Source organism: Anser cygnoides, chromosome 1, assembly GCF_040182565.1.
Source record: "Anser cygnoides isolate HZ-2024a breed goose chromosome 1, Taihu_goose_T2T_genome, whole genome shotgun sequence".
NCBI lineage: Eukaryota > Metazoa > Chordata > Aves > Anseriformes > Anatidae > Anser > Anser cygnoides.
In genome coordinates, this window is record NC_089873.1 from 58,608,230 (window position 1) to 58,729,453 (window position 121,224).

The 121,224-nt window shown below is 40.8% G+C and overlaps 3 protein-coding genes across 6 annotated transcripts; 1 reads left to right on the plus strand and 2 right to left on the minus strand.

Annotated features, from left to right (window-relative positions):
• Positions 1-3,263: 3,263 nt before the first annotated feature.
• On the minus strand, positions 3,264-77,464 carry POLR3B (RNA polymerase III subunit B). The gene is made up of 28 exons (XM_048075922.2): positions 77,319-77,464; positions 76,952-76,984; positions 74,384-74,440; positions 74,237-74,301; positions 73,670-73,745; positions 71,222-71,322; positions 67,696-67,787; positions 66,374-66,491; positions 65,260-65,368; positions 58,031-58,153; positions 56,393-56,509; positions 54,960-55,094; positions 49,212-49,373; positions 45,847-46,047; positions 44,395-44,557; positions 42,214-42,367; positions 40,441-40,515; positions 39,557-39,655; positions 36,879-37,006; positions 29,885-30,094; positions 27,853-28,011; positions 27,341-27,458; positions 26,290-26,432; positions 17,844-17,947; positions 16,790-16,956; positions 14,678-14,791; positions 8,648-8,821; positions 3,264-3,840 (listed from the first exon to the last, which is right to left on the minus strand). The coding sequence occupies exons 1-28, from the start codon at positions 77,388-77,390 to the stop codon at positions 3,711-3,713; spliced, it is 3,399 nt and encodes a 1,132-aa protein (XP_047931879.1). The 5' UTR covers positions 77,391-77,464; the 3' UTR covers positions 3,264-3,710.
• A 1,418-nt stretch (positions 77,465-78,882) lies between these two features.
• TCP11L2 (t-complex 11 like 2) lies at positions 78,883-95,353 on the minus strand. Of its 4 annotated transcripts, none has more exons than XM_048057707.2 (12): positions 95,035-95,352; positions 92,573-92,703; positions 91,824-91,863; positions 90,535-90,704; positions 89,094-89,226; positions 88,019-88,139; positions 87,098-87,318; positions 86,412-86,548; positions 85,225-85,412; positions 83,659-83,840; positions 82,049-82,221; positions 78,883-81,469 (listed from the first exon to the last, which is right to left on the minus strand). In XM_048057707.2, the coding sequence occupies exons 4-12, from the start codon at positions 90,668-90,670 to the stop codon at positions 81,225-81,227; spliced, it is 1,536 nt and encodes a 511-aa protein (XP_047913664.1). In that variant the 5' UTR covers positions 90,671-90,704; positions 91,824-91,863; positions 92,573-92,703; positions 95,035-95,352; the 3' UTR covers positions 78,883-81,224. The 4 variants fall into 4 exon arrangements, with proteins under 4 accessions (XP_047913664.1, XP_047913671.1, XP_047913680.1 ...); XM_048057714.2 differs by lacking the exon at positions 95,035-95,352 and adding an exon at positions 94,402-94,420; XM_048057723.2 differs by lacking the exon at positions 91,824-91,863 and having other exon boundaries at positions 95,035-95,353.
• Positions 95,354-101,358: 6,005 nt separating this feature from the next.
• On the plus strand, positions 101,359-108,807 carry CKAP4 (cytoskeleton associated protein 4). Its single transcript, XM_048058422.2, has 2 exons — positions 101,359-101,831; positions 105,730-108,807. The coding sequence occupies exons 1-2, from the start codon at positions 101,454-101,456 to the stop codon at positions 107,059-107,061; spliced, it is 1,710 nt and encodes a 569-aa protein (XP_047914379.2). The 5' UTR covers positions 101,359-101,453; the 3' UTR covers positions 107,062-108,807.
• The last annotated feature ends 12,417 nt before the right edge of the window (positions 108,808-121,224 follow it).

Here is a 121,224-nt window from a genome sequence, read left to right on the forward strand (position 1 = left end):
AATCCTTGGCTCCAAGAGAGGCTGGAGGGGCCCCTGAGCAGCGCGGGGCCAGCTCCGTGCCGCGGCCCAGAGCTGCTGGTGCGGGGACACAGCCGAGGAGAGCCCACGCGGCTCCTGCGGGACGTTGCGCGAGGGCTGCGAGCTCAGGTAGGTTGTTGCGGGGCTTGGGCTAGCGCCAGCCTAGTCCTCAAAAGCCTCGGCACAGAGGAAGCACAGGTAAGCTTTGAGCCCTTCTAGTCTGGTTTTGCAGCTGCACAATGGCATTTTTATTTATTATCAGACTCTACAGGTGTGCTCTGAGAGGGGTTTACAGACCAATTTTCAGAGGTACAGCACTACTTGCTTGCCCCTTGTTATCACTAAACAATGATATAAAAGCCTAGAAAGACTGAAGATTAACTGTGACTTACTCCCATATTACTATAAGCCACAGATACCTGCTATTTATGATCAAGAAACACTGAGAAGTGACATAACGGTAACTTCTCATCATCATGGGTCCACACTTTTCATTAGTTTTCCTCCTTTTTCAAATAGCACGTAACTAGGGAGTCCAAGGAATTCAAAGCCCTCTTTGCTGCACACTGCAGCTTCTTTGTAAGCAAAACTCTTAACGAGATATGGACATTAAAAACAAAATGAACGGTGCTTAGTAGTAGCCCTTTTATTTTCTACATCTTAAAATTATTAAATCCCAGTATGCCCATATTTCATATTATAACCTCTTTGAATCCCCAAACGGGCCGGTCTGGTTTCATTTTTCTTTATAGTTTTCTTTTCTTGTTTCCATGTTTGGAAACATTTACCTTAAAAAAAAAAAAGTCAAAAGCTTTTAAATGTAAATGACTAAGTGAGGCTGTTCTTCTGCATTCTGAACAAGTGATCTACCTTACCCACAGCTCCAGAAACAGCTAAAAGACCTGGGTTTTGTTCTGCCCCGTCGCATTCTTGCAGCCCATCCCTGGCTTGATTCTGCTTCTCGCAAAGAACAGTACAGTTAGACATGGATGGTGGTTGAAGGCTTTTCATTAACGTCTGTGTTTTGCAGTGAAATAATAGACTTAATTACTGAATTCTAGGCCTGAAACTACTTCTACTATTTAATAGCATCGGATGTGATGCTAGTGAAAGGTAACCTACAATACATGGAGTTAGATATCTCTTCCAGCAGAAGCACACACCTCAGGCTTATCTGAGAAAGTGAGTTGTGTTCTGCATTTCAGCTGGGACTACTGCTAGTGATCTTCACGTCGAATAGCAATTTTGGTAGAAAGCCTCTCCTGGGCACTAACTAGCAAGATAAAGAAGTTGCAATGGAACAAAAACTTTATGGTGGTTTTCTACTCCCAGCTCCTTGTGCTAACACCTTAGGATTTAGTTAAATTTTTCCGAATACTCTCTCTCTTTCAGCTAATCTCTCTTTCATGGCAGGGTAGATCTGGGGAAGTCTAGTTATGGCAGTACAGCCCTTAGCTGGCATGAGACCTCTTTGTGAAGGCATTCACTGTATAAAAAGGGGGGAGGGGAGGGTGGCTAGGAAGATAATTGAAAGGATTGCAAAGATGAGGCTCACCAGCGGAAAGCTGTGTGACAGCTGTGGGGTTCTGAGGATGTATTTTACTCCATTAGTCCTTGTGTCGCAGCTTTTCCTGGCTGCAGTAGGATTCCTTCCTTGAATTGCCACTTTGATCACCATATTCCAGGAATCCGTAGCTGTTTGTTCAGTTTTTGCTGCCGATTTTGTAATGCTTATTCTACTGCCAAGAGGTTACTTGCAAGTGTCTTGTGAAGGGACACAGACAGCCTCTTCAAGAGAGGCAAGAAGTAAAAATTGGAATTTCAGCTCAAACCTGCATGCGTATAAGCCTCCTGTGTATTCACAGGCTTATGTAAAACAGCGATAACATGTCAGTGAAACTAATTCGGGTATCACCAGAAAAATTCACAGTGAATGACCCTCACTCGCCCCCAGGCATGTCTAGTTTCTAAGTTCTGCTGGACCCACCACTGCTAAAGTTGCCCCTTTCTTCCTAAACTTCAAGTACCACAGAGGATTTCCTTCACCCTCACAAAATCTACCCCAAAAACTATTCCCAAGCTGCTTTCACCAGCTTGAGATAAAACATCTGCGGGGTTACCCGCTTCAGGGCTGCGCATAGGCCTGGTCTCTCAACAGGGTTACAAGTGGCCACGCTCCTTTGCTCCTCTTCTTTATCTCTTGTTAAATTTCTGCAGGTGTTATTGTGCATGCTGCTCATTCTTTAATGCCCTCTAGCTCAGACCATCTAACCGAGGACACCACCTAAGCGAGGATGAGCCAGCAAGAACACCTCATCCTCAGAGCAGTTTCCTTGATCCAGGTCAAAACTTCCCCCACCAGTAGGCTGAAGCCTGTGAGGCTCACTCCCTCTGGTGGTGCACCCAAGCCTCAGTTTGGCAGTCTCAGGGAGCAAAGCAGTTCGTTAATTTGGTTGGGGCTTTTGGTTAATCTCTTCCTCCAGTAGTTTGCGAAGGGCTGTTCTGTGCGTATATCATTCTGTTATCTCTCTCTGTAAATAACCATGAGCTGTCCAGATCTTGGTAGAGGTGCTCCAAGAGCTTTTCCAGTCCAATATGCTGTGCTGTCTTTTGTCTTACTGAGAAAAAATGGAGAGTAAAATCTACCCTTTCAGATTTGGTTTGTGACCCAATACACAAAACTACTAGTTTAAGCATTCTGTCAGCAGCTTAGAAAGCAAGTCTTTCAGGCTGATACTCATCTGTGCTTCTTATCCAGCTAAGAGAACAGCAGCAACATGACTGCAACAGTAGTTTCAGGATCAGCACACACAAGGCAAAGAGCATCTCAGCACTTTGAGAACAAAAGCAGTGTTCTGCCCCTCTCTGACCTGGAGTGCTGCATTTTGCTGAAGCACCTGAACACGCACACACTTCATCCTGACATCAGGGGGACTACTCCTGTACTTAAGTTAACCCTGTGCTTTGCTGAGGAGGGGCTTAAGGGAGGTTAGGGTTGTTCTAAGTGAACTCTTGGTTCATCCCCTGCTTTAGCTTCAGCTCTTAGATCTTATAAAGAAAAGTTCAGCTGAAATCCTGCTCAAAATGACAAATTTCAAGTTCTTGAAGAAGCGTTCTTTCATTTCTCTAAGCCTGACAGTACTTACAACTTAGTGCTTTAACAAAATGCTTTAGGAATAGCAAAATGTTTTAGACATTATAAGAAGGTGTTACCATCCTCACACAACCATCAACACAAATCCAGGCACTATTATTTAAAACATTTATTAGCCTTTCATATTCCACTGGTCTGGAAAACATACTTTTAACCTCTCTGAATGAGATGTACACTTAGGCAAGCTCGTGCCCAGGTCCTACAAAGCATTTTTCAAAACCAGGCATGGTGTTGTTACATCTTTGAAAGGGATACACGTGCTGTGCTGGATCAGTGCCTTATTCCACTGTTCCCACATGTTCTGGTCACTCAGACTAATCAAGGCTTTCAGAACTGCTCCTAGAGTATTCTACTGACAGCATGTCCTGTCAGCTTAAAACAGGTAGAATACACAAGAAAGATTTCCTACAACTGTCTTCCACCACCTTCTGCCCACTCAGGTTTTACAGTTATTCCCATTCACCAAAAAATCTTCCAGTTATATATGCTGAATTTCAATTTATGTAAAGTACTTTTTTTTTTTCCATCTTTTTCTTGTTCATTCATTGTACTTAGCTAGTTTTAGCCTAGGTATGATATTCATTGACTGCAGTTCTTGGAATAAGAGTTTACAGGCGTAAGGTATCCGCAGAGAAGACACGTGACACGATGACTTGCAGTAGTGGCACCTACGGAAACAAACACACAAAGTCAGAGTTTGTGCATAACTGAAGCTCTACAGAAAAGAACAGTTGCCAATGTCCACAATTTTCTTTGTCCACCTGCATTTAGACACTGGGATCAGTCCTAGAAGGAGCTGAGTGCTTGAGACACGTGTTAGCACTTATCGAGTCACAACTTGAAAGCACAAGGAGGATGTGGAGCTGTTAGAGCGGTTCCAGAGGAGGGCCACGAAGTTGATCAGAGGGCTGGAGCACCTCTCCTACGGAGAAAGGCTGCGAGAGCTGGCACAACATTCAGCCTGAAGAAGAGAAGGCTCCAGGGTGACCTCACTGCAGCTTTTCAATACTTAAAGGGGGCTTATAAAGAAGAACAACTTTTTGCTCAAGCAGATGACAGGACAAGGAGGAACGGTTTTAAACTAAAAGAGGGGAGATTTAGATCAGAGTTTAGGAGGAAATTCTTCACTCAGAGGGTGGTGAGGTGCCCAGAGAAGCTGTGGATGCCCCATCCCCTGAGGTGTTCAAGACCAGGCTGGATGGGGCCCTGAGCACCTGATCTCGTGGGTGGCATCCCTGCCCATGGCAGGGGGACTGGAACCAGATGGTGTTTAGGGTCCCTTCCGACCCAAACTGTTCTATGATTCCATGAACTTTAGGCCCTTAAATAATCTGACTGAGGTCAATAGGGGCTTAATGTTAAACCTGCACTTTTCTTGGAGAAGAATCATAGTGCTTTGTATCCTATGGGACTCACTTCTACTTCTTCACCACTCACACAACTGCCAACAAAAATTTCAGCATTGCATAATGAGGGAAAGGGGGTGTACAGAACGAAGTATTTCTGGAAATATGATAAATGGTCCAGTTTCCATCTTATATACAACTCAAAAAAAGAGGCAGGAAGAAAGGAAGGTCACGGTTAGTGTTTTTTTTTTTTTTTTTTTTTTTAACTCCTCATTCACAGTTTCACTGTAAAATGCCTCAAACCAGTTCATATTGCTAACTCAGAAAAGGGTTGTCTCTCCTTATGTTCATCTCCATGAACAGCCAAAGAGCTTTTGTTGAGATAGAAAACCACTAAAACTGCGTTAACATATGTTCTTTGCTCTCTTTACTCAAATAATGATCTTAAAACTCTGGGGGAGAGTTTTTTTCTTTTTTGTTCTGTCATGCAGATACAACTTTGACCATATCAGGAAAAGACAGGCCAGTCACTCATCCATCTTTCCAGCACTGGGACTCAAATTCATTGATGTTAACAGATCCTTCAATTATTTGATTTCTTATTCCATGTACACACAAAGGAAGTAAAATATCTTTCATCTAAATATCAGTTTCTCCCCTCTGTTTCCTCATTCTCTTATATATTCCACCTTCTGGCTGTGGAGAGTTGAGAAAGCCAGGCATTTGGGAACACAGAGTGACTCTGCACTTCCCTAATGGTCTGGCAAAGCTCTTCTGCTTGTATGTTTTGTATTTATATTCCTGGCATGAAGTCATGACAGTCTAAAGTTCCAATTACGGCAGCATAAGCAAAATTCTTACATGCTTCTGTGGTACAGAATGACGCTAAGAATCAACATCTGCAATAAAGCCAATGCTTACTCACTTGTTTCTGTTACTAGTGAACTTGACCTAGAGCCTGTCAAAGTCAGTGTGGCCAGGTCCAAGAAGGCTGGTTCATGTTAAACAAGGTTCTTGGTTAAGAGACTCACTGTTAGTCTTCCACAGCTACTTTTCCCAGACTCCACTACTTCTCTTTCATGGGCGTACTTAAAGACCACGTCCAAGAGCGGCTCATTTTCTTAGAAAACTGACTGCCCTGACCTCCACATGCTCCGTACTTGGCGTATTTCATTTTTTTTTTCTTTTGAAAACCAAGTAAGCTTTCACAACCAATAGTACAGGAGACTTAAAATTGCATTTCTCCAGTTCACGATCAGGATGAAGCTTCACTTGCTCCCAGTAACTGGTTTGGCTTTGCCTAGGCCTGACTATAGACAGCGGGAGGTTAGCAGGCCGGGCTAGGCATTTCCCTGGGACATTCTTGTCCTCTACACTGTTACAAAGGAGGAACATTACAGCTGGAGTGCCTTTAAATCAGAAGAGACCTCAATTACAGGTCTGTAACTATTACCTTAGTCCAAATTGATAGTGATAGCTATATTTTTATGGAGGGTAAAAGTGACCTAAGCAGAAGCCATTTTTGATGGTAACATAGCAAACAATTGCACTCAATAGAGGAAACCTTGCAAGCCCTAGAAGCTCGATGATTGCAACTTTTCTGTTTATGAGCAGAAGTCTAGCTTTTGATTACAGCTGCTAAGGGCTGAGGAGCAGAAACTACTCACTACACCAAGTCTTGAAGCTAGACCCTTCTGGACCTGTTTTGTACTTGGACAGGGATCACCCAGAAAGGTTACAAGGTACCATATGCACAAACCAGAAGTTACTGTCAAACAAAAACCACAGAAGTTGAAGTATCTCAAAGACCATTTGCTCCTAGAATTGATACTATGCTGGACAGGAAAAGGCAACGGTGACAAAGCTGAATCTGGATCAGAAATAAATATTTTCTACATGTAGATTTTAAAACGTTCAGACTCTGGGGAAAAGCATAAGGTTTCATCATCAAAAAAAAAAAAAAGACGAAATTCAGCTCATGGCATTCAGTGAAGTCCTGCCCCTGAGCACTCTGTACCACAGCAAAGTTGGAAGGATTTGCAATAAACTGGTATTGTCACAGTAGGGCTCTACTGTATCTTTATGGGGTCAAATTCTGTCAGGGCAAAAACAGTCCCCTTCCCCTGCTCAGGCTCCAACACTGATGTGTTGTTACTATCCCGCAGAAAAACATACCCAGCTGCTACTTATTGTCTGGGAGGAAGGGCTTATCTTCCTGAAGACAAGTGCCCTTAAGCTAGCCACCAAACAATACATTTCTACAAGGTTTCTCACAGCAATGTCTTATTAATGGCAGAATCACTGAAAAGGCCATTTTGGAAGTCCTGAGTTTCTCTTAATGACTTGGCTTCTATTGTGATGCTCATTATAGGGCCACTTGCTTTGGCTACTGGCAGGTTTGGTGTACCACTTAGCAGAACCTATCTTTTATTGATTTACTCTTACACATCAGTTTTTCACAGACCTAGAATGCAAGAATGTCTCACTCTGAGAGAGCAGTTTTTTTCCACTGTGATCTTAAGAAGTTATTAAACTTTGTTACAAACTTCAAAATAGGGAATACTTTGATTAACAATACCTTAAAAATAAAATGTAACTCTATTTCTAGTGATTAAATTCCCAATTTTCCTCAAGGTGCCTTCATTTCATCTGGTCTCTGAAAATCTTCAAGGCCTGCTCTAAAAGCCAAGATCTTGTAAGAAAAATTGAGCTACATTTGCATGACAGTTTTGTTTTTTTTTTTAAGGCAGTGGTATACACTGTTAGAAGTGGTCATTCGTTTGACTTATGGCATGTCCTCCCTTTCAGACAACTTCCTTCAACTGCTTCTTGTGCTGCTGCAGTAGCTCTAAACGTCCTGGATCAGAAAGAGGGCTCACTTGTTACACAGTGTGTACACACTCAAAAACAAGTGTCTAAAAATATTTCTTGTACAAAAGCCAGAAGGATATTGTCCAACTAAATATCGCCAACCATGTACAGAGTAGGCTTTGTTTCTCCTCTGGATTTCACGTTTGCCTACCTCTGTCTGCACTTCTACTCCATAAGGAGCAGAACTGCTACTGGTATCAGCAAACAAGCATGGTGCTTTCTTTCTGGCCAGACACACTTTAGAAGAAAGATTTGACCAAGGCAAGAAAGGGTAGTTGTCACTTCTACATCTATAAACTAAAACATGCCTTACTCGCCTACTTCATTATATCACTCTCCAAAAAACAAAGTAAATAAAGCCCATTATCCTGCCTCTCCTCTGCCTAATCCTATTATGATCCTAATATCTCCTTGGATATTGATATCGAAGATGCTGCAAGTTTCCAATAATGTTAATTTGAGGTATTTATGAAATCAGTTTCCCTCCTCTTCCCCCAACATAAATACTGAAGTAACTTGAACACAGACTTATTTTCCTCCCTTAGTCATGGGACTCCTGGTTACCTGTTTTCACAGAGCTTGCCCCACTTAATTCAGGCCCCGGCATTCCTTACTACTGGCACAGCTGGGCAATGCAGAGACGGTTATGTGTCCCAGCTGTTGCTCATCACTTCATTTTGCAGAGGTTACACCCCCTCTGAACTGCTGGTGGAGCAGTTTGCACCTGCAAAATCACCACGGTGACTCGAGCAGTTCAGATGGACACAACTCACCCCGCCAGGCACAGGTTAGGGAGTACTAACTACAAGCAGCACCAGCAACCTACTCCAAGGGTTTGCTAATCTGCTGCAGAGGGGGAAGGAGGGCAGCTCACAGGGTGAAGGTAACCTTCCCCACCAGCACAGATGGCTGCTGAAGAGAATACCAATGCTCCACAAGAGAGACCCCCGTCCCACTGACGACAAACTCACTTTTGTCCTAAATTCAATCATACCATAAAAGAAAACTGTTTCCTATCACTGATTCTCCAATATCGTTTTGCACTTTGACATTGATTTGGATTAAGGTGCACGAGATTGTTAAACAGTGCCTGTGAGCACTTTAAAAGTACAAAGCACCATAGCCAAGGGCAAAGTTCTGTTACAGAGAGGCGTGTTGAGGACTTTCTTGAAAGTGTGAACACATGAAGCATCACATATGCACGAAGCAAGGAAGGGACGCTGTGATTTACAAAAGGCACTGCAGTTAGACAACTTACCAGCCAGAGTATCCCAGCAAGCCACATTGCCCACAAACATCCACTTCAAAGGCATCACTTGAAATCATCAGTCTCTCCAGTAAGAGCATGCTGGCTCCATAACCTATCAAACAATCCCGCTCCATCTCTCCAAGACGTAAACCACCATCACGGGATCGACCTTCAGTGGGTTGCCTTTGAAATAAATATTTGAAAAATGCGGTAAGTATTCCAGAACAAACATTCTGCCACTCTAGGAATACCTGTCCTCTGACTGTAGGAACAATATAGTATCAACAGACAACAACGCTGTACAAACTAGAGCTGCTGATCTCACAGATGTTACTCCGATTAAAGTGATTCATCTTTGCTCCTCCAGTGCCGATACGTCATCGTTCCGTGAGTGACAACTGCAGTGTCAGGCCACAATGCTCTACGACACAGGATGCAGCTGAGCAAGCAAAAACTTGAGACCGAATGGTATCCAAGAAGACAACTGGATCTGGCAACCATATACCTGGATTCAGATTTGGTACTTTTTTTTTCCGATTAATCATTCCTTATATTTTGTAGCTATCTAAATGAAACAGTATTCAGCAGCTAATGAATGAATCAACAAGCTAATGTTTCAGCTGAACTACAGCTAAGTAAGACTACATTGTAAAATAAGACTATTTTTAATCTTGGAGAGAGTACCAAAACTAAGCAGCATGATCAACTACTCCCTTCTGCAGGGGGCATATTACTAATTCAATATTAAAACCCTATTTTTGTTTGTTTGTTTGTTTTTGGAGTTAACACTTAACTACTTTTTTTTTTTTTTTTTTTTTTTTCCATGTCTGATGGATAACAAACTAATTTCCACGTTGTATAGGTTCCTGGTTCTCTAGCTCCTCAACACAAAGCAAAGTCATATTTCTTGTCTGGAAAGTCTTCTCATCCTTTTGGTGCTAGAGGGAAGTTTTAATAAATCAACATAAATAGACACTGAAAAATTTTAGATAAGGCAATGTAAAATCTTTTATTTAACAATATTGTTTCTACTGTTTAAACCAACATTTTTTTTTGGTTGGACATGGTTGGAACTTTCAATGTTCATTTGTCACACTGAAATTTAGTTCAGCATTAGTTCTACTCTCGTGCTAGCACAAGTGTACTATATTAGAGTGTACTATGAAGCAAAAACAATCTTAAATTCCTGAAGCACCAATATATTGCGTACATTTTATTAAATACTTCAATCTTAGTATATTCTCTGAAGCATGACAGCAAATAGATGGAATAAAAATTGTTATTGGCTATCATAAGAGGCTTCACTAGTCAGTGAAACCCAACGTTTGTGTGCTGTTTCTGGTAGCTGGAGCAGTGTAAATCATACAAAATATACAATGACAGATCTGGACCATAACATAAACTATGTATCCTCCAAAAGTTACTTCAATCTACCAAATTTGTTAAGCATACTACATATATTGAAAATAAGTTTTTGCCAACATAATGCAAACTCAGAGAAAAGAATTTATAAAAGCCTTCAACATCTAACAATTCTTTGTAACAACAACAACAAAAAAAAGCTAATTACCAGTCCAAACTGATCTTCTGAAGATGCCAGTTGTATTTGTTTTTTAGGGGAAGTAGTTTCCTTTACTCTGACCACAGTGGAACTTTAAAACTAATCTGCTTGTAATTCAAATCATCCTTTTCATGGATGTAACCTTCCATTTTTCCCCACTGCTGGGAGACTGGATAGAAGTTGTTTACATCCTGATTAAACTCCCTAACCCCCCCTCCCCACTCGGGTGATGGCAGCATCACTGTTTAGATGCTGTTTTAAAGGACTAACCCTGTGGTGAATGCAGTTTTCTCTTGTGAAGTGCTCAGAGGCAGACTTTAAAAGCAGTCGAGGTGTCCAAAGGCACAGACATTTGCTGCAGTGTTAGAGTGCCTGTGTTTCTTCTACCAGCTGACTTCTACAGTAAGAGTTAAATGCGTACCTTCAAAATTTTCATCAGGTGCTGTTCCACAGCATAAAATGCCAACAGAGCTTTATAAATGTGACCCCTTCAATAAAGTTGCAATCCAATTAAAGGATGATAAAACCTCTTGAGAAACTATGGTGCTTTGCTTCCAGCCCTTTAAGAGTTGATAACGCTATGGGGTCTTCCAACAGATATAGGGTGAAGATTTTTACGGCAGCTGAAATCCCACTAAAACACACACACGCAAACAAAACATCCGACTTGAATCTTAAGCTCTTGAAGTGTTTAACTCCCACTGAATGTCAAAATTATCCCATTAAAAAAAACTCCCCAAAAAGTAGTTTTCCAAAGTACCAAAAATTTCAATATTGAGATTGGGCCTTTGAAAAGAGGTCGTCTTAGGCTCCGTAAGTCTATTGGATTTTTCTTCCCGCTCACTTAAGTTTGAAAATTCCTCACACCAAAGGTTGTTTAAAATGTTAAAACAGTATTTGTAAAGCAGTTCTGTTTCCCCTTCCCCTCTACACATGTACTCTGCAGCTGTTGCCCTGGGCAACTGCTTCCATTCTTTATTCTGAATATAACATTCTGAAGACAAAGCAGACTCTTGAAGATAAGATTGGGAATATCATAGAAAAAGGTATTTTTCATATTTAAAAATAATAAAAAGATCTTAAAACTCCTAAATCCTAAGTAAAATGAACTGATTCTTTAAATAAACAATAAAAAAAAAATCAGGTGAATTGGTCTTCATAATATTTAACCGTTCCATTTAGAAAAAAAACATAAAACAATTAACTTCCGTGGCTTTAAGCACATTAAGGATTTATTGGTGCCAATTCTGTGTTTTCCTGGAAGAACAGTGGGCTCAGCTTTATGGCCCTATTCCTTGTTTCGTTGGCCAGTGGAGGGAAATGTAGTCTACCCTCACGAATAAGAGCACACCTTGTAGGTCTCAGCAGAACTGTTACAGAAAACCAAACACAGTAACTGGCAGAAAGGCTGATGTCCAAAAAGTGGGATGTTACCTAGAAAAACACTGCCCAACAGGAGGAGGGAATACCATGCTCCCACAGCCCCACAGAGGAACCCTGACCAGTAGGACCACATTGCTGCCTCACAGTACAACAGGAACTGGCTTATCTGATCAGTTCAAAGGACATGCAGGTGGCAGCTCTGACAACGTCCATCAAGACAACTACGCCTGGAAAAGGCTTATATTGATTTCAGAAAACTGAAAGCAGTATATCTGGTAAAGTGATTTTGAAGGACTGGGCATCTGGGCAACACCACATACAGAACTGTTTTAAATTCACTTTTAACTATGCATGGGAAAAAATTAAGTCTTGCATTTCATTTAGCAAACACCAATTCAGAGGGCAAAATCTTGGCATTTTTTGACTGTGTTGACAGAGTGCTGCAATTCTACTAAGTCTTGTTTTAATCAGAGCAATATTCAGAACGAGTGATGTTCAAGGAACTCAAGTCTTCTGCCTTATTCCAGATGGAAATGTAGCTCTGCTCTGTCAGTAAAGGTGCACTCATTACATAATAAAATGCATTTCAAGACAATGACTGCCAAATTCCACGCTGGAAAATGTTACAGGATTACTTTTAAAAGCAAAAAAACCCCAACCAAACAAAAACAATGTTAGAGGCAATCTACTCTCCAGGAAGTGGAACGGATGATAAAACAATAGTGAATATGAAAGCTGGCAGAGCAGACTCTCTCAGCAGAGGCGATGGCAATAACAAAAGTTTAATTAGTTGAGGAGAAAAAAGAAAATTCCTAAAAGACTAGTCAAGAGGCAGTATAAATTGAACATCCACAAGCTTTCCTCAAAGTCAAATAAAGAGAGCTTTAGCTACATAGTATGATGCTACTGACTGGAACAAAGAATTCAAAGAAAGTACGGGGTGGGGGAAAATCACACCACACCACCTTCATCTTTACATGCAAGTATTACCTTGACTTGGGATTTAGGTTTCATTTAAATTCAGTATCTCTAAACAGCTGAGAAGTTGGGGACACAATATGAAGGCTGATCAAGGGATTTGAGTGAGCTAGGAGCTCCAATAAAGCAACTGTGTGCACTGTTAGCTGAGACAGTGAGTTTTTATTTTCATAGGAAGGGCCAATACGATGACTAAGGCATCAAAGGACAGAAAATGGGGCAGACAGCCCCGCAGTTGGGAATATCACTTAGGTTCATATTGGCAAGCAGCTGCGATAGGGAAATTATGTTTGTGCTATACCTGCTTTTATTAATGTGGTTGGTGGAAAGTTTAGACAAGAATTAAAAGCTTTTCATGACTTCTCTCCCATTTGAATCATTGGTATTTGGTTCTGTGGGAAGTGTGCAATAGCAGAGATGATCTCTGGAGGTCCCTTCCAAGTTCAACCATTCTGTGGTTCTGTGTAACTTCATTTTGTCCCAGAGTAAGCATGAGGTTGGAGAGTCTAAAGGCGTAGGAAATACACAACGAAAAGCAAGAAAGATACTTCTTTATCAGCTACAGCAGAGAGCTGTGTCTCCACTCTGTAACAGTGCGTCAACAGGTGGAAGCTGCACCTGTTAGGAGGACTGACTTGATAACTTGGTGTGCAGGCAGGCAGGGTAAGAGAACTGCATCAGGGCACTAAGAGGCATAAACAATAAATTAAGAATTAAAGAAAAGTCTATAAATCATGCTTGTTACAGGGAAGCCTTAAAGGAGGATAGACATGACTTTGTGCTTACATCTCAAACACAGTACAAAAGGGACTGATGGTAAACTTACACAATTTACAACTCAAAAAGGAGAGTACCGCCATGGAACTGGTGAGGTATGTGTATTTGGTGTACATGACGGTCCAGAAAGACTGGCAAAGGAAATTTAGAATAATCTTTGCTAGAATGTTCAAGACTACCTGGCAATTAGCTGTCTGGCAAGATTTAGCCAATAGTTCTACTGTGATGGAGAGAGGTGAACTAAGCCAGCCACTAGAAGCCTCCTCAAAGCAAAGACTGTGCCACTGAACTATTTCTTGTGAGCCAGGAATGGAAGCAATTTAGAACATGAGTGCAGTCTGCCTTAGAGCTAAAGAGCCAAAAAGCTGGCCTGCCTTTAAGGAGAAAAGGTAAGTAACACCAATGTCAGCAGAATGCTTCAAATTCCCCAAAGCTGCAGACAGAGTAAGCACACCTCCGGGAGCTTATATTATGTATTACCCAGAGTACATCTGCTTGACCTCAAAATTTACACAAGAGGACACTGACGTGGTCATCAACCTTTTTGTTAGAGAGAAAACCAAGTTCAGGCTCAGTGCAGTCATCATGACTCCAAAGGAATGGAGGATATGTTTAAACTGGGCAAATAAAAATGGAGATTTATTGTTGGCGTCTCTGTAAATTTTGCAATTTATTAGTGTGAAAGTGCTGTTCTCCTTCACAGTATTGTATTAGAACTGTGGACCAGCACACACAACTCTAAATTAAGTTTCAGAGTTAAATGGAAGTTTTGCAAGGCAAAGTGCAGTGTACCAGGGACGCACGTTATGCTAATGCCTGTTTGTGCGGCACTAGGGCCAATGGTTTGCCTTGACAGGTAAAGATATGGGCCACCTGCTTGGTACCAAAGGATGTTGAAATATTAAAATTAATTTCTTCCTTCTACTCATACCTGATTTTGTAAAAGTACAACTGTTAAAGAAAAGAAAGTCCTCCTGAAATACCTATGATACGAACAATCTGACAGGACAGGGCCAGAATACGCACTGTGAATCAGCAGACAGGTTTTTTTTTGTTTTTTTTTTTTTTTTTTTTTTTTTTTTACCAACTGTTAACAGGAGTCAGAGAAGCAAATGCAGTTTTGTACCACACAGAGCACACTGGCTATTCAAAACAACCTTCTACCACAGTCAGCTGTGAGAACTTTTACTCTGTAACAAGTTATTAACAGGTAATAGCTTTTTTTTTTTTTTATCAGGAGGTAAGTATCAGGATAAACAAATTTTGTTTTACACCCATCAGTCAGCTGGGCACACTTCTGATTGCAGGCTAAGAATTCCCCACTTAGCCTGTAACCATACCTGGTGAGCACTGCTCTGGGTCCTCGAGCTCTTGCATGCATTTTATCCAACACCATGTGCTTTAGTTTCTGGTAATACACGGGGCCAAAATAGATATATGCTTCCAAAGGCTCCCTAAAGGAATTAAAAAAAAAAAAAAGAACAACATTCACAGTTAGCACACGTTTACCTGAAGAGAGAGAGAAGTGCGTCCTGAGCAAGTAGAATTTGAAACAATCTGGGAATCATGAGTCCTTGAAAAATGTGTTTGGGCTTCCACTACAATTGGTCTGAAAACCCTGCAGGTAAGCTTTCTGAACAGAAGAGCAGTACCCAGCCAGCACCATGTACCGCTGTATCGAGGAACAAGCTCCTGAACTCGCCCCTTGCTGCACAGACACGCTGCTGTACCTGCAGGTACCTGTTTCAGCTGGATGCCTGAGCTCCCTGACTCTGCAGGAGCGTGTCAATAGCGTCACCAACAACCGCTGAAGACTGCAAATGTGGAAGACTCCAAAGAGTGATTTAAGACAGAGCCTGCAGCAGCGTGCTCAGCAGCCGTACCTATGGGACCAAAATCTCTGCCCAGGCTGGCACCGGGGACTGAGATGAGCAGGGTAAAAGGGCTCTTCAGAACTGCGTTTAAGCACTTGCGTCAACTTGGGAACATCTGTAAGCAGCACAGAGGGTGTTAACTCATTTCTATGAGCTGGATTAATGGCTAAAGACTTCTGTCATTAAAATACCCCCAACTGTAAGAGCAGCATCAGCATCTGAAGATCAGAAAGCAACAGCTGAAAGCACTCAGTCACTTCCCAGCTACCACCTTCAGCACTCCCTAAGAACAACTAGATTTAACAGAGAAACTCAGCACTGCCACTGATTTATTTTTAGAAATATATGTGCAATGTAAAAACAAGCAGGAGACAACCTCCCATTTAGTCACTACTGACATGACGCAGTGCTATTCCAAAAGCTGCCCATCTAGGCAAATAAAATATAATTAGACATTTGGAATTTGCACACATATTCGGAACTTGCATGCATATTTACCTTCAAGTTTCATAAAAAACAGATGAAGTATGTGAAATTTGCCTGGAAGAATACAAGTATCTAAAGCAAAGTCTCTAAATAAAGTAGTACAAAGTTAAAGTTCAGGGGCAGGGGATTTTTACAGCAAGATTTTATTCTCCCCAGGAAACAAGATTAGACAGATTTGTTTAAAAAATGTTCACGATATATTAACAAAAAACATTTCAAATGCTGGAATATGTCATAAAGAATTTACGGAATATGGAGTGGGTAAGGTGAATAAAATCTGTCTGAAACAAAAGGCAAACATACGGAATAATTTGGTGAGAAAAACTAAAATAAAGAGCGTTAAAAATAAAACAAAACAACAGAAACCCCAACAACTTACAACAGAGACCAAAACTTATTCCCTGAGAAGAAGGGGACTGTGAGAATAATAAAAATAGCAGGAAGGTAGGATTAAGATGCATTTTGGAAGGGCAGGCATGTGGAGCCATATGGCCTTTTCCTGTTCCTAAACTATCTTACGTTCTTTGAACTGTGTCTCAGAAGCTGGTCTGATCAGCACAGCAGGAAGTTTGCAGATTAGAGTATTATGCCAGACTGAATCATTGTGTAATCGAAAGAGGAAAAAAAAAGAAAAAAGAGCACACACAAAATATTCCCAAGGAACAGACACCTGCTTCCAAATCCATATTTTACAGTACTATTAAAGACAATATGAAAATGCTAATCTGATTCCAAGCATATACAAGAATTGCTGCCAACAAAACTCGAAATTTCTTTCAATCTCTCAGAATGAAAACCTTGATTTTACTTTTCTTGTCATGCAGAAGAAGTTGGGAGATTTTCATGTCTACTACAATAGCCATTCACATTAGAGCCATGCAAATACTAATAATTCTTAAAGTGTGGAGCCACAGAATGCTTATAAGAAAAAAGAAGTGCCCCATTCTTCAGCCTCTTGCTTCCATCTCACAGAGCAGTTTGTCAATAACAGAAAGTTCCTGAGCTCTGAGACATAAGCAGCTTTTTCAGATGTGCCTCAACAGGATTTCCCCGCTCCCCTGAAACATCTAAATCTATGCAGCAGATTCTTACCCGGTGATACCAGATGTTACGTAGTCCTTCCCTAGGTAGTTATAACCATGGCGAATAAGATCTTCACACACATCCTTAACTTTACTGCCTCCAAAAGCTGTTCCATAGTGAAACCTGCCATCTAGGACCCCAGCCTTTCCAGCCAGGAGTTCAATTAACTTTCCTACCTGTGCAAGGAAAAGCAGAGTTAACAGCGGGCTCTCCAGTACGGGCTAGAACATCTCTGGGTCAGTCACAGCGTTAGTTAGCCACACAAAGCGTCTGAGATGGCAACCTGGGTTACTGCACACAGTGGAAGGAGTGGAAGAAACCCAAGGAGGTCAGGAATTATTCCTGTGTGAAGGGGTGAAAACCAGACGGGGTGTGGGAACCCTTGAAGGCCCAGAGTCAGGCAGCCCCACTTTTTCCACTTGTCTGAAAAGTGAGCAGGCTCCTGCATGGCCTTCTGCACTGGGAGACAGCCTCAGAGATTAACACGCTACAGTGCAGTGGGGGAAACAGAAGAAGCTAACAAAGACAAAAAGACCAGAGGCTGTACCAAGTAATCATGGAGGTCCCATATAAAGGTCAGGCTGTGATTTATCTAGCGAGGCCCTGTATCACAGGTACGAGCCTTGTATGGATTCCAGGGAGGTGTGTGTAATGTAAGGAGTTATACAGGTCGGGAACTATGGCTGAAACTCCTCTCCACCCTTCCCCTCCCAGTCTGCCCCCAGCTGGCTTAGTGGGCATAGCCAACTGGGAAGGAGAGCAAGAAATTTTCAAAGGGAAAAGGTGCAGCTGAGGTACCTGGTTGCTTTTCTATTAGTTTGATGCTGAACAAAATGAGTATGATGCACAAAACAGCCCGCATCCCTACTTTTTTACAGCAGGATGTTTCAAAATATGCAAAACAGATGGTTGAATACTCATAAGAGAGCAAGCACGTGGCACGGTGACTGCAGAATATTCTCAGTGCAACCGTGTGTTTCAAATTTTTTGTTTCTTCTGGCTAATCCACTTTACTGTCTTTATTGGGGAACACTGCCTCTTTAATCACAACATAGCCACTAACCGTCATACGCGATGGGAAGCCATGAGGGTTCATTATGATATCTGGACAGATTCCTGTATCGCAGAATGGCATGTCCTCTTGAGGAACAATCAGTCCGCACACCCCTGCAGAAGAGAAAACATTTCAATTCACAAACAGCAAACCACCAGCAGGGCTGACGCTCATCACCAGATTTTCTTTAGTGTTTTCCTCCTCCTCTCTTTCTCATGGATCACTTTTTACCCAGATTCATTACCATGACCAGTGCTCACAACCTGCAGGCTAGAAGAGAGCCCTTGTGACAGGACTGGCAAAATTAGCATACCCTTACATAATGCTCCCAGTGATTTGTGAGCTAGCAAATTAGGGAAGAAAGCTTTAGATACAGTTTTCAGAGGCAACCAGAAACTTCTGACCAATCAGTCTGGAATATCTCAAAGGAGACACAGTTTTTAGAGCTGATACTGTAAGTTCCTGGGAGAAAAAAAAAAAAAGAAAGCAGGTCTCTATTTTCTCTATTATCAGTTTGAAATCTCTTTAACATACTCTTTATTAATACTTAATCTCTTTATTAATACTTAATAAAAATAAATTAAGTCAGGATTTGACAGCAACTGAGGGGAGATTAGGGGAAAATACTAAAAACAAAAACCAAAAACCATTTTTTCAGGTAGCACTCATTTGCTGAGCAAAGACTGCTCTCGACAAATTACCAAGTACAGTCCACTCCTCAGACTGCTTGTGTTTTGTCAGTCGACAAACACAAATTGTACCTTCTGGAAAAAAATCAAAGTTTTTTCAGTCTTGCCAGATTACTGGAAGCAAAACAAACAAACAAAAAGCCAAACTCTAAAACTACTTGTGCCATGTTAAACAGAAGCACAAAAACTCTTTTAAAATAGTCTGTCATACATCAGGAAATTTTCCTTCCTCGCCCTTACAACTGTGAATTCTACAGATTAAAATACTGCAGCTCGAAATGACTGAGAGATCTAACACACAAATTCAGGTGCTAAAATGCAGCTGCTTAAGCCTGCACTCCTTTGAAGCAAAGCTACTGTTTCAGCTGGACAATTTCTTCCAGAAGCCCTCAGAACTGAAAAAGCCTGCAAGCTATTTGAGATCAGCCTGCTGCAACTGCCAGAGCACGTTTTGGGAACAGCCTTGGAGCGGAGGGGGCTCCTGGATGACTGAGGGTGCTGGTTACATCCCTAAAAAGGCATCCCCCGACCAGCCACTTCACAGGGGGATATCGGCGTCTGCTCAGGAGGGAGCTCCTCTTCCACTGTCCAAGCAAGACAGGGATAGGTGTACGGGACAGTAGTTAATAGAATGAGAATGGTAAGCATGGGGGAAGGGGGTAGGAAAAAAAAAAAAAGGGTTGGAGTGTCTGGGCATGGGGGTCATATTTAGTTTTTGAACCTATTGAAATTAATTTTCATTGTTCCATTATGATAAATCAATAACATCCTTTTATCCCTCCCCACCAAGCAGCAATCGTTTGCTGAAAACGAAAAAAAAAAAAAACAACAACATACCATCTCTTGTGTGCACAGCTTTTTTATCCTAAAATTATATACATAAATACTTTATTATGTAGATATTATGGCACATATATTGTGCCTTATTCCCGTTTACTTCTAAGAAAGCATTAGGATGCATCTGGACTTCAGGGCACCTGTAAGCCAAAAATTAAATCTTAGCTAACTTAAAATTACTTTAGGCTCTGAAAACCTTTTATATGCCAAGCCGGTTCCCATAGCAGACAGCCACTGTGTTGTTTGTTTTGTGTGAAAGTGAATGATAAAAGATCCATGAAATCGACACAGAAAGGCAGAACAGCAGAAAGAACTGAGGGCTCTCCATCATAGCGGCTTCTACCCTCCGCTGACTTGTATAACAATGGGACCTACACACCCAACTGCAGATCTAACACAGCTGTGCATTTCATTAGATGAAGAGCACTAGTGACACAAGTAAATAATTAACTTATTCTGGTCCGCTGACTGTGGTTATGAGACCAGTCATAGCTGACAGATTTTAATACAAGTTAACACAAAGACAGCATAATGAGCTTAGAAGTTAAAAACAAAATATTTAGACAGAATCCAGCAATGTGAAGCTTGCTAGGCCATTTATAAGTTTCTATTTTAGCAAGAAAAAAAAAAGAAAAAAAGAGAAAGCTATAAAACCTCAATTCTAAGCTTCTGTATTTTAAGAAGGTGCTGAGTTTAGGTAACAGATCTCTATACAGCATGTCCATCTGTATTTAGGGAACACGACAGAGAGCAGATTCCTCCCCTCCATGTTTTAAGAAAGTTCATTCTTTCTCCTGGAAAGCTATTAAAAAAGCTGAAGACACCCTTCCTGTATACAACATTACTTCTAAAAGCAAGTAACTGCAACTCGCTTCAAATGTAAACTTGATTTCCTTTTGCAGTCACTTTCCTTCAGAAGCTCTTCAGAGATTAGCTAATACTTGTAAGTCTACTCTGTAAACTCCTGAATTTGCCACTCTTTTGCATCCCCGATTGTTGAGCCAGGGTTTGCAGCAGGGCAGTAAAAGGCAAGCCTGCCAGTTCTGCATTGCCGAGCAGCTGCAAAAAAAGTGATCAAGTGAATTAATCCGTTATAAGTGGAATTATCACTTGAAACTGGCCAATAAAACAGTAAAGGAGAAAAGAAGAGTCAGAATTTAAAGACAGCCTCAAGTTCCAAATGTTGCCCTGTGCAAGTATGAACTGTATTTCACAACTCAGCTGCCCAATATTCCCCAAATAATATTCATAAGCAGGACACAAACTAGTAGGAAACTTTGCTCTGTGGCTCTTCCTACAGGTTTTTAAGATTTTCTTGATTGTTACCGATTTAGATGCCGTAGGAAAATTGTTCCCCAGCTTTCACACAAGACATACAAACTAATTTGGTTTCATTCCTTCTCCTTCCCCTGCACACATTTTTACATGTGCTGCACCCAGAATTCAGCAATACAGCTGTAGACTAAATGCTGTATGGTGACGGACCAGAATCTGCTCTCACCCATACAATCTGAAGTTCTTGTCTAGGGCCAGAATCAAACATTAACAACCAGAAAATGCTGCAATTACTCTTCTAGATAAAACAAAATACATAGACTTTTTTTTTGGGTGTGGACTAAGTAAGTTTGAGCAAGAAAACATCCAGCAGCTTGCTACCTCTCATTCCTTCTCGATTGACAAACAAATGGAATTTAGAAAAAAAAGCCATTCTATGTCAATTTCATAATGTCGCCTTAGAGGGAAAATCAGCAACAATGCTGCCAAATTCTTTTAAGATAGCCCTCTCCCTCTCCACCAAAAAAAAAACCCCAAAACCGTTGTTTAATAAACATGGCAGCTCATTGCAAGGATAACAGTTTAAATTAGAATAAACTTAAATTAGATGTCCACAATGGTTTAACGTGCAAGTATAAAACAGCCGTGGGCAGTGTTTTTCCACTGCTATTGAATGGCAGCCAGTAAGTGACAGCCCTCTGACCAGGCACCACGGCTCTGTCCTCACAGCTATCTGCACCAGCACCTCGACACCCGTGCACCTCCACCAGGCCCTACAGGAACACAAAGGTCCCCTCACCCCTTCACTTTGGTCCTTTAAGAGTTTCTTCTCCTAATCAGGAGAAATTCACGTTTCCAGGATTTGTGCCCTTTATACGGTTGCCTTTACGGTTTGCTGACAAACACCTCCCCAGACAGACTTGTAAAACAGCATGGAGGGGGCCGGGGGGCGGCGGGGAGGGGGCAGGGAGAAAACAACACTATGGGAAAGTTTTTCACTAGCTATGGTAAGATGCCTTCTATACGCACACATGCCAAATGAAAAAAAATAATCAAATAAGTCAAAACAAGCTAATATAGAAAACTAATTACTACCAGCAGGAGGGACATTAGAGAGCAAAGGAGACCAAGTGAATAGAAGCAGCCGTAATACGGGTTCCTATCAGCAAGACAAAAAGCAGCACATTACCAAACGTCCCTGTTTGTTTATTCTAATGATAGAGTGGTAAAAGAGCGAAAACTAACTTAAAGGTGTCTGTTTTAGATTTACCAGATTTGGCAGAATTTGGAAATACTCCCGAGAAATAATACGTCACATGATGGAGAAGAGGTGTACCTCTAACACAGCACCGCGTACTGTGGGCAAGTAACAAGCTGATTGTCAAATATTAATAAGGTTAAACAAAAATGTAGATCTGCCTCAAAACTCTCTAATTGCATACTGCGTTGGCTAAGTAAGCATAAAACAACTTCAGAAGAAGAAAGTGCTGCATCACATAAGCTTTGTTCAATATTGAATCACTCACTGATCTATCATATCACTTGCTACATCCCATTTGACATAAGAGGTAAAGAACAGAATTAAAATTAACAGATAAATAATGCATAAGTAAACTTGATTAGTTTTCTTATTAAAAACATCACTCTAAATGAGAGGAGGTGCTAGAAGACAATACAGTTTGTACACTGCTTTCCCATGAGCTGCTGAATGGTCTGATGTGATAAATTTGCATAGTCTGAAGCACACAAAGAGCTGATTAATTGAAACCCTTACAATGCTTCTGGAAGCAGCTATTGTAAAACAATAACCATAGGAACTTTACAAAATACACATGGCTGAATGAGTCAAGAGCTTAATAAAATGTGTCTTCAGGATACACTATTTGGAAACAGAATTAGAGATTTTTATTCTGTGCCATAAAATGCTAAATCACCCTAATTTCAGAGGTTCAGTTGAGGATTTACTGAAAAGGTCAGAAGGTTACCTGTTTGCTGCTTGAGATTAAAAAAAAAAAAAAAAAGCTGTCATCTTCTTAAGACAGCACACTGAGCAGCAGTTTTGTTAAAAATAAATGGAAAATCTGTAAGAGAAGTTTTAATGACATTCTGACATCTCATTTCCTCATATTCAAGTTTTGAAGATGAAAATACGGTTAAGAAATTCCTACCTTTCCAGATGCCTAATCAATACTAATCATCTCACATTCCTGCAGTCAATAACAGCAAATTCTTTTTAATACCGCTTCAACCATTTAATTCCTACAAACCCACCGATGTTTTACTAGAGATAAAGCACCAGGTCTGACTTGTAAGGTGGGAGAACGACACAAGTAAGAATTTTAAATGAACATCTTAGTTTACATGCTCTGCTTACGTGCACTGTACAAGTGCCACTGAAAGGACAAAGTTGTTCTCAACTATAAATTCAGGCAAGCACGAGGCAGATGCTCAAACTAGCAAAAATTATAGAAAGTAAGCGAGATCAGACTTTGGTAGAGAAACGGTATTGTAATGAAGTTTATGTCGTTGACAATGCTGTGAATGGATTTTGTTTTGACACTAGAGAACATGGTTCATTTAGGAAAACAAAGACCATCTTTCATGAATTTAAACTCGCTTCCTTGTCTTTAGAGTTGTTTAAGTGCAGATACTTCAGAAAGGTTTAATCCTTTATCTTAGATCTTCAGCTATTAAAAAGCTTCTGTTTGCCAGTTCAAACAATCTCTTGCTTAAATACAGTTTTTCCACTCCTCAGGAATACTGTTCAGTATTGCTGCTTAGTTCTGTGATCTACAGGACCTTTGTTGGAGGTGTTAATCCTTTTTCACATGAGAGACTGAGAAATGTTCTTTCAGAGAAGTGATATATTGCTTTTTTTCACATCAAAGGAGCCCAACTTTTTCCTCATTGTGACTTGTAGCAAAGCAAGAGGAAATCTGGAAATATAATAATTTAGTTTGTATGGAACTCAGATGAGGCTTCTTTAGCTTAACAATCCTCTAGCCTTCTGTGCTTTGAAAAGTGAATTTGCTTGATGAATGCGAGATTTAAAACAACAAAATAACAAACCAAAAACGTTTCTTTATCCTTCTAGAAAATATATGATGCAATATAGTTAAAACAAAGACCTGCAGCTTAAGATATGTCCTCTCTGGTAGGTATATGTTTATTCCTGAGACATTAGAAGCTTAAGGGCTCTATAGACTAAAGGCACAGTCCCAGTCCCAGAGATCTTACTGCAGCATCCTGGTTGAAGATGAATATTGAGATAGAGCAAAACATCTGCTGGTGAGTCTCAGAACACAACGTGATGGCCTAACTTCCCTCCTCCCCATATGCTTTGTCGACAGGTCTTGAACTGAAGGCTTTAGAGGTAGTTTGGAAGAAATGTACTTAAAACACAGACTTGCATGAAAAGAGGGTGCAGTGGACAGGCCAGGAAGTGGTGACCCTTGCTGATACAGTGTTGACACGGGAGAAGACACAAAGAAGGTAGCAAATACAGATGCAGTGGCATAGATCTAAATTATTACAGAGGCCTACAAAATCTACATGCATATTTAGCGAAAGGCTCTTCTGTAACAAAAGACTAAAGCTGGTTTGTGAGATTTAATCTGTTGTATCCCAGCCACTTTCCGATTCTGTTACCCCACTTCCTTCTGCCCCAGTGACAGAGTATACCTTTAGAATACAAATCAATTTGGAATATGTGAAAAAGCCCATGAAAAGAAGTTGAGAACTGTGATTTGTGCAACCTTGTATTTTGCACATATTTAATTGCTTTAAAACTATCCTACAATTTCGTGAAATCAAATCTCATCTTCACACGTTCCTTCTAAAAAATAAAAATACTTCACAGAAAAGACTGACAACACAGGAAGGAGAGAAATATGCTTGCTTTCCTTCTTACTAAACCAAGGTACTTGTTAGTTTAAGCTCATCATAGGTTTAAATGGTTCTGTGATGGGCTTAAAACTAACATTCACAAATTAAACTTGAAGTGGTAATTAGCTGCATTCGGAAGATGAGAGAATTCAAGGCTAACTAAAAATTCTCTCAATAGAAAATGTTAAACTGTTAGTATTATGACTTGTGTCACATTTGCCTATGTTCTTCAGATACAACTGATCCTTCATTGATTTGGTGTCAGAGAAAGATGATACTAGCTATATTTTTAAATAGCTAACAAATGAAATTTTCCCTTTCCTTTTGGTGGCTTTTGTCCAGTTCTGTCATTGCCTGCAATATTTCACATCCTCATTGTGTCTCAGATTTAAAAATTATTTGGGTGAGATTCCACAGGAAATCTTCCTGAAGGAGAAGGAAGGAAAGGGGCAGTTGAAGCACCCCAACTGCTCAACTCTTTGTTTACCTCTTAAGCTAATGATCTTCCCCCTATTTTACAGAAACTATTCTATATGTTTGTTGTGCAAGAACATGACTGGATTTTAAGTCAAGCACTTAAGTCAAGTACTGTTTCTTCTTCACTTTTTTGAAGCCTTCCACTGGTATTGGTTTCCCAATTGCTTGGGGAATCATTGGTAATTACTTCCTATTTTTAGATCAAAAGCCATCTTGAAAATATAATCAGGAAAAACTTTTCAGTGTTTATCAGAAGAGTTTCTATTTCTTAACAACAGCAGAAAAAATAGCAGGATTTCTTTAGAAGAGAGTTTCAAGAACAGGTCTATGGGAAAATACCTGCACCACTGGAAAAGTCTTGGAAAGAGCTGGATGTACCTGAGAAAGCCTGTGTTCTGTACTTCATTGAAAATACAAAGAATTTGAGGCAATGTAACAGCATACATTATGATCAAATATTGCCTTTTGTACCCATTGAACCTCTTTTGATTGACAGGTTTGCTCTATGCAGATGTCCTGATCACCAAACCAAGAGGCTACAGACATGAGGATGACAGTGGTTAGCCTGGCATCTCATGACAGGGGTGCAGTCTTCCACTTCAGTTACACCTGGCCATCTCATTCCCACTGATGCTTATGTACTTCCACAGCTTCAGAAATCCAGAAAGGACTTAAAGCTTGACTTCAGGCTACGCATGTGAATAAAGAAGTGAACAGCAGGCATGGAGCACTTCAGACATGAATTCTCATTTGCGCCTGGGGTCCATCTATAATCAGCTACTCTTCGTACCCCCTCCAATCACACATGCACTGAACATGCTGGAGATGATTCTAGTTTTAAGCTTCATTTAAGAGAGCTGGATACTGCCTGTGTACTGGTGACATTTGTTGCAGTTCCATTTCGTTGCACTGGTTCAGATCTTCATACAGATTTTGTGCAAGGACCAACTCTCTGCTGCCTGACCAGGACATATTTGCCCATAGTGTTCCCTGGTTTTGCTCCAAGAACACAGTGTGAATCAACACAACATGCTCAAAGCCACCATGAGCCTGGGACTAGAGCAGAACCCGTGGCAAATCAAGGGCACACAGTGCTGGAGGGAATACTTACAGGGAGCTCCTCCTAACCTAAAGCACTGTCTTCTAGACAAAGAGAACACTGCTCATGGAAGGACAGTTTGTTTGCATGACGACTGCAGTCAGTCATAAAAGATCTGAACCAATCAATGGAAACACGCATGATAATATGTATAGTAGGAATACCCAACATTTTTATTAAATATGTAGCTTACCTTTCTGCCCATGACGACTGCTAAATTTATCTCCAATTTCTGGACGTCTAGTTTGCCTCAACAACATTTTGATCAAGAAAGCATCCTCTGCATTTGATGAAATCATTACTTTTTCAATATAAGAATCAGTTGCACCTTTATAGCTGATGAAAAAAGACAGAACATGAGTTTTACGTTTATGAGCCAAACACAAGTTACAAACCTACGTATTGCTAAGTTTCTGGCTAAAATGTAGCTTTCACGGAACCAAACAGAGAGTTACAGCTGAAGGAGGGAGCCTAAGGAGTATACTAAAAAAAATTTAAGAACAAAATAAAGGCATAATATCCTGCCATAACATCACGTGCAGTTGAAGAAATGAACCACAGGCAGAACACAGTATGGGGTACAAAAACAGGTGAGGTCTAGAGAGTCCTTTTGCAGGAATTACCTGAGTTCATGTGGTAGGATATACAGAAACTTTGGGAGGAAAGTTAAAAAAAAATAAAAATAAATGGTATCAGCTTTTTGGCATCATCTTTTTTGCCTACATATTGCAGAATGAGGGTATATCAGATTTCAATAACTTATTTAGGAGATTATTTTGTCTGTTGTTCCAGTAACTATGACACCTAACCTCAGAGCCCTGGGTCCATGTCCTTGTCAGGCAGGACTACTTCTTTTCTCTCTTGACTCCCTTGGAATGGCCAGAATCAGCTGACCATTGGTCTCTGAGATAGGAAGGCCTCTATCTTCTGGCCTCCTGCCTGGCAAAGAAAGGGCTGAGCATTTGCCTTTTTCGGTGAGAGCCAGTATGGAGGAGACGCACACCCTCACTAACCACACATACGTTCTCTGCCCTCCCACTCATCCTGCTTCTCTCCTGTTTCTCCGTTGGTTCATCCCTATGTGACTTCTCTCCCTGCTCCACTGTCTTCACTCTTTCCTTGGTTTCTCCCGGGAAACAACTCAATGATTCCTCTCCATATATATACAATCAGGGTGGTTCCTTGTAAAGGGGTATCTTCCCTAGACATCACCTTCCCAAGTATAAAGGTACAATGCAACATACGTCACTGGCACGTCTTTGTACTGTGGCTGCTGAGGCACACTGCTTCCTTCCAGAGGTGTCTGAGTCACAGTTGGCATAGACTTGTTCACAAGGACTTGCTTGTTTTCTACTTTTTCACCTACAACAGACAGGAAAGAAAACACCATTAAAATATATCTGGCCACCTATGTTAGAAATACACTCTAGGCTTTAAAATACGGTATACTAAAAGACAAACTGCAAGGAATATGTCCAGGAAGTAGGCCATGTTCTATTATTAAATATTGTGAGGAAATCACTAAGTTCATACAGCAACAACGCCACAAAAGACTGGGATCATGCTGCCTTCAGAAAGTAGCATTTTTAAATTTTCTATTATTTTTCTATACTTTAATTTTCTATTCAAACGTTGTCCACTTCAAGAAAAAAAATTACACTAAGTATAAAATGAGGTGCATACCACACACTAACAAAATGTTAATTTCTACTTCAGATTTTGTACATGCCACAACTAAACATGCAGTTTGACGTACCAGGAGAGCAGATACCATCAGCATCTAAAATTTCGTGGCGCCAGATTGGTTTACGGGTAGCTGCATCCAACATCGGACCCATTACTTTATCAAACGTCTGATTTGTGTAACGCTTGAGTGTACACTTCGCATTCTTGTATACGAGACACCTTCCAAAACCTAAAATATAACACAAACTCATCTGCCTAGGAATTCAAAAATTTTTTACAACACGTTATCACAACAAAGCAAGAATGCTAAAACACTTGCAGAGCTACAGAATATAACATCTTTCGTAATAGTCAGATTATTCATCATCTTGAACATGCAAAGCATTGTACAAAGATACCTAGTAGCTCACAACACATCATGCATGCTGTCTTTTCTAGGACACTGGACTATGGTCCAATTCTGAAGTTGAACTAATGCCTTTCTATACCTCTGCACACACACGCACACATCATTTTTCTTATCTTTGGTGGTCCGCACCATAGAAGAGATTTTAACAGGATGAGATCAGCACCTCTTCCCTTCTGTGGTTCTAAGAAACCTGAGCTTTCACTCATATTTGTGGTTGACACAGGCTAGCTTACCAGGAATGTGCCTATTGAAGGTTTCATATAATCACTCCATTACTAACTTTTTTTTTTGTTGTTCGAAAGAAGTCTAAATTACATATAATTCATACGCATACACATATATAAACATATATATAATTACATATAAATAGGGTTGGTTTGTTTAAATCAGAAAAGTAGCATCTCTGGAAATTTCTCTCCTGATGCAGCAACTAGTTACAATACTTAACACTTTCATCACATTGAGAATTACAGGCAGATAAAAGCAGGGCTTTCTAATGATCCTACATTATCTTAGCTCATTTGAAAGATGGTTGTGGCCACATACAGTACATCTATATCTTTAGAATATGCCAAGTAAGTCCTGACAATCACCACAGCTCTCCCTGTAAATGTTACCAGTCTACCAGAAAAGAAAACGTTTAGTTTTAAATCATGCCTGTTGTTGTTTTCAGAAAAGGAGGCATAAATTAAATGCAGCAGACATTAATGCCAAAGATACATGTCTAGGAATACTAGTATTGCTGCCTAGCAACTAGGAGGAAGGGAGTATGGGGGGGAACAAAGTCAGGGAAGAATCTGATTTTGGCCACCCGAAACTACAACCAATTTGATCTCACTGCATTACGTCTTCTCTCAAGGGATTTTATTAGAGGGAGGGAGAGAGAAAGAGAGAGACACTAAAGTTTTCAGGCAACTCTCCTCTAACCCCCCGCAGCATTTACATAAAGCGCTGAAGATCTGTGGAGACAGTGACACAGGCCAGAGCGGCACAAACGTGGATTTCACTTAGTTACTTCCAGTCAGTGCTTAGGCACTTTTACTTAAAGTACACTGCACAGGTTTTTTGGCTTTGAACTTCTCTCTGAATAAATACTACATGATTTTGTTTTGGGCAATACTATTATTTTCCCTTAGAAAACAAGCAATACTGTTACTGTGCCCTCAGAGCATCACGATCACCATGGCACTAAATACCACATGTTCCATTCCTTTCCTGAATGCATTCAGAAATCTCGTTTCATCTATTGCTTTCATTACTGATGATAATGACGAGACGCCTGTTAGTAATGAGGAAAGGCTCAGGTAACCACCTAAAAATCAAGCACCACAGAACATTTTATCCGATACCTTGTATTTTTCATAAGCTGAACATTTTCAAAAAGGGATCATTTATCCTTTCTGACTTGAGGTCAAAAGCTAGCCATTTGTTCTTTTAATACCCATACTCAAGAGTTTTTTCACGTGTTGGCAACTTCACCCTACTGTTGCAACCATGGAATTACAATCACTATTCATGCAGAAATCAAACAAAAGCACCCAAAGCAGTTTTGGAATTCAACTTCTTAATTGGAGATGCACTGTTTGTAACAGCAATAAAATTTATTGTATGATAACACCATGAGACAACAAAATGATTAAAGCACGCAGTAGAGCACACAGTAGAGAAGTAGGAAAGAATTGATGGTTCTTACCTCTGTCCAAAGAGGCCTTGTTTAAGACGAGAGCATCTTCAATATCATAACCACTGTAGCTCATGACAGCAACTGTGGCATTCTGTCCAGCAGGCAATTTCTCAAAATCTATCAGTTCGATTGTTTTTGTTTTTACCATTGGCTTTTGGGGATAGGCTAGAAGATACATAAGAGTATCTATCCTGTTTCTTTGATTGTATCCAATAGTACCTGTATGTAAAGGAAAAACAACAGTCTGAACATCAGTGAGTCCCCTAGAAATATTTTAGCTGAAAAATTATCAAAGTGCAAATGAACTAAACCCACAAACTAAGGAATTTCATCTAATAATACAAATGCTTCATGAAAAAAGGGGGAAAATTCATACAAGAGACTGAAGCAAAACAACTTTGCATTATTAAACTTAAATAAAGCTATAAGTGGCTTCGCTTCTTATTTTAAGCGTCCACAAAGATTTTCTTTTCAGTGAAAACCTGAACATCAAGACAAAAAGAACAAGAAAAGAAATCAAACTAATGTCCTCTATGACTGAATGGAAATAAGATTTCTTTTTTTAAATCATGACACTGGATAACAGTGTAAGCATGAAGGTTGTTGTTACTATTCTAATAATCAGAGTGTTTTTTTTTTCTTATGAGAGACGAAATCATGTTCCAATTCCAATCAGTGTTCTGATTCAAAATTTCATCAGAATCAACAGAAAGACTCCCATTGAGTTCAAGAGGAGCTCTGGATCAAGCTCTGTGTCTTCCACATAGCATTTGCTTCCTTTTTCTGGGCAATAATTAGTTCAACAGCAGCCTGTGTTAAGAGTGTCACAAAGCATGAACAAAGCATACAGTTAGCAGCAGCCAAGACTGATTTACTTTCTGAAATTAGAGGCATCATTGCTAGAAAGACTACAGTAGAAGTTCACCCACAATATATTTGTCTTTCTACATGAAATTAATTTTAAATTTACGGTTCAGAATTCAATCCTTTGTATAGACCTCCCAGCTTGAGACTGCAATTTTTGGCCCTGTCCCATCAGACTGCCAAAGTGTCTTCTGAAATCTGAGGAAAAAATAATTAACACCCAGCAGGGAAACATAAACTGTTGTGTAGCAGAACAAAAGTTAAGGCAATCGTACGTTATTAGAGTTTGCTGTACCAGGACTATGCTATGTCTCAAAGCAATTAAGAAATTATAGCCCGAAAAGTTAAAGTTTTAAAGTTTTAAGTACTAAATATTCTGCAGTACTTGTGCTTAGGAGGTAAGTCTTTTAAAACCTTTCCAATTTCTCCTGCAATTTCAAAGGATGGCTATTATCAAGGAAAGGTCAAGCAGCCTGACTATAATGAAGACTTCACATGGCCAGAATATAACACAGCTGAACACAAATCTGCTCTTAGGGAAGGCCAGCTTCATGTTTTACATACAGATACTTGCAATTTCCAACTGCCTGCATTTAAATAAAATGTCTAGAAAACATCTAAAGTATATCTAGAGTATCTAAAACCAGGCAGCATCATAGGCAGTTCCAAAGACATACCCTGTCCCTGTTGTTAAGCTCTCTCCCCTAAACTACCTGGACTCAACCCTTCCCAAGGACAAGAACAGGGAGATAGCTCAACAGATAGTGTCCTAAAATAAACTGTTATAAACCATTCTTGCATGCTCAGACTTTCCTTGGTTCTACGAAGTGGACTTGAAGCCATGGGCACAGCATTTTTAAACACTGAGGATGACTTGGTGCAGTTGACAGGCTCCACTCCTTGCTTATAAGTAGTTGCTTTCCTGTCTTTTTCTTGGAGAAGGAAATAAATTCATCCCAGAGCAGTACTGTCTGTCCACAAGAAGCAAGCTTGTAGGGCCTGGATTCAACACTGAAGACTCTCCCAGACATCCCCCATCAAGACCCAACAACTGAAGGTCCTCTTACTTATGGTGTTCCCCTAGCCTAAGCATAAGGCATTGTTTCACTGTACTCTGATAAACAAACTGTTTTTCCCACCATACAGCAAGGGAAATCTGCCAAATGAAAAAGAGTTTTACACCACTCTTTTCCTTCCTCTGCACCTAGAATGAATAATCTGCATGCTTTCAGGACAGGCTGTCTGCTGTACAGCTCATCTTAAAAGTTTTAGACAGGTACATTTCCCTGGTGGTAAGGGAAATCTCCTGAGCGTGCCACACCAACTTTCTCTTTTGAAATGCTTGTGATTTTTTCCTCCTCTGGGATGCTTATACATGCTATGGTTAGGGATGCTAAGACAGGATGAAATCTGGAGTGTCTCATCCTAGCAAAACTTGTCCTTTTATACCCTCGTAGCAATCTGAGGAAGTCCCTTATTTGTCAAATATTACAGATAATAAACTTTTTGTGTAATTTTTCTATAATTTAATTCTGTAGCATATCAAATGGAAAACATACACATATACACCAATGGTGGATATGCTGGCAGGAAAGAAACTTACTAGAGGATGATTCAAGAGCAGAAATGAAATAAATTATCCCCAAAGCATGCCATACATCAGCAACATTTTTCCTAATTGCTAGGATTTAATGGTTATACTCATAATGCCTTATCTATTCTGATCTAACAAACCACAGTCTAAAAAAAAAATGCAATCTGCTTATTTAAAATTAAGAAACAGCTTTCTTCTTTTGAGGACTGGTGTGTAGGGACGAGACCTCTGTGTGGGTGTTGAAATGAAGCAAGTCACTTTAGCAAGCCAGCTTTATTTCTGTTTTCTCTCTGAAAGAACAGAGCCCTTGTTTGCTTCAGCCAAAGAGCCGAGCAAAAGTAAAGTATAATTAAACGTCACCACAACAAACCCTGCTCACAATGACCCACATTTAAAATTATCACAACAGCAAGAACAATTTTTTTTCATTGGTAATTAGCCCTGTTTAAAGCATAACACACACAAGGTTGACCTGGATACAACAAAGATCATTTTCTTGCCTTTTTTCAGCACTTGGTATATTGTGGATGCATGTGTGCATTCTTTCCTTTTTTTTCCCCACTTCCTAACCACTTTTTTTTTTCCTTCTACAGCATCATTTGATCATTCTTCAGTGTAAAGCAATAATATAGAAATACAATCTACTGTAATTTAGCATAAACAGGACAGTGTTATTCTGATGCAGAACGTTCCCAGAACTCACCAGAATGACCAGCCAGCTACAAGCAGCATTTATCCAACTCTGTTATATTACTTACAACATTACATTTCACAACAAAAATTAACATGGATACCAAAATTATCTACTTAATACACAATCCAAAAGACCTATTATTACACATGCCAAGAGAAGAATTGCTGTACTTCTGTATTTCCCCCAACTTCACCACAGATTTTCTACCATTCTGTCCTTTTATTTGAGCACAAGCCAACAGAGGAAGGAGCATCGGTTTTGAAGGCTGCACTGAACCTTGCAGTTGGGCTCCAACTCAGCTCCCAGAGATTTTCCCATTACATGTTGTTAATCGATCTGGACATTCAGCGTTTGAAATATTCTTTTCACCACAGAGAGATTAAGAAGTCAGTTAAAAAGATTATGGGGAAGTCTGACTCATTTCTGCCCCAGCACTCCTGTGCCTGCTGCTGGGGAGAGAAGAGCTGACAAAAAGGGACCGTGCCGCAGAGCACAAACGCTGCTCTTCAAAGGCAAGCGGCAGAACTGAGCCCTGGCCACAAAGCACCCAGGTCCAGCTGTGAAGACCAGCACCAACCAGTTTTGTTCTGACCTTTGTTTCAGTTCCCTGCCAATAGGCTAGCCGTACAAAATTTGGGAGCGCTTCAGCTCCCAGCCCACTGACGAGGCCTTTCACGACCGTCAGAAAGCAGCCACCCCCAGCACTCGGCTCCTCGAGGCACAGTTGTCTTCTCGACTCAATTTTAACACATTCAACTTGTTACAGCACGAGGAAAAGCAGTATACCAAGAGCTCTGCTATCTCACAGAAGCAAAGAATGTAAAACCTACAGCATTTTTTTTAATATCAGAGAAGTTGCTTCAACACAGACTTCTGCAACGATGTTCTTGCTCACCCGCCGCCTTGCCTCAAATATTCCCTGCTCTTTCACAGGTTGAAGTGAAAATTAACATCCAAAACCTCCTTCCCTTACTCAGACTTGCGTTACGGCATTTGGGTTGAAAGCGCAGCGCGCAGTTGGGCTATGACAGCATACAGCTTGCTTTGTGTGCCCACACAGCCGCTCTCCCAGACGGGTGTGTGCCTGTGCAACGTGGTGGGTTCCTGGCAGGAAAACGGGTGCTTTCATGTCTTACCGGCTCTTGTACAACGCCTCACAGTCACAGAGCTACAGTACGTAAAACTGACCCGTTTCTGTACGTTCATGTGATTGAAAAGCTCCATTTAAAATTATGTCTCTAATCACAGGCAACAATGATCGTTTTAAACATTATTGGAGCAACACGTGGAATTCAAACAATACAGCCTCTTGTATTTTAATCTTAAATATTTCTCAGATTTTAAGCTTCTACTGTTACTTCGCCACTGAAATGTCAACCTTCAACTGAGAGCCCTGCAGCTGCTCTTGTATTTGCCACCTAACCCTACCTTTTCTTCAGTCTCATTGTACAACCAGCAAAATATGGTAAATTATTTATGTCAAAACAAAGTGATTGCATTTCAATTTCATTTCACTGAAACCCAGTTTGCTAACTAAACTAAGCATAGCTCTAGTCCTCCAACAAGATGACCTATTCTGCCCATGAAAGGGAGCTATTTTTCAGTAATATTCAATATTATCCCGCAGGAACACTCGTATTTTAATACTTAACACTTGTCAAGGATACTGGATTACAGACCTCATTGCAATCTCTGATGGCTACCCTTCATTTATACGTCCTTTCGTACCTTTCCCTACACTTGGTACCACTAAAACCAAGCCAAGCCTGTCCAAAGCTGTGGGCACTGCTCTGTGAGATGGTCAGAGGGAGGTCAGCGCTGAGTAGCACAAGGGCCTCCTCTCTGAGCCAGAGCCCGGGGCCTTGCTCTGTGCCCCCGGGTTTTGACAGCTGAGGAGTGACACAGTGGACTTGGACGTGAGTCTTTCCATGTGGTCATGTGGGACCTGGAGCTGGTCTGCAATTTTGGAGTGGGAAAAGAAAGAGAAGTGTGAATAGTTACATAAAAGCTTGGCGTTGGAAGCACTGTGTCACATCTTTCATAAATAAAATCAGAAAGAAGTATCTGTAACCTGTTTCAGGATTATCTTCTAGGTCTCGTTTGATCTCTAGGTGTAGAGCAAAAACTTTTCTGCCGATACGTATTGCCAGTTAGGGTGCCTTTTTAAAAGCAGTTATTACAAAAAAAGGTTCAGGTGCTTGAAGATACTTGAGGCACAGCAAAATATAACTCGGGTCATGTGCCAACTTTTCAAATATACTTTTATCTAGCTGCTTATTCTTTGAGTCAGGTGTTTTGTCATAACAAACTGAAACAAAGGCTTTTTTTTATTGCTCAAGATATTCAATGGCTTTTGTGTTCCTAGCGTCAGCAGGAACGTCAGAGGATTGTATCCAAGGAGCTAAATGTGCAAGACCTAGGGTCAAAGCAGCTGAATACACCAACCTCAGAAAACACAGACAATGAATTGCAAATGACACTCAAAACAAAACGGGAAAAAAACCTTCACACAGAAAACTACAAAAGAACTCCACAGATACTGAATTGGCTTTCTGTACACACTGATCCTGCTTAACTGTGTGTGGTAACCAACCAAACCTTCTGAGACTAATAGTCATAAAATAGAGACTTGGGGGTGGGAGGAAAGATAATGGGATGGGGGAGAACTGTAAGGAGAAAGATTGCATTGCCCCTCTTTTTCTTTTTTTTTTTTTTTTTTTAATTTAAAAGGGGGACATGCATCTGTTGCTATTTTCTGCTATTTTGATGTGCTGACCATGACAGTTCAGCACAAGGCAGTTACTTTGCTATTAATTCTGCTGGAGAAGCCTCACGAAAGGTGCAGTGTTTCAGTTTCAGACAGACAGCACAAAACAAATGATTTAGTAAACCTAAAAGAGGTGGCAGTTTTTTCTACTGTAACTCACAGCTTCCACGCCAGCCATCGACACAAGACCTAAAACCAGCATGTACAGCACAAGTCTGAATACAGCTGCCCGAACCGATGTACTGCTGGTCAGGTTCTTTCTGGGACTCACTCTGGCTCGATCATGGGCTTTATGGCTTTGATGCTTCAATGTTAGTTTAGCTATGTGGTAAAGGAAGGATTAGAACTTACTTTGTGTTAATTACCCACCACAGCACATTTATAAAGCGGTTGGTTTTTTTAATGACCAGCTACCACATTGTAAAAAGAATGAAGTGATCAGAAATTAATTTTGTCTCAGTCATTCTGCTGAGAGGCCATTACTACTTGCCTTCTTCATCCAAAACAAAACAAAACAAAAAGCCCCAAACCTAAACTGCTGCTGTGGGAAGTGGTCAAGTAACTAAGCCATTCTATAAAGTCAACATTAAATTTTTTTATTTTTTTTTTAAGGACAACTACTCAACTAATCAAGGCAAAGTCTCTTCTCTTTGCACTCTGTCTCTCATTGTGAGAACACTTTTTTACTCTTTTTATCTGGAAACCCATAGCACACTGCAGCATAAAGAGAAAGGAAAACCACACTGCCAATCCTCCAGTATGTTGAAAACTTCAAAGTCATGATGATTATAAAACAAACAACAACCAAAAAACACCAAGAAAAAAGCTACAGTGCCCTATTTTCTCCAAATTTTAAGCATTAGAACCTGCAGATATGGTCTTCATTCAGGAAAACTGGCTTTTTTTAATTGTTTTCTCTAGCAATTTAGAGGTAACTTTTCATTACTTCATCTAAGCTAAGAGGTGTTCTCTTCCTGGCAAAGCTTTTATGTTAACTAGGAAAGAATTTCTCTGTTTTGTCTCTTTCTCTACATAGCACCAAAAAACTATGTAACACTCCAAAACAGAATTAAAAACATCTTACCCATTGCTTGTTTCCCCATGGCACACTGGTAGGTGTTTCTCGGGGACTGGTTGTGGTGAGGATACGGAATCAGACCAGCGCAGACACCAAGAAGCGTGAAAGGTTCAATCTCCAAATGTGTTGTATCTCTTAAAAGAAAGAGCACCAATTATAGCAGGCTTGTGAACAAACATTGTAACTATCATTTATTTATTTTAGCAGTATATCATAATTCTTCCATTCAATTCTGCTCAGGAAAATATAAGCCATTAAGATCTCAAAATATGGATTCATTATCCAATTTTTTTCTCTTTATACTTTGTTTTCATTTTAAGTGTTTCCACATGAAAAGAAATGAAGGAGAACAAATTTCCATCAGGGAGAGAAAAAGCCTCTAGGTAACAACAACCTGAAGGAGCTCAGCAAGACAATAAAACTTCAGTTTATACAGTAAGTCCTAAAATGCCTTAAGGAATGTCATCTCGTGTAACAAGAGTCTTCTGCATCATTACCAATCTCAGAGATCTAGAAATCCACAGGAGACATGGAAGAAGGAGGAGCAAGACAGATTTGGGTATTGAAAAAAAATAAAAGTATAGTTTCAGTTTTCCAAGGTCAGTTATATAATATCAGTTAGAGAGAAAACATCTGTGTCCAAACCAGATCCAGTGCCACGAGAGATATGCCATAATAAAACACTATTTGAAATGCTCTGCAAATATTTTGGAAGTAATTATTTTGTTAAAAGGCGCTACTGATGAGAAATGAAAAGACATGGACAAGAAATAAAGACTGAAAGATAAGAAAACAAAATCCATTCTACCTGGCAGGAGCTTCAGAGGAGAAAGCCCATGCTCAATAAAGACAATTAAATCATAGTGTGCACTGGGATGCAAGTGGAGTGACTAATAACTAAGGATGGAGTGTATAATAAAGCTTGTCTGGAGCAGGTCTGCTTTTTAAATCAAGATAAGCAACTAGGAAACACGAAATTTTGAAACGAAGCTAATTGTGACTAAACTTAGCAGCCACTATTTTTCTCCTCTTGATAAAAAGCAGCTATGTTCATTGAAGCCTGCCTTAAGAAAGCAGAAATGGCAGAATCCCAACAGCAGTTAAGTAATTCCAAAATGGTCTCAGGAGCCAGTAGTAATCTTAAAGCATGGACTGCTCTCCCATTCTGCAAAATTTCGCAGAACTACTGACACTTCTCAAACAATAAAACAAGAGGCTTAAGAATGTACTGACAGAGAATTTATCAAATTTCTTCAGAAAGTACCAGTGCATGGAATTACACATATGTTTTCAAATGGAGTAAAATTCAACATGAATGTTTTTCCATGGAGATCAATCTTATTTCATCCAAAGAAGATGCTAGATCCTAGTATCTTAGGATGTACTTCACAGTGCTAATGAGAGGACTTCAAAGTTTACAGAGCAGTTCAGTTTCTTCACGTCGAAATGCCACTGCCAGAAATGGAACCAAGAAAGGAAGGCAACCTTATGAGTTTGAAAATAAGAGTTACAAATGGGTTAGGAAGAAATTGAATGCATTAAATAGAGTCAAATCCTCCAAAGAAAAAAAACCTTAATTGGATTGGAAAGGCAAAGAGAGGATACCGTAGCTAAAAGAAGCCTACATTACAAAAGCAGGAATGTTAATGGGATACTTCACAATAGCGGATTGTATCAGTTGTATTAACAGAACAAGTTGTACCAACATGGTTGCGCCATTTAAAATGCAAGATGACCAGCTGGGGGGAAGGGGGTACAGAAATCAGCTACTCAAGATGCAGGAAATATTAATACTAAACACAAGGAACAATATGCTTCTATGGTGTGAGCTCAGATACTTACGGCGCTAGTAACTACAAGCACTTAAGCTAAACTCAAAGCAAGTTGACGGACAACACAAGAATCTCCCAAACTTTAGCAGATATCATGGAGTCATTTCTTCACACTGGATTTTCTCCTGTCTCCACCTATTTCTGAGTAAACAGTGATTTCAGGTGATGCGCTCCCATTAATCTTTCTAGCTGCATTAGGTGTCTGGTAACTTAAATTTTTCAGCTCTGATGCTTTATGGAAGTTGCTTAATTTTGGCACAAATGACAGCAGTTGCGTGTGCTCTTATTTGCTCATATATACAGAAGCCAGACAAGAGCATGCAAAAGTGAAAGGTGAAAGTGAAAAGTCAAAGGTAAGGTCTCATTACAACAACTCAGGCATTTAACGTAAGCTTGTTGTCTAGGATCCCCATACATCAAGAGAGAAATTTTTCCAAAGGACAATCATGACATCCTAAGAACATAATTTAAAAGGGGAAATCATTTCCCTCTAAATTCAAAATGTATAAAATTACTTACAATGAGCAGTCCCATGATTAGAAGAAAAACAAAAAAGCCACATCCAGAGAAGCAAATGATACACCCTTAAGTATTTCCTATTACTGACAGTCAGAAGCAGAAAGAGATTTCCCCAAAAAATAAAACGCAAACCACTTTTTGTAACTCTCCTATGGATAATTTAGGACGTGTGTAAACAGATTTCTTTATCTTTTATCTGGCATTGTTTCAATCATTAGCAAGGGAGCCAAGTGTATGTGTGAAAATAGTGACATCATTAATACACTTGCATTTTGAAAAGTTGCCCCCTAAAGGTTTTTCCAGTACCAGTGTTTAGTCTGAATGCATACTTACTTGTTAATTGTATGTTCATATAGTGCAATGTTACAGTCATTTTCTTCATTCACATCCAAATATTCAACAAGACCTTCATGCAAAAAGTCTTCAAAATTCCTATAGTTAAATTAAAAAATTACAGTGAAAGGATGGTCTTTTCTTATGTTTCTGCAAAAACTGAACTACAAAATACATATATTGAAGGAATGTCATGTGTAGAATGTAAACTAGAAAAACACATTTACACGAAAGGTTCTATGCATTTTACATATTTAAAGAAAATAGTATTTTTTTTAATTAATCCCCTTGTCCATTCACTGCTTCACATTGACTGACTGATGATACTTAATTGAACAACAAAGTATAATATCCTGTATGTACCCATCCTCACCACAAAGGCAGGTGACTAAGTGTAATCCAGCAAGTTTTTGAGACATTTTTACAAAAGCTAAATTTAATTGCTTTTCTGCAAATACATTTTTTTTTAAATACACAAACTAAGAATTTGCAAGTAGTTTCAAAACTAATTCTGAGCATGTCTGTTTTAGGGTGGTCAAGTTGATATTCCTTTAAAGCATTTGATTTTCAATTATGAGAAGGATGGGAACCTCCTTGGGACTTCTATTTGTGGAAAGGTGAGGCTGTGAGATATGTGTATATTCTACATAATCACCAAATTTCATAGCACTAAAAAAAAGCAGTAAGACTAGACTTTATTCAACTTTGAACAGAAAATCTCTGATACACTGATTTATATGTATAACTTCTATGCATAAAGGTATAGGAGAGTGGACTTCTCTACATAGCTAACCAAAAATGTGAAATGACTGACTGACTGGATTATTTCCACATAGTATTTACAGACAGATGTGAAGATGAAAAGGTCTGTTTGAATTGCATACCTGTAACCCTGAGCCAGTTCTTCCATATGCTTGTTTGTTACTGCAGGTTTTTGCTTCTTTACAATTATATAGGGTCTACAATTGAAAAGAAAAAAAGGGAAAACAGGATTCTGATAGCAAATGCTTAGGTAACTTAATTTATACTTACAGTAAGAACACTGCCTACATATCGCCCATTTTATAAACCACTTTTAAAATTTATCCACCCTTAACTGATTCAGCCACATAAATTTAATTAATTATCCAAACCTTGGTTTGATATACAGATATCATGAACTGATCTATTGTCTTTGAAATAGCAAAAAAGCGTAAAAGAAAAATTTAGATTTCAATTTTGAGGAGGAAGCTTTTTTTTTTCCCCCTCTAAATCTTTAAACTAATATCTTCTAAGTTTCACCTATGTATTTTGTTGATGACTTTAAAAGGCTTAAGCCTTCTCATGCTACAAAGCTAAGAACAGCATTAAGTTCTATGGATATTTCAGAAACTTCACACAACACAGAGTGAATTTGTGCTTAAATGCCCACATGCAGGAATGTATTTTGCTGTTACTTACACGCTATAAGGTTTAGGCATTTACTACAGGCTGCATTAGATGAATCCATAAATTTCAACAGCACATGGACCTCTGAAGGCTTCCTTACCACAAGGAAACACTGACACAAAGGATGGCATGCAAGAATGAAACGTCAAGGGCTGTTGCTATTTGGACAAGTTGCTCTTATAAAGAGCAGCAATAGCTACAAGATACTTGTGGAGTCCACTCTGAAGTCTAAATAACTGTTTGAAGACTAATGAGCACTTTTAAATGGTTAACAGGGGGATCTGAACAATTGCAGGGTGGGGGGTGTCACAAAGCACCTTGGTAAACTCCTGGAAATACATGTGATTTCACTTCTCCCTCTCTTAAAAAAAGAAAATAAAAGTCAGGACTTGCTGCATCTCCAAGCCTGCAGAATAGCTGGTATTATGACTGGAAAACTGATTTCTGTACTACTGAATTATGACCCTACCACTGGATGTCTTGACCAGGTACAAACCATCAGATAATCATACATGTGCTATTTTGGGGCCTGCAGTGTATGTCAAACTGCCTTCAGTATGCTCTGAATTGCAATTAATGAATAAGGTGGAATGCCTTATAAATATGTTGAATACCCTGCCTAGTTAAGGGTAAGCAATGAACTAAACCAAAACTGTGATAGACTTCCTTGTTGCTACAGCAAACAGGTACACACATGAGGAAGTTTTGCACTACAAGTATGGGCCCTGAAAGGCAAAGAGTAGCTTCTCATTCTACAATGTGATATCACACACAAGATGGCTGCTTGTTCCTCACTTCTCTACAGTGATATCTTACAGAAGAAGTATAAATAAATAAATAAATAAATACATACATAAAAAAACTTCAAGGACATGAGACATTACTGCAGTTACTGATTGTGTTGATATCCCCTTCCTCCTCCCTTGCCCCCCCCCCCTTTTATTTTTTTAAAGAAGTTGGAAGCAACATTTTGTTCTAACTTCTTTGTAACAATAAAACTTATTTACTTGGGCCTTTTTTTACGTTGACTTACTACATAGTATATTTCACTGATCAGTGTACTTTGAATGAGAGTTATTTAAGGAGAAAAGAAATGCTTAAGTCCAACTGAATCTGAAAACAGATCATGCATTTAAATCTGTACTTGTGAAAGCCTTAGCCCAGCATATTTACAGTTCATAAAACAGTGTTTATAGCAAGTTCACTTATAATTCTGATGAGATGTTTACCTGCACAACCTCCCTCCATCAGAGGAAATGTACACACATCTGTCAGAAAGATTTGTAGAGATGGAAACAAACTCATTGATATAACCTGCTCGACGCATTAATCGAAACGTGTTGACCAGTTTTTGATGATCACGTATGACACCAAGGATGTTACCTACTCAGATAGAGAAAAAATTCATGGTCCATTCTTTGCATATCTAAAACTCTACTTATAAATTCTGATCATGTCTAGCATGCACGTAAGTAGTTCCTACTTCTTGCAAATAATAAGTATTGTCATAACATTCACCCTTTAGATAAGAATTACTCTTTTTTTGTGTGTTTTTTTTTTTTTTTTCCTGTTTTTAATCTCACTAAACATAAAAATGTGTCTAAGCTTCACAGGCCAACTACCTATTTGCCTCCAAGTAGCTTCAGAAACCAAATGGTGTGCTTCATCCAGCTTTCTTCAACTATGCTTTCGCTCATATGCCCAGGTACCAGTTAGTGTACAAGCAAACATTTCTGAAGCCTGGACATTCAGCTGTACTAAGAATGGACCCAAATTTTCCAAGAACTGACCAGGGAACTGCCATGCTGCTTTATCAGAAATTTTAGAAAGACATGATATTTTTGATATATGTGAGCACTCACAAGAGCACCAGAATTTCTCCCTAAGGAACTTAGCTCAACAAACTATTACTATCATAGCAGGTCACTTTTTATATATACTATTTAAAATACTTATTTAAGTATTCTGGTGCATGATGAACAAACGAGTAAAAGTCATTTTTAAAGAGTCACCTGACCAAGGTCATCTTAACATATAAAATACAACTAAGTGCAGTGCCATATTAAACAGAACTCTTTAGAGAGGGAGACAAAGCTCAACAGTTTATAGAGTTTCTAAGACAATACAAAGGTCTTTATAGTTGAAAGAATTTGTACTTAAAAGATTTTCTGTCCTCTTAGGTCACATGTTCAAATCTGAAACAAGTCACACATCCACAAGACTGGGATTTTTTAGAATTAAAACAACAAACTGGTAGATTGAACAGTTTTGCCTCATTTAGTACTAGATCATCTACATTTGGGAATGTAACTGATCTTGCTCCATACTACAAACTGAGCTTGTGAAGGAAGATTCCAATATTTCTGCTCTGTACTTCCCTTTAGACCATAAAACAAAACAGAAAGAGTACATGTGGTTTCACTGAACCTTATCTTTACCATACTGCTACAGAAAAGCAGAGCAAAGGAATGCAGTTTGGTCAAGCATTGCTTTCATGTTACTAGAAGAAGGCAGGACTGAAGAATAATTGCTGTTTAATTCAAAGGTGAATGGAGATCTTACTCATGGTGACAAACACTAAATACTAGCCCCTGGAATTGGATGCTGTTGACAAAAGACTATTTTAAAATCACAGTTGTAGTTTTTAAAATATCACTATTTTGAAATCTGATATTACAGTAACTGCTGATTTAGAAACACTGAAACATCAGTTAAAAAGGAACATAAGTGTGCAGATGCAAAGCACGTATGCCAAACCACTCCTCTAACAAAGACAAGTGGTGCAGCTTGTTTTCCAAAGTCTAATGTTTTCTAGTCATTCAAAAAGCAAGTCAAGTCGTCCCTTAAAAGGTAGTTTTAAAGTGATCATCATTGCTAAATATTGCAAACAATTACGTTGACTTTCTGGTTTTAAACACAGTTGCATGAATAGATATAAAAATACATAAAGACTGCAATAAAATGAAATACATTTTGTGAATGAAGCTCTGAACTTATAAATTGAAGTTATTACCAGTTTAGAAGCATTATGCTCTTTGAAAAGTACCTTATCAAGGGCTAATTTGGTGAATGACTGGAAAAAACAAACAAACAAACCTGTAATGGTATGTACATTTTTTTCCTACCTATTCATGGAAGTGTATTTAAAAACAGTACTGAAATTCAAAAAAGCTTCAATTTCCCAGCTGCACACATCTGCGATCAGAGTTCTAAGGACATCTTCACATAACTAAATGCTATCATCTGGCCTTACTCTGCCCAACTCTTTCAAAATATTTGCAGATGAAACTACCTTCAAGGGGAAAACAGCGTCTGTGGTTGACCATGCTACAAAATATTGTTGGAGGGTTTCTGAAGCCTTACTCTCAATCAGCAACAAATCAGAGTCAGACTGCTGAAGAGTTACATACCGTTAAGAAAAACAAGGAACACGTTTGGATATGAAAGCTCTTCACCACAGAGCAAGTTGACATCTTCAACTCCAAGATTACTGGCTAATTTAATAATCGGGCCGTCTTCCATATCTGTAGTAATGTGAGTCATGAGGGCAAGGTTTTTAACCAAACCACAAGCCTAAAATAAAAAAAAAAAAAACACCTTTTATTCATTTCATTCCAAAGTAAAATATTAATACAGCAAATATTTTTTTCTTCCAAAACTGTGCTTACAAGCAACAGAAAAAAGTCAAAGTATAAAGTGAAAGAAATGAAACAAAATAACTGCACTGAAAAATATGGAAGTATTTTCTATATCACACAGAAATGTAATGTTTTAGCATTTACAAACTAATAAAAAATACAGATGCTGAAGTAGTAGATCTTATTTTATCCAAACATATATAACTTTATCTCTTCAAAGCAACAGTTACTTAGAAGCATAATATTGCATTATTTACAGAAAATCAAGGAAATAAATTCAGCAGCATGAGAAAATTAGGATGCTTACAATATACAATCATAGTGTGTGATTCTCCAAGATAAAACATAACTAAAAGTACTAATAATCCATCTTTAGGACAAAAGTTAGGCTAATAAATTGTAGTTACCAAAACTGATTGTTTTGACTCAAGACATCAAAAATTCTTTTATTATTTTAATGTAATTTTAACTCTATATTTTTGTGTGGACTTTTAAATAAAAATACAAAACCAGTCTATTTATCAATTAGCCAAATGTGAAATGAAAAATATCGAAGTATATTAAACAGCAAAATTTTATTTCAGCTGCTTTAGGAGAGTAGCTTATATGAATTACATATTTATGCCAGAAAGTTCAGAGCTCCCACAGGACATTCTATTCAGAAAAAAAAAAAAATCATTAAAAAAAAACAAAACTGCCGGCATCAAACATTTGGTTGAAATAGCTGCATTATCTCTTTAAACTAAAAATACATAAAGGTTCTTTACTTCCTTAAACTAAAGCAGTTCCTGTAATATTAATACATGTTTCCAGAAAAATTGCAGGTTGACACTACAATTTCAAAACACTCACTATATTCATTACAGAATAAAGGGATGAGAGTTTAGGATTCCTCTCTTTCTGTCCTGATCAAAAGAGAACGAGTAACTCTACTGCAAAAAAATAGGAGCCAAATATAGCCATATAGCCAAATTATTTCTGAACAGTTTCCAGCCAGTCCACTCAAAAAGGAAAAAAAAAAAAAGGCAATACAATACTGGGATGTAAACAGATGGGATGTGAGAAGACAAACAAGCTATGTTATCAGGATGAGGATAATTTCTCTCTCCAGACACCTCTTCAGAAAAACTCCTCCTCTGATGGAGGATCAGCAGCTTCAAAACAAACAATGCCACCATTCCTCAGGAGGACAGAAGTACTGAAAGCAGCATACAAATCCCTTACCTCTCCTTCAGGAGTGTCAGATGGGCAGAGCATTCCCCACTGAGATGGCTGTAGTGATCGAGGGCCGCTCACTTTCCTTGTCTTTTCGAACTGAGAAGAGATTCTGGTCATCATGCCCAGAGCAGATATATAAGACAAGCGGGACAGTACTTGTGTCACGCCTTGGCGGTCCATTTTGAATCTCTTCAGAGACCAATTTCCCTGTAGAACAAAATGAACATTTCAAAATAGTTATCACAGCTTATCCCTGTCTCGACACTACGTGTCCTTTTTCCAGTATGTAGGCTGAATGATAGAAAGGGAGCTTTGCACAGCCAATGTTGCCCAGTTATATAAAACAACTTTCTAATTACCTATCTGCATATAAACTACTGGTTATGACATACTTACTTACTAAAGTTGAAACAAAAGAATTGCTCTTTCAGATGAGAGGATACACGTGCTACAACACTTTCAAGCAAAAAAATTGTTCATCATGTGTCCTTCACAGGTTAATCAATACTCGAATTTAGCAAATTTGTTAGGAAACACAGATGTTTATAGTGAAGAAATCTGACATTAAAGCTGTGTGCACTTTCTTAACACCTTTTAGTTTTAGATTCCTAAGGAAAAACTCACTTGTGTCCTGTCATAGAAGAAGTGTGGAGTTTTTAGGTCTATCCAGCTTCTCTAGTAGGATTATACCAACTACAAAATGCAAGATCTATGAATATATCAACAGTTCATGTTTCAGGACTGTCAAGTCTAGTGTTGCTTGTGGTTTTAATTAGAGCAGAGATGTCCAGAGAATGTTCTAGGATACAATTATGTTTCCATGGCAAGCGGATCATCTCTACCAATATCCATCATTTCACTGCAACCTAAGCTAACAATTCTGCAGAACTGTTAGATTTTGGTGCTACATTTATTGTTTTCCTGACATCTACTCCACATACAGTTCCCAGTACCTGAGACATGCAGATACAGCATGCTGTTGTCCCAATTACTACTATTTACCCCAGTCACCATGCTACTGGGCAGTCCAAAGGCAGTGAAGATCTAGAAAGTAACACTTTCCCTAGGATTGCCAGCTGTTAATTCCCAAAACCTTTTTGATAAACTCTGTCCACCAATGCTAACAAGGAACTTGAAGCTTGCTTGCTCTACTGCACTGAAATCCTTTTGCTTGGCTTTTTTAGTAATGCATTAACAGCATGATCCCATCTTGTGGTAAACACTTAGAGACCACTACCCATCCCAGTGATTCTGCTACTTGCTTACACTGGAGAAACTATTAAATAGTCTGGAAGACTTCCCTTTTCTCCTTCTTACAGAAAGAGGAGACAACACCCAAGAGCAAAAAAGTCAAAAGAAACCTGCCCACTTGCTCACCCTTCTCACTCATTAGCCATTTCGTTCTTAAAGGACTGAGAGTTATCAGTATATAAATGGAAGAATGCAATAAATAGGTAGTTTCTCCTCATGCTAGAAATGACTGTCTGTAACCTGTACTAGCATGTAGTTTCGTCTTGCTCACTGTCCAAACAATTGTGAAATCTCAAAAATGGGACAGAAAGGGAAAAAGGGAGGAAAAACACTGCCTGAAAAAATAATGTGAAAAATTACTTATGTTTAGAAGGGGCTGGCTGACTCCTTCAAAGTTGGCTAAAACAATGCAAAACTGGGCCAGGGCTGCAGCAAAAACATCCTTGCTAGAGTACTTCCTACTGAAAACTCCTGTGAACTGAAGTTTGCTCCCTCAATGGCATTGGATGAATCTGCAGACGCTGAATTGTCTGTTAGACCTGTAGCATTACTACCCAACCTACTCTGTCTTCTGGTATTTTCCAGGATGCAAAGACAAACTATAGTAAGTACCACTGAACACCAGTGAACGGTGGATTTAGTGATGTTATGAATTCTTCTGCATGCTACTGGTGTAATTCTGAGTCTGCTGAGTTATTTCATGCTCTTTGAGACTATCATTGAAGCATTCTGGTGAGGCTGGAGATGGTTGTTTCCAGGAATGATTTTTATGGTATTTGCTTAATCTCTTGAATAGTATGCACTGGGCATTGTTCCTGAGAAATTATTTTCAATGGTTAAGAGCAGATGGTGTTTAACTGCTTATGCAGCAGTAAAAAAAAAAAAAAAAAAAAAAGTCGTAAGATAGTGGAAGAAGGAAGACTTTACAATATGTACTGAATAGTTTGCAGATTTATCTCTGTCAGTCCAAATGGAAAAACTGGCACCAGCTAGAAGAAAGCACCAGCATTTAGAGAAACAAATCTGTCAATTGTTTTGGTTATGTGCACTGTAGAGATTTAACTACATTTGGGGCACTCGTAAAATTAAATAGTGATAAGCTTTAACACTGGGATTTGTACGTAACAGACTGTTGGTTTTTTTTGGATGCAATTTGTGGAGTTAATTTTGTTTGCAAGAAATGAAGAAAAACCTCAGTTTCATGCTAAGCAGAAAAGCCCTCTCAAGAGTTCCAAAGATTAAGAACTAAGTTGCACAATGTCTACCAGCTACTAAAATACTTAGACTAATCTAATTTCTTAAAAATTCATGCATTTCAAAGTCATTTAAAAGCTAGTAGCTAGATTTCAGGAGACGTCTCACAAATTGCTCTTGCAGATGTGTGAGGTAAGAGACAAAGTTAGTAATTATAATTTGTTCTTGTCCACTGACGTGAATGAAAATATCCACTCCAGTAGATAGATGTGCAAAAATTTAACCAAGACAAATATTTTGACTTAATTCCAATCTTTTTGCAAAAATACAGCATCTAGCAGTTTTCCTGTTACAGTTTTGTATTATTAGTGTTGACATAACAGAAAAGTACAAGTTTCCATGCTACAAACTTGCTCACACTAAATTTACTCATACTAGCTGCTTCATATGATTAAAAAGACATCACCCTTCAAAGAGCTCAAAATTCAGCTTTTTTTTTTTGGGGGGGGGGAATTGTCTTCCCTTCATGATGTTTTCCTGCTGTTTTTCAACCACCTTTTGGACATCCAATACAGCTTGACCCTACCTAAATCCAGGTAATAAAAAATACCACGAGACACATAATAAAGCAGAACATACAAGACAGCAAGTTGGATAAATACATACACAACATACACAATCACTGTTTGAAATGTGCTCGTTTCTACCATTCCATGACAAACACTTCAAACACCACTTTGAAATAAATGGTAAAATAAAAAGTGGTTTGATGATTAATGATTCTTCAGTGAATTCCAAAAGCCCTGCCCATGACAGAGTTTTGCAGTTTTAATCTATAAAGAAAGTTAGATAGATTTGACTAAAGACAGTGGAGTCATGAGAATAAAATTTACACCATTTCATCATGCAGTAAAAAAAATACTTACTGTGGAGATGGCATTTACCATGCCATTAGTGATCTGGTCTTGACGCATATGCTTCACTACATCAAACTGAGCTGCACGTTGCTTGGGGATCACCTGGTCCGCAATCTTTTTCAGTTCAGAGTTAAATTTCTTGAACAAATCTTCAAATAGAAGAGAAAGAAGCTGGAAATACAAAACAATTGCATTAAGGGACAAACGATACCTCTCCAGGTCTTGGAAACTGGGGGAACAAAACAGATGTTTTAATATTTCTACCTTTATAATTCTGGTCAGTTAAAAGATATCCTGTCTGATTCTCACTTTATATTTTTCTCACAAGATTTTTGCTTATTAAAATGAAGCACAATATTAAAAAGATTATTTTATAATAGAAAGCAAAGTGACGTCTTTTAAATATTTAATATCCTAAATGCACAATCCTGAATTGCACACATGATTTGGAGGCTAGACCAGCTTCTGTTCTAATACTAGATGCAATAATTGTAGTAAAGCAACAAGTGAAGAGTCACTTTGAGGTATTCTATTACTGAAAGTAGAAAAGGCCATTCAAAGTACCCCTTCCCAGGAGCTCTTTAAAATGGACAAGACAGATACCCATGCAACTGTCATAGGCTGTTAAGGAAAGCAACTCAGCAGGACAAAGTCTGGAGGCAGTGCACAGTTTGCAGGACAAGAATGAAAGACAGAAGGTAAGCAGTTACCGTAACTCCTAGACAAGTAGAACTAAGGACTTTTTAAAGGTTCAAATACAAGCTCTGCTCTCAACAGGGGGAAAGATGTATCTCAGGTTTTGTAGGCAGCTTCATCACTCAGATACACTTTTATCCTGCTACTTTTTGAAAACCAGAATCCATGAGAAACCAATCACACAGTCAGACTGCCCACTTGATTCTACACCTGTCATCTTTTTCCACAAGCAGTACTATCTGAAAAGTGCACTGCCCTTCCACTTTTCTCCCGAAAAAAATAGAAAAATAAAACAATGAAGCTACCTAACACAAGTGAATTGGGAAAAAACATAGCAATACAACTCTTCAGAAGTGCTGCGATTTAAGCCAATTATTTCCTCTATATGCATACTAATTACTTCTAGTTTTTAAAATCTCCATAAAAGAAAAATGCTAATAAAGTTTCTAGCCTGACCTTTTTTGCTCTCTGATTTGCTTTGATTCTACAGCTTGTTCAACCTCTCCTTGCGGACACTAACAGTTTTCCAAAATACTTAAAACTACATTACATGACACATTTTAAGTGTTCACAATGATTAGCGAGCAGTGTAAATTCTAAAACCTGGCAATCCTATCAAGGGACTTGATTTTACAGCAGCTCCAAATGTCAGAAGGACTAAAAATGCAGCAGCTACCAAATGCCAGAAATGGTAGTTCCCAGTGTACATGTCACTGTGAGGCTGAACGAGCTAGATTTTTGGCCATCACAAGCTAAGACTTCCTGGAGTCAGTTGTACAACTTAATCTCTGTATGTACAGAATTAAACTGAATTATAACTGTCTCCATTAAACATAGTTGTAACATTTCTTTCCCTTATGGAAACAAAGAAAGCAAACCACACGTTATTCTATCAGTGGGATGGGCCACGAGTTTTCACTTGCTTTCCTCTACCTACATGTCCCAGCTGGGCTGGCCAAAACATTTGGCAGATGGTACTGTAAAGCAACTATCTAAATGATAAAATACCCTTTTCACTGGCATTACATATGCATTTAGGAATAATCAAAAAGCACTGGAAACTCGAGACAGACACACAACTTGCAAGAAAACACTCTCACTGGCCTTAACAGAGAGTAAGACCACTCAACAAGAGCAAGTAACACTCTACAATATATAGGGAACACTTACTGCTCAGTTACTAAACTGTAAACCAACCACACAAACACACACGGTTTGTTAACTCTTGACAAAAATGGCATCCTATTTCCATTTAGGACAGAGAGTCTTTGCTGGAAACTGTTTAAGTGTTTTTTGTTTTTGTTTTTTTTTTTTGATCTGGCCTTGGTACAAGAGGAAGGTGTTGGAGAACCTCTTGCCCTTCCTGATCTTTACAGTGCTACTCACCTTTACAAGATGATACCCTCTCGCTCCTATCAAAAGAAATCCAGTCACCTGCAACTCACCTGTGATGTTACAGCTCATTTAAAGAAGAATTTCCTCAGAAATAAAAACACCTTCTATGAAGCATCATATTAAGGAGAACTTACTGGTGTCTCAAAAAAATAGATTATGAGGGATGTGTTTCAAATGAAGGGAAAAGGGAAGGGATACATGCAGTTTTAAGATGTCTGAAAGTCTTGTTATATAAAAAATCTTTTGAAATCAATTATGTTATACATACAATATCAACAGGTTTCTGAGCAGGACATTTAACGAAAAGGTCACTCTGGGAAATGGTTTCATATTTTAAAAATTTTATGATTAAGAAATCAAATCTCCTAACTCCACATGCTGTAGGGATTATAAAGTCACATCATCCTTCCTCTTCTCTGAACTAGTAAAGTAAGTTACACCCCAAGTACATGAACTTGCTCGTGTTTGCCAGTCTGAAAAGCGTTACACTTTGCTAATTTCACTCATAGACTCTCAGTCTGTAAGAGCTCTGACTATCTGGCAAGACAGAGTCTCACAATAACCACATTATTTAGGTCAAGAGTAAGTGATTAAAGGAAAAGGATGGAATGCCAGCGATAATATTCAGTGGATTTCATAGTTAGTCCGGGGCCTTTCAGCCTGCTTAAGACAGGATCGCTAAAGAGCAAATTATATTTAAGAAAAAAAAATACTGACAGCTCATCAGTTGATTTTCATTGAAAATCCAAAGAAAAATTAATAAAGAAGTTAAGCTGCTGAAATACAGTTTCACCAATTAGCTTAATGTCAGAGAATTCTAATTAGGCGCCTTGAGATTGCTATTTAGCGTTTAAGCCTTTAGAGTGCCAAATTCTCCCTTTCACACAAACTGGTTGCAAAATTAAAGACATTAGGCAGCCTTAATTATATTATCAGAACAGCTGGGATTAGGCAATCTCTGAAGTCAAGGCGGTATTCTTTTGTCACAGGGTAGAAATCCCTTGCTTTCCAGGGTGCCGGATTTTGGTGCTGTTCCATATCTCACCCATACAAAGCAAGCTGCATTAGAAACAAAAAAAAAATGAGGACAAAGAACAGAGTAATGCTTAGCAAATAATGAACACATTAAGGAAACAGAAAAGGTAGGTGAAAAGATTAAGCCTGAAATCAGTAGGTTTTGCTAACACCTCAGCTGGCACCTGGCCTACCAAGCCTCTAGTGGCAGAAAGACTAAGAGAAAGCTCTGTAAACCAGCTTGGCTAGTGGATACAACTCTGTTATCTAAAGCTAAAGCACATTTCGTACTCTCTTGTCCCATGGGGTGTGAAATTAGCAGCTATTGTTTTCACACATCTTTATAAACACAATGCCTTTTATGTCTTTACATTGTTTAGACCGCTATGTTTTTCTCCTCACATGGGAATCTTTTCTTTTTTTTTCTTTATTCAAATTTTAAATCAACAGGATTTTTATTCCAGGAACACGCTGGCATTAAGACAAAACAAAACAAAAAAAACCTCGCTGCCCATTTTAATCACACAAACTTTAGCTAAACACAAACATTTAGAAACTGACAAATGATCTCTATGCTTTTTAGTCTGTAATCCCATCAAATTAATATTACACTGATAACATGGCAGAGAGGAATAGAAGTGTTCAGCTTGAAATGAGCCTTTAAAATATCACGAGGAATCCAGAACTACTCTTAATCAAGCGTTACAACCCCCCCTGCACAGTTCTCCTTGATGTAGAAAAAATATGCACTGCCTTTGTTATGATGATCCTCTACATTTAAACCCCCTTCCCAGTTAATTTAAAATGACTTCATCTGTTAACATTTGTTCGCAGAAGCCTTTTTCTTACAGCTTGTACAAAACTTTTTACCTGCTCTATTTTCTGCCTCTAAATTGTTAGGAAAGCCCAACTGTTTTTCAATCCAGTTAAATAAGGACAATGTGATGGCAGAGCACTAACTACATTGCTTACAGTCACACTGATCTACAGCAACAGCACAACAGAAAAAATAAAAAACACAAATAAATCCATTACATATTGAAACATTTGTTGAACTGGAATACTGCACTGTCTTCTTATCAAGCATTACGCCTTAAAGGTAGATTCTGCTTTGGTACAAGAGTAGAAGCTTGATGGACAGTCCCATACTAATTTAAAGAAAGGAATTTCTTTCCTAACTGATTATGAGTTCTCATAGTTTTATTTGTGCTCAGAGTGTGTTCAGGGGTGTCATCTTAGTTTTTCAGAAAACTAGGATGCAAAGCACGTTTTTACTTTTACTCTGAAATGATTGTGCAAGTGTGTGTGTGTGTTCCCATGTGTGGATGGAAGACAAGGCAGAGTGGGAAGGGGAAGAGGCGTATAAGGCCATATGCAAGGACATCTTAAAAAGTACAATACGAATGAGCATTTCCATTGCTGCAACAGAAATACAAATGATGTGTGGAACTGAGGTGCATAGCTTCTCCAAGCTGGTGCGTTATGTAAACCTGTCTGGATTTCTAATAACCAGAGATGATACTGAGAGCTAAAATTCCAACTTAAATTCATACAGAGCACAGCAATAAAATCAAATTCTTGTCTAAATCGGATAATCAAATAACTGCACATGGTGAGGAAACATCCATGCCAGGGCAACCAAGCTGTTCCTTCACCAAACAGGCAAATTCCCACTGCTTTAGGAGAATAAAGTTTGGCCAAGAGCTGTAAACCACCAACCTCTCTGTAAAAGAATGGTGCCAGTCAGATACCTCAAACCGTCCTCTCCTTTGCAGCCCTCTGTTACTGCTTCTACCTCCAGTGTCAAAATTCTGCAAGCACGGAAGTCTATGCACTCCATTTTCACTAGTCAGTCAAGTTAATTTACCTATTTTCAAGATTCAAATAACCCCTTCTAGCTTTGCCCTCAGTAAACTGAAGATTTTACCCACTAGTCATTTTTTGCCAGAACTTGAAGGTTGTAACATCCTTCTGGTGGACAAACAGAAGCAGTAGGGGATTTTAACATCTTCGGCAGACACAGCTGCACCCAGAAAAGACAGTAAGAGCCTCTGAAACAAATCAAGTGTTTGTGCTTCCTCTCTTGAAGGCTTAGAACAGAGCTTATTGCTCAAAAAGAAGTGTCTAGTAAGGTTTCAGACCATACACTTTGTTGATTCATGCTACTTCAGAGGCTAGAAAGGCAGCTGACAACAAATAAGCAATTCTAGGGGCTTCTCCAAATTACCGAAGGCTCCAGAGACTGTTCTGTGAGCTGCTACAGAAGCTGGGTTCTCCGTAGTGGCACAGCCTAGGCCTAGTATTTTGGCACCTACTTGACTCCAGTTCATTACCCTGTTGCTTACATAGGGACACTGGAAGATGGATCTTACTGTTGATGTCTTGGCACTAACAGTGTTATGATGGAACTAGAACTGTTGCACTATTTCTACTTTTCTGTCCTTTTATCTGGCATAGAGGCAGAACGGAAGTGAGAATACATTTTTTAGTCCCAATTGACGTATCTACGAGTCAACACAGAAAAGCCAAAGAAAATAAAATGAGAGGAAAAACTCTTCAACTGAGAAGATTGGGATGCTTCTTATTTGCATCTTTTAAAAACAGCTACTAACAAAATCCCAGAAGAACCTTAGCTCTGAAGAAAAAACCTACCTGCCCTGCCAACTCCAAACGTTTATTTCCATAGTAGTCTCTGTCATCTACTTTATTTTCTCCTTGAGCTAGAATTACTCTGCGCACCATCACTGCTGTGTATATGCATTTGGCACGGAAGTTGAATTCCTTCACCTGTAAACAAACAAACAAGCACATACTGATGTTGCAGGATCAATTCCTTAGCTGTTACTCAGACACATATTTAAATCAAAAGGGAATCTGGGCTGATGAGGGAATTACAAATGGGATTTGTGCACTTCACCTTCTTAAAAATGCTACAAGTAATATATGTTAGTGACAGTGAAACAGGCAGTAAATGGAAAGCAAATCAGAATAAAAGTGTAAGCTGTAAGGATAAGGTCCTGAACTAACAGCTGATACTGCCTAGCTAAAGAAATTACATGCGATGATAGATAGTTCAATGGTGCAACATTTCATAAACACTAGGATTACTTTTGACTCATTCCAAATGTTCCTCTTTAGTTTGAGGATGATTTACATTATCTTAGCTACAAAGCAAAGACATTTTATCCATGCCAACAAAGCTCACACCGTAAAAATTGTGTTGACTTTTCCATACGGAACAGTTTCTCACAGACTATTAAAACCTGCTTCACCTTGTGATAAGGACCATCTTTTTCTGCTCATTTTCAAATTGTTGCATATCTACCAATTAAAGACTTGCAACTACCTACCAAGACGTGCAACTGCCTCATTTCATGTGTTGACCACAGAAACCAAATTTGTACTTCACCCTTATAATAAAACAACACTTTCCAGAAGTTCACCTCTCTTATTCCCAACACTTACCAGGACAAAACTTAAGTTCTTATACTATAGGAACATTCTCTTGTGAGGAAGATGAGAGAGAGATTCATTTACAACTTGTCATTATTGCATCCTGATCACCTCCTGTAAGACCATCAGTTCCTGTTTTCTTTTCAAAAGGACTGATGCAATTGCAACTGATGCCATTTTTGGCCATCATCTTTCAAAAGACAAAAAAATAACGCCTTCAAATTTTCCTTAAGTAGAAATTTTTACATTGTGAATATCTTGCAGATTTGTTTTTTTATCTAATTCCCAGCTAGCACCAAAGTTGCTTCTACACCACTGTGTTCTAAAGTGGGCAAGACAATGACAGTGGTTGAACACAGACCAAACAGAATCTCTCTACCCAATGGACTCCAAAAGCATCTTAAGTCTCATGATCACTCTGTTATTCACTTCGTGGTTTTTACCCTCTGCTGCACGATTTTACTAGAAGTCTGCTGAGCCCTAGAACAACAAGGTCCACAGCTCTTTTTGCACAGAGGATTTCAGATACAGTAGCACTCAGAGACATCAACAGGACAAAGTAGCAAGAGAAATTGTTGCAACTTTAAAAAGAACCACACAACTTTACTCCAGCTAAAGAAAACATTACATACAAGAACATGGGTCAGAATAGTTGATGCTAGCAGCTCTCGTGCTTCTTCCATCTTTGTTTTCTTTGGGCCTCCCCACATCCTTTGCCTTCGTACTTTGTTTCCAATATACTTCAGTGCCTGTCAAACAGGACAATTAACTTGAGTTAATATCAGAATTGTAACCTACAAAAATATACAAAGACATCTACATGCATTCCTCAATCAATCAGCACAATCTCACGAGCCACGGATGATACAAACTTCAGGCAAAGTGCAAAACACAAATTATGTAAGTGATGTTAATAAAAAGAAAAAAAAATTGACACAATTGGTTATGATAAAATATACAATGTTATTTATGTTGGTAACATTTGGAATTGGAAGCAGTGAAAGATTATGATTTCTATAATACTAAACAATGGACATTGCAGATATATAAGAAAAAGGACTATGTAAATCCCAAAGACATCTAGTTTATTTCATTTGACTTTTCATCTCCATTTTTTTGTGTACTTGCTGAGTTTAATCCAAGTGTTAAACAGTGAGATACAACCTAGGCACAAATGTTACTGTGTAGTGTCCACATCTGTCTCCAAGAGTACCGTGTAATCATTAATGGATTCTTAGTCTTACTAGCTTTCAAAGAAAGGGAAGGAATCTGCAGAATTCAAAGTCAGACTAGTTAAAGAAACAATCCAGGACCACACAGGGAAGTTTCTGTCTGGAAATGAAGCCATGCCCCCTATGCCAAAGAATTACCCTCTCCACTCCATGACAGACTATCCTTTCCATCTGTTTGTAACCTTCTTCCCAAAATAACTCAATTTCTTTTCATTTCATCTAGCATTTCTTGTATAGAGTAACTTCTGTATTTCTGTTTTCCTGCTTTCCTGGATGTCTCACATTTCTGTATGTTCCTCCAGCTTCACCGTTTTACTCTTCTGACCCTGAATTTATAAGGCTTTCATGCTACCTCTAAGCTGGAAAAGTCCCAAAAGATGCAAACTAGAAAGACGCTCACTTTAACAACGCTCAACATAACAAATGGAAAGATTTTATAATATTTACAATGAAATAGCAAGAATCAAACCTATCTTCAAGATCTTCCTTTAGCAAATTAATACGTACATACAATGGAAATGAAGCCAGTAAAATGGACTGCGTGCTGGCAAATTAAAAAAGTACATGAGCTGAAGAGAATTCTGGCCAGTCTTTAGCAGGATGAAGGGTGGCTGTTATACTACAAGAAATTAGAACTGGAGGAGAACATCTGCTCACAATGAAATGGTCATGTCCACGTCAATGGGGCTTCTAAGAAACAGGGGTATGCCATTTCTTAAAAAGTGGGAATTATCCTCAAAAAACTAATCTTATGGATGTCACTACTTGTCACATACATTAAAACATAAGCCTGGACTTCTGAAAACAAAGCATTTCTTGACTTTGTTTCTTTTCAGTTAGGCAATATAGAACAAAGCCTAACTTTTGCCAGGGCCTGTCGACCTTAAAACCCTCAGCTTAAAATACTGCCCCCCTCCCCCCCAAACAAACAAACAATCCACCTTGAAACACAAAGTGTATGTGGACTGCTGACAGAGCAAAGTGGTCAACACCATCATCTTTAGATTTTATGGCTTCTGGCTATGTGAAAAGACGCACCTGCATCTGTGTAAAAATCTGAGCTTTTTGGCACTCTTCCAGACTAGGAGCAAATGCAGCCATCACATGTTCCTCTGTGCCAATCATCTGTACAATCTCTTGGTCACTTTCAACACCCATGGCCTAGGAAAAGAAGAATAGACAGAAACAGCACAGGCTTTATGTTAACTCACTGACATTTGCTTATGCTAATTTGGTATTGTTTGTCTGCATTACTACTAAGAAGAGCTAGTTCTTCTCTCAGAAACCGTGCCATCTGGCACTGGCAGCACATATTCTAGCTATGGAAGAACCCGATATGGAAATCTTGATAAGCAGCAGGAAACACACACACACACACACTTTGGAGAATGTCTTTTTCTTCACTGACAGGAGTTAAATTCTGTGGTTTTCTTAAGAAAAATAAATACCAGGTAATAACAACCCTACGTGTGTTACAACCAAAACCAGTTCAGAACCTACAATAAAGGTGAAATAACTTAAAATATTACATATGGTCTCTTACCACAAGCAATTTTGCACACTCAATTGTCTATGATACAGCACGTTCTATTTGAGAATTTTTTACATTTTACCTCTTTTGCAGCTCTTTGCATTTAGAAGATGACTTCCCTACACAATCCCACTTGAAAGCCATTCTATTATTTCACTGATCCTTGGACACCTTGTTAGACTTTATGCTGCAGAAAAAGCTTAATAAACTAAGAAAGCGCTTAACAGGTTTAGAGAAATCTCTCTACCAGTAAGTGTTTCAAGGTGGCAGCCAGCAGTGAAGGCCTTTGTGGATTCCAGATGGTGCTAAAGCTCCCCCCTTCACACATTTGGCTGGAGCTCTGCCATATCAAGAAACAGAATAATCTCACTAAACCTCTTCTGTCTGAGTTATAATATGTTTCTCAGAAGTTTGTGAGGAAGTTATGTTTGTGTTCATATTATTCTTCCAACTGCCTGCCACAAAGACCATTGTAAATAATGGCCTATGTGGACCCTAGCGTTCTGGTTCTCGTTAGAAACTGGCAGCAACCCAAAAAGTTACATTTTCCTCAAAAATGCATGAATACCTTTCCTTCTTATTGCCTTCATTGGGTGTTATTTTGCTTAACGCCTAGCTAATGCTATCCCTCTGCAAAACTGTTGCCCTAATTGTGGAGTATCCAGCTTTTTCTTTTTTTCTCCCTTCTTTCTTTTTCAACAAGATGTGGTTGGTTAAGGTTCCTTTAACTTAAAACTGTCTCCTCAACTTGTGGTTTATTAGAAATTAAAAGCAGTGCAAAAGTAGCACACACCTGTAACCATGTGAGGACATTCCAGTTTCTGTGTAAAGCACAGATCACAACTCCACCATCTCGGACAGATTTGACTGCCAAATCAAGACAGAGTTACTTCACCAGGTAGGAGTGTTTCATCATAGCTCATTCCCACTAAGCAGTCATACTGCTGATCTCAAGGTACATTTCAGAACCAGAATTGTCCCTTGTGATAGTACTGTAGTTCGGATTCTGTTTTTCAAATATTATTATGCTTCCTCACCCTTTCAAATAAGGTCACACAGTAGTTAAAAAAAAAATTAAAAAATCTCAGTAGAGAAGTTAACAAAATCCATTATGACTTGAGAGCCAGACTCATACAGAAGCCTACAAAAGCATGAAAGCCTTACCATAGTCATTTTTCACACTCTTAGGACTTGAGAGCTGACCAGCAAACCAGTTTAAGAACCACAACTTGACTGACACCATTACTGCACTTAGCCTTCATAAGAACAACATTTTAAGGGAATTCTTTGTACCATTCTATGGACACATACCGGTAACACTTATCTGAAGCACATCACATGCAAGTCGATAAGCTATCACCCTAATTCTTGCCACCAAATTAATTTTAAGATGGCAACCAGACCGTAAGAGTCATGCAAAAAGTGAACAAAACAAGCAGGGAGAAAAATAAAATCATCCTGCAGTGTTATTACATTCATTTGTCCATTTGAAAACAGAAAGCCATGGTGAACTAAAAAGGGTTGATAATTTCTTACAACTTCAGATGAATACTCTGATTAAAAGTCTGACAACAAAAAGATTTAAACAGGACATACTGTTATACCAGTGTGGATTTTCTAGTTAAGGTTCACAGCAGCAAACTCACATGAGAATACAAAATTTGTGGGGGGGTAAGGCTGGGATCTGCCACCAAACACTGTATGCTGTATCGTTAGATAAATGCAAATTGGAAGAAAACTAATTTATGAGTAATGACTACAAACTTGGCCAAATAACTGAAAAAAATGCTGATACAGTAGCCTACAAGTAAATCCACATATTCCCTTATGTATTCTCTATAACCACGCACAGAGTAGCACACGCCAATATACCTACCTGCAGCATTAACAGAACAAGCAAAAGACACATGCTGGTTTCCTTTTTTTTTTTTTTTTTTTCCAGGAAATTCTGCCTTAATGTTGCACTTGTCCAAAAAAAAAAAAAAAAAAAAAATGAAAATCCCTCCCACTCCCCAAAAAACAATATTCCAGAATTAGCCTATAACATCATTACAGAGTAACACGATGTTCCTGGGTTGTTGTTTGTGTTACAGGAACACCATGCAAAGCAGAAGTGGGTCCCATGCTTAAAGTGCTACTGATCTGATCCCAGGACAAAGCTGACGGAAAGAGAATTAACATTAAAACAAAGCTAGAGACGAGTTCTCTTGTTTTGGTTTTGATTGGAAGGCAATGTTGCAAAGGGATAATTTTACAGGGGGGGCAGAGGGGAAGAACATGTTGCAAAGGGATAACTTAGCAGGAGCACTGAAAGGATTAGAAAGGAGACGGCAGCAGGCTCATGAAGAGCATGGTTGGGAAGTTGTTAGTTGATGGACATGGGACAAGTCAAAACAAACATTAACAATACTCATATTATCCTGAGTTCAAGTGGGATAAAGTGCTCCAACTGGGGTCAACTGCTTCCTAGGACCAGGGAGGTTCCTGTTGCCCAAAGTGCACGTGTGTGTGACAGTAAGCGTGTGTGATGCATGTGCACACGTGTGCATACACACATGCATGTGAAGATGTGATAAAGCGTGCATGAGAGAGTGTCAGCCTTGCTCTTCCTCCCCCAGCTTGTGTCTTAATGATGATGTCTAGGCGTTTCCATGGCACTTCCCTAGAATGTAGTTCTGCAGTCCATCAGGCTAAATTACAGAATGGAGACAGGCAGATGACTGGATTAAAAAGATGTCAGGGAAGTTCAAGGTTGACATCACAGACAGAATTGGTCTGGAGCTGTCATAATTCAAAAGATACGAGCTATGAAACTGCAGCCATGGGAGCCCCTAATTCTGTGGGTCCAGCAAGACCACCACTCAGCTGTTCCTCTAAAACTGCATCTTAACAGCTCCAAGAATAACACAATTTTTTAAAAATGAAGCTCGACTTGCTGTTTACATCTTTTGCCACAGGTCCTAGAGCAGCTCCTTACAGTCCCCACATAAACTGAAAATAATTCACCCAGTTACTGAGGTATAAAATTCAACTTTGAAGTCCCCCTTAGGCTATGTATAATTCTCTTCATTCTCCAACTAGTCCTGGTGCAGCACACAACCTTCATTTACCTCAGCCCCCAGGAGTATACCAAAACAAGATCAAATACCCCAAACAAAAATAGTCCTTACCTTCAAACAGCTCAAACTCCCTAAAACGTAGGGAGCTCCATGCAAAAACAGCAGAACCATCTCATCTGTAACCCTGATGTTTTTCGAAACAGAAACATCCTTAAGGACAACTCAGTATTTCACATCTCCTTTAACGCTCATTACCATCTAAACCTGAGTTCCCCCAAGTAAAGCATGTGTAGCTCAAAGCCTGACATAGATGAAAATACACACAATGCACAGTTCACACAGTCCTGTGATCTGTGCACAACTGACACTTACACAGCTAAAACAAAGGTCTCTTGGGGTTGCAAGTCAGCTGCGAACATCCTAAATATCATTCTGGTTGCACGTGTATATTAACTAATAAAGCAATCTTACACAGTAAGCAGGAAGCACGTTACTTTTGTCTAATGCTTCCCACTACAAGGAGTTCACATCCCTTTAAAAATCTTGACAAGTACATACTTTGGGGGCAAAACTGTTCACTTCAAGCCATTGCTTCAAACCAAAACCTGCATTTACATATCTAAGTGCTGCATGAATGCCTCTGTACCTTTCAAGTTAAAAGTTTGGGGAAAAATGTTTAAGCTAGCACAGCAACGAGGACGAACTCCCCCACATCTGAAGAGCAGACACTTCAAGTCTGTCCTAGAATAGTCCCAGTAACATGCCTTTTGTAGCCTCTCATATTTCATTTAGCTGTGGTCAATGTGTTAAACTTCATAAAATCACAACCTACATGTGGTCAGCACAGCTATCTGTTAAATCTTCAAATATGCCAGTCACAAAGATCCTTACAGGTCTGGATGGCAGAAAAGCAAAGCAGCAGAACAGCTCATTCAGGCTTGCAGTTTAGATGGGACTATGGATAAGGATGAACTGCAAGGCAGGTGCCCCTTTTAGGGTGACCCAGTTCCCCTATCTATCCAGGTCAAGGGACCTTTAGATCCACAGTACTATTCCCTTCCTCCCCATGAAGGAAAAGAAAGGGTGAAGAACAACATACATTCAGGTCTTTCCCTAAAATGTAGCCAAGGTGTGCCCATGAGTCATACCTGAAACATGAAAGTGATCTTAGATTCTTGTTAAAGAAAGCACTTTCTGAGTTTTAGGCCTCAGCTCTGTCAGTGGGTGGTATTTGTAATGCTCTCTTCTTCACAGCCCGCACTTTTAAGATGAAAATGTTTAAGGGATATTATTACCTCCACTTTACAGTTGCAGTAGCCTTAAAATCCCCACAGATCCCCAATACTTACTTGCTTGCTTTCCTATAAAACTGCAATGATATTCTGGAACAGATCTGTATCTTAAATCATTTGCAATGACACCAAGTCACTGAAAGCCACCGCAACTAGAAAGAGAACCCAAAATTGCCCACTTTTCTCCTACTGACTCTCCGTCGTCCCTGACAAAAAACTGTCTCCTTCTCACTAGCCCACGCACTGGATAGCTGTCCTCTACTAATTACTAAAAATTCTCTTAGTCTCAGTAAACACAGATGTCTCTGGAACTTGGTTGCAGCCTGGATGCTGGTCTGGTAGGTAATCCAGAGCAGTAGGTTTTTGCCATCATTTTCTCATCTTATTTTTACTCTGAAATTATGTAAGCAGTTAGTACAGTAAAAGTTAAGGATGCAAAGGCAAAACTTCAGGCCTGGGACTGTCTGTACAAATTTGCCCCTCACATGCCAAATGTAGACTGTGATCCCATGTCTACACGACAGGAAGAACACAAGTAACAAGGAAGATCCATGCTCCAAGCCTAAGGCCTGGGTCTCTGCAGAAAGGAATTATTCTCCTTTCTTCTCCAAAAAAATCTTTTAGGCATAATACTGCTGCATGAGAGAGCTGAGGCTACTCGGGGATCCTTAGGTAAGAAATTTTCCAGTTTCAGGGCTATAGCCTTTGTAACTTGACTTCTGCTAGTTAAATACAACAATACGATATCCACATTACAGCAGCGCCCAAGAAAGAATGGTCAGAAGCCAGTGCCTGCCCAAGAATTCACTGAAAAGACTATCTGGGGTTATTAGTTTCCAGCTGGAGACTCATCGAAAGTGGACAGAATATGCCTCAATTTCACATACCATTAAAAGAAAAAGTAAGGAAAAGGACCACTCACAAAGACAGTAAGTGCTGGTCAAGAATGGGACATTCAGAATCGTTAAAAGGGGTGCAACTAATTCTCTGCTGAACAAAATCAATATAAATCTTTGAAAAGTACTATTGCTGAGAACTTCCAACAACTCTAACCCCTTATTTAATAAATGAATTGAAAAACTATGTACCATTTATCTAGAATTTAAAAGGTATATAAAGGCAGGTGGATAACTACAGCACTCATTGTTAGAACATGATCAAATGGTCAGTACAATGCTGCTAAAAAAAAGCATTCCCACAACCTCCTCAAACTTAATAACTCTAAGCAGTTACTTTTCTGTAGGCAGGTATTTATCTACACCAGCAGGGGGTGACAAAATGTAATAAAAGTCTGTTAGTGAAGGTGGAATCCAGCTGTTTGGTACTTGAGCAAATGGATTAAGAGCTACATTAACACTTTCCTGTAATAGAAAAGTTGTGAATTTAATTCTGACACTTTTATGTGCACTGCTGCCCACAAATCATTCCTCAATCTCCTTTAACACTGGTCACTAAAAACGGGTGATCTCCAACTACTTGAAGAGATTAGTGTAATCAGAGATAACAGACATTTACTTCTCAAGTCTAAATTCAATTACTGAGCTATTTTCTAGTACCAAACCCAAACACTTCCTACAAGAAAACTAATTCTTACAACTCTCGTTCGTCTGAAGAGATGTGCTAAAACACAAAAGTCTGTAGTTGCCAACTCCAGCGTTATCAGCAGTGCTGGCACGAACTCGTTGGATGCTGTGAGCAAGTGCTGCCCTCTCCTGGCAATTTATTTCCTCTAGCGATTGTCCCCCCCATCTCCAATTTGCTATAAAGCGTTACAGTGAAGACAGTAAGGGGGCTACAGAAGTTACTTCTGGTTGGGGATCCAGTGGGGAGCATTTTAGTGCCCTGAGCCACCTTGCCTTAAAGGATTTAGGAGTAGGCCTAAGAATTGTAAGGCTTCCCCAAAAGCTGTTATCTTAATGGTTATAACTGGAAGCCATGTATAACCAGTTCATGGTTATGTCATTTCACCAGATCTGAAATCACAGGTATTGAGCATCGCAACAGTTCATGAGTTTGAGGGAGAACAAAACCAGAAATGAAGACCCTTAAAACAAGCTTGCAACACAGCTCATAAAAAAGAAACAAAAACCCTTCCGATTTTCTGTAGCAACAGAACCACAAGCAGCACAGAGGCATCTCACAAAGCAGAAAGAGGGTAGCAGGCATTTGTCTTGGCACAGCAATGCTCTCCTCACAGAAAATTGCAGCACTTTTTCTCCTCTTTGCTGTCCAACAAAGACAACTTCCCAGGGGAAAAAAAGCTTTCTTTCTTTCTCTCAGCCATATCCTTTGCGCGTATTAACTTTTGAGAGCTGCTGTCAATTTTCATTCTTGAACTACAGTATGGATTATTTTTTTTTCCCCTCAAGCCAACAGTTGTATTACCTTAAATATGATAGCAATGGGAATATCTTCAGACAGAGTGTTATGCCTCAGGTAAAATCTTCCCTGTTTCACAATCATATTTGTTCTGCTCTTCTTCTCATGAGTGGAACTGAAATTAAAAAATACGTTATGTGGAACAGAAAATTTGCACTGACACTCCTAGAATCTATATAAAATTTAGCAAGCTCAAGCAATCATTTAGCTGAATTAATCCCACCTTCTCCTCCTTTAAAAATTACATGAAAACAGATGGGCATGCCCCCTTAGCTCCAAGGTGAAAGGATATTATCATCCGTGATGGGAAAGGTCAGCACTAAACTAAATCAAGTAGAAGCCTGTACTTTTCTGAAGCATCTGTGCATGCTTTTACATCAACTTGGATGTAGCCAGCAAGGTCAATCTGTGCACAAGTCCTGTGGCAACAACAGTAACAAGATAACAATACTTCCAGTTGTACTTGTAACCTTATCTAGGCTTACCAGGGAACAGTAAAGTAGCTAGGAAAGATGTGAGAGGCCTTTAGCCCTCACGCCAAACTGACAAACACCATATTATACCAGCATACAGCTTGAAAACATGACCAAAAGGCAACTAATACATAAATAAAACTCAGTCAAGGAGGAAAGGCCAAACTTAGACTACCTGGCCATTTTCAATAATTTGTGCAGTACAAAAACTTTTGATTTTGGTTTCTTTCTCAACAGCCTTTAAAAGCTTTTAGAGCCATTTGACAGAGAGAGTTAGACAAAAGGTTACATCCTGTTTCTACCACTGTGACTTCATGTTACTTGCTACAAAATGAGGACAGACACCATCAATTAAAAGGTGCGCTGTGTTATGTTAAAAATTAGAACTTGCTTTTCCTAGTCTGGGATGAATACTGAATCATATAAGCAACTCCCACTGATCTTTGTGGGAATACACTACTAACAGATTTGGGGATTGGTGTCTTAGCATACAAAACAATGGCAGCAAGAGAGGGCCAGTGGATGTTTACAGCTTTTTGCCATTAAACTATTTTAGGAAGAAAACTACACAGCTACTTCAGCTACAACAACAAACTTATAAAACTTCATTTTTATCTCCTTTATGTAACTGCAGGCATTTACTATACCTGGTAACAGAAGCACCAACTGTGCCTTTTCTATCAGCTTCCACAATGATTCTGTTTTTGGATAACTGCTCTTGAATAAGAATGACTTTCTCTACACCTTTAACAATGAAATAGCCACCTATTCAATAGAAAAGAAAGATTTTGCATGTCAATAGTCTTGTACCTTACTCACCTCTTTCAATATGTCTTTGAATACAAATTATTACAAAGCAAACAGCAAGTACATAAAGGACAAAACAGGAGAGCAAATTATCTCTTAAAACAGTGAACAAACTCTGCGTACAACCTATGATAACTAAGAAAACGTTCCATTAGACTAAACAGAACTTTTGCCGGGCTCACACACAGTATCTGGGATCTAAGAATTTGTTTGGAAAGTACTTGGACAGAGTAAAAGTGGCCAGAAAAACTCTCAGTCAGACTAACACTGAAAAGCTGAATAAGAAAAACAGAACCAAACAGAACAAAAAAACTGTAAAGTAAGCATACTTATTTAAGGATGTTACAGAATTATTATTTCTAAGAATTGGATAAAATATTGCCTACCAGAAGAATATATCTTAAAGACATCGAAAAAGAACTGGCCATTTCAGGTACTTGGTATCAAATACAAAGAGTAAGTCTTCCATAGTTACCGACTTGCTCTCTCCAGCACTTCAACAAGAAATTTATTTGAAATACATTTTAAAAGGTAATATAAATGCCTTTGTTGTATCTAAGACAATCTAAGGAATCTGCACATAAGCCACGTTCGATTCCTCTCTTAAACTGTAGCTAGCTACTAATGCTTGTCCAGCACAGCATATCACTGTATCTTGCCATCACAAGCAAGCACAGCACAGATAAAAAGCAAAGAACTTCCTCGTTATAACCCTTCATCACCTCTGTATGTATCAAATATTATCATATAATATTTTTCTCACTTTACAGAATGCAGCAAATGAGGATTCCAGCTCTGGAGGATACCATTATACTTCCCTCTTCCCTGATCCATTTCATTTCCATGAACTAACTCCACCTCTGCTCCCATGTAACACATCACGGTACAACACCATACGCACATCTCAACTTTTTCAAAATTTTGTAGTATTATTTTTGTGGTTGAAAGCTCTGTCTGCAAATGCAAGCATTCCATGTTGTCGACTATTTCTTATTGTTTTCAAAAGCCTGTTGATTTTTTTTTAGTTACAGGCATAAATTTGAGAAGTTCTCACACTGACTTCACAGTGGCAGGAACCATACCGATGGGGTACATTCCTCTGCTGAAAAGGATTTAACACTGTAAGCCAAGATGGGTAAAAGGAACTTGAAGACAAATGTACCTGGATCTAAGGGACATTCATTAAGTTTTGCAAATTCTGCTGGAGTTTTCCCAGTAAGAACGCAATTGGAGCTACGCAGCATGATAGGCATTCTGCAAGGAAGACAGAAAAAATATGAATAGTCAAATTCAGAACAATGATCAACATGATTTCCCATGTTGCGATCGCACCTCCTTGTTGCAGAGAGATAGCTTCTGTAATACATAGTCTAGGCATGAAGTTTCCCTGGAAGTAGCTCTGATTTCTCTGGTGTCTTAGTACAGAAGCCTGCAGCAAACAGTTTATGAAGCAACATGTAGTGGTAAAAAAATATTCCAAGAAATTAAAAATTAATCAATATTCCTTGAGAGTTTAAAAAGAAAAAAAAATGGGGGGGGGAGGGGAGGGGGACAGGACAACTAAAGATGCGCAGACTGGGTATAAAGCAAAACCATGAGGACAGTCAAGCAGTGGAACAAGCTGCACAAAGTAGTTGGGCAGTCTCCATCCATGGATGTCTTCAAGACCTGACAGATAAAGCACTGAATAACCTAGTCCAATCACAGAGTTGACCATGTTTTGAGCAGGAAGCTGGACCAGAGACCTCTGGAGGTCTCCTCCAACCTGAATTATTCTATGGATCCTATGATGAAGTCAGGGAATGTTCAAATTTACGTGACTTTGTGTGATTACATGGCAGTCTTCCTAGCAGTTTGGCTTATTCAATAACTACAGTAGCAACAATTTTGCATTTCTTAGTAAAAAGAGTAATAGTCAGCTTCTGATACACCTTTCCACTCTTATATTTTTCACTGAAACTTTTCAAATAGTTCACACTTAACTTCTAACAAAAAATTACATTTTGCGTAAGATAAAATCAGCTCACCTCTACACCTAACAAAAGACCTCCGTGCCCTTTAGTCTTCCTCTACAAAAAGTGGACTTTCTATAAAACATTACAGAACTTCATTCCTTAGCAGAGAGTCTCTGTAAGATCTATGTTTCATATACGTTCTGAGATAAAGCTTAAATATGGGTGAAAATCTATTTCTACTATGTAACTGTCCTGGTTTCGACTAGGATAGAGTTAATTTTCCTCCTAGTAGCTGGTAGGGTGCTGTGTTTTGGATTTAGGATGAGAATAATGTTGATATCACACTGATGTTTTAATTGTTGCAGAGCAGTGCTTACACTAAGCCAAGGACTTTTCAGCTTCTTGCTCTGTCCTGCCAGTGGGCAGGCTGTCGGCCAGGTTAAACCACAACAGTAACCTCAGAAATATTTCATCCAAAATTACTCCAACAGAAATTAAGATTAGGCAGTTCTTCCTGATTTTTTTTTCATTTCTTTTATTCAGATCTTATCAATTATTCGGATTTCTTGACTATTTTCATATTCTTATACCTTAAAAGGAAACAGATTACTCAAAATTCTGTGTTTCTGAAAAGGAGAAAACACTCCAATGCTCTATATAGATAATCTGTTTGTTTCAGTCACTGCACTGAGAAAGCAGTTCCTGGAGATAATAAGCCTCATATGACAATCATAATCTTGTATCACACACGATAAGCCTGATATGTTGACTATTTACATCAGAAATACTAACTAGTTGGCATAAGGAAACTCAAAACGGAGGATGCAAATGCCATCACTGAAAACTCAAGAAAAACAGATGTCACTAAGTAACTATTCTCTATTTCTCTTACAAGCACTAAAATATTTTGCAGACAGTAGAAGACACTATAGAAAGTCATTCACTTTATGAGGGCAGAATGTATTTTCTTAAAAAAAATCTGAAGTTATCATGAAGAATGGGAACAACAAAAAAAGGAAAATAAAGATATCAAATTTCTGTGCAATAAAGACACTAATTCAGAATGCTATTAAGCATTCAAAGGAAGTTTTCCTTTTTACTTAAAGACACAAAGATGTTGCCTTGTTTGTTTTTTGTTGTTGTTTCTAAAACAGGTAAGTTATCAGTGATTCCACAAAAAAAAAAAAATTTAAAAGAGGAAAGAACCTACAGCTCTTCTGTCCCAGTCTGAATTGCATGCCAAGCAAGAGCACTGTATATAGAATCACAGAATCATTAAGGCTGGAAAAGACTGCTGAGATCATCTGGTCCAACCATCGCCCTACCACCAATATCGCCCACTAGACCATGTCACGAAGCACAACATCCAAGATGCACTCACCTGAGGAAAGGACACTGGCATAATACTAGGCCTAGATGAACAAAATTACTTTCCATGGAAATAATAACTGGATATTAGCAGATTTAAACAGCAAAAATACTTTTTGCAGGTAGGCCCTTAAAATCAGTTTTATGACATAACTTTATTTTTTAATGGAGAATGTATACTTTTTTTGCAGTAACTTCACCTCGAAGGAGAAAGAGAAGAATTTACAGGAATGGGTCCACATCTAAGATCCAGAGCACTGTTGTAATGCAGTAATTTAGTCTTTTCCAGTATATTATGGATGCTTTACAAGTATTCTTCAACCCACTTTTTTGTTTGTTTGTTTTTAGAGAGACGAAGACAAATGTCTAGGCTATTTTTTTTTCCTTCAGCTATGATTTAACATTTAAAGTACTGTGTACAAATTGATAACAAATATTTTAGTGAAAAAGCATTTTACATGAACTTTTTTCATTTAGCTGTAGCACAAACCATTAAATAATTCAAAGTAGTCAAATTTAGATGTTCCTTCAAACATATTTTCTTAAAGAATAACTCTGAACAATAAACTGCGTTACTACAGCTACAGACGCTTATGGTTTAACTGCACTGCTGTGGTCTTCTGACAAATTCAAAGTATATTTTTTGATATAGAAGAGCATTAGAAGAAGTGTAGCTCCTTACATATCTATCTTCTCTTTACGTCGAGTATTCCAACTTCAGTAAGACGCACAGTCACATATTAAACCATCTCAGTAAGCCATTGCCACTTAAAGCCAGCAGGACTGATTTAAAAAAACTTGTCTACAAAAGGTAGACATCTTTGTTGCCTTTAAATGGAATTGTTCCGTAACTGCCAGCTATTTTGCCGTTTTAAACCAATTTGGAAGGACAGCCTAATTTCAAATGGAAGAACCAATGCTTGCATTACAAGTTTTACCCTCCATCTCCCACAGACACCTTTACATTTTCTGTAGACTGAATAAAACACCTTTGGCTACAAAATAAATATGATTATTCCCATTTTGAAAAAAAAAGAAAAAGAGATTTGCAGCTCTTGTATTCTTTCATATAGTTTCCTCTTTAGTTTATATCAATATAAATATAGACAACATCCATCTCTAGATCAATTCTAACAAATATCCTTCTTTAGAAGGAGACATTTCGAAAAAACGAGACAGCTTTTGAAAAACAAGATCTTGGAATGGAACCTAACACTCATATTTTGTATAGCTGTTCCTCAAGATTTGCCTGCTGTCTCTTAATGAGGAAGCAAGGTTAGTCTGCATTTATTTTGCAATAAAAACTTTCCCCAACACAACAGCAAATAAAAACAAACACCAGAAGCTTGATATCTGATATCTGACCTGCCAATGGGTAATGCATTGCGTATGATCCTCTGGCTACCGCGCGTATATTCAATGTCCACTGTAATCGGGGCAGAGTAAGTCATGTCTCTCAGGCGACACTAAAACCAAAACAGTCATATCGTTAGGTGTTAGCTTAAAACTGTCTCCTGCAGGTAGGTGCTCACAAAAAAAAAAAAAACAAACAAGCAAAGCAAATCTAGACTAAGCCCTTCATGGCACCTGGAATATACTTTACAAAGTATTTTATTCAAAAAACAAAGAAACAAACAAATGAAATTTTCATCATGTTTCAAAAGCTGCCAGTGGATCTGTCTCTTCAAAGGACAGTGCTGCAGAGCGTAATCCAAACTGTTTATTTAAACTAACAGGCCTAACTGGGAGAGCTGCCACAAAGACTGTGCTCTAGTAACCACGTGCTCTGATTGCACTGCTCAGTTCAGGGATGTTTTATATGAAGACTCTCAACAGCAGGAAAGTTGTGCTGTCATTGCAAGTTTGATTGCAGGGAAACACAAAATAGTAAAAGGGACGCTACGCTACCTTTTAATAGCATGAGTACATCTCACAGTATGCTGCTGCTTCCAAAAATGACTTACAGAAGGCTCACTAAGCATCACTTTTTCTAAAGATTCCCAGAATTCATTTGCAAATTCATCACATCACAAGAGAAGCAGCATGTACATATCTAGGACATTATATAGCTCAAGACTCAATCTAATACTATTCTGATCTTTCTCATCTGCTTTCCCCAAGCTGGCTCTATCGCTGTCGCTAGCCCTTAAGGTATTGTGTGTCTTCATTCAAGACAAGGTTCACTGCATTTGCAGAACACTACAGAGCAACTCACTGCAGGACATCTCTGATCTCATTGAGCATGTTATACCTCTGAGTCCCAGAACTGCAGATTTATCGGGATTCAGACTTGTAGTACATTTATGTTTCTAGTCTTTCAGTGTATTGACTATGCATTAATAAAAGGCAATTAGGACTGTCCTGTGCATTGAAGATGCAACTGTAAGAAAAAACATGCCCCAAGAATTATTGCAAACTGGATACTCTTTCTCTCCACGTGAAAAATAAATCATTTCTCTAGTAATAAAATACCGATGTGCACCAGCAGTTTTCAAGCTGTGACTTGTAGGAAACTAGGTCCCACTGTGCTCTGAGCAACTTCATTGAATTTAAAAGTAACTGAAAATACATTAATTTCTAATTACTTTAAATTCTTCTGTATGAATAGTTAATAAAACTCTCATAAGAACTGTGTGAGAAGGAGAGTTAGACAGCTTCAACAGCATTACTTGGGGAAAACAAGGCTTCAGAATTCCTTGCGTGTGCTTCGTCCACATAAGGCACAGATACAGAATGGTGCAATATTCCAGTATTTGTAATTTTATATCCCCTTCCTTGAGGTAACTTCTCCTGACATTAGACACCTAAGGGTGAAAAGCAGGCACCTACCTGTATGCATGACGTGACCTTGAAGCAAACCAAGGACACAAAAACTCACAAATTTGATTAAAACTAGATAAAATACTCAGACCCTTATGAAAATCCGATCATTTTAGGTGCCTCTGGAAAGCACTTTTATAAGCCTTTGACACAGAAATGTTATGACATACTCATTAGAACTCAGTCTTTGTTGTTGTTTTTTTTTTTTGTTTCTTTTTTTTTTTTCCCAATTGCATCCCTCATTTAACCCAATCAACATCTTATTTACAAAAATACTATGGCCTTCATATGAGTATAACCCATTGAAAGAAAAATAAAAAGAAACAACACACTAGTAATAAGCATCAGTGAGAATACATCTGAGATGCAAGAGTAGGCTATTCTAAATCTGGGGTGACTATACTCCAGAAAGCATTTATTTTGCCCTCTTCTGCTTGTAGAGTCACTTTACTTGTACAATAAGAAAGCATTTTAATTCCTGGATTCTTGGGTATAAGTCATTAGCCACAACTTTTGCACAGAATTTCATTCATATATAGAAAATCTATATCTATATCCCACTGCATTTCGTCCATATTCTTATCTACCGATTTAATGTTAGCTACAAATCTGTGAGAACCGCGAGCTGTTCTGTATTACATCTAATTGGACTGCTGATGGCTGAGTTACTGGCCTTACTTTCCATGGATTTAAATGAGATTTGAGTCAGGTCACTGGAGACAGCAACGTGGCTGTGCACAAGAGGCAACCACTAGATGGCTTTTTTTATTTTTACAGAATCTCTCCAAAGCACAGAATGTCTTCCATGCTAAAGCTTGAAGTGTAACATATATATTAAATGAAAAAAAAAAAAAAAGACCTTCTTTCAAGTGTGAAATGTATTTCCTTGCCGCAATGAAAAAAACATCTGAAATGTGAACCGATTCATCAGGTTGACAATAGGCTGTATGTAGGTAAATTGAAAGAAAAAATGAAAAATGCAAACATCAATACCTCATGAGGTGATACAGGTCGTGTCACATTGAAGCTTTCTTCCACATCTGGAGTACCCACATAGATATTGAGGTACCTTTAACACAGACAAAAAAATATTGCAAAATATTGCACAAAATGAGCAATGAGCCGAATATTTTCCTAGCGACCTGAAGGAAGCAGAGATCTACATCTATTGAAAAATTAAGTTGCTTTAATTAATAAGGAGCCATGATTCTTCCCAAAGTAACACGCTGTATTTGAACCGTGTTCTTGTTAGTTAAAATTTAAACTACACTTGCAAAAGAAAAAAGATACTCTTGCAAGTAGAGAAATAGAAACTCCCTTCTGTCATCTGAAATTACAGAAAAATAGTGGCATAAAGCATCATTAACAACTGAATTAAGTCTGCTTAACGTACTTTTTCTTTAATGCTCCACGTTTCTATGCTCCAAATAAGGCATATGTCATTCAAAAGAGTCTCTTGATTTATACCCACACGATGCCTATAAACTTTTCACAGTCAATAACAAACCTATGAAATTGCGCACATGCTATTACTGGTATGGAAATCATTTTAATGCTTACTTCAAGTACCACATTGGGTCAGCATCACTTGTAACTTTTTCATTGGCTTTCATGATTTTCTTTATCTGAAAAAAAAAAAGAAAGAATAAAGAAATCGTGCTTTTTCTGACTGCTAACAGCCACTCCCTTCCCACCAAGAAAACATACCTCTACATTGATGAAATAGTTGAATGAGTCTATGTGCTGCTTCACAAGTCCTTTCACCTGGAAAATACATGCACACAGCAAATAACATCAGCTTTAAGAAGACATTGTTAATGCATAAGAGATAAGGATTTACAAGTCCTTTCAGATCTCTGCTAAATTCTTTCAGTTAATAAATTTCTGAGAACTGCCTTGGCAATCAGTCTGGTTCTACACTGTATGTTTTCCAGGTTTACACCAGAGCTGTCTTCTTCTCTAAGTCTCGGAAAAGTAATGCAGCGACAGCACAAAGCAAGCACCCAGTACATTTTGAAGTTCAAATAAGCAAATGAGAGCCATTGAGTAAATAAGCAAATTACAGCCATTGTGTGTTAAAATATTTTGTCAGTTTTCTGTTACTTTGAGATAATTTTATTTATTTGTAGTATAATTAATTAATTGCAGTACTTGAGAAAGAAGTTGCCTACACCTTAGGAAGTGAGGGTGCCAAAAAGAAGAAAGAGAAAGGGAGCCAGTAAGACTGGACAGAAGTGGGGCGTCAAGAAAGTCAATAAACAAGGAAACAGCCACAGAAGGACAGGACACTCACAAGAAATCTGAACTTGATTTCTAGGCAGGAAGACAAAGAATATGCCCGGATGTAGTATCAGAGACTAAACACTACCCCATTTCCTCAGGGAATTAATTGATGCAGCACATTTTAAGGATTTAAGTCACAAAGAGCAAGCAAAAGAAAGGGGATTATAACTAAAATTATCTGGGATGAGAGAAAAACAGAAAAATTTTGGTTAGAGGGAATACTAAAAGAAGCATTCCTTTTACTAATAGACTGGAGTTTGCAGAATAAAAGGTGTAACTATCTCAATGACAGTGCAAAATCCAGCCTCAAAAAAAAAAGGAACTAAAATGAGTGCTAGCTGATCTTTAGACACATGCATACATGCTCACAGAGGACTTTACGCTTTGAAACATTCAATGACAACTAGCAGGTTACAAGACTTAAAAATTTCATACAGAAAACAGATCCATTTACATAGTTCGCATGACAAGCAACAGTTCACGCTGAAATTACCAGAAAGGAATAGAAAACTTGGAACGACAAATTCATTCGCTCAGTGAAGTCTCCATGAGTTAAGACAAAGGAGGAATGACTCTTTACATAAGAGTTTTGCTAACTTACAAAAACATTGCACATGATACGTGGGCAAAAAGAAATTATGGATTTATTAGTGCCTAGAAATCAGGCTAGTAGTTCCTCTTTCCGTTTTTTATGAGGCATTATCAACAGCTTTACTGAAAGAAAAGTCCAGCACAGAAACTGTAATGCACAACATCAGCTTTGGATCGCTGTATCACTGCTGGCATGTATGAAACAATATGCAACAACAGGAAGGACAGACCACCACGAGCAGACCTAGAGTAAAGGGCTCACTGGCTGGAAATAACGTGGGATGGTTACACTTGGCATCAAGCACACAGTAAACTCTACCATCAATCTGCTACCGTCCATTTTTCACAGTCTGAGGAGTTCAGACACCTTCACTAGCTTAAGCTTGTGATGGAAGTTTGTGGGGTTGCCAGGAGAGAAATAAAACCAGGATTCATTACAAACATCTTCATAGCCCTGAACCAGAGTCAAACAATACGTAATCTATAACTGCCCTTTAAATGTTGTTTTTCTGCAAGGATCAAACTCTCAAAGCTTGTGAGAAAAAGAGGTGCAGGGACTGTACACTGGGAAGGAAGGAAGTTAACAAATTTTGGCCTTGTGGAAGTGGGCAAAATTTGCAAAGAGTGATGAGAGGGGTGCAGAGGTGGCTGCTGTTCCACAGAGGTACCCAGGCACATCAGACTTCACCTGTCATCTTCACAATACAATATTTTCTACTGTCTTTTTCCCTGCTCACTTCCAAGTGTTTATGAGTCCTGTTACTACATCCAATTGCATTTAAAGAGAACCATGCCTTCACCTAATACCAGGTTAGAAGAGCAGCACTGACATTAAGATAATACTAATCTTTGAGCTCCATCAAGCTCTGATTTTGGTGAGTAAAGATGTAGATATATTCGAGCCCTTGCAGAATCCAGACCTGTGGTTATATGCTTCCAATGCGAAAAACAATTACAAACCACAGTGTCAGTACAGAGCTTACAGAAAGACCACAAATGGGACCTCTGTGTACAGTGAAACAGTACAATGGCTGGAAACACTATGCCACACACAGCACTTATTCCAAATGGCCACATAAAAACAGTACCGTTAAAGGGATGTCTCCACGAACTAATCTTAGTGATACGGTTTAGTGTTAAGTCAGAGGTTGGACTGGGTGATCTTGGAGGTCTCTGCCAACCTAGATGACTCTGTGATTCTCCTAATACTTAAAGTCATCAGGAAATCAATCTATGTAACCGGTTTACCCGTAACTTGATGGAAGCAGAAACTGAAAAAAATAAAATTGCAAATTGTACCCAGAGGACAAGCATTCTGGGAAATCAGAAGCCATAAGAGGGGGCTACAGAGCTAGAGGGGAGCTGAGTCCGGATGCCCTGAGGTGGGTGTGGAGCACTAACCTTTAGAAATGCTGGAAGAAGTCTCCATTTTTCCTGAAACCAAAAAAAAAACCAAAACACACAGTTTAAAGCAGCTTTCCACAGAGGGGCCACACCCGTAAGAAGATTTTTTAGCTTGGTGGGTTGGTTTGGTTTTGGCAGTAACGATATTTAAAGCGAGATCCCTTTGGAAACCGCCCCAAATCAATCCGGCTGTGTAAAACCAGCCCGGGGGTGACCTGGCTGCGGTGGGCAGCCCGATGCGCCCCGCGGGACCTCCTCAGGACGCCGCCGCCTTCTCTAGGAGCAACGTGCGTGGGAGCCCGGACCCCGGGGACCCCCTGCCGGCCTCCCCGCCCCGGGCAGCCCCTGCACGTCCCCCGCTCACCTCCACCGTGTTCACCGGAGCCGCCGCCTGCTCCGTGGTGTGGGCGCCCAGCTCCGCGGCCAGCGCCTCCATGCCGGCGGGGAGGCCCGGCAGAGCCCGGCGGCGGCGGGGACCGGCGGTGCCGCAGCCAAAGGCGTCCTCCTGCCCCGGCGGGCGGCCGCAAGGTTCCGCGCTGCCCGGCCCTCAGCCCCCGCTGCCTTCGTAACAGACTCCGTCAGGCGTTTGGTTTCTTAAGTTCTTGCCCCCGTGGTTTTTGTTCTGTGTGAATCCACCGTTTTCAGTCACAGGAAACTGATGTTCCACCCGCACAAGCTTCCAGCGCTAAGCTTACTCTAAGGTGCTTCTTCCTACCGCACAAGTGGCAAATAAACCTGGTTGTATAAATCTGCAAATTCCACACCGCGGCCTTGTCGGGTATTGCTCTTCAGCATAACTTCGCCTTGGTGCTATTGCAAGTTGTTCAGAGGGGTTATAATCAGGCTTTACAAAAAGCTCCAAAAAGGAACCATTTCAGAAATCCAGTCATGACAGAGTGGAAGTTGGTATTTTAGGGGTAATGAATGTAGTCCAAGAAACTTCAGGCTTTCAGCATGTCCCCAGCACGTTGTATCTGTGCACATGCAGTACCTCTAGCGCTTCACAACCAGCCAAAACAGGGAGTTACTCTGAATAATATGAGGAGCAGCTGAGGGAGCTGGGGTAGTTTAGCCTGGAGAAGAGGCGGCTCAGGGGCAACCTTATCGCTCTCTACAGGTACCTTAAAGGAGGCTGTAGCAAGGTGGGGGTTGGTCTGTTCTCCTACGTGACTGGTGACAGGACGAGAGGGAATGGGCTAAAGTTGCGCCAGGGGAGGTTTAGGTTGGATATTATGAAGAACTTCTTTACCAAAAGGGTTGTTAGGCATTGGAACAGGCTGCCCAGGGAGGTGGTTGAGTCACCATCCCTGGAGGTCTTTAAAAGACATTCAGATGTTGAGCTTAGTAATATGGTTTAGTGGAGGACTCATTAGTGTTAGGTGAGAGGTTGGACTCTGTGATCTCAGAGGTCTCTTCCAACCTAAATGATTCTGTGATAATGCTAGGAAAAGCAACAGTATGGATTCATCAGCCACCTTTAATGAAAACATTATCGATGGATTTTTATTCGTCCATGTCTTTGGCAAGCCAAATAATTTTTTGGTAATATCAGCTATTAGGTAAAGTGTTCCACAGCTAATCTACATACTATTGTAAAAAAAAAAAATCACCCCCACCCAGTACATGTATTTTGAACTGAGCACCTTTCTTAGATGCTCCTTCTGACAAGGACAGCAAACACCTCTTTGTCTTTATTGCCACTCACGCCTCTGATTATGCATTTATACCCTACCTCATCTTCCAGACTGAAGACTCTTAACTATTTAGGTATTCCCAACAGCATAGCTATGATTAAATACAGATAGAGGATATAGATTAACTTTGTCCAAGAGCCAGGTTTAATGGAACAACTGGTTAGTTATTTGCACAACTAGATTAAAACTAGTGATGCAATTGAAAAGTTACAGAAAAAGAGACAAGCCACAACGTATTAGTGCAGTCCTTTATCTTCCACATTTAAAATAATCCATTACATTTAAGAAACAACTCGCATAAATGACTTTTCAGGACAATGGTATCACAAACAATGCATACAAAACTTCAAATATTTGCATTTCAACGAAGTAAGCTGCTACAGAATGGCATCTTGTTTCACAAGGACAACTTCAGAGTGGAGGCAAGTGCATTTCAGCCACAGTAGCATAAACAGCATGCACAACATGACATTAAACAGATGCAATGTCCATGTTTGAAACATTAAATAAAAATTAAGATACATTGAACAAGCACTTGAAACATAGGCCATGCTATAAAATGCCCCAAAATTAAACAATGCATGTAATGTATTATGATAGAATGTTCATAGTCACGTTAGACATGTTCTTCCAATGTTCCTAAGATGCTGTTTTGGTTGAAGCTCAAAGTAGTTTCTTCCAAAGATGTTATTTCTAAAGATGTAGTAAATCACTAAGACTTAATCTTCCGTAATTGCTTTGGAAAACCATTCTCCTCCTACTGATTTTGAATTGCATTTCAAATTTTCATATAAATTTGAACAAACCTGTTTTACCTAGTGGCACAATTATTATGTTCTAAGAGTTCCTTTCTCAGGTTTTTCAGGCTTCAAGAAAAAGGTCCCTTCAAAATACATACTCTGTTTCATTTTGTGCGATGTTTTTACAAGGGATAGAACAGAAGTGCACTAGAGCAATTTATTTTCTAACAAGGCATTTTGAAGAAAGTTTTTCATATCATGTGCCTGTGGCCAAGGTCCTTGGACACTGAGGAACAACTGACTAGAAGTCATTTCCCATACTAAAAAAAGTACACAATTCTGTAAAAATGGACTACAAAACCACAGTGCTGGTAATGCCCTTTTTTAGACCTTTATGATAGACATGATATACATTACTAAATGTCTATACACAATTTGTGTGGCACATTAAACTTCCATGGGCAAGTTTTGTATCAATAAAAATAGACATATAAAATGTTAAAAACAAGCTATTTATCTTGTACCACATGATTTTATATATATGACATTTTAAAAGGACCATTATATAATATATTAAATGATCATTTTCAAGTACATTATGATTCAATTTCATAGACAAGAACGTGTCTATACTAAGTATTCCAGCAGTATCTATTACCAATAATCTGAAATATGCAAAATAAAATTTGTAAACTTAGAAGTTTACCTCTATATCTCTCAATTTTAAACTTACTCAATTTCTGTATGCAAGATTCTTGTCTTAAATGGGAACAAAGTATCAGAGTATAATCTGCACAAACTTTGGCACAAAAGCCAAAAGTACTTCTCACACAGACCCAGTGAGAATGAATCTAATGATATTTTCAAGAATGACTAGTAAAATTTGGGTTTCTGCTTTGCAGACACAAGAATATCCAAAATACATTTTGAAAAACTTAGGCCCTCAACCAATAGAATACAGAAAGCAGAAAGTGAAATCGTTCTGCTGTACTCTAAGATCACTCTCAATGTTAAGTGCTTTTGAGAATAAAGGTCAGAATGCCCTAAGTTAAAAATACTTAATACCCATTAAGATCAAAGATCAGTATGTACACATATTAGAGGTTAGACTTAATATCTGTATGACCTCTGCTAGATAAATATTATATACAGACATTTGCTTCCCTACCCCAACCCCATGGCCAACATGATGCTTAAGTGTTTTATCTTTAAACTCACCATTACAGTTGACAAGTATTGAATGTTCTTAGTTAAAAACAGTGAATGCTTCTTCTGTAACTGCTATTCTCAAAAACAGCTTATAATACTGGCATTCCTTAATGTAACATAGGCTAAGTTCTAGTTCCAGTAATTGCAGGAGTACCAGAAGTTGGCCTAATATGAACCTTTTTTCCTTCAAAGTCTTCTCAGAAAGATAATAGTTTTATTAGATGTTGCTCTAAAAAAATACAATGTAAGCATAGTACATTTTATCTACAGTTTTGTCATCTCATAACTGCATTGCTATATGTAAATATATTTTTAAAAAACATTACGGTTTAATGGTGGAAAAAAAGTATTTTGCCAGCTCTTTCCCACTGCAAATCGTAATAAATGCTTGCCTTGAAAGGTAGTATTTCACTATTACAAGTGGCACAATCCATTAAACAGACTTAGTCTAAAATATATATATGTAGTTGAAATTAATTTCTTTCCAGTGGATTTCAGAAGCTATCTGCATTTTATAAGATGTTTCATTAACAGTCACTGGAGTGGTCTCTTCAAGCTGGGAGTCAGATCACCTTGTCTCTATTATGAAAACTGAAGGTAAAAGAAAGAGGTACAGAAATAGATTTTTCAATTGGTAGGTGCTTCTGTTCCTGTTTTCCCTATTGGTGCCTCAGGAAAAAGTAGTTTCCTAAGTATGTTTGCATAGAACGGTCCATACACTTGTTTATTAAAGTTTACAATGCTTGCATACTGAGATCCAACAAATTCCATTTCTGTCTGAATCACAGAAAGGCCTCCTGGCACAGCAGGCATACACTTCTGGAAACTTGGAAGAGCAAGCAAGCTTTTCATGAATAACTGGATCCGTTTATCTGAAACATAATATAAAGTATGCTCAGAACAAATGTAAATGCAAGATGAAACCATACTCACTTCACAAGCACCCTGCACCTCAGCACAAGAAGAAATCCAACAATATAGATAATTATGCTCTCCCTTTCCCAAACCTATCTTGCAGAGTGAAACACGAAGTTTTTGACAGCTGACCCCTGCAAGGCAGACAGAGCATAAATCTGTTCCACAAGTTAGTGAGTCCACTTCCTTTTAGTGGAAAAAGGAAAACACACGGGGTTTAAACCCAAACTGACAGAAGAGAGATGAGTATCACACACATTTTCTATGTTCTCCTCCAGAATTCTAGTATCTCTAAAGCTTGTTTGCAAGGACATTTAAAATTTCTAGCTACAGCTAACCATGCTCTGCAGCATACCAAGAGCACAGCTCCCCAGTAAACAGTATTTCTTTACTCTTTTGACACAGTATTTTACTGCAGTAAACAAGTGCTTTTTAAGCATAATTAGACATCTGGCTGAGATTGCAGGAGGTAAGTTTTAAACTTAGCAGCTTATACAGACAGACATACAGTAAGATAATTATGTATTCTTACTAACCGATCAAGGAACAGACAGGATTATTCTCTTCAACAATACTAGCAATTTGACCCATTAAATTATTCTGCGTTTCTGCATTGAGAGTAGGAAGACCTCTTTCAGAGAGAGACCCATTCACTTTGCTGCAAATCTGGACACCAATAGCATTCAGAGCTTCCTTCAAATCAAAAGTTCTGGAAGAAAGAAAGAGAAAAGCATTAACTTCTATGGTTTCTGTCGCAGTTTCAGGTGAACTCACTCATCTCCTTTTGCTTTTGTTTTCAGCCTGCTCTCCCCAGTGAGAGAATATAAAGTTATTTGTTCTTGCAGATGTGTACTTCTACAGATACATGAGAAATCTCCATCTGTAAGATAAGGATACTAATTGGGATTCAAATGGGAAAATTCATTTTAAGCATACAGCAGTGACACCAATTCACTTTGACCTCATGCTTACATATTCTCCAGGGCCAAATTCATAGCATTTCATGAGAAAAAAAGTAAAATAAGTTATTCTAAAACACTGAGACACCATGAGACTTGCTTGTAGTGCAAGTTGCAGCAGTATTAGCAGCAGCCAAATAACTTGAACTACCTAGAGTAAGTTTGAAGCTTTGAAGCAACTGGCAAAAATGACTTGGTGAATGTACTGCCACAGCCTCTCAGGTATTAGAATAAGTCCAGTCGGACTGGATCAACAAAGATCATTGAGCTTAACTGGATGACCACTTCAGGACTAACCAGAAGTTAGAGCATATTAAAGGCCTTACCTAAACACTTCTTGAATACTGACAGGCATAGGTAATCAACCACCTCTCGTTACAATGTATGACCACCCTCACAGGAAAGAAATTTTTCCTATTATCTAGTCTAAACCTCCCTTGATGCAGCTTTGTGCCATTCTTATTCATTCTGTCATTGGTTACCAGGGAGAAAAGATCAACATTTCCCTTCCTTGGGAGTGGTAGAGCAGTGAGATCACCTCTCAGCCTCCTTTTCTCCAGACCAGCCAACCCAGGTGTCCTCAGCTTCTCCTTGTAGGACATGCCTTCCAGCCCCTTTACCAGCCTTGTTGCCCTTCTCTGGATGCCTTCAAGTACCTTAACCTCCTTTTTATATTGTAGAGCCCAGAACTGCACACAATATCCAAGGTGAAGCTGCACCAACACTAAATATAGTGGAAGAGAATCACCACCTATGCCTGGCTGGCTATACTGTGTTTAATGCATTGTAAAATGCACCCTTTTGGTTGCAAAGGCACGCTGCTGGCTCACGTTGAGCCTGCTGTTGATCAGCACCCCAGATCCCTTTCTGCAGGGCTGCTCACTAGCCACTCGGCTCTCAGCACGTACTTGTGGCTTGTGTTATCAAGACCATACAAGTGAACTTTAGGGCTAGGCTCCAAAGTCTGCAAGTTATACCATCAAGACTAAGATTTCATTAAAAAAACTTTGAAAACATGTGTCACACATAGTGGACTTCCATTGTATAGGACTTCAGATAGCACTAATTTTCATCTGTATCTATTATCAACAAGCAGCAGCTATGAAATTTGAACTGTTTCCAAGAGTTTTCAGATCCACTTGGTATTTCCTGTTAAAAAATGTGAGGAGTGATAAACAAGGCCTTACTTCTTGCTCATGCCTTCAAGAAGAGGAACGGAGACCCTTTTCAGTTGGTCAGCAAAATCCGGCACATCTACAATTGCTGCACCCACCATATTGTTTGTTATGAGGCAAACACAAGCTATTATTTTTAATTGATTCAGCTTTTCTCTCAACTCCTGAAGACGAACTTCATCTGTTATTAGAGTCTAGAAGCAAAACAGTAATATCAGTTTAGGAATATGGAGGAAAGAGACAGGATTTAGTCACGAAGCATGAACATTTTCAATTAACAAATACACAAAGTCAGAATAGACAGCAGCCGAAGCATTCTGAATATGAACTACTGCACAAAGTGGCATTATGAGTACCAGAAGTCAGTCTGTGGTAGGGAAGAAAAGTAATGCCTCCAGTTCAGAGGACACTGAAGAAACTGCTTTTTATTTCTCTTCATTGCTGACAGCAATTTGTGGCCAACAGTTCAGCCCACAATGTCAGATGCTTGGAGAATCCAGGGGACATGGAAGTGATCAGGGTTACAGACAAAACAGTCTTCTGGATTCAGCTGTCTTTTGAAAAATACGATAATTTGCAACTGATGGGTAGTGATGAACAACATGACAAGCCAGTTTAACCATCAGAGCAATTTCTGCAAGTCACCTATAACCTGCTACAGACAAAAAGCCAGCTAATCATACCAAAAATGTAATTCCCACAGCAAGATCTGGTTTTGTGTATTTTTTTTTTTTTAAGGTTAGAAAGAGGTCATTCTATCAAATCCCCCCCACTGAGAAGCAGGGAATTAACACTCAGCTGTTTGTCACAGTATGAAATTACTACCAACCTAGATCCAGAGGATATCTGCACGTAGCTCTTATTCAAAATTGTTGAAAGGAAGGTAAAAGAAAGGTAGTGTCCCTTTCTTCCACTGAAAGGGCACGCTAAGAGCATCCCCACATAGCTTGCAAGTTCTCTGCCAAGCCACTAACTATAGCTAAAATGCCCACTGCAGTTGATAATTTTAACCCTGACTGAGGGCCAATTTCAAGCTGGCTTTATTTAAAGCGGCAGAGGTCAGTAATCAGGAGCAGGAGGAAAAACTTACTGATTCTTGAAGCAGTAGTTTTTATGCATTGAGAAAGGGTGAGTATCTACTGTAGAGAGCATGACATTTTTAAATGATTCTGCCTGAGCGTAAAAATGATTCACAGCTTGATCCCACCAGTCCCTGTTTCTGCTGTTAGGAAAACCAAGATGCCACAGACAGTTCTCTCAAAAAGAAAGCAAGCCAAGTGCTGTCAGTACAAGGCCCAGCCTTTGGCCATGGCTAAGAGTACTCCTAGGGCAGAGCTGGTGAGCTATGACTAGATAAAGAGAAAAGAAAAAGCACCCTGAACTTTTCTAGTTGATGACTTGCCTATCTCATAGTTCAGAAAGTGAGACTAGCATATACTCTCCAATTTCCTAATTTACTATTCAGAAGATTAAGAACTGCAAGAGAATATTCATTTATTGTCATTAATATCAGGATTATTATGCTGCACCAATATTTTCTTATAGCTAGAACTCTGATGACGCTGAAACGCTTCTTACCTCTGGAATTGTTTTGTGGTAATCCCATTGTAACAGTTTCAAGTAGCCATTGTTTAGCACCAGTGTAGGACTAATATTTGATTTAGAACTATGATCAGCACCAGAGGATGATGAAGATTCATCAGAAATGGATGACAGTTCATCTTCTATTGATTCCTTTATCCATTCTGTTGTGAGATCCAGAGCACCTATGCATTGCAAATCAGATTTATTGCATGCTTCCATCAGAATATGCAGTAGCTTAAAGAAGAGTTATATACATAAGATTAAAGTATTTCTAAATACTGAACATAGTGGATGCTAAGCCTTCACAGAAGTCAGTCTCTCCTTCACTTTTCACTGACCATCCACTGATCACCTTCATATTCTAGCTAGTTTGCATGAACTCAACAATAAATTGTTAGATTTCAACAAAGATTTTCTAGGAGAAAAAAAAATTAAGTCCAAGACCCCAAACCACTTTTTCCTCTTTCAGGGAGGCTACTTATTTGTTGGGGCACAGGACTGGAAAGAAGAGGTGAAAAAGTATATTAACAATGAATGAAAGCTTTTAAAGAGTTCTTTGACAGGCTGCATATATAAACACTGCAGACTGTAGCAGTAGCTCAGGGTTCCCATTTTAGAAACCTCTGCTTCAGATGTCAGTAAGCTTACTTTTTCTTTTCCTTTCAAAATGTTCTCCTAAAGACTGCTTAGCAGTATTATACAAGATCTGTAGTAGTGGATCAAGTTGACCTAAAGAAACTTCTCAGAGCCTGTTTATGAAAAAAATATTGATCCCATCCCTTCCAGCTTTCAGGCACATTGTTTTTCCTTGTTTACCTCAGACTATCAGATTTTCTGGCTACAAAAGAGAAAGTCTCACCTTTCAATATGTAGGGCTTCTGCCTCCAGACAGTAAAGAGCCACTGTTGTTTTTTTTTTTTTAGATACCAATCAATTAGACAAGTACCAATTTGTCAGAAAACACCCCAGGTAACAGATGAAAATGCTTAAAAACAGACTAAGCAATAAACCATTGGTAGCTTGCTTGTCAAAGAATTTTTTGTATTACTTTCTTCTTTTCCAAAGAAGAAATTGGAATTTTCCTCTAATTAACTGTAATTGAGAGATTTTATAGCATGTCTTTAAATAGTTTTTTTCTTCAAAAAAGGAAAGGTTTAAATAAAAACCAGCATGATACCTACTTGGTGTTTCTTCAAGAATTTCCTGGAATTTTGTTCTTTCATAGTCCACCAAGTTACGCTGAAGGTATGGTCTAAGGCACTGAATTGTATAATTAGCCATATCCATTTTCATCAGGTCCAGAACATGGAATATTTGTCTGAAGAGAGAAAGTTTAAACAAAGGTAATTAGAATAGACTATTGATTTTAAGCAGTATGTGCATTAGCACCGTAAGCCCAGTTCTGGGAGAAGGAGCCTCCTTCATTGGTATCACAGTGTAGCAGACAACATTACTTATTTACCCAGATACCCAAAGGATGCAATAAGCAGTTCAAGGAGGAACAGTAAGAATATGCCCTTTTAATTTTGTAAGGATGAACAAGACCAAACCAGCTGTCTCAGAAATGCATGTTATTGTAAGAGTGCTTTTTTGTTGTTGTTCAGTGACATAACTATTCAGAGTTGGTAGTTTTAATCTAGGCATTTTACACATTAAGATAGACATAATATTCCAGTCACAGCATGCCATAGCACCACTCCCCCACCTGTAATGCTTCTGCTGTACAATTTTACTTTGAAAACTGGTATTATGCAAATTGCCACCACTGAAGACTAAGACTTTTTCCCCCCTTCTTCCACTGCCCAGTATGCTCTATCAGGCTAGAGACTTCCCCCCCCCCCCCCCATAAAAACACCTAAATACCAACCTCAGCAATTCTACGATGTTGTCAGTTGCTTTTAACTGTTTTATATCGTTGTCTCTTATTGGAGCACATAACTTTCCCATAGTATTGATGATATAGTTAGCTAGCCCATGAATATCAACAGCGTTGTGTTCTGCCTGCTGTCTTATAAGATCCGTATCTAGAACTTCACAAATTTGATTTTGAATCCTGTTTGCTCCAGGAGTCAGGAAGGAAAGAAGAATCTAAAGTAGGGGGGAAAAAAAATGAAAAGCTTATCAATAAAAATCAAAACACTTAACATGTTAAAGTAATATTAGTGTCAAGTGTATTTAACTGACTGTAACAAGATATATTAAGGCTGGACATCATCTAAAGTAGCAGGAAAAAGACGTATTAAAAAGATCACAGTACAGTTCTGCAAAAACACTTGAAGTCTGTTGACGTGCTTTCTGGTTCACGATGAGACTTTCAAAAATCTTAAGTTAGTAAATGCTTGCTCTACAGGACAGCCTCCCCATTTTTGGAATACTTAGTATTGTGGGAGGAGTGAAGATTTGTACGTTCTTTCTTGCAACAATCACGAGGGAATCTATTTGGGCAGGTACAATCACATTTATACTCCTGGTCATGCACTGAACTCAGAATGTAGCCAAACAAGCTAGTAGAGGTGCAAAGCTTTGAGAAAAGAGCTGACTTGCAGCTAACCACCCTACAATGAAAACTGATTGGATGTACCACTATGTGTGTAGCCATATTCACTGTTAATACAAATATATTTTAGACACCTGTTGCTACTGTAGTTCTGAGTAATCAGTTTCATCTTAGAAGTAGGAACTCAAAGGTGTTGGCTTTTTTTGTAAGTTAACAGACCCTTCAGTGAAATAAGAGGCTCTCAGACCTAAGCTGCAAAAAACAATATTGGAGGGGGAGAAAAAAAGTTACCTCTTTTATTTCCTCAAAGAGCTTGATAGCATGTTCGTATTCCGGAGGATCTTCATTCAGTTCCGATTCCAAATGATCCCAAAATGCCTTATGTACAATTCGTTTCACTGTGCCTACTAAGCTGTGGAATAAGTCAATTACAGACAGAGAAAGAGACTACTAAACAGCTTTCACCCTTGGTCAAAGTGCTTTAGGTTAGCCTAATGACTTTTTGGGAAACCACTCATTGACAGTCATCACACGACCTGCAACACTATCTTTCTTGTGCTGTGGATCATCAGCTAAAACATGATTTACATTAAGAAGTCTCTCCTAAAACACCACTTTAGTAAATGGTGCTAGCAATTCAGATTTAGACATACCTTCCCTTTTTCCTTAAACATGTACTGATTCACTAACCTTGTGTGTTAGGTGCAAAGTTTTAAAAACTCTTCTTTCATACAGCCAATTGTCACTTAAGGGATTTGTACAATTAAAAACCTGTTTGTCTTCTACATGTATTTTTTCCAGAGGAAAGATGAGGTTTGTTTTTTTAAGTCAAAAAGGTCTACAATCAAGAACATTTTAAATACATACATTGGGGTACTTCTCATGTCTTCTGAATCTCCAGAACTTTTGCATCTCTTCTAGTATTAGAGATAAGCTTATGATGAGCTTCAACTTATCACCATAGGACCAAGATGCTACTATAGGTTACATAGAAGCCCATCATTTCATCTTTTCCACAGGACTTGGAACTACACAGAAAAGAACGATGCTCTTCATCTTCACTATGGCAATTGATATGGCATTAGCCTTTTACTTTCCCCTTGATATTTAAAGACAGAGCATCATATTCTCCAAGACGGCATATCAACTCAGCTGGACTACAAAGTTTGTTCTGAGCAAGATAGCTGACTCCTAGAGTTGTTATAAAAATCCATAGCCATTCAGAAATGCAGTGGGTTTCTGTTGCCTTTTTTTTTGGGGGGGAAGTGTGTGGTTATTTTGGTTTTTTTTTTTTCCTTTAAATGCTCCTTCATTTCTCCACTCTTCTCAACCCCAGTTTTATCTTTTGCAAAATTCATGTTCTTACCTGTTCTGTGGAAGGTCTTCATGTTTTATGCAAAAATTTGCATTTACAGCAATTTCATGAGCTAATGTCAAGTCTGTCAGATTTCTTGCAGCTGCCATCAGTTCATCAAATGTAACCATCTTGGGAGGACTTGCTGATGGAACAAATGTTCAAGTCAAAACACTATAGTAGATGAGTGCAATTGAAAGCTTTATTAAAATTCAGCAGCCTTGCATGAAAGTAACAAGGCAAGAAATATTGTTCCTTGATAACCGGACTCTAGTACTTTAGAAGAAACAAGCTAGGATTACCAGACCTTTATATCTTCTTAAAACACTAACTTAGGAAACTCCCAGCTTATCGGGGGTGTGTGCACACGGGTGGGTAATACCACGTAAACCTCATAACATTTTGAAAAGCAGTTTCATATTTTCACATCTTAACTGAGGTGGCTTTTTTCATTTAAAAAAAGTGATCTTATACTCCACAGATTTTCTGTAGACCGTTCTATAAAACTCAGAGCAAAAGCACAGGCAGTAACAGATACCAGATTTCCATTATAATCCTGAGCACATAACAGCTACGTCATGCTTTTATTGCCTGTAAAGAAGGTTCTGAAGATACTGACTTAAGAACCTCTCACTTATGTACCATAGCAGATTCATCATAAGTTATACTCCCTTTCCACAAATGTGTATCAAGAATGACAAACTTTAAAGTGTACTTGAAAGCAGGAGTAAGTTTCTAAAACCCAAGCTTCTGAACTCCCAAATTCTCCCATTTAATTTCTGTGATTGTCCTTCTGTCATTACCAGTCTTCAGAAGCTTAAAGAACCAGCTACCAATTGCAGCTCCACTAACATTTTAATATAAGATTTCACTTATACAGGTGCTAAATGAGTTGTGTGTATGATCTGAGAATGCTTACAGATATGAGCATTAAGCACATTTTAACCAGAGTTTTATTTATCAATGCTCATTCAGAATACCTTCCCTTGCGTAAACATGTTTTCTGTTTGATTCTGGCATTTAATCAAAGAATAAGAACTATAGTATTAACTTCCTGTACCTTTGTGTAACCTGTAAGTTAGTTTTATAATAGATTTAATTTTTAACTGTAGGGACCAAACAGAAGAAACCCACTCTTTGCACATGAAGTCATACATAGCTGGTTGAGTGGGAGACTGCTACCATCGTTAACATTAGCATAAGGCTAGGATGTCCATGGTGGCTCACTCTCCTTAAGCTTTCTGAAGGGAAGCAGCACACAGGAAGCCCCCACAGGTACAACTATTAGTGGTATTCCACTTAAAGAGATGCACTGCTTCATAGGCAAGAGAAAGCCATTACTTTCTCTTAACACTCTTAAACACCCGCAGGTTCTACCTGCTACGTGAAAGAAATAGGATAGGTTAGCCTTCTGTGTCTCTGCATAGCCCAGGTAAGGTTGAAATATGCTTACAAGCTGGGGAACTGGGTTTGCTTGAAGAATCACTGGTAAAGCTCTGTCTTGAATACTCAGAGTCACTCGAAGAAGCTGTGCTTTCAGAGAGGCGTGAAGAATCTGAATCACTGTTCTGGTCATCGCTGAGAGGCATCGTGATTCACTTTAGCTGATACAGTAAACAAGACCTGAAAGACAAACACACAGTTCACAAAAGCAGCACTTCCTATGCTTTTTGATTCTCAAAGTTGGGTACTGACCATTATACTGTGAACAAGGAAGAAGTAGTCACCTTTCCGAAAAAGTGTTACAAAAAGGATCTGGCTTGACACGTGCAGAATCATGCAGTTATTAATGACACCTCTACTTTCTGCTGTTTCCTACCTTACCGACTCTAACATAACCATTCTGTAAACTGGTTAGATTTAAAACATAAAGGACCACCTACAGTAAACCCAAAGCTGCTTGCTGTCAGAATGTTGGAAGTTCTCGGTCTTTAAATGTAAAGGCATTTCATTTCTCATGGTGTTACATCATCCCACCACGTGACTTCACCATCAAGTAATTTTTAGCAATTAGCTTCTTTCCACAAACAGACTGCATTGAGAGTACAAACTCTGAAGCAAACAAAGAGCTCTCTAAGGAAGAGCAGGCAAATAATTCAGAATATTAAGTTTCTGGCAGGGCATCTCAGGAAGCCTGACATGCTGCTTTAGGTGGCTCTTTGCTCACTATCAGACTGACAATGGCATAGACTCAAATACTCCTCCAAGGGAGAAAGTGTTTTAATTCAAACAGCAACTCTGAGCCTCTAACACTACATTCAGCATATGTGACAACATCATGAGAACTATCATGCTTCATTGTGCTTCTGTCTACATCAGGAAACTGCCTCCCAGGCAGATAATCCACAACTACAGAGAATTTGGACAGCTGCATAGTTCAATGGAGATGATTAATAGTTCTAACAGGAAGCAAGAAATACGTTAATGATCATATTAAAATGAGAAACTGGAAGTCAAGTCATAACTACTCCCAAAGGAATTTGGCCCAGATTCCAAAAGTAGCTGTCCCTCTTTGGTTACGACCACAAAGTATTCTGTAGCAAGTATTCTGTAGACTTCATTAAGAGACACAGCCAGTAATGCTTCTATCAGCAAGTTTAAGATGTTTCACTTCCGAAAGTCAATGTACTGTAGGGTTGAGAGGTGGACAAAAGGGGATGAGGATGAAGACTTCTTTATGTTGGCTCCCAGGAACAGCGTAGCATGTTTGATTTCTTGAGTACCAGCTCATGGTGGACATACCTTTAGAACTTGTTGAGTTATTCCACTGATGAATACTTCCCTGTTAATTGAGATGATTAACAGTTAAGTGTTTGTTTCCTCCTCCTCTTCCCCCCCCCCCCCCCCCCCAGGAGGAAAGAAGATGCATTCGAATGCCTTTTTGCTATAATGTTAGGCTGGTTCTGTCAAAAGACTTGTATCAGCAAGAACAGCTGACAGCTTATCAACTTACTGGAGAAGCCAGTAAGAGACTTTTAATCACTGTATAGGAGGTCGTAGGTTCTAGACTTACAGCTTTAGCTGTGATACTTATTATAACTTTTATTAGAAGTGAAAAAAATCAATGTTCTAACAAAATTGAAAACAAACAGATATTTGAAGCAGTATTGTCTAGACAAGACAGCAAGTTGCAAGAAAACCTGGAAAACCAAAAGGCTCTGAGATTTTTGACTTGGAAATCGTATTTGTCTAAAGTTACAATTACAAATGACTCATGTTCATGTTATGCAAGAATCAAGCTATTTCTTCTAGTAAAATCTGTGTTACAGATCTCAAAGCTAAAGCTGACTAGAAACTACTTGTGATGAGTAACCTAAATGTAGGAACACTGCAGGTTCCTGATATGGAACTGCTTACTTATAGTAACCCTACAGAGCCTGCAAAACATACCTTAAACCCCCAACTGTTGCTTCTGGATCAACACCAGAACACACTGTTTCCAGGCTTTAATCATGTAAAAAGCCTCTTTATGCATACATTAAATAACTAACCTTCCAAAGGTTAATGTTGCATGTGGTCCATTGGAAAAAGTGATTAGCGTTGTTAGACGTGTACTGGCCCAAAAGGTCTTGTAAATCCCTCGCCTAGTAAGAGCGCTTCAAGATGTGTCTACCGCTCAGGTCTAGGTATTAAGAGAACATGGAAGAGATCAAACAGCGATTAAAGAAAAATTCTCTCACAATTTATACATCATTTTAAGAACTTTCACTTCTCCTTATGATAATTCTAACAACAAATATTCACATCAGCAATATTCAGATTTGCAGAGTACTCCTTACAGAAGTACTAAACCAGCCATGGAAGCAAGTCAGCATTGCCATTTTCTATCACAGTCTCATGCTCAAGACTAAGCAGTTAAGGTGGAAATTAAAATCCTGTATACATTAAGTCTTCATATGGCACTTCTAGCAAAGTACCTTTCGGCAACAAGTCCTTGCATCTCCAAAGCTATTTATTACCTATTTCGATGTACTGAGACCATATCTGCTCCTACAATAGGTGCACATATACAGATAGCAGACATGCCAGTAGAGACCTTCAGAAGATTTTCTTTAATTAAGTTCTAACAATGCAACATCAGATGGCACACTGAATGAACACCACAACCTTTGCCATGCTAAGTATATTTCCTAGTAGCGTGCCACAAATGGAATGGTGAAGGAAGAAAACGGGTGTATTCTGCAAGTTCAGAACATTATTGCTAAATTCTAAGTTTAAGAGAGAGAAGGTAGAAAGTACATTAAAGTAAACGCAGGTGAATACATAAGTCTGGATGCGCCATCTACAGTTTAACTATGCTGCACAACAGCTAAAAAGGATAAAGGAAAGAACATTCATTGAGAACATCAAAGAAGTAACAAATCAAAAAGGGCTCTTCTAATTAGTTACAACAATAGAGGACTGAGTTACTTAGTCCTTTCTTTATAGCATACACCGAAAGAGCTCTGCCTTATGCTTTGGTAGATAGTTCAGAGCTTCTCAGAAGTTACTGAGGGCCAAGTTCACATGTAACTTTAAGTGTAGATTAATGTAATTCTCGAGTAAAAATATTTCAGAAAGCCCTTTAGCCTTCCAGGACTTCTTTGTAACTCACTACCTTGAATAAACATTACCAACTTCTTATTTCTAAGTTGCTTATTAAGTATTACATATTGGGCTGTTGTTTTAATACAGCGCTTAACATCCTGTTCTATTATCGGGTTGGCCTGTGGTTACAACCTGCTTTATTCCTCCTGCACTAAAAACAACTAAAGCTTACTTCGATACTAGGTTTGATACACTGGCACTAGACTTCATTACATGGCATGCTTTCAAACTTTGATCAGTCCCATTTTGCAGTTTTTCAAAGATAACCTCTACACGTGAGACCAAGCTAAAATACCTTCTACATGTACAAAGCATTAGTCCCTTTACTTTTTTTTCTCCACAAACAAGTTTCTAGTTAGTTTAACAAACTGTTGTGGATTCTGCTGCTGTTTGGACAGCCGTGGATTACTCCGCGTAGGAAACACGCTCTGAATAATACTGCAGTTGTCTAAAATTGTCTTGCATTTATCTGGTCACCGCTTTGCCCAACCCGACCACTTTGGGTGTGACCACGACGACAAAATTAGATTTGGAGAACACACTTCCTTTATTCCTGAAGGTATTATTTCGAAGCACCTGGAAGAGTGAGCGAGTTTTTTTTTTTTTCCTTCAGATAAGATCTTCTAGGAAAGTTTTTCCACAGCCCTGCTTTGTTCACAGAGACCTCCATCCCCGTTCCACCACCACAAAGGCCCCCATTCTGCCCGTGCCGCTGGCCTCCTGCCCTCCCCACCTGCAGGCTGCCACCGGCCGGGCTCAGGTTTCCCCCTGACCCGCTCCAGCTCGGTCGCGGCACCCGGCCCGCGGTCCCGGGGGCAGAGGAGGGCCCGTGCTGCGAGCCCCCGCACCCCCCGGCTGGTGACAGCTCCCAGCGGCGGCTCCTCTCCTTCACCTTCCTCCCACCGAGCCGAGGGCCCGGGACCGTCCCGGCTGCCGGCGGGGAGCCCCGCAGGAGCCCTCCTCCCCCGGCCGGCTCCTCCTCCTCTTCCTCGGCCGTCCCCGAGCAGCTCGCAGCGGCTTGGCACCGGCCGAGCAAAACAAACAGCGTTTCCAAGGCCGGGCCGCGGGGGGAGGAAGGAGGGAGGAGGGGAAGGGGGGACGAGCTCTGCCTGCCCCGCCGAGGCGAGCCCGGCCGCCGGGCACCCCGGGGGGGGACCCGGGGAGGGGAGCCCCGGCTCCGCGCTGCCGGCGAAGCCCCGGGGCTGCCCGGGCAGGGCAGAGCAGTGCGGGACAGCCCGGAGCGGAGCCCGGAGCGGAGCCCCCCGCCCCCCAGCCTGCCCCCCGCACCGCAGAGCGGCTGGCCCGGGCAGCTCGGAGCCGCGCTGGCCCCGCGGTCCCGGTGCCGGTCCCGGTGCCCCTCACTCACCGCGCCCCGCAGCTCGGCCTCCTCCAGCGCCGCGCTCGCCGGGGTTTTAAACGCCCCCCCCCGCCCTTATGTACCCGGCCCGGGCTGTGAGTGCCTTCCCCGGGCGCGACCATCTCGGGCGGGGCCGTGTAACGCCGTCCTGCCCGCCAGCCGCTAGGAGCCCTGGCGATTTAGCTCCGTCCTTCCCTTCCCGCATAAAAACGGAGCCGGTCCCCGCGCTGTGCCCCGACCCGAGCGGCAGGCGAGGAGCAGCAGGGGGTGACGAGGGAGAGCTCTTTCGGGGCTCCCCCCCCCCAGCGCAGAATGGGCGCTGCCGGCGGGGAAGGGCCGCCCGGTGTTTACGGAAGAGCCGCCTCGGTCCGCGCTCACCCTGCCCCTCCCCGGCGCGGGGCGGGGGCACGGCGCTGAGCCCCGCCTCTCGGGGCCGCTCCGGCCCCACAGGGGAGGGGGGACGGGCGGGGAGCGGGGGTTACCCCCTGCCGTCAGGGGAAGGGCAGCGCCTCAGGGCAGTATTGCCCCGTCTCTGTTCATTTTACTACCCTGGAAGCTTTAACGAGCTTTCCCTGCCCTCCCGACCGTGGGGGTGAGGCCCCCCGCCATCTTGTCCCCCCCCTTCTCCTGCCCCCCCCCCCCCCCGCCATCTTACCTCGGGGCAGCTGCGCTGGGGTCCGCGGGGCGTTCAGTCACCCATTGCTCACGGCCGTGGCATTGCGAGGCCTGGTTAGCAGCCGCTGAGGAACGCAGCACGAAGCACGAAAGCGCTGTCATTATAAATGCCTCGCTGATTAACGCACTGACCTCAGGCACCCCGCAGGCTCACGCACCCCCAGGTGATGACCCTGTCAGGGTCATCGCCGAGTCCTGTCACAGGGGCTCTGTGCTGCCAGCGCCTCGCCTACCGGGAAACATGGAGGGCGAAACGCTGGCAGTCATTTCTGGGGCAGGTACTCATGAAATCAAGCCCTGCTCGTCGTGAAGACACAGAGCTCACCCTCCTGCAGACACTTAGGTCATCATTAGCACGCGTGACAAGAACTGTGTGGGATAGATACAGTCTTCACGTAGACCAAAGCCCGCTGTAGGTCCTATTAATTCACCCTCTGCTATAAAAGCAAGGTTATATGTGGGGAATGCAGGTTGTCCACGCGAGTGCCAAGGGTCCTGCTCCAGCAGGAGCGCTTGCTCGCAGAGATGCAGAGCACCTGTCAGCCCTGCTGCTTTGCCTCGAGTTCAGCCGTCAGAGACATTAAATGGGATTAAGTCCAACAGGCTAATCCGCTTGGTTCCATACGGAAGACGGTATTTTAAATAACCATTTGTACTACTTTGCCCCAGTTTTTGCATGTCACGTGGCAGTGACAATCAGACAAGCTCATACGAGCTTTGGAGGAGACGGTCTGTGACAGCCTACAGCTGGACAACCTTGTGCAGGGCTGTTTTCACTTCCAAAGACATTGTTTATTATCTGTTCCATCCACTTTGGACTGCTGATGCCCTTTGTTAGTTAACCAGCTGTATCATCTAAAACTGTACAAATAGTACTTGGAGCAAACACCAGGGCCACTCTGGGTCCATTTTGTGTACTCCCTCTGTGAGCCAGCAGTTGTGGAAGCCTGTGGTGCTCAGTGGTTCAGCCTGCACATGGGGGAAAAGGGCTGCCCCAGCCTCACCAAGTAAACTACCTTCTAAAAATGTTCCAGAAAGGGATGGCTTTAAAACATCATTTAATTTTAGCCACAGCAGTGCCTTTCTGCCACAGCACATTAGCTGTTTTGGAGACCACTCTAAAGTACCTAGCTTTCTTTATGGCTCTACAGAGAGGCAGAGACGTCTCTACGTATCACAGAGGCACTGAGGACTTGCTTAAAGATTCCAGTTCAAAAGCCAAGAATAAGTTAGATACTACAGTACTCAGCACTTAGCCACCTTTTTGGTTTCAGTTCCTTCACTGTCCAGAGACAGTGAAGCTATAGGCCGCTATATAGATCTTGAAATAAATTACCTACTGTGGAGATTTGCTCCACAGAGAAATGTCACTCATTTCTTATCGTCTGCGGCTTCTGCAATGTCAACCAGAAAAATAATTTTGCAGCCCTTAAATTTGTTCTAGTTAGTTAAGAATATCAGTGTCTGCATCTTATATAGGACATGCAGGTACAAGTTCAAAAGTTAGAATTGTGTCTCTGTTTGGTCTTAATTATTGGCCTTTCGTTAGAGAACCACTGGTATTTGAAATGAAGGACTAATGTGTGCTCAGCCTTTGCAGCGAGTTACATCATAACTTTTCCTTACTGTTATCAGTAAAACTAGCAGAGGCAATAAAGGCTACAATTAACACACTGTTTTATCCTGCCAATAGCAGCACAGCTACTGAGTGGGTAAGAAGGGCAGCTGCATCTAGCCCTGCAGGTCAGAAATGTCCCAGCATGTGGCTAACCGATGGTTAGAGTGGGAGGAAAGGACAAGGCGTGTTGTTGTTTACACCAGGGCCCATGACAACTAAGTTGAGAACATAACTTGAAGTCACAAGATATTTTGTCCTAATCCTAATAACTGAGCCAGGCATACTGGCTTTAGTGCTAACAGATGGATGTTAAGACTCTGGGTTGACTGAGAACATCAGGCCCAGATTTGATAATAGGCTCAAGAGTGAGACAAAAAGTCTACAAAGCAGGTGTAAAGATGCTTTCTCAGTCTGCTCTTCAGTTGATATTCCTGTATGCCAGGGAGAAATAAGCCTTGTGAGAATGAAACAGGATTGTTGCTTTTTCCCACTGAAGTATTTAGCTTCAAATTCACACAGAGGCAAAACAGAATATTGAAACTTCTGAAGGAAAACAGTACATCAGTAAACATCCCAACTGTGCCAGACTGCAGCATCTTGTTACTTTACCACTGCAACAAATTCCTAATGCACGCTCCCCTCAACACTCTTTCTATAGAGAGGGAAAGGAATTTGGCCCACTGTGTCAAATACAATGAGAAGCTGTCCGTAAAATTATATTCTAGCTCAGAAATAGTTTGCATTGGTTCCTTGGTGAGAAAAAGGCTTAGTTAAGTCTTTGTCACTGCCAAGCTGGAGAAGTGACAGTATAGCAGTTAACTACACTGCCTTACTATCTGAAACAGACTTACATCCTTTGCTGCCTAACACTGATAATCCTCTTGACTGTTGTCTCTGGTATGCCCATGTCTCCATTCATATGGTAAACTCTATGAAATAAGTTGCTACAGACCAAAAATCCTGGGTCTTAGGGTACTGCTACAAAGCCTGGCTTTTCTAGGCCCTTCCTAAACAGAAATCTGAGATCCCTGTTATCCTAAAGTATATGACTGTTAAGGCTGTGTCTAGATGTTAATGTGGAAACTCCAGTATTATGTGCTTCATTTGCTGCTGAAGATTTCTACTCCATCTGCATTGAGGAGGACAGACTATTCTGAGAACTCAACCATTTCAGTGCAAGCTCACCTGTATCACCTCCAGCCACCTCTGGCAGGTATTTAGGACAACCTACTGACCCTGTGTGAGTGCTCTGCTCCTTGCTAGGGTCAGGGCAATCAGCTAAATTTGTTGTGGCACCTGTAACCTGCAGTCCCTGAATGGGACTGGATCTGGGGCTGTGATCTGGCCTGGGTCTAGGATCCACTGTCTCCGAAGAAGATTCAACCTAGAATTTATTAAAAAAAAAAAAAAAAAGTACTGGGAATCAAAGCAAAAACCAAGAAAAAATGTCTTCCAAGACAAGACTCAGTTGGACTTTTTTTTCTCTGATCAAATAGAGGAACAGACAAATTAGCACCCCAAGCCTTTATCTTGCAAGGAGTTATGGCTTGCATATATATGTAATGAACTTCCAGTCATGGAATGATTCTTGGCAAGCAAATGCATTTCAGAATAACAAAAAAGCACAAGAAGGAAATAAATCAAATTGGCACTAGCAGTTCAACAGCCTAGGTACAGACAGAACTGGAAGGAGCTTGTTGCTACTTACATTCTGTAATGTCTTGGAAGCACTGAAACTACTTGTAAGAGATTTCTGCCCAGAAACCTAAGTAGAGCTTTAAAGCTTTATTTTCATTGATTGACTCTATGTCTTGAACAGAATTACTCTTTTCTTTCATCCCACACAGATCTTTAATACAGGCAAACATTACAGATACAGACATGAATACAGTCTTTTTCAAAGTTAGCTTTTTGTACAAAGACATACTAAAATGCAGGGAAAAAGAGTAACATGCCTGAAGGAGTAATCAACTGCCAAGAGCTTTTCATTGCATTGTTCTTAAAAAACAAACCCTCAAAAATCCTTTTGAAATTAACACCATTACTACTGATTGTCTACTGGTTGTTTGCTCTTAGCCTGAGTCTAAATCCATTCTTGCTTTGCTTGTTACTAGTTGTGAACCTCCTTAGGAAACACAAGACAGAGGCACTAATACAAGGCTGCCACATAAGCCTCTCCCCTAATAACTGTGAAAGAAAGGGGCAATATAGAATCAGCTTACTTTGTTCACCATCTGGTGCTGAAATTAAAAAAATAATAATAATAAAAAATCCTTGAGAGTCCATTCTGATGCCCTAGCTACTCAGCGTGTCTATTGGAGAGAAGGAAGGAAGTGTTAACAACTGAGCTACCTCATTTCTGTCTGAAGCATAGGTAAGTGTTGGGATGAACCAATGGAGAAGATTTTTTTAGCATGTTTTTATATTTAGGATTCTCCAGTTATAAACTGTCACATGGGACACTTTGTCACAACACTGTCCTGAGTCCAGAATCTTGGGTCCAAGGACTGGAAGCAGGCAGCATTGTGCAGACACCACCTGATTCCAAGCTCTCCTTTACCAGCTCTGAAACAGAATAAGGCTTGCTTCCAGTTTCAAAGGGAGCAGTGAACAGTAATCAGCACAGAAGGTTCAAGAACTGAAGAGGGCCAAGTATATAAAGAAGTCTCTATAGCTGTTGCCTGCAGAGTACCCATTGAGGCTAAAAGAAAATATGAATCAGTTCCTTTTTGTCAAAATTAGGACCCACTTCCAGGATTGTAACCCACAGTTACAAAGATCAGATGCAGTGACCACCTTCACCTTGCATTGTGTGTGATGCGTGGATACTTTTACACCTCTACCTAAAATGTTACCAAAAAACTCTCCCTGTAATCCATCACTGACTACGGGTACACTGAGAGGTCTATACCGGAAATATCATCAGATTTTTTAGTGAACTGACAGAGAGGTTAAATGCCTATCAGACAAGAGTCACTATGTTAACTGGTCCAGTTAGGGCTAAAGAACTTAAAATGAGGTACAGTACTGATGAATTCAAGGCATATTTTTTACACATTTAAATTTTTCTGCAGTATCATCTGTCCTATAGTCTGGCACAAAACAATAGATGCAGCAGAGGGGGACTGATTTTTTTTTTCCCAAATTTCTACAGTCAACAAAATACATGGTAACAACTGAAGATACAGCTACTAAGTTTCTGAAAAGGGTTTAAGCAGCTCTCTGTGATACCATAAAATCTGAGAGATTTTCAAAAGACGTTTTAAGGTAGCTTCTTTCTGGTACGTCCTATCCACCCAAGCACAGGTCTGGGGCACATCGTCCTCCCTTTCCCACCGTGAGGAGTACCACTCCTCAGCCCTCTACTACCTGTGCCCTAAAACTGCAGCGTCAAGACCACCCAGTTCCCTTGTGCAAGGATTGTCAGATGATCAGATGCATTTTTTCCCCCCCACGCGACCACTAACTCAATGCACAGCAGGCAGTTTCCTCTGCCAGCTCCTCACCCCTTCGCGATGCCTTGCTCTCTCCACCCTCACTTTCCTCTCCACGCCAGCACATCCCAATCACTCAGCTCCCTCTCCATCTGCCTCCTTACTGTGATGTACGAGAAGCAGAGAAACTGGGAGCACCGAGAAGAAACAGGGGGGCTGTGCTCTGCGGGCTGGCCCTGCCCGGAGCAAGAGATTGGGGTAACGGTATCTTGTTTACTGTGGCACCCTGTATGCACAGGCCCGTCAGCCTTTGCCGCCCTGGCTGGGGCACGGTTGGGAAGATGAAGGCAGCGGGCCCACACCGACGTGGGGAGACAGAAGGAAGAGCGTGCTCAGAGCTCACGGGCTCTGTAGGGAATTTCGGTCCTCGGCGGGGTGCAGGCGGCGCTCCCCGCCCCGGGACCTCCCCCGGGCTCCCGTCCCCGTCTCCCGGGGGCTGAGCGGCGGCCGCCCCCTCCTCCCCCCCCCCCCCCCCCGTTGCCTCCCTCGGGCCGGGCCCGGCCCCGTGTGCGTGGCGGCTCCCCGGGGCGGGGCGGGGAGGGGAGCTCGGCGCTGCCCGGCCGCCGCCCCCGCCCCATCGCTCCGCGGCAGCCTCCTTCCTTCCCTCCTTCCCTCCCTCTCCCTCTCCCTCTCGTCCCGCCATGTCGTCCGCCAAGCACCGGGGCCCCAAGGGGGGCAGCCCGCCCGCCGCCGCCAACGCCAACGAGCGGGGCTCGCAGCCCGGCGGCGCCGAGGAGGCGGCGGCCAAGAAGCCGGCGGCGGCGACCCACGGCCGGGGCGGCAGGGCCGCGGCGGGGGGCGGCGGCGGGGGAAACCGCTCCGGCTCCGGCTCCGGCTCCGCTCCTCGCCGCGGCTGGGCGCTGCTGCTGGGCGCCGCCGTGGTGCTGGGCGCCGCGCTGCCCGCCGGCTGGTACGTGCGGCAGCTGCGGGAGGAGGTCGGGCGGAGCGCCCGGGAGAGGGAGGCCTCCGGCCGGCAGCGGCAGGAGCTGGCCGCCACCCTGGACGCCGTGGTGCAGAAGGTAGGGCGGCGGGGGACCGGGGAGGCAGGGAGGTGTCCCGGCTCCACCCTCCCGAAAGGCTGGGCGTCTCCCAGCGGGTGCAAACGTGGCCCCGGGGGCAGCCCAGGCGGCAGCCGGCCCCTGCTCGGCTTGGCTGGGGCACGAAGCCATTTTCCGTACGCCCGGGCGTCGGTGGGACCCGCGGGTGCGAGAGCTGACCATCGGTCATCTCCTGTCACGCTGTCCCGTCGCGAGTGCAAAGGCAGCGCGGTGAGGGGTGGCCTGCCCTCGGTGCCACGTCCGGCGGGCAGGTGCACGCACAGGGGCTGAAGGTTTTGGCTGGACGTGGCAGGAGCCGCAGCGGTCCTGCCCAGGAACCCAGGAGTGCCAGCAGCGCAGGCCTGACACGCCTGCCAACCCCTGCCGCCATCTCCTGCACAGACAGCGAGGCCGCCGCAGCCGTAGCAGGGGTGTGAAGCTGCTGGCAGAGAGTGGCTTGAGGGATGTGAAGGAAGCGCTCCTTCCCCCCCCCCGGTTTTGGTTTTGTTCGCTCAGGCCCTGTGAGCCCTCGAGCTAGAGCTTGACAAGTGGCACTTCCCATTGGGATATGTCTTAAGGGGCCCGAAACCTGTCAAACACACTGCATGTGACAGCGTGTAATCAAGCAAAATGCACATAGCAGGCGTCAGTCTAGGGAGTAGGTAAACGGGCTTGCGAGCAGTAAGTAAAGTTACAACTCAAGCAGATCAAAGACGAGGAGATTCCTGTCCCAGCTTGACTGCTGCACGCTCAGCAAGCCCTCTCCCTGCGGACACCTCAGTCCCCGTGGCTGAGGGGCCTGGGCCCCATCAGGAGGACGGGACAGGGCAGGACAGCAGGGCTGGTGCTGGCGAGGGTCCCCCCGCCGCCCCGTGGCGTTCCCGGAAACACGGCAGCATGCACACGTGGAGTCTGTGGGATCCGCCGTGGCGCTTCCTCTCATGGGGAGGAAAAGGAAAAGTCCTGGAGGGGAGAAGGGCTGCTGCGAGAACGCAGGGCCACAGTGGTGTTTCCAAAGGTGATTTTTAAATCCTTATATTTTCCCCGCTGATGACTGCGCTGTGATTTGAACCAGCATTTTTTTTTAACTTTTTTTTTTCCTTCCAGTTTTTAAGGCATTTTTGTACACTTTGTAGGATGGAAGAAATTGCAACGGCAGGGAACAGGGTGTAAGATTATAGTACACAAGCATAGAAGCCAGATGTATGAGCAATATATAAGCTCATCCAAGCACAGGAATGGATGCAGATTGCTGCCTTTGTCTCTGCATTGTTGCAGAAGATCTTAGGTATCTGTTGCATATTATAAGAGAGAGGTGTATAGTGTAAGTTTATAAATAGTTACTTTGAAAGAGAACTGAAACTGATTTCCTATATATAGCAGACGGCTGATGTGAGACATACAGTAATACAAGAATAAGAGATGGGAAAGATAAAACAGACTTTCGATGTAACCCTTGAAAGCTTTGTTTGCTGTGGCTTTGAGTTGCATTTGCAGAAGAGAGCACTTGAGGAAGAAGAGACCATTATTTCTCTGTTGTAAAAAAGTGTGGGGTCCCACGTTGTACTTAGAGGGTACTGTCAGTGCAGGCTGCCATATGGAGCTGTCTTTCCCCTTTACTCTTTTACTGCAGAGAGCTTTTGTCAGGAGTAAGTGTTATATAAGCTCATCTGTTTTATACATCAGCAGTAGGAGGAGAAAGGAAATGATGTGGAAATTTAGTCTTCAATATAGCACAGCTTTCAGAGAGGCCAAGGTTGCTTGGTGTTTGAATACAAGGTAGTATGACCAGTTAGAGAAGACGTACAAGTTAGCTCTAGCTATATTTTTATGTGCTGTTTATGGTGTTAAACTTTTCAAGGGCTATGGTTTCAAACATTGCCAGCCACAAAGAGCAAGCAGGCAAACTCACAAGTAGGTGCATGCACAAGCCAACCGCGCAGTGGGGATGAGCTATTACTTTGAAGTTGGGAGTTTTACATTCCTCTTGTGAGGGGTTTGCTTTGGGCCCTGGTGGCTCTTGGTGAGCTGAGCATAGGCTTGGACAGGTGAGATTAGAAGCTGGTCTAGTTAGAGGATTCGGGTCCATTTTATTATATCAGAGCTCTCTGATCTTCAAACAGCTGGCCCATGTAGAAGTATAGGAAAGCAGCTCCAACTTACACCATGAGCATTGCCCAAATGTAGTGGACAAGTTCATATAAAGTACTTTATAAGTGTGGAGGGCTGGATTCCCTCTGTACAGCAGCAGAGGTCTCCTGGCACTCTAGAGGCGTCCCCTGCCCATTTCTGATGCCTTTTCTTAGACAGACATTTGAAGATGGTTAGTTGCAAATTTCAATTTGGTGGTTCAGATGTGTCAAAGAAAATAAATTCTGTCATAAGACAGGGAGAAGAACTTTGATGCACTCTTTTTCTAGATTTCTGAAGTCCATTTATAGTCATTCAGAAAATGCTATGCAGAGAAAATCAGAATGAATGACAGCTAAAATGTAGTGGAAGTGGGGCTGATGAGTCAGAGTAATGGCTGTTGCCCTGCTGCAATGCGTATGGCAGAATTACTTTCTTTGTTCCCCCTCTTTCGTTCATTTCTAGTTTCCTATGCAAGTGCTAGAGAATACAAGTATAGGGAATGTGAAGTTATTGCAAACCCTTTTACAGAAGAGGGGGGGGGTAAAGGAAGTAATATTTATGGGTATTCTTCAAACTTTGGGGATCCTTCAAACCAAGAGCAAGTCTCACAGCCAAGCTCTCGAGTTCTTTCACCGTGTAGAATTCCCTTAAAAACAATGAGGATTTGGTAAGGGAATTAAGTTTTGCAAAAATACAAATAAATAACTTAATTTCTTATTAGGTGTTCTGAGATGAAATTCTAGGTTCAGAGGCTGCCTGGGAATTGCTGGAGCCATTCTCAGTTAAAAAGAAGAGAAAAGTCTCTGTATATTTCTTTCTAGGAATAAATAAAGTATATTTCCTTCTATTTATAAAATAAAACCACCCCTCCAGCTGTGTATCTAATCAGTAAACATGGCAGTCCATGTGGCATGCCTGATTAATATACCCCTCAGACACAGAGAGTAGCATGAGGCAAGGCAACATGCATTACTCAGCACTTGCCATCATGCCAAACCCTTGAGGTATTTTCTTCGTGACGGATTCCTGTTGCACCCAGCGGGAGTGCTTACGCTGCTTTACAAACTCCAGAAAAATACAACCCACACACGCACAAAAAGACTTCTCAACAGTCTTGAGTCTGATACTCTGCTTGGTCCCAGAATTAAGTAATCCATGCTTCCCTGTTGGTGTGCCTGGATCTTAACTTCAAGAGCTGCTCACCCCTTGCCCTTTTCCCTGTTTCTGCCACTAAAACTGTGGTAAAGAGAGTTTTTGTGATCGGGAAGCTTCATAGCACACCCGACCCAGTGGTAACAGCTCTCTGTATTAACTTGAGACAGAAGCCAGTGAGTCCCCTTGGCCATTGCTACAGCTTTGTTCTAAGCCTATGTACGTACGTAGAGCCAACCCAAGGAATCATATAGCTCAGGGGTCCAGATGCAAACTGTGGAGGCTTGGGCTTGATTTTCACTTCCACAGATTTCCTGGATAATCTGTGGCAGGTCAGCGAGGGCCAGGTGTCCTTAGTGGAAGGTATGTGCACCTATAGATCTAAGGCCTATAGATCACCTAAGACTCTTCATGCTGGCTTTTTTTGTACCTCCTGGATCTGTGTGCTATAGAGTGATCTCAGGTAGGGAGTGTGATGGATTGCAAAGTGATTGTTTAATATGGTAGTGAGGGCCATAAGAATCTTAGAAACAAACGGTAAGGATGCTGGTAAGGATGAAACTGTAAATATTAACCATCAGGATTTCTGTTTTAGGTGCGGTCCCTTCAAGCCACGTTTGGGGATTTTGAATCCATGATGAAAATTGCTCAGCAGAAGCAGGAGGTTACTGAGAAGGCTGTTAAGCAAGGGGAGAGTGAAATAAACCGGATCAGTGAAGTGCTTCAGAAGCTGCAAAATGAAATTTTGAAAGACTTGTCTGATGGCATCCACATGGTGAAGGATGCAAGGGAACGAGACTTCACATCGCTGGAAAACACAGTGGAAGAGAGACTAACAGAGCTAACCAAGTCTATAAATGATAACATTGCTGTATTCACTGAAGTCCAGCAAAGGAGCCAAGATGAAATCAACAATATGAAAGCAAAGGTTGATTCACTAGAAGAAGCAAATGTGTATAAGCATGAGATAAAGGTGCTAAAAGATGCTTTTGATGAGATGCAAGCATCCATGAAAAGCAAAGAAAAGGACATAGAGACCTTGAAGAGCACAATAGACTCTATGGAGTCTGATGTGTATACCGAAGTGAAAGAGTTAGTCAACCTCAAACAGGAACATGAGAAATTCAAAGAGGCTGCAGACACTGAACACCTCTCATTAAAAGCTTTACAAGAGAAAGTTCTGAGGGCAGAGGATTCTATTATGCATCTCCCTGGTGACATTAAAAGACTTGATGAAGATTTACTGCAGGTTAAAGCCGAGCTCAGCAAATGGGAAGAAAATGAACTCTTCAGAAAAGCATTAGAAACTTTTGAAAAGAACAGTGAAGGACTGGAGTCTCGACTGAGACACATAGAAGAGAGCTTGGAGTCTCTAACTTCTGTTGCTGCTCAGCATGGTGAAAAGTTGCAGTCTTTCCTTTCTAAGGAGGCAGAGTACGAGAATAAGCTCAATACTCTAGAACAAAGCATGAGTGATCTTCAGGGAATCTCGGGTATGGACGTCACTTCAGTCTCAGACGTTCTCAAAAATCTTGGTGAATCACAGACCTCACTGTACAATGACGTAGAGAACTTGAGAAGAAGTATCAGTGACCTGCCATCCTCTGGTGCTCTTCAGGATGTCCAGAAGCAAATTAGTGCTTTGTTGGACCAAGGAAATCTTCAGACAGATCAAGCACATTCTCAAGGCTATCTTGAAAAATTTAATTCTGTGGAAGGCTCTGTAGATGAACTGAGATCTTCTGTCAGCCAGGTTGATTCAGATTTGAAAATGATCAGAACTGCAGTGGATAGTTTAGTCTCCTACTCCGTGAAAATTGAAAATAATGAGAACAACTTGGAGTCTGTGAAGAGCTCAATAGATGACCTGAGGAATGATCTGGAAAGATTGTTTGTGAAAGTAGAAAAAATACACGAAAAAGTTTAGGCAGCAGTGCTCCTTGTGCAAATATTGGATTATAGAAAATAGCTTTTGTATGCACAGTTTTTTACTCTTTTTAAAAGCAGTTTGATACCTCCAAAGAGAATAAGAATACTTTAATAATAGAGACAGTTCTGCTTATTTCCTTTATTTCTCTTTTGGTGTAGTTTTTTATTTTATTTTTTTTTCCTATTTTGTTTTAAGAAAACATGAGTTTAGTTGGGGGTTGAGTTTCTAAGGGCTCTTCTTCTCTGTAAAGTTGTACCGCTGAAACCGTAGTGGTGTAACTAAGGCACGACAGCCTCATTAGCATGGGCACATATTTAACGGTATTAAGGTGTTTCACGCTAGGACACTATATAACCCACACCAAAGGGCCACAGCTGTTCTGGTATGAAGAAGTGCCATATGCACTGACGATTTTAGTGATACATTTGGTTCAAGGAACAAAAGAACGAACCTATCACCCTGTCTGAAACTGCTACTGGTAAATTGTGGACAGGGTTTGAAGCAACTCATCTGTTTCTGCAGTTTGGGGCTCAGCCATGGAGCCTGTAGCAGGTACCAGCTGAGCTGCAGTATGTTTCTGTGTGCCCGTAATCTGTACTGTGGAGCTAACAGGCGTTAGTTGGACCCCCAGTAAGGAAAGGTTTGAGGTAAGTGGTGTTGCTTGGGGATGAGACCTGAGAGAGGTGCTCCACCACATGGCGGGAGAGATTTATTGTATGATCGCAGGCTTCTTTACCAGCGTCTGTAGCTGCCAGTGAGGAAGATCAGTGCTTAACATGGACATCTGAAAGAGGGGGAAAGTTTTAACAGGGTACAGTAATATTTCTGTCATATTTTTGGGCTGTTTACATGATGAGGCTGTTTCTTGTAAAGTCCTAATTCTCCGTGATGCAGGATTTTCTGTAAAAATGATCACAAATTTGAATGAGGGAGGACAAAAGTCACAGCTCTCGTGTCCCTGTATAGCAAGCATGCTAATAATAATGTTACACTTCACAACACAAAAGGGGGGAAATCAGCATGAAATCAGCAGAATTGCTTCTAAATGTGTACTTTTCACACAGCTGTCAGTGACCTGAACTGTTGCTGCACACTCAGGACTTCGGGTCAATTCCTTATCGCTGGTGTCCCCAGGTGTCTGTCTGCCCGGGGCGCTGGTGGTGAAGGATCCTTCCAGTAACTGGTTGAGAGCGAGGAAAAGGTGTCGCAATACTCTAGGTGTTGGAGTTCATTTTAAAACCACTTCCACAACTTTCTCGGTTTTCTGTCTTTTTGGAAAGGATTTCTAATATCCCTCCTTTTCAAGTTTACTTTTCAACTTTATCCAAAGAGTTGATACAGGTGTCTGCACGTGGAGACATTGGATATAGGGGCCACCGCTGTCTCGTGCGCATCGTGCCCACCTCTGCCTGCACTTTGACTACATTAGGAAAATCATTCCTAGAAATAGCACTTCCCAAAAGCGATGTGTTTGTGGGAACAGCACAGGTAAAAAGGAGTTCTCTTAGGTAAATAAGTAGTGAACTGTATTTCCTGTTGTTCCCACAGTAAATAGGAAAGAATTGCTGGCAAAGAAGGAGGGACCCATGGCATTAAGATAACTGTTGTCACCGTTTGAACTGCACTGTTCTCTGTTGACTTCTCAAGTTCTTGAACAATGTTGTTTAGGTTACTGTGAAACGAACTGTATGGCTTATTTGCGGTATTTTTAATACATAATAAACATTTGGAATATTCTTTGCACCTTTTTTTTTTTTTTTTTGATTGCTGCTTAGTTAATGTAGTGTTTCCCAGGAGGCTTCCAGTGCAGGAAAGGGCCTGGGGGAAGCACCAGAGCTTTACACTGAGGTGGGGCAAAGCCCTTTACTTCTCAGCTTTCATTGAGGAACACAGAGGTAGTTTATCTGCTGTGCTTACAGAGGAGCTCTTGAAGATGGGATTTGAGCCTGATCAATGCATTAGTGTTGAACATAATGTTCAGAAGCCAGAGATGGTCATTGTGAGGTGAGAAATACATGATTTATGCAATGAATGGAATGCCAGATACTTCCAGGAATGCCATTAATAAGACTTTCTCAATGCCTAGAGCATGTAGAACAGAAATAATGTACAGAAAGGACCTACATCAGATTTTCAAAGTGCCTGCACCTTTTGGGTAGCTTTGAACATTGGACCGCAAGGGCCATAAGCTGGTGACACCTCCATGAAGGACACCTGCCTTTTAAAAGTTTGGGGAAGGCTGACTTCATTTTGATTGCCCACAGAGATGAACCCAAGTCTGCCATGTAAGTAGCTTTGAAACGGTGAGAGCCAAATCTCTCATTTTGGAATGGTGAGAGCCCCGCACTGCTTAGCGTTGGTGAAGGGCTCTGGGCATCATCATGTCCTGGTAGTTCCTGAGGCCTAATTCAGAGAGAGTTCATAATCATTCATGTTATTAAACTACCTATGTGTTCAACATAACAGGTGAGCCTACAAGCCCTTCCATCTAAAAGAGAATTGACACGACCTACTGACAGAAGCTGGCCATGAGCACGCAGTGGCTTTGAAGCTCAGTAGCCACGTGGTGAGGGAGCATAAAGATGCTGCAACGCCAAGAGTACAGTAAGGCCAAACTGGATCTCAAAGGTTAAATGAAAAATGACTAGTTACAGTTCTAGTAACCTAAATTCAATGGCACGCTATTGAAATTATTTGTTTTACTAAATAGTTGTCCATAAATAACAATGTGACTGGAGACAGGCACAGCTGCAAGGATCCCTTGGCAAGCCTGAGGTCCAGCTTCTATATGTGGCTTGACAACCTCATGCATCACAAACACTTCCAATGCCCTAATAAATGCTCACAGAGCACACTGAGTCCTAGTGCTGCCCTTTACCACTGTTTTTACGCTCCAGTAAAAGCAGTGCAGAAGATCTCTGGCCATTCATAGTCTGTTGCCAGTGTCATCTTACGTTATCAGTGGTTCATGAATAAAACACTGTTTCAATCACAAATTTCAGATGAAATTGTCCAATTGCTTGAAGAGGTATTGATCGAGTCAGCTCACTAATGTTTGTCTTCATTTTCAGCTCTTGGCTTCTTATCAGTGGAGAGGCCACTACATGTGGGCACTGAGGACTTGATTACACTGGCCAGGACTTGCCCAAATCTCTGCCCTAGCAAACCTGGCAGAGGTAAATCTGGTGCGTTTGCAGCGACTTCTCCCAGCAGGGATTAGGCTGCTGGCTCAAGCGAAATAACCTGTAACAGCAAAAGGGATTGCTGGTGGTGTAGATGTGTACGTTAGAGGTTTTGTTGAAACGTGGCTTAGTGGTTTAATCTTTTCACCATTTTATTTGACATAACTCAGCTGGGAGTATAAACAAAGTTTGCAGAAAAGTTAAATGACTACAGGAAAAAAGGCTTACTGAGATGTACAAACACCAGAATAGCCTAAAAATGTGCCGTGTGTGCCCTCCGCTCTGCTCGGCACTGTTAAGGACAGGACATCCTCTCTCCAGTCTGGGGCACTCGGGAACAGTGCGGCTTAACTGGGGAGACTCTGGAAGAGGAAAAGGACGATGAGCAGAGGTAAAATGTTTTGTGAGAGAAGATTGAGCAGTTGGGCTCATTTAGACTTGAGAACAGTGGAGGGAGGATTGAAGGAAAAAGAGGGAGGAAACAAATAATAAACAACGTTCAAATACTTTAAAAACTGTTCTGAGAAAAGAAAACCCCTTTGCTTCTTGAAAAACCCGCTGGCTTCTTGTGGAAGTTCAGGCAAAAGCACTGCTGGTGCCCCCTCCTGAGCCGCGACTTTCAGGGTTTACACGTGTCAGGAACAGCATGGGGCAGTCCCACAGTGTGCTTCTCTTCCCCTGCAGCCCATATTTTTGACCTCACTGGATTCAAGAACTCACCCGCCAAATTCAAACTACCCAAAAGTCTGAGAGGTGCTGCACTAGGAGAGTGTGCAGGGAAGCAGCCCCTCGCAGTGCTGCCAGCACTGCCCCGTTCTGTTTTTAATATTCCCCATATATGATATTTAGCACTGTGAGATGCTTGCTAATCCCTGTTAGTCCTTGAAGTACCCTTACATTGCTGCTTCCCTGCCCCTCCTGCATGCATTTTAACCATCATCATCCTCTGCCTGCCATGAGCAGGTATTAGCAGGTAGCAGAGATGCAGAGTCAGAATATTTACACACAGGACTTTCTCAACATTTAGTTCCAAATCTTGGTATGAGATGGTCTAAGAGCATGCCAATCAATTCATTTTCCAAACAATCCCTTTCCTCCACAGTGACCAAAGATGCTCAAAGAGCAATTCTGCCATGCACACCAAAAGCAAAACGTGTATTTTCTGTTTGCTCACATAAAAAACCTCTCCAGAATTTCTTGGTATGAAACATTTTGCAAGCTCCCAAGATCATCTACCTTCTCAACAGTCAAAGCTTCCTCATGCACAGAGAAAGGGAACTCAGGAATCGGTTTATAAGATCAGAGTTTGAGGATTCCTGCATTTATAATGCAAGTGCTAAAACCCAGAGGTATTTGCAGGTAATGCAGCATCACAGTTTTAGCCTGATAGACCTAAGACAAAGAGATCCTGAAACTCTGTTTTTTCTTTTTTGTTTGTTTGTTTGTTTGTTTTTTATATTAGAGCATACAGAGCAGGTGTTTCTTTGGCTGATACGGATCTGCAAGTAGTGCACCTAACGATCTTTTCCAAGGCGGTGCTGTCTAGATGCTCAGCTTAGCATTCCAGCAAAAATCTTTTCTCAAGTGATTACAATTTCACCGTGAGAGGAATAAAAGCCAGAGAAGCAATTTCTTTTTACTACATATCTTGTTAAGAAGAAACTAATTTACTCGAAATATTTATTACCCAGATAAGTCCTACACCCCACCCTGGTGTCCATCCACAGTTGTAGAGGAAGAAGCTAGTTCAAATAAGGCCGGCTTTGTTCCACTCAGAAAGATTTTCCCTTGGCACACTCTAGATGTAAATATGTCAGATTCCTGTGGATAATCCTTTCCTGTCAATACGGCTTAGGTTGGGGTTGGGATGGAGTCCTATAGTTATGAGTAAGGATGGAAAACATAACAAGCACAGAATGAATCAGGGTTACCTTGAAACTCTTTCAAACTATTTTAGTGCTCTGGCTTTCAAATAAAGTTCTGATAATTTTGTGTGTTTTGTTTTTTTGTTTTTTTTTCCTTTCTCACTTTTGACAAAACTTCCCATAAATATGTATGTGCTAGGGGATGCAGAATATGGTGTTTAAACATTACTTGCTTTATAGTAATAATTTGAAGCTGCATACCAGTTTAGCACTTCAATTGTCAGTCACTGCAGAGCCACACATCTACAGAGGGCACTACAAGAGACATTATCTAAACAACTGAATTTAGATAATGCTCCGCAAAAGGGAGCAGGACCCGGTCTGAAGGTGGTTTGCCTGGAGCCAGAGCTCCAGGAAGGGCAGCAGGCTGCATCAGGGCTGCACAGCCCATGGAGCCTCGCCTGGACGACCTCTGCACGCTGCTCGAGGTCTGGAAATGGAGAAGAGTGAGGTCTGCAAAAAATTTCCAACCCGCTCCTTTATAATTCCTATGTACTGATGGGAAACTTAGAAGTTATGGCGGGACAAGGGTCGTGGTCCAGATCCCACTGAAGTCAATAGCTACACTCCCATTTCCTTTACTGGTACAAAATCAGGGCCAAAGCACTTTTCCCAAAGCCACACAGAAAATGTGTAATATACCCAGCAATGATTTCCAGTACCTAAAGCTACAAAAATCCTCTCCTCTCCTTCGAGTGTATCAGAGCAGCTTAGCGAAATACCTAATAGCCAGCAGATCTTCCCGTACTGAGGGAGCCTTTCCTTTTTGAAGTCTGCTTCTCCAGGTCTGGGCACGTCAGCATAAGAACATTATCAAAGTGGAGAACACAGACTCAGATGGTTTATGGCTTAAACAAAATGGTTTATGGTCTCGGGGAAGCAGATTGGGCCTCAGGGTGTATTTACTAGCTATTTCTGTACAGAAGATTGCAAACATTAACAGCACAGACAGCCCAAAGCTCATCATTAAGCACATCACTGAGGGTTGGCCTTCTCCATGCTGTTGTTTCCAGCTGCCTGGAGCTGTGGGCAGAGTCCTGCTACACTGGTACCTTCAGCCGAGGTGTTCAGAGATCCTATCACAGCCCGCAGGGCTAGGAACAAAAGGGACATTGACCAATGCCATCTGCAGGTAGTGCCCGGAGTGAATGGAGCTGTTGTTACCTCCACCTCAGCACCTACAGCCCCATCGCCCTCTTCTAACAGGCGCTGGGTGACAAGGCTTATGTAGGTACCTGTGTGCTGGAGTGCTCTGGGCACCAAGCAGCTCTACCAGTGGCATATTTTGTAGGATTAAATATGGACTTCAAGCACCCTCCTGTGATCATCTTTATCTCATCCCCATACCAGATTTCTAACATCATATGTTCAGGTCTGAAGATGGCATTGTTCTTAGCAATTTTGTTAAGTGTTGTGCATTCTTGGGATGTTTTTTATGAGAAAGGAAAGAAACTCAGTTCTGTCTAATGTGCTTAACTTTTAAAGATGTGCACGAGAAAGAACAGCTTTTCCATTCAGGAAGGAGATGTTTGTACAGCTAAAAATACCCCTACTAAGCTTTTGTGAGCATGAGATTGATGGAAGGATAATTAACGTTTGCTGGAGTCTGAATCCTTACAGATAATTAACTGAGGTGATAATAACCTCTTAGACCCATGAAAAAGTCCTCCGTACTTGAATGCACTCAGAGATCAAACTGCATTACAACACCCCAGAAGAATGTCCCAGCCTTCCAAGGGCTGCAGGTTGGTGGCAGGGCTGGAGAAAGCCCTGAGCCTCCTCCTCCCTCAGACATTTGGTGTTTACAGCCACTGCAGCTGTAGGGACAGCGGGATGGCTGCTCGAGGCCTTCTTTGGGTTTAGGGGAGCCTCTTCTGGTCAAGTCAGGGGTAGGACATCTTAAAGCCTTCAGAGCATCTTTATCACGCCCTCCGTTCCCTGCCTCTGTGGGATCTCACATCTCATAGCATATGATCCAAGGCCCATGGACATTGACGGATCCTTTTCTGTTGATTTCCACCATCACTGGAGTAGTCTGAGGCTGGAAGAGGTTAGAGGAAGGTGAAGAATTCAGTCACAAAGCAAAATTTGCAAGGACCAAGTAGACTGGATACCTCCTGCTTTCCAGCCTCCAGTCCCACTATGTATTTTCCAGTGTTTGGGGAACTTTATTAGTTTATAATTTTTTTTTCCAGGGCAAAGAATCTTCTATTTCTTCTGTCCACTCTCTCAACTTGGTCAGGGAGTACTTATAAACGAAGTTGGCAGTAGATAGTGGAACTCCAGTATTATTTGTTAAATACAAACCTCAAAGATAGTTTTTGGTTCAGGTCACGTAGGAAGATCAAGGACTTTAAGCATTGCAATGAAATGCTCCAGAAGTGTTGGCAGCTGTGTAATGCAAGAGAAAAATCACTTGCTTGAACTTTCAGGAATCAGTGCATTTTCTCCAAATCCACAGAAATCTCTGAGGGTTGGCTGGGGGATTGCATTTAGATTTCATCCATTTGTTCATCCAGTTTAGAGGGTCACTATTTGCAAGCAATCTTGCTGTTGTCGTGGGCGTTCTGCAAATACTCTTGGAAGAGAAGTGGGTGCCTCATGGCGATGTCTTGGGGTCCTGGGCCCTGCAGGATGCATGTTGGCTCCGTGCTGAACATGGCTGGGTAGTGCAGCTCTTGTGGACACGGAGGTCTGACCCCAAGCCTCAAAAAGGTGGAGAAAAGGCTTCATCTGTCCAAGAGTGCTACTGCACTAGCCTTTGTTCAGGCCCTAAGTTGCTTTTTCTTGCCTACACCAAGCTTTTCCTTAGGTTTGCTATTTAGTATTCATTACAATGGGTATAATTTACTGCTTTACCTATAGAAGTAATTCAGTAAGAGAGCTGCTGATTCAAATGGTTGCACAGAGCTAAATCCCCGTTTGGGAAAGTTTTTGGACTATAAAAAGAAGTACATCTATTAAAAAGCGTTTTTGGAGTGCTGCTTATTGTTCCTTTCAAGCTCTCCCATGTCACTGTAACACAAAGTTATCCCGCTCCCGAAAAGCAATGAAACACATCCAAGTGCTGACCGTCTCCACTTCACAGCCCCAGAAGAGGGCTCTGGCTGACAGCTGGCTCTGCCCCGACACATCTCGAACCCCCAGCCCCAATTTACACGGCTGGCACCCCTCTGACGTCCATACCGGGTAAAGACAAACACGTGCTGCAGCGCTTTGCTAGGACCGCCGGGCGGCCTTGGACCAGACTGGAAAGAGGAGTTCCCCCCGCTGCAAATGAGAAATTCTCATCAACAGATGATTTATTGGTCCCTCTCCAACGACACTTTTGTTTTAAGAGTGCTTCAGTTACCCTCTGCTGACTGGAATTTTTCATTTACGTTGGAGAAGCCTCGCTCCTTGACTTGAAAAACAGCTTCCAGCGAGCAAGAAATGCTGCAGGACACAGCCTGTGGCTTTGGGCACGACAGCTCACCATGCTCACTGCCACGGGAGCCTCGCCGTTCTTTCCCCATTTTATTTTCCTTGCCTTACGCTTTACACAGATGTTTGTAATTAGCTTCCCGCCCCCCCCATTTTTTTTTTTTTTTTTTTTAGGTTGCCTTGTTACATCTCCCTTTGCTCCAGCCTGCCGTCTATGGGTTTCCCCATATTTAAGTCCTGGGCATTCCTCACCAATGCGCCTGCTGAAATGCTTTTCCTGCAGAAGAAATCCCTTTTCCACATGGTTTCCAGTAAAATAAGGCAGAGCAAGTCCTTGTAGCAAAGGAAAATCCCCTCTGGGGAAAGCCCCTAAGTGCAGTGAGAGACTCAAGACCATCAGCTAACCTGTTTTCAAAAATAAGAGCAGCATTTAGAGTGTGGCTTTAAATTCTTTTTCTGCATTTTGATCTCAGCCATTATACGCACATTTCTGATAATGAAACTCCCGCCGGCTGCATTTTTGAGTCTCCTTTGCATTAATCAAGGAAAAAGTTTTGGGTGTGTTGGCAGATCTCTATGTAGCTTCAACTAGTAAGTTTATTTAAAACAACCATTTTCTTTAATTTTAATCCTGATGTTGCGAAGAATCTTACGTTGCTGTATTAAGCATTTGTAGGGAAGTGTAGCGTCTGCCCATTCTTTCCCTGCCTTCTCCCAGTAATTTCACTGGGAGCATTTGCTGCAGACAAACACTGTAGTTCGAGGCAGTTCAACTCACTTCACTCTTATCAAGTGGGTTATTAAAGTAGGGTTAGTACCTCTTGTATACCTGCTAACAAGAGGGAAATGACACTTTATTATGATGATCTAAAGATGTTAAATGTCATAAATGTGTGTAAGCAGCTGTGGGAAACCTTCCCAGCACATTTGGGTGCAGAGCTGCAGCGGTGCCTGTCTGCTCTCACGCACTAGTACAGCACTAGAGGGCAAAAGGAGGGCAAAGCGTCCTTAGGAGGGGATGTCTTGCTGAGGTCTCTAATCCTGCAGGTTCGTTTGTGGAGACATGAGAGCCCTTTCTCATCTCTCTGTCAATGCAAATGGACTTCAAAGTTAAAACAATCCCATAGTCTATCAAGAATGTGCATTGCTTAAGATGTTGTGTAGAATAGGTCTGCTGGTGACCATCTCTGGGCTAACTGACATGCTTCTTGCTGCCCTAAACCTGGTCATATTCTCAAACAAGGCAGAATTTCCCACCTCCTGCCCTAATGATGCATGGGGAGGCAGGCTGCTGCTGACCAGGCTTTCCGTGACACATGAAGAGATCACATAGGTAACTCACACGCTGTTTGCTAAAGTGTATGTGGCTCTCTTCACAAATACAGGGATATATTGTAGTTACCTTTCTAGCTGACTTGCCTGTACTAATTTGGAGGTCTCCAACACTCAGACAATATCTTCTGACAGTGCCCCAAATTTTCCTTTTATTTCTTTATATAGGATAACGGGAGCTCTTCCTAGGGATTACTTGCGAGCGCCCAGCTCAGCTACTGCAACAGCAACAAGCAGTTCTCTGTCCTGCGGGAGGAGTGCTGCGTCGTGCTTCATGCAAGGCTTAGACCTCAGCTTTGTGCTGAGGCTTCTTCAAAGGTGGTGAGGAAGAGCAAAGCTGGCAAACCTCACCGCAACTTGAGTGGGATTCAGTCCTCACCACCCCCGGTCTCAGCTCCATAGTGTGTTGTTTGAGTACCCTTCCCAGTGCCAGTCCTGAGGAGGCAATTTGTCTTTAGCTGTCTTGGAGAACTGCAGTTTAGTAGATATCCCCAAAGATAAGACAGGGGGAACATACTGGAGTAAAGAAGGGAACCGAGGGAAAATCAGGTAAGAACAGTTGTCCTCAGCATTGGATGCAGAGAGCAGAAGGAGCAGCCACCAGCTAAATGGGTCAGGTTATCAGTGCGAGGCCATTTAGTGCTAATGTGAATGATGATCTGCTACGAGAGGCTTTTATGTGTAGATTTAAATCCCCTTGGTCAATGGCACTGCTCCAGAGGTTCCCTAACCTAATGGGGCAGAGCTTTGCCTCTGTAATCCTGCTTTCTCCTCTGGGCTTCACTGGCCATAAACTTCTCATTAGTGCTCTTACTGTGAGGCAAAAAGCCTTCACACTAACATGTGTTGCATCTGCTTTTACAAGGCAAGGGACTGATTGGTTCCACAGGGGATTCAGGAATAAAACACATTCAGTAGTGACAAAGCTTTTCCATTAGCTTTATGTTTCTTTTCCTTTCAAAACCTGGGACTGTATTGCCCTACGTATGTGCTGCTTGTCACTGCACCTTTTTGATGCAAATCTCTCTTTGTTTTCCACACTTATATTGGTGCCACTTTATGCCCATGTAAATCCAAAGCAACCTCTCCGAGGCTCTCAGTGCTACTTCAGGCTTTCCCTAGGTACCTGGGCATAGAAACTGGAGCTAAACTGGGTTGGCAGGGTCACGACAGCCCATGTCAGCTAAAGAGTGGCTTGAGTCATTTATGTCAGGGGGAGAAACACAAGCAGAAGCATCCTGTAACTGGAAGTGATGGGAGAGCAGCTCCCCATCAGAGGTCCCCAGTAGTGACCCCATCAGGGAAAGCCTCTTCCTGGGCAGCTGCAGATGTAATGTGGGTCTTTGTCCCACCCCAGCAGCTTGGATTTCTGCAAAAGTCAGTTTTCTGTACAACAGGGGTGGGATGCACCCAAGCATGAGGAGGAGGCAGGACTCTGGGTGTTTATGAGAGAATATCAAGGAGTCCCAAATGCATCTGCAACCCCCTGCCCTCTTGCTCTGCCCTTGGACTGCCAGGCAGAGAAGAGCGATGAATCGGTGCCAGTCTGGCACAGCTGCCAGGATCAGGCCCTCTGCTTTGGTACGGGTGTCTTTAGCTTAGGCTCCTTAGGGACTCATCTTCCAACCGGCGAGAGGGCAATGCTAGAGCTGTTGGGGGAGAAGGCATCAGCGGGTGAGGGGACAGGCACCCAAGGAAGGCAGCTGGGACCTGAACCTTTCCTACCACATGCTGGGTGTGATGCTTCGGGTCTCTTCTGCCTTGGCCTCTTTATAGTAGCCTGTGTAAAGTCGATAGTTCAAATCAGTTTACCTGTTCTGGCACTGATTTTCAGGAAAGCAAAACTTAAGGAAATAGAAAACTGCTTCTGGTGGAATTCAGTGCAAGGTTAGGTCCAGCGAGGCCAAGCAGGTGTGTGCTTCTTTTTGCTAACTGCATCACAGGAGAGTGAAGGTTCTCTTCATTCTGGTCATTCATAGCAGCAGGAGGGAAATGCCTGTGAAGGGAACAGGACAATCCTCAGCACCAGCAAGGCACTGAGGAAAAACATCCCCCCTGCAGAGCGGGTGTTGGATGAGGGCACTGAAGGCCTGGCTGCCTTCTCAATGAGGCTTGGTAAATCTGAAGTGACTGTAGAAAAATCAGAGGCACTGCACCTGCAGAAAAAAACAGAGTGAAGTGAGAAAGGAAACTGGCTATGGACGTCATTACCTAGCATCTGTGCTTAAAAGGCAAAATAAAAATTTCCTGTGACTTACTCTGGCATAAATTAATATTATTTCTACCAGAGTGGAGCCACACTGGCACAAGCACAAAGAGAAATGGGGTTTCATGGAGAACAAAGGTTGCTGTATGAAATCCATCGCTGGTGTAAGCAAATCCATTCTGCAGACCTCAAAGGCACCATGCCTCTTTGTACCCATGGTGAATTTGGTTCGTTTTCCCTGGAGGCCTTTTTCCATTTTAAATATAGCATGCACGCAGATGGTCAGGGCTACGGCAGGGTGCACAGCTTTGTACTACAACAGGCAGCTTGACGTTGGCTTGAGCACAGTGATGTGCTCCACCGTGATTACATTTTGGGGCTAACAGCGAGCATTATGTCAGCTCCTTGTCATCTTTGGCTTTGAGGTTGCTTGCAGACCCTCAAGCATCAAGGCAAACATAAAAGGATATTTAATATTGACAGAATTTCTTGTATGGCCACTTAAGCAATATGATCTGTGTACACGCATAAGTACATGTAGATATTATTATTTATATATATATTCATATATGTGCTTTCTGCTCTTTGCTATACCACAGATACACCCATGCACATACACACATGGTTTTTATTGATTATATTAATCCCTCGGAAATTAGACACTGCTGTGTGTTTTGACTCAATTTATCTCCTTTCCCTCAGGGTCAACCTAGCCTTCATTTCAGCATGCTGCATACCCGCTGCTCCCACCCAGCGCTGTGGCAGCTGCGCATAATCTCCTCCTCCAAAAAATCCCATTTAGCTCTCACGAGCTCGCTTGTGATGGGGACTGGTCTGCTGCTGTTTCTTGTCGTTTCAGATAGAGACATTCCCATTAGACTTCTGCAGTGCCTCGCAGCACTGGAGGATGGGTCCGACAAGCACACCGCCAGCAGCTGCTGTTCTCCAAGGTGTCTCTGTAAAGCTTCACCTCGCAGGGTGAGCACAGGCCCTGGTGCCCTCCCTTCTGGCTGGGCAGCAAGCAGGGGTCATAGACTGAGACCTAAGGGTGTCTGCAAGTGATGAGTGCCACAATTAAAGGGGGACGAGACGGTTGAGAGGCATATTATACACTGTGTCTTTCTTAGGTCTGTGCCCATAGGTACAAGGGCTTTGCTCCTGTACTGTAACGCAGCAAGGTCCCGACTCACAGCCCGAGACATCCGCTCACCCACGGTAAGTACAAACAAGCGTTCAGGTTTTGTCTGTCTCCTTCTGACAGCTTTGAGTGCAGTATGCCTAATACTGTCTTCACCCACACTCTGTCTGGCTTCAGCCGCAATTGGCATCCAGCTTTGCACGCTGAAAATCATATTTACCACTAAAAATACTACAAAGTACTTGTAAGGTGTTGCTGCGAAGCGCTGCTGCATGCTTCTGCTTTGCACAGAATTTTCTACAGGTGGTCAGCCACTGGGTGGTGCTACAGAAAGGGTCTGCTCTGCTCTGCTTTCTAAAGAAGCAGCTTTCCTCTCTTTCGTGAGTGTTACCCAGAGATCGCACTAGGTAACGGTGCGGCGAGAAGCACCTTTTTTCCTTTTCTCATGCGAGTATTGCATTTTCAGTGGTCAGGTTGAAATTTTAGAAATCTATCTATCGTATTTCTCCACTAAACGTGTGTTTAAATCATTTCCCTCTATCAGGTATGTGATCTACGCAGTTTGAGCGGAGCTGAAAATTGCAGGAGAGGGGGCACCCCACGAGAACTCACTCATTTGAAAACGAACATGTGCCACAATACCTTTTGCTTGCTTTTTCCAATGATCCAGCACTATTTTATATATATATATTTATATATATATATTACATGTATTATGTATATACATATATTATACACATGTATATATAATATATAGTATATTATATGTATATACATATAGTATATGCATTTATATATATACTATTTTATATATATATTTTAAGCAGGAGGAATCAGACAGAAGACTTCAAGTGGTATCATGGTAATGGTGGGAGAAGGTCCGTAGTTTTCAGAGGTTTTGCAGCACCATCTGCTTGATCCCAAGCGGTCCAACTGGTGTCGCCTTTGTAGGCT

Bases quoted from the DNA above. Each gene is read 5' to 3' on its own strand.
- TCP11L2 (XM_048057733.2), bottom strand. From the start codon at position 90,670: ATGCCTCTCAGCGATGACCAGAACAGTGATTCAGATTCTTCACGCCTC. The intron at 89,227-90,534 runs GTAAGCATATTT...TTGTTCCATCAG, and splicing joins CAAACCCAGTTCCCCAGCTT to CAAGTCCTCCCAAGATGGTT. The intron at 86,549-87,097 runs GTTGGTATTTAG...TTCTCTCTTCAG, and splicing joins AACATCGTAGAATTGCTGAG to ACAAATATTCCATGTTCTGG.
- CKAP4 (XM_048058422.2), top strand. From the start codon at position 101,454: ATGTCGTCCGCCAAGCACCGGGGCCCCAAGGGGGGCAGCCCGCCCGCC. The intron at 101,832-105,729 runs GTAGGGCGGCGG...TTTCTGTTTTAG, and splicing joins TGGACGCCGTGGTGCAGAAG to GTGCGGTCCCTTCAAGCCAC.
- POLR3B (XM_048075922.2), bottom strand. From the start codon at position 77,390: ATGGAGGCGCTGGCCGCGGAGCTGGGCGCCCACACCACGGAGCAGGCG. The intron at 46,048-49,211 runs GTAAGTATTTTT...TTTGTTCTACAG, and splicing joins TGGTAAATGCCATCTCCACA to GGAAATTGGTCTCTGAAGAG. The intron at 27,459-27,852 runs GTACGTCAAACT...TGTCTGTTGTAG, and splicing joins TGATGGTATCTGCTCTCCTG to GTGAAAAAGTAGAAAACAAG.